The 140,897-nt window shown below is 40.1% G+C and overlaps 13 protein-coding genes across 20 annotated transcripts in view; 6 read left to right on the top strand and 7 right to left on the bottom strand.

Moving 5' to 3' along the window:
* si:ch211-113g11.6 (uncharacterized protein LOC559008 homolog) overlaps positions 1–2,204 on the bottom strand; it is a 10,453-nt gene extending 8,249 nt beyond the window's left edge. The window contains exons 1-2 of the mRNA XM_047031721.1: positions 1,998–2,204; positions 147–286 (exon numbers count right to left, since the gene is read on the bottom strand). Coding sequence (XP_046887677.1) covers positions 147–286; positions 1,998–2,076 — 219 coding nt within the window. The 5' untranslated portion in view covers positions 2,077–2,204. The remainder of the gene's footprint in view (positions 1–146; positions 287–1,997) is intronic.
* A 3,026-nt stretch (positions 2,205–5,230) lies between these two features.
* Positions 5,231–14,798, bottom strand: lingo4b (leucine rich repeat and Ig domain containing 4b). 4 transcript variants are annotated; one of them, XM_047031763.1, is made up of 3 exons: positions 14,762–14,798; positions 7,733–7,838; positions 5,231–7,433 (listed from the first exon to the last, which is right to left on the bottom strand). In XM_047031763.1, the coding sequence occupies exon 3, from the start codon at positions 7,419–7,421 to the stop codon at positions 5,610–5,612; it is 1,812 nt and encodes a 603-aa protein (XP_046887719.1). In that variant the 5' UTR covers positions 7,422–7,433; positions 7,733–7,838; positions 14,762–14,798; the 3' UTR covers positions 5,231–5,609. The 4 variants fall into 4 exon arrangements, with proteins under 4 accessions (XP_046887719.1, XP_046887710.1, XP_046887701.1 ...); XM_047031754.1 differs by lacking the exon at positions 14,762–14,798 and adding an exon at positions 14,314–14,643; XM_047031745.1 differs by lacking the exon at positions 14,762–14,798 and adding an exon at positions 9,101–9,209.
* A 5,858-nt stretch (positions 14,799–20,656) lies between these two features.
* On the top strand, positions 20,657–25,531 carry ctsk (cathepsin K). Its single transcript, XM_047030183.1, has 8 exons — positions 20,657–20,843; positions 21,362–21,502; positions 22,095–22,217; positions 22,313–22,465; positions 23,587–23,805; positions 24,067–24,232; positions 24,488–24,596; positions 24,837–25,531. The coding sequence occupies exons 2-8, from the start codon at positions 21,377–21,379 to the stop codon at positions 24,934–24,936; spliced, it is 996 nt and encodes a 331-aa protein (XP_046886139.1). The 5' UTR covers positions 20,657–20,843; positions 21,362–21,376; the 3' UTR covers positions 24,937–25,531.
* Positions 25,532–25,896: 365 nt separating this feature from the next.
* On the top strand, positions 25,897–31,344 carry ctss2.1 (cathepsin S, ortholog2, tandem duplicate 1). 2 transcript variants are annotated; one of them, XM_047030162.1, is made up of 8 exons: positions 25,897–25,996; positions 27,238–27,369; positions 27,859–27,981; positions 28,694–28,846; positions 29,329–29,553; positions 29,731–29,896; positions 30,018–30,120; positions 30,397–31,344. In XM_047030162.1, exons 2-8 carry the CDS (start codon positions 27,238–27,240, stop codon positions 30,494–30,496), a joined length of 1,002 nt encoding a protein of 333 aa, XP_046886118.1. In that variant the 5' UTR covers positions 25,897–25,996; the 3' UTR covers positions 30,497–31,344. The 2 variants fall into 2 exon arrangements, with proteins under 2 accessions (XP_046886118.1, XP_046886126.1); XM_047030170.1 differs by lacking the exon at positions 25,897–25,996 and adding an exon at positions 26,195–26,357.
* Positions 31,345–35,121: 3,777 nt separating this feature from the next.
* onecutl (one cut domain, family member, like) lies at positions 35,122–41,971 on the bottom strand. Its single transcript, XM_047041642.1, has 2 exons — positions 40,921–41,971; positions 35,122–35,432 (listed from the first exon to the last, which is right to left on the bottom strand). Exons 1-2 carry the CDS (start codon positions 41,969–41,971, stop codon positions 35,122–35,124), a joined length of 1,362 nt encoding a protein of 453 aa, XP_046897598.1.
* A 17,265-nt stretch (positions 41,972–59,236) lies between these two features.
* Positions 59,237–64,365, bottom strand: hormad1 (HORMA domain containing 1). The gene is made up of 15 exons (XM_047036549.1): positions 64,147–64,365; positions 63,877–64,021; positions 63,626–63,689; positions 63,308–63,344; positions 63,189–63,209; positions 63,025–63,051; positions 62,849–62,916; positions 62,607–62,758; positions 62,359–62,516; positions 62,119–62,208; positions 61,842–61,884; positions 61,660–61,721; positions 61,469–61,552; positions 61,206–61,274; positions 59,237–60,955 (listed from the first exon to the last, which is right to left on the bottom strand). Exons 1-15 carry the CDS (start codon positions 64,177–64,179, stop codon positions 60,866–60,868), a joined length of 1,143 nt encoding a protein of 380 aa, XP_046892505.1. The 5' UTR covers positions 64,180–64,365; the 3' UTR covers positions 59,237–60,865.
* Positions 64,366–64,977: 612 nt separating this feature from the next.
* ensab (endosulfine alpha b) lies at positions 64,978–70,819 on the top strand. The gene is made up of 3 exons (XM_047039356.1): positions 64,978–65,180; positions 68,030–68,152; positions 68,405–70,819. Exons 1-3 carry the CDS (start codon positions 64,998–65,000, stop codon positions 68,570–68,572), a joined length of 474 nt encoding a protein of 157 aa, XP_046895312.1. The 5' UTR covers positions 64,978–64,997; the 3' UTR covers positions 68,573–70,819.
* A 1,001-nt stretch (positions 70,820–71,820) lies between these two features.
* mcl1b (MCL1 apoptosis regulator, BCL2 family member b) lies at positions 71,821–74,561 on the top strand. The gene is made up of 3 exons (XM_047037710.1): positions 71,821–72,469; positions 72,962–73,212; positions 73,324–74,561. The coding sequence occupies exons 1-3, from the start codon at positions 71,986–71,988 to the stop codon at positions 73,438–73,440; spliced, it is 852 nt and encodes a 283-aa protein (XP_046893666.1). The 5' UTR covers positions 71,821–71,985; the 3' UTR covers positions 73,441–74,561.
* Positions 74,562–89,882: 15,321 nt separating this feature from the next.
* On the top strand, positions 89,883–100,071 carry tmod4 (tropomodulin 4 (muscle)). 3 transcript variants are annotated; one of them, XM_047028032.1, is made up of 10 exons: positions 89,883–90,016; positions 94,436–94,630; positions 95,046–95,202; positions 95,465–95,587; positions 97,900–97,992; positions 98,263–98,393; positions 98,567–98,674; positions 98,859–99,002; positions 99,250–99,394; positions 99,779–100,071. In XM_047028032.1, the coding sequence occupies exons 2-10, from the start codon at positions 94,529–94,531 to the stop codon at positions 99,799–99,801; spliced, it is 1,026 nt and encodes a 341-aa protein (XP_046883988.1). In that variant the 5' UTR covers positions 89,883–90,016; positions 94,436–94,528; the 3' UTR covers positions 99,802–100,071. The 3 variants fall into 3 exon arrangements, with proteins under 3 accessions (XP_046883988.1, XP_046883980.1, XP_046883997.1); XM_047028024.1 differs by lacking the exon at positions 89,883–90,016 and adding an exon at positions 91,166–91,250; XM_047028041.1 differs by lacking the exon at positions 89,883–90,016 and adding an exon at positions 94,095–94,201.
* Positions 100,072–100,204: 133 nt separating this feature from the next.
* Positions 100,205–103,706, bottom strand: scnm1 (sodium channel modifier 1). The gene is made up of 8 exons (XM_047028053.1): positions 103,565–103,706; positions 103,319–103,389; positions 103,128–103,216; positions 102,940–103,034; positions 102,753–102,853; positions 102,524–102,654; positions 102,087–102,216; positions 100,205–101,923 (listed from the first exon to the last, which is right to left on the bottom strand). Exons 1-8 carry the CDS (start codon positions 103,613–103,615, stop codon positions 101,785–101,787), a joined length of 807 nt encoding a protein of 268 aa, XP_046884009.1. The 5' UTR covers positions 103,616–103,706; the 3' UTR covers positions 100,205–101,784.
* Positions 103,352–105,556, top strand: lysmd1 (LysM, putative peptidoglycan-binding, domain containing 1). Of its 2 annotated transcripts, XM_047028072.1 has the most exons (4): positions 103,352–103,441; positions 104,147–104,404; positions 104,560–104,867; positions 105,066–105,556. In XM_047028072.1, exons 2-4 carry the CDS (start codon positions 104,225–104,227, stop codon positions 105,244–105,246), a joined length of 669 nt encoding a protein of 222 aa, XP_046884028.1. In that variant the 5' UTR covers positions 103,352–103,441; positions 104,147–104,224; the 3' UTR covers positions 105,247–105,556. The 2 variants fall into 2 exon arrangements, with proteins under 2 accessions (XP_046884028.1, XP_046884020.1); XM_047028064.1 differs by lacking the exon at positions 103,352–103,441 and having other exon boundaries at positions 103,739–104,404.
* A 398-nt stretch (positions 105,557–105,954) lies between these two features.
* On the bottom strand, positions 105,955–111,408 carry tnfaip8l2b (tumor necrosis factor, alpha-induced protein 8-like 2b). Its single transcript, XM_047028087.1, has 3 exons — positions 110,981–111,408; positions 107,283–107,606; positions 105,955–107,086 (listed from the first exon to the last, which is right to left on the bottom strand). The coding sequence occupies exons 2-3, from the start codon at positions 107,598–107,600 to the stop codon at positions 106,844–106,846; spliced, it is 561 nt and encodes a 186-aa protein (XP_046884043.1). The 5' UTR covers positions 107,601–107,606; positions 110,981–111,408; the 3' UTR covers positions 105,955–106,843.
* A 1,932-nt stretch (positions 111,409–113,340) lies between these two features.
* On the bottom strand, positions 113,341–121,279 carry LOC124479066 (soluble guanylate cyclase 88E-like). The gene is made up of 17 exons (XM_047037563.1): positions 121,194–121,279; positions 120,452–120,628; positions 120,148–120,280; positions 119,777–119,951; positions 119,592–119,683; positions 119,092–119,349; positions 118,713–118,857; positions 118,190–118,315; positions 117,986–118,106; positions 117,635–117,764; positions 117,086–117,232; positions 116,611–116,757; positions 115,926–116,082; positions 115,556–115,665; positions 115,146–115,235; positions 114,852–114,970; positions 113,341–114,673 (listed from the first exon to the last, which is right to left on the bottom strand). Exons 2-17 carry the CDS (start codon positions 120,601–120,603, stop codon positions 114,310–114,312), a joined length of 2,466 nt encoding a protein of 821 aa, XP_046893519.1. The 5' UTR covers positions 120,604–120,628; positions 121,194–121,279; the 3' UTR covers positions 113,341–114,309.
* Positions 121,280–140,897: the final 19,618 nt, after the last annotated feature.

Below are 140,897 nucleotides of genomic sequence, written 5' to 3' on the forward strand. Positions count from 1 at the left end.
GGTCTGCATGACACACTGTATCTCCTGTTTTCCCTATCATCTCTTTTTTTCCTCATTCTAGGTCAACGCTGGGGCAATCGTCTAATTTAGTATCCACTATCGTAGCACTGCGCTGGGTTATCGTGTTACTGTCACCACCTCTGTACCTGCAGGTTGCGAACCCCATTGTCACTGAATGTCAACACGTAGATCACAGCCTGGGCCCCCACATACAGCACATTGGTGCCCGGCTGCTGGTACAGTGTTATGTAGTTCTCTGGTTTCGTGAAGTGAAACCTAGGGGACTCTGCGGGTCACACAAATTAAAGTTAGAATGGCAAAACTAGTAATGTCACAAAATGAATTCTGATTAAGGTAGTTCAGGATCCAGTGGTTTGGGATATACAGAGTTCGATTTTTTTTTCTTGAGTGTCAATTAATCTAGCAGAAAAGGCTCATACATTTATATTGATGTTAAATGCAATACTTCTTTAGGTTTTCCGTTCAAAGTCATCTAGGTGTCTCAAGAACAGAAAAGGGTGGACGATGGGGGCGCTGTCCATGGTGCTGAAACTGCTTTGGACACCAGCAGGTTAAGTTTACATTTACATTTACATTTAGTCATTAAGTGCAAGTAAAACTAAGAAATACTATCATCGATTTTGTTTAACTAATTATTTGAGTAGTAGGGTTGGTAATCTATTGCATGGTATGAATTGGTCAAGCACGTACAGATGTCCGTTTTTGCAGATTTTCCACAGTAAATAAGAGTGGCCGCGCCAATGTAATGACCGCTACCCATCTGGAGACAGCCCTGTCTATTGATTGCAAATCGGACAAGGCCCGGGTGTGAGGGCTTAAGTTGAATGATTAATTGCCAATTGGCTTTGACGCATTTCATTTCCATATTAATTGTGTATGTGTGTGTGTCCGTGCATTTTTGATGACAATGTTTACGGACTTGCTTGTATTGCTGCTCTGCCCTCAAGACGACGTCCGCTACTGCAATAGGCTACTACCACCAGCGTCAGCTCGTGCACCTGCATTGCAGTTTTCCAGTGCGAGCTAAAGCCTGGGCTATGTGTCAGCCCCCGATTAAAATGATTAATTAGGCTTATAGCAGTACTGTTGTAGTTTTTCTTAGGTTGATACCAACATCTGTTTTGTCAAGCATTGCTCACAATCCATCTTACCGCCTGTGAAAATTATCACAAGTGTTCTGATTGGTAACAGCAACGTTTCCATGACGACTAACTGGCGAATGTGTGCGCAATATGCCTTCATTTGGAACCCCACATGACTTGACTATCAATAAAAAGAACACCCCCCCAAAACTCGCCAAAAAACCCACGCAAACCCATTGCCATGCAAAGATGCGCATTGGTATATTTAGTGTCTATCCACTAAATATACTATATAGTATAACTAGTGGATAGTTGAAGCTAATGGTCAATAGCTTTGGATAGCCTTGGGTACTTATTTGAAAGATGCCCTGGGCCTTGCATATTGGTTAACTAAATTTGTATTAGGGTCACGTCTTGGTTTGGGAATGACATCATTCAACACTGTCAACGCAAAGTTAGTGTGTAGCCTATACTATATTGTTGCAATATGTTATAATATCCATAACAGCTCATCGGCCTATAAGTTAGTTTTCAGGTTCAGGACACATAGGCCAACTAGATCAAAGCTTGCGCCTGTGTGAACTATTTTTTATTAAAATGCATTTTCCTGTAAGCTATTAAGCCTATTGCTCGTTTACAGACTGTCACAACACATTATAGGCTGTCACCATAGACGAAAATACAGCTGGACTGCATCACTTTCTTTTAAATTGTGGACACATTAATTTAGTCATTTAGTCAAACCTAACTACATCCTCGATGGATGAAATGTCCTGATAGCCATTACAGTGGCATAGCATATTTATAAGCTATACAGTAAGCACCAACAAACACACGTCATTGCCCGAATGTCCACTCAAATCAGCCCAACTCTATAGTGTGTGAGTATCGTACCTTGCACAACGAATTTCAGCCGAGGAGACTTCCTGGCAAAAATCATCGAAAAAAGAGACGCCAACAAGAGGTACTTCATTATTCAGATTCACAGCACCGTGTCCTTGTCACAAAAGATTTGCAACAATGCGTTCAGACTTTATATTCCTGTTTCTTTTACAATGTAACTATCTATCGACTTGTGTTGGTATTGGTATAATAATTTGATATTTCCCGAACGCAAATGAACGGCTTCTCGTCTGCCTAGTAGACAGTCCAGTCTGCCGAACTAGGGGTAACAAGCTCCACCTTGAAAACATTACAAAATGGGTGAGGGAAAGGGGCGCGATAAAGTCGGCCACACTGTTCGTTCGTTGCTTGACGTTCATTTTGCACCCCTATTCCTGGCATGAAATGAAATAGCCTACCTGTTGCGTTATTTCACATTTGCCGGTCGTGATAGGATTGTTGTGCGTAGGTGGTACTTTGGCAAACTGACCATAATTATTAATACATTGAAACTGTAGCAAAAGCCACAATGTTAAACTATTTCAATTGAGTGAATGAAACTACCTAATAAAACAAAAATGCTGGAAATAAAACTGTGTGAGCAACTAGGTCTTATTTTTTGGTCCATTAAACCTACCATCCCTGTTAATTGTCAGTGCATTTGCTTTTGAACACGGTGCAGTGTCCCTCCATAGATTATCAAGCCAGGAAACCAAGAGGTCAGAGCCACGTGATGCTACCATTGAAATGCCCAATATAACTGTCAATACACATCTCTTATAGGCCCAAACAGCAATGAATCAGCATTCTGCTGTATGTGCATTTCTGGGATTTGATTGTGTTAAAAGGTCAGTGTACTGTGTACATCAATATTATCAAAGCTGACAAAATGCTGAATAGCAATGGGTAAATAAAAGTCTCACGTTAACAATTGTGCGTGTGAGTCTATGCCATGAATGAGAGTAGTGCTAATCATTGACCCAGAGGGCTTCTACAGATTATAGTGCACTTCTTATGCATTACATAGGCCAACCCAAAGGACTGACCTGCCACTGTACTGTGATATCTCTAAGGAGCTAATCAGACATTGCAAACATTGCCTTTATTGTTTGTAAGTGCTGCATTATACACATTGGCATAGTCCACTTCTGTACATGGTGATATTGTACGGTTTGTCTGCCCCCATCAACATCCAGTCACTAAGAACGCTAACCATTTCACTTGAAATGACGACCCAGCAAAAACTAATGTAAATACAAATATTTTTGCTAACTGTAGAATGGATAAGAATGTGTTGACGGTTATGATTCCATGGTTTCAAAGCGTAGACATTTGGCACCACTCAGTGGCAAAACATCAGAAGAGAAAATGTAGCACAAGGAGAACCTTTCTAAACAAAGACAAACGTTGTCCAACATTTTGAAATTATAGGCATTCTCACAATAATGTATTTTATACTAAGAGGCTGCCATGAGTTATGGCAGTAGTAGATTGAGAAAATAAGAATTGTAGTTCTCTTTGTATCTAGTTGCTTTGCACCAATGAGAAAAAAACCCTAAATGCTGTGAATTTGATGGCTTATAAACGCCAGTCTTAAGCTGACCATTGGCTTTCATTTCATGGGAGGAAATGACTGCATTAAAACAGATAACGTGAAGGGCAAAGCAGGGCCCTGGGTTAGCAGCCACCAGACAGACCTATATAACAGATTGAGACATGCAGAGGTAATCCAAAAGGGTTTAAATCTCTGCTCATACACGTGATTATAATTTTTCTGGGTTATTCTGGGAAACAGCAGGAGGGGGAAATGATTTGCTGTCCACAGAATCCACTTAGAGCTGGGAAGGCTTCGTAGCTGTCTGGATTGGAAGAATGTCAGTGGACCTAAATGTCAACCTTCTAGTCTGTTAAGTTCTATTGGTCTAATCAGTGTCACACCGCACAAACCCATTCATTTTATATTTATCATACAAATTAAGACAGGTTTAATATCTGTGTACAGTACATTGAGGCAACAACACTCATTTGTTTATATTAATGTTGATTTGTTCATTAGTGGAGAATTTTGGTAATTGGTTCACACAGAGTAAATCAATTGAATTCAAGTTATAAGTGTTATGCAAGTAGGAAATGTTCAATACCTCAAAAATGTACTCAGAGAAAGATCTACAGATAGATATAATTTTTGTCATTTCTTTTCAGACCATGGGTGTGAACAGAGTGGGTGTACATGTGTGTGTACAGTGAATGCATTCACACAAGCCACATTTAAATATAGGCATTTAATCATTTAAAATTCAAAAGGAAGATACATTACAAACAAGATAGAAAAACACATTTGATTACTTATGTTTAAATTAATTTACACAATTTTTCATTTCTGTTTGGTTCTACAAGTATACATAAAACGAGAGTGGCATAGTGAAGAGACACTAATCTGTAGGACTTAAGCCATAGAGTAACCCAGAGAACGAAAATGTCCTCAACCTATATTTCACATAAATTCACAAGAAAATAATGATTACAGTTTTCCATTGCTTCTCCATGGCGAGTATCTTACTCAGGCACATTTTAGAATTATTTACGTTTATGATCTTTTGGGAAAAAACTGAATATAAAGGTTACGTGAGGGTAACAATTCAATACATTTTGAAGCATTTATGAATGAGCATGTAATAGCAGAAAACTCTTGATAAAAAAAATAAAAAACAATTAAAGTTGCACCAGCAAAATTGTTTAAAGTATGAAATTGAATTGTATACATTCTTATGTACAAACTAAAATAAACACAGTGCCAAAAGTCACTTGAAACTCAATTACAACTCAATACGAGGACAACAATTTTAAGTATCCACACACAAATTATGTCTTCAAAAAAACACGATGCTTGTAATAGTCTTAATACTAGATAGACTAGTCAAAACATGAGCAGTGACTAAATGTTACCTTGAAGTTAGCATTAACTATTTGGCTACGGTACATCATCGTATACATCTAATGTAGCTACTTATAGGCTTTTAGCTACAGTCATGTGTTTGCATAATTGTCTCATAGAGCCTTACAAAATCCTAAGAATGCAGTCTCTGAAGGTCTCCCTTGTGGGTGTCATAAGGGCTATGTTTGGTTGACCTGTACTGGCAAGAGCAAACTGTACATAAAGCTCAAATCACTTGTACAGTATTAACCAGGCAAACCTGATATGTTTGGTCTAATCCTTCATCTAAAATTGCTGTCGTTTGTATATCTTAATGCTTTTATAAAAAAAAAAAAAAATTTGAACAAACTTTATGCTGCAACAAAAATTAAATGTAGAAAACACAATATATCTTTTCAACCCTGAAACAGACTTGCTCCATTCATAAGTGTGTTCTACTTTTGTATCACTAGATAGTGTCAAAATGTGAGGTGAAGAGGCATGTTCGTTGAAATAACTGTTTAAAATGTAACATGTCTGATGAAAATCTTTCATCTACTTCCCTTAAATACCCTGGCAGAATCATCACAAGTAGAACCACTTCCTATAGAGCATTGTGAATTTGTGTTCGCAATAAGTACTCAATCCAGAAGGGTATAAATAGTCAATAAAGCTCCCCAGTATTACTTTTTGTCCATTCCTAAGAGGACTTAGATAAGCTTCATGGTGAACCTACCAGTGTCCCCTCCTTCCCCTCCTCCCCCCATGGAGGCGCGAGGCACAAAGTCGATCGTGGCCGTGTGTTTGATCTGCCCTTTGCTCTGGCTCCAGAAGAACATAAAGACAAAGCAGATGGCCACAGAGCTGAGGAAGGAAAGGAAGCCCATAGTGGTGGCTATGATCAATGTCTTGGCATCAAATGGGTATGGGTTAGCCACCTGGGCAGAGGAATTAGCAGTGGGTGGGAAGGAAGACTCGATCCAGCCCTGTTCGGTAAAAAAGGGCATGGTGCGATTTCGCGGGAACCCCTTCACCTGCAGGCTGACAGACAGGGTGTCGTTGCCAGCTGCATTGCCTGCTGTGCACTGGTACATGCCACTGTCCTGAACCTGGGCATAGCGTACCTCCAGAGTCCCATCAGACAACACCCTGATCCGGCCCGTGGGAGAGAGAAGGGTCTTCTGGGATGAAATCCATGTGATTGTGGGTGCTGGATCACCATCAGCCTTACAGGAGAACAGTATGTTGGTGCCCTCCTCTATGTTGGCTTCTTGTCTTCTGCGGTCTATGATGCGGCTTGGCCGGCAGATGAACACTCTTGGGAGTTCCTTCTCCGAGAACCCCTGGAACTCCCTCTCTCGTACCATATCAGGAGACAAACAAGTGGGCTGCCGTCCATCAAAATTCAGGCGGAACCGCCTCCGGACGACCCAGAGCAGACGGCAATCGCATGCCAGTGGGTTTCCATCTAGTCGGAGAACCTGGAGGTTTCCTACGGAGTGAAAGGCGCCTTCCTCCAGGGTGGTGAGCTGATTGGAGGAAACATTGAGCACCCGGAAGTAAGTGAGTCCTCTGAAGGCCCCAGGCTCGATTCTCAGCAGGTTTCCCCCAACCAGGTGCAGTTCTTGCAGCCTTAACAAGTCCCCTAGCAGATTGCCCTGGATGCTGGTAATGGGGTTGTAGGACAGGTCTAGATAGCGCAGGTATACGAGGTGGCGCAGAGCAGAGTAAGGAACAGCGCTGAGGTTACTTCTGCTGATGACCAAAGAGGTCAGATTGAGGCCGATGAGACTGTTGCTGGCCAACGTGTCCAAGGAGGGCCAATGGGAGATCAGCAGGCTACGCAGGCGGTGCAATCTGCGGAAGACATTGTTGGGAAGCGATGAGATGGTGAGGCGTAGTAAGCGGAGGCGTGTCAAGCTCTGGAGCTGGGACAGCGCTTCTGTGGGGATGGAGGTTAGGTTGCTTCGGTCCAGGTTAAGCTCCTGCAAGTTCTGCAGGCCAGTGAACGCTCGCTGGGAGATGAAAACCAGGTCATTCTCCCCAGCCTCCAGCAACTGCAGGTTCCCCATATCTCGGAAGGTGTAGTCAAGGAAGACCAGGATCTCATTTTCACTGAGGTCCAGGAATTGCAAACTGAATAGGCCCGAAAAGACCCCAACTGGAATTATCTTTAAACGATTATTCTTAATACAAAGAATCCTGAGGTTTTGTAGGCCCTGGAAAGCCTCAACCTCAATCATTGAGATGACATTGTCACTCAGGTCCATCTCCTGAAGTTGGGTGAGCCCCAAGAACTGGCGACGACCCAGTGTCTTTAGCTTATTCTGGGATAGGTCCAATCGCTTCATATCACTGGGTAAGCTTTCAGGCACTGAGGTTAGGTGTTTGCCTGAGCAGTTCACTTCCATAGTGTCAGGCCGACACGCACACCGAGGTGGACAAAACCCCGCTGACACACCCAATCCAAACTGGAGCAGGATGCTCCATGCTCCCCATCGAACGACAGACTCCACAAACATCTTTCCACCTGCCTGAGAAAGGAAACACAAAGAACATGAAAGGTTAAAGTGGAATACTACGTTTTTTGTGCAGGTGTTTTGTTTCTAACTAGACCTCGATACTTTCCACCTAGTAGGTGGCTAATACTAACCAGAACCAACACCACGCTGTACAGGACATCGGATGAAAACAATCAACATCCTTCTGCTGCACAATTTAATTTTTAAAGAAAATTCTACTAATCTTTTGTTAAAGTTAAATCTCATATGTCTGTTATGTCTATAAATGTATACAAATATATTTTGTAATAAGGTACTAATGAATGGCTCACCAATTAAATCTAGAGGTGCAGGTTTTCATAACCAGTTGTAGTCAAGTTGGAATCTGGCTGGAGTAAGGAGTTTTGTTTCTGCTAAAAGCATGCCCTTAGAAATCACCTGGAGAAATTAAAATTAGAATTTTTAGTTTTAACAGCCAAATCTAACTATGAATGAACATATAGCAATTAATGCACAAATGTGAAAAGTATTTGAGACAAACAAATGTAAAAATGAATAAATAAATAAAATGGATTAAGAAAAAGTAGGTAAGTAAAGCGCAAAGCAGATGTCATGATTTGGTGATTAGTTTTGGCCCACATTTGTAATGCACAAAACATAGCCCACTTTATATTTGGCAGGTTTTTAGTTTACGTTTCAAGCACCCACCACTGAAAATGCTATCATGCATCCAGGCCCATGTTTGCTAATGGTGTCTAACAGCCCTGACAGGGACCAGTTGATATGGGAGTTTTGCCCCTTGGCCAAGCATCTGCATCATACAGGCCAACTGAGGTCAGGGCTAGAGACATGAAAAGGCAGGGGGCATTTGTTTACCCACATAAACAGCACCTTGATTTAAAATATAAAAAACTCCACATTCCATACAATTCAACATTTGCAATACACGTTTTTTTTCCACAAACATTGTGAAAGCACTGTGGTCTGGGAACCAGACCAGACTGCGAGCTTGTGATTTGTTTGCTCGAGCCGATCTGTCTGGCCACCCTTCCATTCAAACAGATTCTCCTACAGCATGAGAAGTACTGGACCACAACCATGTATTTGATATGGGGTGTGTTTACTATGACTGTACAAGAGGTACATATTTGAGGCCTTTTAAAAAAAAAAAAAAGATTGATTGAATCTATCAATTGCATCCAGAGGCATTTTGTTCGGAGTTGATAAATGAACCTTGGATGTTGAAAAGGAACTGAGAGGCTCCAGACTAACATACATTTGCTAATTGGTCTGGCGATACCAGGCTACTTGCACTGCATGTCAATATCCAAAACAAAAATTAGGTCTAGTTTCGTTATTTTCATTTTCGAAAATAGAAATTAAAAAACGACCGTACACTGTCTCAAGCAGTGTCTGTCCCTGTGGTTGTGAGACCGATGGTTGTTTATAAAGACGACAATGAGCTGACTCATTGTATTGCATTTCTAACATATAAATTCAAGACATGAAATCAAGTAAAATCTAAGGAAACAAGGCTGGTCCCTTGGTTAGTCACCAGAAAAAACATTGAAAAAACATTACCACTATAGTAGATCCCAGATCAAAAATCTACATTTGATGCACGTTAGTAATCAATCCAGTAAATCGATTCAAGTACAAAATGTGTATGTCTAGTGAGAAATATAAAATTTTTGTCAAACCTGTAGAGGTGGAGATCTCTCAGGGGCCACAATTTAACAGATAGCTCCTCTCTGTCTGCTCTCACTGATTGCATCTGCCAGAGTGTGCCAACAGTCCCAGAGCACCACTATCTTGTGTCACCCCTGCTATTCACGCAATTGGTTCTTATAGAGACTGGAAGCACTGACTCATAATCCACCACTTGGGTTCAAATGTTTGGAACACCTCCCCTCCCCCCAGCCTTTCTAACACCGTATTTACTTTGTATGTAATACTGGGAAGGGCTCACGCAAATTAAACGTGTTGATCCCCCGATGTCGACTTGCGAAAGACAGAGACTAGCAGGTGTGCAAGGTCCCAGGCTGGTGAGTGTCTGAATGTGCCAGGGTTGTCAGTCTCTGAGCCCTCTGACCACAGCGGTATGGGATTCCTCCTCCTCCTAGGCTCCACAAACAACACCAAACTAGATTGCAGTCAATGACCTAAAGGGTCACAGCGGGAGCTGACCCTGCCTTCCAAATTAGAAAGTGAGGGAATAAATTAATTTCTAATTTTAGATCAATGTTTGAAACCAGTGGTGGTATTGCATTACAGTATATTTACATAAACATAAAATATTGTGGAAAACTTGTCTTGTTGCTATACTTGATAGAGTCTCTCCAGTTCAGCAACTTTTTTGTTGTTTTAGTTTGTCAGGTTCATGGCACAGTGCTTTTTTGACCGGTAACAATGTTCAGTAAAACTTTTGCATAACGCCAAATCGGTCCAAACCTAAGCAGTGACCAGCTCTTATACAACATATCGCCACAACGCCAAAGGCAAACAATTTCTTAGCAGATGTAATAGCACATTAACTACAATCCATCAGGGGATCTAGTCATAATGTTTGGGCTTTGGACATCTTCCCAATGTTATTACATTTTAAAAGACTTCCATGCTCTGCTTTCCACTTTTCCATTATCACGTAAAACTCATCAAGTCTGACTAGCTCTCATCATGTTAAATCAAACAGTGAACAGATGCCAAAGATCAGAGAGTGTTAAACCATAGCATTGCCTGGCCTGCACAGCCAAGGACAGGACCCACTATGGACTCGCAAAGGTCATATTTGACCATCTACTGAAGAAAAACCTAAACACCGTCTTCAATTTGAATTCTGAAATTATAGGTGTTCTGTGTTCCAATCTCTTAAGATGCCTAGACTGACTGATTTCAAGACAAACTGTATTTTGTCCTATTCTAAGGAGGGGAACATTTTGGGTTCACTTGGAGCACCGTGATGGGTATCCAAAGCAGACATTCATGGCAAGCATCAATCCCACATTAACACACACACCTCTTCCTTTGGATCCCCCAAAGGGGTTACACAAAAAACTTCAGTGAATGCCAGCTCCATTTTCTAACCCTTGCCTACATGCTATTCTTAGCCCTTTCAGATTGATAAAGACAAGGGCTTGGCTCAAATCCACAATTAGCATGGCTGAAATGGAACAACTATCAGGATCACACGCTCAGACTGATGATTGTCTATGTACAGTACTCTGTGCATGTTGTATATGGTTTCTTGTGTTGTGTGTGTCTTCAAAATACTTTATTTATTGCCCATGGCAACAGCTACAATGTAGCAGCCTCTGAGATCGCCAGTGTGTTACAAGTGTGTATTAAAAAGTTTGTAACCAGAACAGCTGCTAGGCTGAGGGAAATAGCAGTACAATTTGTAGTTGTTATACCATGGTCTGGGTGAATACTCGATTCTGATTGGCTGCAGGGGTGTCCATTATTAGGTGATAATGTACACCTCGTCGGTTATTATCCCTTAATTATAGTATGCCTTTCTTTCCTTTGGGTCAGCCAGGAGAAGGGAGAAAGTGTTAAAAAAATATATAATATTCACATAAAGATTTCATTTACATTACATTTACATTTAATCATTTAGCAGACGCTTTTATCCAAAGCGACTTCCAAGAGAGAACTTTACAAAGTGCATAGGTCACTGATAATAACAACAAGATAGCCCCACAGCATTGCGGGTAGTCAAAAACAAGAAGTACATATTGTGAACAACCAAAAAATAGTGCTAAAGGGAAGAAACCATAAGAGCATGTAGTTAAACAAGTTAAATATTACACAACATTAATCTATAAGTGCAGGTGTACCTGTAGGAAAGCAATAAAAATAGGATTAACTAAAATAGAATACAACAGTTTAAATCAGCTACCATTTCCTGTGAACTTCCTCCTACTGTCCTTCTTGCTTTTTCTTATTGCTTTTTTGGAAGATGAATGCAAACAATAAGTGCATCATTGTAAAGTTATTCAAGGCTATATTTTCTTTAGTGGCATAAGTACAGTGTTTGCGTATGTGTGCGCACATATAGGTCATGGTTTGTGAAAAAAACGCATCAATGTAGTTTGTATGACGTTGTGGGCTTTTTGAGAGTTTGGAGGTTAATACGTTCTGGTGTGTGTTCTTACACACCTATCATTAGACATATTCTAATAGGTTCAGAGCCTACATTTGTCATGATACAAGCCTACTCCAATCTTTCTTTTTAATGAGAGACATTGAGTAGGAAGGTACCCTGTATTACAATTCTGTATTGCAAGCAGGAAACAGTTAATTCACTGCTTGCACAAAGTGCACTGTCTGCAATATTAATTATAGCCCAAATAAATGAGAAAAGGGAATTAGTCTTAGTGCAGCTCTGATGTGACATGACAAATTAGTTCGCTTTAGCTAACAGCCTTGATGGGCTGGATCCATCAAGGTTCACTGGTGAAATGGGGGAAAGAAATATGTCTGACAGTGAAAGACGGGTGTTTAAACAGATTCAAGCAAACTGAATCACATACGAACATTTCATAATTCTAAAATTATTTTGCCAGAAAATATGCTGTAAACAACTGAAGCCATGCTATACAACATCTATATTCAACCCTTTAACCTGTGTGTTTGGGCCAAGGCTATATCTGATACTATACTATGAATATGTAGGCTGAGCCACTTTGGTGTCCTTAAAAGCTTGTACTACATTTTTCACAGAAGAGCCCTCAAATGCATAATCCCCATATTACTAGACAGGTGGAGCTTTTTGTCTTTGGCACACTTTCTGGCCTGCTTGCTAATCTGATAGGAGCGCCTCACAATCCAACCTTGATTCCGATTGAGGGAACCAGCTATTATGACGCTGAAGCTGAAGTGTCAGAGCCGTCTCTGTAAGGAGTAAGTGAAAGCCTTTAGAGTGCTACTAGAGTTCCATGCAATGCTATGCTCTGCTGTCACTGTTAATGTAGTGACCTTGAGTCAATAATTCAGTTGGGCTTGTGTTTTAGTCTGTATTGTTTTGTTTACATAATAAATTGGCCTTTGATAATAATATATGCAAACATAACTAGTTAAGTTGATGTAATCTAATTAAGGTTGATAAGAGAATGTGTTTGAATACAAGTCCCCGAGCTGTTTGAAAACTCCTGTAGTATGAGGCCAAAGGCATTTGTTGGCATAATCCCTAGGACTATGCCATTTAAGTCCTCATGTTTTGACTCTTATACCATTCTCATAATGCATATTAAGTCACGGTATTTAGCTATGAAGGGCTAAATCAGTGATGAACTTCAAATGAGCACTACTTCCTGAATAGTGCCTGAGTGAAGAGCAGAAAACATGCTGCAGGGAACAGATACTGTCCTGGTTAGACTTGTTTATGCTCTGCAACATGCTGCAGGGAACAGACACTGTCCTGGTTAGAATTGTTTCAGCTCAATCCGTCCAAATAGGTTATGTTCCACACTGCGTGAATGACATATAAAAAAGAGAGAGAGAAAAAAACAATTTCTATTAAAACTGCCAGCCCATGAGTTGGTGTGAAAAAAAAGTCCATTATCCTCAATCAAAAGTTTTCTTTTTTTTTCACAGCCAAATCATGGTCTTAATCCCTCGAACTATGAGCATAAAATGGGGGCTTGCAAGAGTCTCTAAATGGTTTTAGGTTCAATGCTTTGTAGATAAGCCTGTTATTAGGGGCCAGAGATGGGCTACTAAAAGCAGGAACTGGACAGACGGCCATGAGATATTTCATTCCTAATGGTCTGCGCCTGTGAGCAACGTTGCCTCCCAAAACAGTCGAATTATCAGTCAGTCCATTTTAAAGCTTGGCTGTACACAATGACCATGGAAAACAAAATCACTGGTAACAAGAAAATGCCATTTACCTGATTCCTTAAGGCCCAGGAGTAACATACAGTATATTCAAATGTCAGTATAAATCTTCTCCAACAAAGAGACTAAAATAGTGTCCTTAGACACCTAGATTAAATTGCCCATTTGGCTCATCTCCAAGTATATTCCACTTGGCCCTCTCACTGGGTCTTGAGTCTGCTCCAACCGCTAGTCTGCAATTCATGGTTGTCATTTGCTGCTTTCATCTGTCATCTAGGCAGAACGTACACACGATACCCTCATATTCAATAACCTCTTTTAACTGAAAGTATCATATTGTAGGTTACATCATATATCTGTCACCTATTTTCCTGTATCATTTGAAGGATTTGATTATTCTAGCTAATTCCCATGGCTGATTGGAATGTTGACATTATATACAATCAGTATTGCTAGAACATTCTGATAGAGGGACTATGTGACCTGTGACAGGCATTTGCCTATAGGTATAATTCAATTTCAAAATAAACAAGACTTGAAAATCCACCTATTTGACAATTAAAACGGATGTACCTTTAAGCACAATTAACCTGTGTTTTACAATATAGTAACCAAGCTCCATCAAGGCTAGAGACAGTACAGGAGATTAACACTGAAACATGCATCAGACTACAGCATGAACATGAGTCACCATTTTCAGCACGTACTCTGAAGATTACATGAGGTTACAGCTGTGGCATGAATTAGTTTAAGCAAGTCTCTGTACAAATCCTGGATCACTAGCCTATAACATGCTTCTCCATGAGCATTGTCCCAAACATTATTAGCTTTTTTAGGCCTATAGAAATATTCATAAACGTTGTCATAACTTTAATGGGTTATTTTACAGTCCACAGGTGCCCCGTATATATATTTTTTTTTACTGAACAGAAGCTAAGTTTAGGAAGGCGTAGCTATCAAGAATAAATAGGTTATAACCTACATTAGCTTACAACAAAGATCTAAAAAAGCAACAACAACAAAACTACATTTCAAAAGAGAATTATGGGCTAGAATACAGAATACCGAAACTCACCTGCCACAGACTTCAATACGTTACTCACAAGTTGTCATCGTTATTACTCAATCAAAATACTTTCTTCCGAATACCAATTTCGTCCAGGTGCTGATGACTTATAAGACTTTGAAACATCTGCTTTGAAACGCCGCGCAATTTAATTTGTCATTCTTCTTCATCACCTTCCTCATTTATTGCAGAATCCTCGGGGGAAGGGAGGGGGTTTAGATAATTAGCGTACGCTACTGAAAATTATTTAGGTCGACTTCTTTATTCACTTCTGACGTTTTCTGAGGCCCGCCTTCTTGCCCCGTCCTTGCTGTCTCTTTCGTTGCACTCGTACCAGTGATGCGTCCTTGCATCCTACTGAGCTTACAAGCAAGTCAACCTGTTTAACTATATGAATGGACAGCTTACTGCAATGCTAAAAACAAACATGGTAAAACATGGTCAAATGGCAACATACGCGTCCATGGTAAACTCCCCGTGCTGTCAGTCCTCTGACAGGATTTGTGATTTTATCCAGCAGACTGAGTAAGTGCTGGAACCAATCCAGGACAGGACATTACTACTGCACAGCGACATTTGAAGGGAATGATGGGCAAATGTGCATGGGTCAGCCAAATATCCGGATTTAGATCACCAGCTGAATCTAAAATGGAGAACTAAGGCTTGTTGTAGTAAGCCTGTGCAGGAAGCCAGTTCACTGAAAAGTGTTCTTATTGACAATGCAAACTGTAAACACAATCCTGAAACACAATTGAGAGGGGATCAAATGTGTTGTTGTGGATTTGCTTCTAATGTCCTATTTTCTTTTAATTTACATAAGAACATGCAAAAGTGAATAACAAACCTAGGCTACATCAGTTGACATGGTAATTGTGTGATGTTGACTCCCACCAGTAAACAGTAGATTGGGGCACAACCTCACATTCTGTTTTAATGAATCCTCATTTGCTTGCCCAGTCTTTGCTTGTTGTAGAAGGGTAGGCTTGTAGTTCTTCTCTTCCCTGAAGCAGAACATAGCATCTGCTAGCTGAAGAGAGGAAAAGTGAGTCTGAAACTGAGGCAGGTGCAGAAGGTTACGGAGTTCAGCAACACACAACACATGGCTGTGTTAATTTGAGGGAGCTTGCCTGGGGCTCTGTCAGAGTTTATTTTGGAACATATTATATCAAGCATCTAGATCAAATGGGATGATGATCAAAAATGCATTTGAGATATGTTAGTGTTGTTTGTAGTGGTGTCCACTGGTGACATAATAAAGCTGAGAGTACACACAGTGCTTTGGACAGTATAATGTACTGTCCTGTACAAAAGGATATGAGTAACCTTGTATCTGTGTCTGTACTTGGTGTTCTATCCATTTGAGTTTTGGGGTGACAGAGGCAACCCAAAGCAGTCTAATTAGATTTGGCCACTGGGGGGAAGATGTCTGAAATGAATAAAGGATGGAGCTAGTTCCCTTTTATTAGACAGATTCACCTTTGTCCCTGAGAAGTTTAGTTTCTCCAAACTCAATTATTGAAAAAACTGCCCTATATACCTACCACAAACTACATTTATTTGACTTATTCATTTTGAGCATGACCAAAGATAAACATATAATGAATCCTCTCACCTTAGTCTCCCTCTGAAAACAATGCGAAGAATATCTGGGGCGCTTATCAAATATACAATTTATTTCAAATGATCATTTTCCCATTTATTTTGCTTGTGTTGGAAGTAAAGAATTTGTGTTTTTTTGTGGGGCTTCCTTTTTGTAGTGGCTGCCACAGACATCTGGTCCGTCTTGGCTTGGGCAAGGGCCAGCACTTGTTTTTGTAACCATGTAGCTTACGTGGGGATTATTTGTTTTGGATGGCTTGAATCCATTGGTAAATGTTCTTTACGTAATGAAAAGAGGGCGAAAACAAAAACAACGCACACTCCTTTCTCCAAAGTGAGGTAAGGTAAAGAAACACAAGTCCTCCGGTCACATAGGGATATCACTAAAACACTTTGTGATGTGTCTGATGGTGACATTGGGAGAAAATTCTTTGGGTTTGACAACTGTAGGATTCCAGGAAGTTACTGCTCTTTCATGGATTGGACATGTATCATTTTTAACATTGTTAAATACACCTCATGTTTTTTGTTTCTCACTTTATTATTATTTATATATATTTTTTGTGTGCATTGTGTTTTTTCACACACATTGGTTTTCAACAAACCATGCTAAATATTGCAGATACTAACATAAAGCAATACAAACCAGGCATCTTATGTGGAAAAGTTTACTTGGCCATTAAACTCAGATTTAATTCTTTAGAGTTCCAAAGGTTAAACTAATACTGGCCCATGTATCAAAGCATACTACTCCAAATAGGCTCTTAACCCTGTGTTGAGTCCTCAGCTGTTTCCTCATGTGGCTTCCCTAATAAGGACCCTAATAAGTATTCAAGTATTCTTTAGATTATTGGCACAGCAATAAAGTGAATATCACTTAGACACAGTCTCCCTGCCCATTTAATTTTCTTATCGCAGCAGAGAGAGTTTGACCCTAGTCTAAAAATATGGTTGGAGACAGAACCATGTGGCAAACATCACTTCCTCTAACACTTCTCGTGTTAGGCCACTAATCCTTAAAGAGCAAAGTTGAAGATAGTTTAGCACCTGGCAGATTTACCATGGAAAAAACTGAATATGCAGGGGGAGGAATGGCAAAACTGTTTTTCACCATGTTTGCACAATAGGGAGTGCCTTTTCTTCTGAGCACTAGTCCTTAAAGAAAAAAATCGATAATGCCAAATAAAAAGAGTTTTCAAGACAACAGGTTTAACTGATCTCGACCCAATACAAGCAGCTGTTGAAGTTGTTTGTCAATCAAGCAATCAATAAGTCATTTATGGGGGCAGTGGATGAACTACTGCATGAATGTACAAAACATTGTCAATTTGTTCATAATAATAAGTAATTGCTTTTATGATATGCATAAATGACTGGATGATGGACAGGTTGAACAAGTAGTTTTGAGAATTTCAATGATGATCTGAGAAATAGCTACAAAAGAAACTAAGAAAAACTGCAGCTGCATCATATAACCTCCTTTCTTAAGAAATCTGCATTTGTTATGCTTTATGACACAGACTTGGAGTGAAGTTTGACGGGAAAGGTGGGGAGCGATAGAGAGGTGGAGATATGCAGCAAAGGGCCAAAGCCAGATGTGAGGCAAGGCCGCTGCGATGAGGCCTCAGTCTACACGATACAGACACATATCCTGTGAGTTACTAGGGCACCCCTACTTCTTTCTTTTTTTAAAGCAGGACCATCTTGATGCCACAAGGAGGCAGACATGTAAAGTCTAAGCAATGTCTCAAAATATGCTAGTGTTCACAGGGATACTCTGAATGAATTGCAGTCCTATTCTGCCTCACTTCCTTTTCCTTGAGCTTGTCTCTTGGTAGGAGATCACCTGGAGATGAAAATATTCCCAGGTTCTGACCGGAAAATCTCTCTTGAACCGCTTTGTTGTAATATATCCATTCCTACCCTACTTTAAGGTACTTTCTGGCTTGCATCTACCTGAGTAAATCTTGCCATCTGGCTCCCTGCTCCAACACAGACGGCCTATGGTATTGACGATAACCAAACTTAATTGGTGAATAAATCTGATTCTGATTCTGATGGGCTGGGACCTGAGGTTCCTTCTTTGACCTCCTGGCTCTAGATGTTCTGTATTCAGGGACCATAGTTGAGTTCACTTCTTCTTCGGGCCTTAGGTCTCCATCTCTCAGAAGCGATCTACAGCCTTTGTCTGGTTCAGTGAAGGTGAAACAAGGTGAAGGTCTATAGCTTTTTTTAATCGTATGCGTAATCCAATTTGTATTCTAGGTGAATACATTCCCCTTGACTGAAAAATAGGACCTTGAGAGATGTTTACGAATACAAATGCAAAAAATATGAATGTATTCACATTGTTTATTTTCCTTAACTTCTATACTATCCCAATACGAGGGGATGGGTTCCACAATCTTCCATTCCGAATCTCCATTTTCTCTTCAACACAATTAATAGGGAGAGCAAACAGTACAAAGCATTCGTGAATCAAAAGACAAAAGCAAATAGCTTTTCCTTTAATAAAAAACAAGATTGGGCTTGGATTGAAATAGGGTACACATTATAATCTGTTGGAATGAAAACATGGATTTTAAACCCTCTGGTGTTAAATGTATTAATCTCTGAACTGGTCAGTAAAAAATGCACACAGTTCAGAGCACGATAAAGCATTCCATATTTTTCAGTATATTTGGGAGGATCTGAATGAACATAGCTGAGCAGATATCAATTTTCCATACACATTAAATTGAATTAAAATTGTGTAATTCACAAACCTAGTGGCCATGTACACCATAGATGCAGATATATATGTAAATAGAGATAGACAGATATTTCTCCTAACCTAAAAAAACAATACAATGATACAACATTATTGTTTTGGTTAGACTATTACACTATTACAGTCCCAATTTAGCTGTGGACTAAAGTGGTCGTTACTTGACTCAGTCACGAGGATAGTCATATGATGGTACAAAAGGATCCTAGGAAGGTCCCTAAGATCCTAAGTTCTGCTTCCAGTTTTATGGTATAGTAATGGTTACACCAGGAAACAGGAAACAGATGTGTGCTACAGTGAAAGACACTGTGTTTTTTTCTCCTGCTTAACTGGACCTCACCTAGTTTCCAGGGAGATGATAAATGATAATGTATTATAATTTACTGTTATAAATCAATAACTGTTAGGGGTTAGGGTTATCACACACACACACACACATGCACCAGTTACAACAATGTCCAGTACATTTAACATATTACAGTTCAAATAAGAGCCCACAACTGTATTGAAACGCCTACATGCATGTGTGCAAGAATAGTTTGTAGTAGTTTTTCTACTGAGTAGGCCTAGTCTGTGCACACACACATGCACACAAACCTACTGCAACCATCTTTAGCTAACGTATGGGGGATGGGCACTGGTGGATCGATGGAGAAATGACCACAGTCTCATTAAATAGAGTGGCCGGCTGTATTAAACAGCCTAGAGTAAGACTCTTAAAGGAGCTTAAACTGGTATGCTCCAGTGGTCAGATGCTCCAAGTGTCCTGCTGGCAGACAGATCATAAGTGGCTACTGATTGTACCCAGCCAAACATCTACATGAACGAGTTTCAAACCCATGAAGAATACACATGGCAATAACGTTCCAGCAATCCTGTTCCTGCCAATCGCTTTCAGCAAGGTGAGCCTTCCTTCTTGGCTCGTTTTACATCACTCAAACAAGCTGTAGGAAAGCAGATCATTTTAGACAAGAATTATATGCACTGTTTCTCATATTCGAATTTCCTTAAAATTATACATATTGCAGTTTAAAAGACTAAATAGGCTGTACATATGCAAACAAATTGGTTATATTACTGTGCTAATGTCAACATATCAATGTAAATAACTACAGGGTAAGACAAAATATCCCCCAAACCAGCCCAACTGCAACTTGTGACAGCATAGGCCCTCATTCATGGTGATACACATATGATTAATATGCACACAGCATACTGCTGCGGTATACAGTATGTCACAAGACATGCTCATTTAGAGAGATGGATTTAGCATGCAATTGTGTCATGTCTGAACAGACTTAAACATCATGACAAAGTGTTCACATACACACACGACCCTGACACATTACCACTGGACCTCAGGGGGTTGACTAACACAGGGAAGTTGACCAGAGTCGTCATACAAACATAGGAGAACCTCAACCATACCGGAATTGCCTCCTTTCTCTCCCTCATGGATAGACACCATAAGCCGTTTAAAATACTACCAAGAAAACTGAATTATACAGTAATTTCTTACAATATTGGTGGACCATCAGATATTACAAGACGCATTAAAATCAAACTAAACTGGCTATATGACAGTGATTCCTCGAGACAGTCTGTAATTATCATCTTTCCATACTGTATCCGTGATTAGGGCTCTCAAGTATCATGTATTCGCCGTGAGACTCATGACTCATGACTCATGAGACTCACGCATTTCAGCCCGGTCTCACGCAGTCACGTAACACCTTGTATTTCTCACGCTGAGAATTAACTTAAACTTGTCCCGCTATACACACTGAATGGACGAGGTGCAGGCATACGGCTTTTTGTATCCTAAAGTTGACAGGTATGGTAATAAAAGTTTTAACTTAAAACACAAGAGCCCTGGTGATTATACTTAGCGTAGACATAGTCTATGAAAAGGCCTGTGAAAGAGTGAGGAAGTACATATGTAGTTCCTGAAAAAAATGTAGGCTTTGAAGGCTTCCCGTGAAATGTGACACCTGACATCATCTGATCCTTCTTGGGTCGAGCGAATCCAGATGTAGCCGAATCCCCCTGTAACTTTGAGCTACCGTCGTACTTCCTCAAATTCCAAGCTATATAAAAAACTCACATAGTGACCTACTTCAGAGCTTAAAGAAGTCCTCCGAAGACTTTGCCCAACTCCTCTCCAAATACAAAGGTAATGCTACATCTCCTTTTTCAGTGAACATATTTGAAGGTCCATGGCAATAACATCATCTCTTGAGAACAGCTTTCTCTTTCGCTCGGTTTTTTGTTTGGGTAGAATTTGACGATTTATTGTTGTAAAGCTGATATGCGATATAATCTTCTTAGTAACTAAGATTTTTCTAGAAAAAAGCGATTTTTGTCAACTTTAAATGATGGTTAATAGACAAGGTATTCTTTACGAGTCATATGTATTATGAGTCGGAGTAAACTCTAGGCCTATGTAGTTTGTATTTGCCTAGCCAAATATTGTTTCGATTTCAAAAATAGCCTACAAGGAACCTGAAAATGTTATGAAAACATTACCGACTTTTTTTCAGTTGGAAATTCGATCTCGATCTGTTGAATCGAACCTGTTTGATTCGAAACAGCACAGGCATTGACATTATAAAACAGCTCACTACAATTGAGTCCAGGTTTTCATTTTGCCTAATTCATGATTATGAAACCTTGTCTAAAACAAAACTGCAGGCCTATTTTCCAAGAATGCTGCTGTGTGGTTGCGTGCTGCTGCTTTTGGGTTCAACCCTGGCCCATCCACTGGATGAGGTATCCCTGGATACTGAATGGGAGAACTGGAAGACCACCCACAACAAAGAGTACAATGGCCTGGTCAGTATCTGCCTCTCCACCCATCTCACTATCTAGTTCTGTCTGTTTGTCTGCCTGCCTCTATCCTAACTATAGACCTGCCTCTCCAACACAAACTTAGTACAAACAGTTTTGAATGTGGAAAGTCTGCTTCAGCTCAGAATTTAGACATTGAAGTGCTATCGCCCAGATTCTGAGATAAGTATTAAATTCCACCTAAAATGAACTGTACTTGACTTTGGGAAGGACTTAATGAAGCATTTGTGGTATTATCTATCGCCTTCTCACTTTGAGGGCATTAGGTCACAGGATGAAGCCAGGTGCAGCTGGGTGAAGGCAGGAAGGATGTGTGTGTGTGTGTGTGTTTTCTGTGTTGTTTAATCTAAGCTCAGCACATTCTTCAGTGCTCTTCAGAACACAGGAAAGCACTCTCTCATGGCTAAGCCCAGGATTTAATCATTATTCCTAACTCCTCAATCAAATCTTCAATCCTAACCTCTCCGCCATTTCGTTAAGCTTGAGCCATGTTTGCTCATTCACTCTATCACTATGCCAGGCATATACTACTCACGTAAGACCAACCAATAAGTTCTGTTTTTGTGTCCCATGGTAGGATGAGGAAGGGATCCGGAGAGCCATCTGGGAGAAGAATATGCGCATGATTGAGGCCCACAACCAGGAAGCAGCCCTTGGCATGCATTCCTATGAACTGGGAATGAATAACTTGGGAGACATGGTGAGTTGACACTTCCTGTTACAGTGTAAATGTGTCATTTACATTACCGATAAAAAGCTTGTTCGATAATATCCTTATCCCTTCTTTCGCTCCAGACATCTGAAGAGGTGACTGAGAAGATGATGGGTCTCCAGGTACCTTTGAATCGGGACCGAGGCAACACTTTTGTTCCTGACAACACCGTGGAAAGGCTCCCCAAGTCCATTGACTACCGCAAGAAAGGCATGGTGACCCCTGTCAAAAACCAGGTCAGACTTCTCAGAGTTCCTCTCCAGGATTCCTGCTGCCCAGTTATGGGTTCATTCTGACATAATGAAAAGAATACTATGTGATAAATATAGTAACCAGGTTAGTGATTCTCCATGAAATCTCACCATTTTGTTTCAAAATTTGTCTCGACATTTCATTGTTGTTTCATTATTTTACCTGTAGATTCATAAAGCAATAATGGGTTAATTCTCCCTCTCGCGGAACAAAATTGGCCAAGCTACTTTATATGAAATCAGAGGCGCCATCATAGTTTAGGCGGGCACTGATAAATGAAAACCAAAAGTTGAGTAACAATGAGGAAGCATAGGAGCACTAAACATTCCTTTGGTATTGTGTTTAGAAAACCATTCCTGTTCCAGTAAAGGTACTGAATTATTGCATTTATAATAAACTCACAATCAGCCAATAAGATTTACTGCAAATTGTTATGGTAATTAGAGGATGTAGCTAGTTATGAAAAGTAATGACTCATTCGGAACTAACAGGACAGTGAGGCATTGTTTACATAAACAGGAGTAATTAGTCCTGTGGTACATTAAGAACACATGTTAAATACAAATTAATTTGTTCTTACTGGCAAGAAATGCCAATTGGTCACACATTTATAGCAACTAATGAACATTAGGTCACATTAGATTAGTCGGTTGACAAAGAGTCTGGAAGGGACTGTGTTGAATAGAACATGAATCCACTCTAGTGGAGAGCATTTGCAGGAGCATGGGCTTAGGACGGATGAAAGAAAACATGGGTAAAGAATAGGTAAAGCCAGCAGATTCCATAGCAATGTCAAAGGGTGCTCTCTAGTGGCCAGATGTAAGAACACACCTCTTGACTGATAAGAATCAGAATCAGAATGGGTTTTAATCGCCATGAAAGTTTGCACAGACAAGGAATTTACTTTGGCAGGAAGGTGTATACATTCATCATATAGGAATCTTAACTTAAATAAGTGGTCTACCTATACTAAAGGTACAAAGTCTCACTAATCCTAAGGTGCTTAAGTATGTACATTTTAGAATAAAAATAAACAATATGAAATATAAAATGGCCATAATATACAATTTAAAAATACAATCACTGGAATTTTTCTGTCCTCCAGGGTTCGTGTGGATCCTGCTGGGCCTTCAGCTCTGCGGGGGCCCTGGAGGGTCAGCTGATGAAGACCACAGGGAAACTGGTGGACCTCAGCCCACAGAACCTGGTGGACTGTGTCACTGAAAACAACGGCTGCGGGGGAGGCTACATGACCAATGCGTTCAACTACGTCAAGGATAACCAAGGCATCGACTCAGAGGCTGCCTACCCATACGTTGGCCAGGTACAGAAGGGGCGGGGAAACCTGTGACTGTGCGTGTATCTCAACTTGTCAAGTCAAGTAAATGCAGAGGAAATATGGGAAAATGCGGTCCAGCTGTCTGCTGTCATGTCAGTATCTGTTTCAGCAGATCTTACCCACTTGATTTACCCATAGAGTACATTACTGTTGTCTGATATGGGAAGTGAAAACTGGCGTGCTCTGCGTCTCGTGATTCAAGTGTGTCTCAGACACATGTTGATTTTCGTATATTTTATTTCTCAGGATGAGTCATGTGCTTACAACGTGTCTGGCATGACTGCCTCATGCCGCGGGTACAAGGAGATCCCAGAGGAAGATGAGAGAGCACTGACTGTAGCTGTGGCTAAAGTAGGCCCTGTGTCTGTGGGCATTGATGCCACCCTCTCCACTTTCCAGTTCTACCAGAAAGGTTATTAGGTTATTATTTACGCTCACACAATTTGGGTTGTTTGTTCAGCCTTGAAGTCCTCAAAGAAGAAGATGCCTCTATGGGCGTTACATTGTATTAATAAAGAAGTGAAACATTATGTGGAGTCAAGAAAAAAGGATTTGAACATTGCCTTGTCATTGTCCTATTCATTTCGTTGATGCTAGATGAATTTGTATCACATTTATCACGTATCAGTGGTTTTACATCCCTTTTCTTCTTTTTCTCTGTATTTAGGTGTGTACTATGACCGCAACTGTAACAAGGATGACATCAATCATGCCGTGCTTGCGGTCGGCTATGGGGTCACCCCCAAGGGCAAGAAATACTGGATTGTCAAGAACAGGTGAGGAGTAGGATTGCATCAGATGGCCAAAACTGTTTTTTACAGAACTTTTACAAGCTCAAAGACCATACCAACTGAGGTTGACCTGAATATGTTTAGTCATGTTATGTGAAAGAATGTTGAACAAAATGAGAATTAACGAAGAATTAACTTTTATTCATAACTTATTTTTTAAACAGCATTAACAGTTTATTCTTTTTTTTTCTTGTTTTTTTTGTCTTGATCTGTCTCTTTTAACAGCTGGAGTGAGAGCTGGGGTAACAAAGGCTACATCCTCATGGCACGAAACCGTGGCAATCTCTGTGGCATCGCCAACCTTGCCAGTTACCCTATCATGTGATCCACTGTGTTGCTCAGAGCAAGAAGTGATAGAGTTAAACAAAAGTCCTGGAACAACACATTCATCACACTCTAAATTTGGTGTAGCTTTATGAACCATCGTAAACCGTTATAAAGCCTATTAAGGTTCTTGACAAATCATTGAGGGTGAAATCATGTGAAACTTGATAAAAGTTGATATATTGTATCTTATAAAAGGTTAAGGGTTTCAATACGTCTTGGTCAGAAGTGCCTAACTTGGTTAGTAGTATGATTGTCTAAGGTTACGTGACAGTTCATATGCAAGCACTTTAAAAACACTATCTCATTAATGATTTTGAATTCAGACAGACTTGTTCAATGGTGGTACAACTATGATTGTGATAAGGTATGTGTAGCCTAGCAAACACAGCTCTTTACATAGGTTGTGTTCAGTATATCAGATACCATTGCTGTGCAATGGGAATTTTGTCTCACATTCATGTTAGTGTAGCGGGATTGTGTGGGTAATTGTTAGCATCTTGATGGTGTTGATATTTTTATTTTTTTCTGCATTTTTTCACCAAATTCTGATTATTGAATATAAATGTTATTAAAAAATTACAGTAAAATTTTCATTTTAATGGGTGCATTTTATTGTGTGCAATGTAAAACGCAAACACATTCATCCATTCATTCACAAGAAGCATGAGGGGAAGCAGAAGAGTCTTGATTCTGTTGAGTGGTCTAGAATAGTATTCCCCTCTTATAAGTCTGCCCTTTAATTTCTTCTGTTGAAGACATGTAGATAATACATGTATTTAATATTTTATGTACTCAACTTACCCTAACCCTTTCATATACTCAACAAAGTCAAGCAAAACAGTTACCAGAAATTCTCTGCACCCTTACTCTACTCATTAGGTAATATGACAAATATCCCCTTTTTTAAGTCAGCGTTCAGTAAGCTCATTTAAATAAACTGATGTCATTATGAGGAAGAAATACACCATGTGACATTCACGGTTAGGTATCCAACAGGAAAAGGAGTTCAAAAGCAGAACTACAATCTCTCAAGACAAGTACTTCAACTGGTAGAAAAGGTGAGCCAAAACAGTTTTCTGGGATATAAATGTACGTTTGTATTATAACTGGCAACTTTTAATGTACTAACACATTAAAAGCAACTGTAACCATAGGGAAGTAGTTTTACTTTCACTTTTTAAAGCTACAATGCAATGTTTCCTTCATTTGAGTTGGGCTGAATAAAGACTCATCTCAACTCAAATGAGTTGGCTGTGTGTTGTCGGAGCAACATTCTTATCTAAAACATTTATTTGAGTCATTTGCCTACCTTCTATTTAAAATTATAATAAGACGCAAAATCGCTCCGATATTGGATGGATAGGCTTTGTGTATTTTAGGTCTAGGACTTTTGTGTTTTTCAGGTCTACCTTAAAACAGGTAAGCAGTTGATGGGTAAACTACGCCTATACTTACAGTTGGCTATATATTGCTAAATTCATAAACTAAATTCGACCAACCCCGTTATAGGTCAAAAAAGCACTTGTTTTTAATCAGCCCTTGCTTGTAAATGAAACTGCAGTTTCCTGGAAACAACATATTCTTTTGCAATATAATCGTTTGGTTATCTCTTTGACATTCCTTTGATTACCATTAAATACATTGAAAAAGATACTGTTGGACTGAGAATAATAATAAGGTAAACATTTACCATGCATTTCAGTTGCGTTTCATATGCATTCAATTAGATACGATACACCATGTCTTCTGAGTGATGAGCTGTCTCATTAGCTTATTGTAAAGTAGGGTATCTCTCTCTCTCTTTCTCTCTTTCTCTCTTTCTCTCTTTCTCTCTTTCTCTCTTTGTCTTTCTCTTTTTCTCTTTTTCTCTTTTTCTCTCTCTCATTCTCTTTTTCTCTTTCTCTCATTCTCTTTCGCTCTCTCTCTCACACACAAACTCACAATTTCTACTTATTTAAATTTACCAACTACACTAACTTCAAACACACTTACACACAACCACATTGCTTTTCTTAATTATAGCCACTCAAAGCCATTACCTTGCATAACAGTGAAGCATATAGCTAAATAGAATTTCGGAAGTTAGAGCTAAGGTTTAATCATTGCTAGCGCTGCAGTTTGCTCTAGCAAGGTTGCTACAATACCTAAAGCACTAAACCACTTCCTCTCTGTGGACATTGTTTAAATGTCAAGTCACAATTTCCATTCCAAAGGTAGGCTTGGTAACCACAATGCATTGCGGCTTGTAAGTTTTATAATCATGATATCAATGATACTCAAATGAACTTTTTTGCCTCAGATGTATACAGACACAATGTTGGGGAGCCTTCTGCTAGTTGTGATGTGTGGGGTGGCAGCAGCCTTGGATGCCAAACTGGATTTACACTGGCAGATGTGGAAGAAGCAACATGGAAAGAACTACAAGACTGAGGTTGGTAGCAAGGGCGCCGCCAGGAATTTTGGGCCCCATGAAAAAAAAATCATTTATATTAGTTTTTCCATTTTTTGGGCCCCCTGTCAGTCGGCACCCCTCGTTGGTAGGACTTTTGAGGATTTATATGGTGCCGGTTTGTTTGGTCTCAAAATGTGTTTACGTAGTAGGCTTATGTAATTCATGTTCTTGCTCAAAACCACAATGGCCGGGTTTCCCAGATTCATTAAGAAGCTGTTAACGCTAAGAGCTTCTTAAGAACGTTGCAAGAGCGTTCTTTAGCGCTCTTAGAACGTTCTTAGGACCCTCTTAGCGTTAAGAGCTTCTTAACAAATCTGGGAAACCTGGCCAATGACATCCACACAGCCAACAGCTTTTGGCCACAGACAGATTCATCCATGTGTCCTTGAGGTATTGTCAAATAACATGTTACTGTAATATCATGTGTGATATATGTTTTGAACACTTGTGTGTGACCTATGTGGACAGGTTGAAGAGTTAGGCAGAAGGGAGGTCTGGGAGAGAAGTCTTCAGCTGATCAGCCTACACAACCTGGAGGCATCTATGGGAATGCACACCTATGACCTCGGCATGAACCATATGGGAGACATGGTGAGCAAATGCTGACCATGCCAAAGGCTGGGTTAAGACCCTGTTATCTGATTGGCTGTTAGCATTATAGTTGTGTCTTAGTGTACCCCTTGCTTATTCATAAAGTGTTGGTTGTGGGTGTAATACATTGGAATACACAGTCATTATTCATATTGAACTTGACTTGGTTAAGTTTATGGAAAATAATCATTTTTAATGACTTCACAAACTGTATATTGACTCGAAAACTTGAAAACCTGTTGTGTTACAATGCAATCAGGTGTTGAAAGTCAGGTGAGTGTCTTGCGAAATGTATTCTTGCCCCATTGTCACATTGCTTGTTCTCATTTTGCAAAACTGGTTTTACGTAAGCTAAAGGAGGAAGATATAATGGATCAAACTTGTTTTAACCATACAGAGTGCTGACAGACTGCAACACTCTTTTACCATTTTATAGGGAAGAGAAATGTCGGAACCAGGGGAGGTTTTAGGCCATTTCAACTGGGAGGGGGGCTAAGCTGGGGCAACTGTTAGAGGGGCAAGTTACATTAAACATTATTGTTTTCTTCACTGCATTGCTGACATTACAGGAACCAGCAAAATACCATGTTTATAACTATTCAGACTGTGCACTGCACGGCACTGCCATCCCCCCTGCATTCTCCACACACCCTGTTGTAAATATACACTCTTTTTACACTGATTATTTCTTTGTCCTGTCACGTGTCCTTAGACTGAAGAGGAAATTCTTCAGTCTTTCGCTTCTTTGCAAGTCCCTGCCAACCTTAAGAGGGAGCCATCTGCATTTGTCGCCTCATCAGGCACCCCTGTGCCTGACACAGTAGACTGGAGACAGAAAGGCTATGTCACACCAGTCAAAAACCAGGTACGAATGCACTGTCATCCATTCAGGCTTATTTTCGCACATGGTTTAATGGTGGGACCTAAATTGCTTTGTTCTTTCTGAAATATCTGAAAAAGTTGGCTCTTGTCAGATATCAGTTCCTTTTTTTAAAGGGACCTTTTCCATGTCATGTGTTTTTGACTTGGTTCCTTTTGATTGAGGAAGTAATTACTTGAAATGTTGTTGAGCAAGTTTGGTACTGCATATTTACCGTTTGCTCTGGTCAACAGGGCAAGTACTGACACGCATTCCTTCATGTCGGGGTTTAATCATATGTTGTTTTTACAGACTTATACTAACTTGTACTTACTTGTGAAATGTAATTACAAAAGCATTACATTTTTAACACACTGCAAAGAAGTCTTATGTTTAAGTGTACATTAAGACCCGCGGTATGAACAATGTTTTCATTTGAGATTTATTTTTATTTATAAATAAATAAAAACATTTGCTCTGCACTGAAGGGTTCGTGTGGATCCTGCTGGGCCTTCAGCTCTGCGGGGGCCCTGGAGGGTCAGCTGATGAAGACCACAGGCAAACTGGTGGACCTCAGCCCACAGAACCTGGTGGACTGCTCCTCCAAATATGGCAACAAGGGCTGCAATGGAGGCTTCATGAACCAGGCTTTCCAGTACGTCATCGACAACAAAGGCATTGACTCAGACACGTCTTACCCATACCAAGCAGTTGTGAGTGTTGATGATTCTATTCACACTAGAGATTGACTTACCAAACATGAAGTGACTTACCAAACATTACACAAGTGCAACAAGAAAAAGCTCATTACTCTGTCTGATTCTTGTTGGCGGTTTCATGTCATTGTGGTTTGGTAACTAACAATGTTGAGTTTTTGCCAAACCTTTTAGCAAGGAACTTGCCACTACAACCCCTCCTACCGCTCTGCCAACTGCACTGGATACAGTTTCTTGCCAGAAGGAGATGAAACAACCTTAAAGCAGGCTGTGGCTACGATTGGACCCATCTCTGTCGCCATTGATGCTACTCGTCCCAGTTTTATCCTCTGGCGCAGTGGTATGGTTCACTTCCTGTACTGTCATAGAATTAGAGCTCTTACAGTATTCCCACTGTATGTCATTTGAATGTGATTCAACATGAGACCTTGCTCATACTGTCAACTCTTGTATCTGTTCAGGAGTTTACAATGACCTAACCTGCACAAAGACTATTAATCATGCTGTCCTTGCTGTGGGATATGGCACACTAGATGGACAGGACTACTGGCTTGTGAAGAACAGGTATGGAGATTTTACCTAGTTAATTTCATTAATTAATGTATCTGATTAATCAAGGATAAACAGTGGGTATTTTTCTATAAAGTAAAATGTTATAGTGTAGCTACTGTATTTCCTTTTTCAATCATCCATCTGATTTCTAGCTGTTTACAAAGCATAAAAGGGAAGTGAAAGAAAAAGATTTTCAAAGTCTGAATTAACTTTTAAAGTTGTATGTTGAGGTTTATGGTCAAACGCTGTTGTTAGGAACTTACAAATGTCTCCATCTGCCTATTGTAGCTGGGGAACAGGATTTGGAGAAAACGGGTACATCCGGATGTCTCGTAACAGAAACAACCAGTGTGGCATTGCTCTGTACGGCTGCTACCCCATCATGTAACTCCTGACATCAGCAATGCATCAAGTAGCATCACTGGGAAACCTGAACTGGATGTGTCAATTTAAGTTATCTTTTGGTAATTTTTCATGTATCCCGTAGCCTTTCTTATCTTGTTTTCACTATCTGCACTTCTTTGGACAGGTCAAGTCATTCATGTACTGGTTGGGTGACCAGTAATACTAAGGATGAACACAACTACTTAAGCTGTGCAAACAATCAAACTTTTGTACTTGATTTTTATATTTTAGTTACTTGCATTTGAAAATCATAAGATTATTTTTTTTGTGCTGGCCTGATCAAAATCATGCAATTTTCATTTGTATGAGTGTAAAGATAGCTGTACTCTACTTAAAAATACTCCAGATATAATACAGTAAACAAGAACGTTTTAAATCAACCCCCATTATATTACTGCAAGGTTGCAATTATTTTCCTTTATTTACATGTTGCCTACCACCTGTCCAAGAAGATTGAGAAAGTGAAATAAAAACTTGGGGCGGAAACAAGTTATTTTAGACAAATCAGGATTTGTTGATGGTGCTGTTTCACCCCATCAACACATATTTTATATATATAAATATATATATATCATGTATATTATATATCAGGAAGCAGCCTGATCAGTTCTGTTGAAACCAAATCTCTGTAGTTGTCAAAAAAAAACTAATAGAGAAGCCTTAAGCCAACAAGACTGTTTGATTTTTGTTCAATGTTTTTCTGGTCAAGGAGGATAGGGTTGAAAAGGGTTAGTTCTGCTCCCTGAACCACAGTTATCTTACACCACATCCATACTCCATACTCTGTGTTTCCATTTATCTTAAATAAAGCCAGCAGACTCCTTTACACCATTGGGTTACAAATGAGTCATTTTTATTTTTTAGTGCAACATCACAACAAACAATTTCACATGAGGTATTCAAAGGGATTCTCTTTAGTTATTGATACAAAATGTCCCACCATGATTGACGTTTAAAGTGTTGTGTTTTTTTTAAAGCCTTTGGTTGGTTAGCCACATTCATTAGTAAGTCTAACACATGAACAAAAATGGCACTATAGTTTGGTGGGTGAGTCAAAGTTGAGGAAACTCAGACTAAGTCAACTATAATATTCCCCTCAACTTGTCATCATTAAAGCTTTTGTATTGATTCATTTATTCCTACTTACAACAGTGGGATCAAACAGTATTTCAACTACACTAAACATCTTGGAGAAGGGGAGAATGGTTTACAAATGTGGAAAAATAGCTTTTATCTCCTCTGACCTTTTTTGTATCCGAATGAGCAATTCAGTTTAGTACTTTGGGATTTTGTGAACTGTTACAGTAAACCACATGATTTTAGATGGAAAACATGGAATAGGCAACATTGATTACAGCAAGATCCTCCTTGCTTGGATTGTCACCTCCTTTTTTTGGTATTGAAAATGATTTTATTATATACAGAACATGTATAAATATGACATTCTAGCATACTGGACTAAGCTTTGGCTGGACAGGGTTTGGTTTGTACCCTATAACAGATTGATTCCAGCACACTTGGTTTGGAAAAGGCATGACGAGACAGATGGGCAGATAGATAAATAGAGCGACAGACAGACACCCTGACAGGATGGAATCTTTGGTTAAGGAACAGCTTGGCCACACAACATCTCACACAGTTGAGGTAGATGGGTAAGTCTTCATGTACACGGGGGGTATGAGTTGGGGGAGGGGGGGACGTGAAGGGAGCATTAGGGTTACTATGTCAAAAGACTTTCCTCTGAACAAATCACCTTGTGTCAGTTTTAAGTTCCACTTAACGAACCTGGAGTTACATAAATACAGGGCTGCACTAGTGCCAGTAATAATTAATACCAATAGTAATTAAATGGATATCGATACAAGATGGATTTCTTATTGTTTTTTGTTTTGTTTTAAACATCTTTGTTTCGTGTTTTAATCCAAAGAATTTAACAAGTATTAACTCCCATAAAATAAGCCACAAAAAATTACACGGCGATCTAGTTCTAGGGTGATGTTTCCTTACAAACCACTAAGGGGTGCCACAGTCTAATTTGTGGCTGAAATCTGCAACAGTAAAGTCTACTCTCTCTTTGTAGAAAAGGCAGATCTACTTCAGTTGACACACAACAAGGTTACAGACAAAGCCTTTGGCCTGTCCCAATTTTGTGCCAGACTCATTTAGACATACAAAAAAAATGAATGAAAGGTGTCTCCTTCTCTTAAAACAACAGTGACAAGGTGGAAAACCTGGTTAGGTATTTTCTTTCTTTCTGCACCAAACATCCCGCCTCCACTCCTTGGCTCAAAGCATGCTTACAGTTGTTGCTCATTAAACTTTAATTCACCCCCCCCCCCCCCGCCCGCCCTATTCCCTGAACATCGCCTCACGTTCTAGAAGATTCAGCCACCCCTCTGATCTCCCCGCCCCCTTTGAATGCCCCCTAAAGCCCCACAGGTCTGGCCGAGAGCAGACCTCTAGACCCAATACCTAGAGAGGAGACGGATGGTGTAAAAAAAAAGCCCCCTTTGATGTCTGTGAAAAAGTCGATGGCCTCTTTCATGACCGCCTGTCTTTCAAGTGCTCGCTGTGAAGGGAGACCCAGCAACATGCCCCTCCAAAGGTTACAAGACAGGCTGGGTGAAAATTGCCGAGTTAGCCCCGCCGCATCAGTGAGAACCTTGGAGAACTCTGGCAGGTTGTGGAACTGAGAACTGGCAGAAGGGATGAGTCTGGAGGATAACGACAGCACACAGAGGGGGACATAGATGCTTGTGTCTGCACTGCAGCCAGGGGAATCACTACTTCCATGCAATCCCCCAGCAGCTGCACAATACACGTTTGCATGTGGTCTCAGAAGATTCGCACTTGAGAGCTTTCAGACTAAGTGCAACACTGCACACTTTGCCGAACAGTGTTTAAACACAACTTTACAAGCAACCTGTGAGGCCTATGGGATGTCACATTATTATTATTATTATTTTTACCACAACATTCAAACAAGCTTGGCCTTAGCAAAAGAGTTTATCGCAGAGACATTTGACAAGATTAAAGGAATCCCCATAATTCTACAAAAACAAAGGCCAGGCCTTTAAGATAGAGAGAGATACATAACATCACTGAGACTACAGGGGAGAGAAGTAGTTAGGCCGTACATTCAGGGAGGACAATCTTAATCTTTGGTATTACGATGGGATCCTATTTCTAAAAGTGCCCATCAGAAAAAAATCTTCAGTTTCACACAGACATACAAAGCATTGTTAAATAAATACTTACAGTATATAGATAGCATAAATTAATAACTAAATAAATAGAGAGGAAAAAAACAATAAATACTTAAATGCAGTAATAAATACATTGATCAGTTCGGCAATTGCATTTTAAACATATCGCTCCAACTAAACTGACTATATGGAGACATGTTAAAACCATCTCTTTGTGGAAAATAATTACCTTGTACATAGCAGGACTGGAACAACAACCCGCACTTCCAAAATGTTTCTATAAATAGAGTGATGTGCTTGAAATCTGTACAAAAGGGCTGAAAGAATCACATTCCTCCATTTTCTAGACTTCTGTAAAAAAAGATTTGCAATGGAGCAAAGTTGTGTTTAGTTGAGTGTTTTGAAACATGGGTGGAAAAAATACTACAACATTATTCTACATCGTATCATGAGTACCTCTCCTTTATGTTCATTGTATTCAAAAGATTGACATGTTGAGTCAAAATGGCTACGACGCTTTTGATTGGAAGGTCAGTCAATGTCTTAAAGCTAGAAGGTTGCACCAATAAGTCTCTGATATGGCATCCTTTGCATTCTGCCTTTGTTGACAGACGTGAAAATTCCAGTAAAATACACTTTGGTTTCCTGCCTTGAAAACTCTGATTAATTCAAGTTGGAACCATCAATGAGACGCATGAGATATTCTAGGTGATCCTGTTGTCTTGGAAATGATTGAGAACTGAAAATCGTGTAGAGTAAATTACATTCCTGATACTCCACACCTAGAACTTGGATCATCTCCTTGGGACTAGGAATCCTGTGAACCTTGTTAGGTGGAGTTCTCAGCACTCTGTTCTTCAGAAATTATTAGCCTGATGGAGCTATGCAATTGATACACCTGTATTTTTCCCTGTCACCTACGTCATTTGATTCTTCAGAGAAAAGCAGGGCATGAACATGGAGGAAAGGAAACAATGCCTAAGTATGAGGGACAAACAAGGCTTCCAGATTCACGGGTGCATCCTGATGATTTACACCCCAGGGGCACATCAGGGTAAGAATCTGCCTCTTTTTCAATATCTTCATCAAAATAATGTGATGAAATGGTGTCTATTTTGAAGTCAGGGGTGTTTACCATGGCCATCTTCAAACTAAAAGGAACTTTGCACCCTCGACTATACAAATTAGCATCTCCTCTTACACAATCATTTCTATCACCTCTTTCATTCCCAGTGGTGATCACTTTGGTTTGAAATGCCTTGTCGTCTTCGAAACATACACTAGCTAACTCCATCACTCCCTCTGAAAATGAGGAGTACATTATTACGCCTGATCTCTGCCTAGACCAGTCTATGCGCCCCCTATTCTCCCGACGGCTCCATGCCACACCGCCCATATCCCATCAGGCTGTGCTGCAGGACACGGCGGAGGAGGACATGCTGGAGCCTGAGGAGCCGGTGGAGGAGGGACGGCCCTCGTCCGCCCACTTGTTGATGTTGCGGCGCCGGGCATTCATGAAGAAGTTACTGACGGTGGAGAGCTCCAGGCCAAGCTGTTGGGAGATGGTAACCTGCAGGTCTTTGGCGGGCCGGTGGTTCTCCCTGAAGATGGCCATGAGCGTACGCCTCTGGAGGTCAGTGAACACCAGTCTGGTGCGCTTTGGTCCCTGGTTGCGCTTCAGTTTACTCTGCTCCTGTTCCTTCCGTTTGCAAGCTATAGGCAAACAAATAGTGGATGGGTTAGGGGAGTGAATGTGTGTGGGGACTGTTAACTAAAACAGGCCAGCAGGCTAACTAGGATAAATGGATTAATGGAGAAAAAAAGGATCTGTTGAAAGAAAACAATCTAACTAGGCAACTCTGATGAGTTTAAAGTGATGAATCAGCAACATGTTCCCCTGCACAGGAATCAAGACATTCAGCTTGTCACACCTGATTAAATGCAAGTAGGTTAAGCTGTACTTGGATTAATTAGACGACTAGACAAAGCTCATGTATCAAACCTTACCGCCCAAAAGAAAAAGACATAAAAGAAATACGAAAGAACCAACCAGATAAAACAATAAAACAGATTTTTTCTTGTTAGAGTTTTTTAAGTGGATGTTTGTCATTGTCCTCAATTCCTTTGAATTATTTATGGTCATACACATTTCAACTATTGACAAGTTTTGGGAGCAGTTATGTGGCTGAATCCACTCGAACATCACAGCATGTCCAGCTACACTGCAACTTAGGCCTTGTCAAACTCAATTCTAACAACAAACGTGTGTATCTTCCTTTTTTATGGAGTCCATTTGGTGTCGAGTTATTGAGCTATCCACTGAGCTGATAGCACCTCTATTTACCCAGGTCTATTTTGCAGTATGTGTGAGCCAATTTCCAGCTAGCATATAGACTGATGTGTTCTGCTTTACTCAGCTAAAGGTCTGGAGAGGGAAAAATCATAGTAGTGTAAAAGAAGAAAGAACAAAGGTGGAGCCAAGCAACCAAGGATTTGTAGAGTGTTATCCTGTTAGCCGTATACATTTTTTTTATCAGATAGTTAGCATAATACAGTATATAATCAAATGTATTCACTTGTGTAAGAGGTCCTTACGGAATATTTCCGTATGAGACTAACTTCTAGTTCAATGCATCGTCTGAAGGAGTTAGACAAATATATCACATTAACCTACACCCTGTCTATCTCAGTTAGCAGTCAATGGTCAAACAGCCTTAATTTTTTCCTTTCTCACTGCAGCCAAAATAACATTCCCTTCCAATACAAAAGATCCCAGGGAGAATTCATGCAATTGAAGATAAATAATAAAAGATCTAAGTTACATTAAGTCAGTGTAAAAATGTAAGAAAGGCAGAGCGAGAGAGAGGATAGATGTAAAAAAATGTGTAGGTTGTGCTAAATTCCATTTGAGAATAGACAGGCAGTTCCACATGTATATTTTTATAGACGTCTCTTTCTGTGCATATCCACAGCTATATCTTTAACCTCCACTGAATTGTGATACAACTGTATGGACTGAAAATGGTACACCCACTGTTGTATTTGTTTACAAATCTATCTGCCTCACACTCCCACCCCCATCATCTCTCTATCTGTCAGCCTTGCCTCCATCTACCTCCTCTTTGCCTTGCCAGACACTTCAACATCATTAGTTTCTCATAAAAGTAATTTACATGTGGCGGAGAGAGTGAGTGATAATCACTTTAGGGGAACTAATTTATTTTCTATTAAAGGGGTTACGTCAGAGGTGAGTGAAACAAGCAGAGTCTGCAGTGCCCACTGAGTGTTTGAGGTCCATAAGGGTTCTAAGACATATTTGGGCGACTCCTGTAATTACCTAAATGTACACTTTTAAGACATCTCAATCAGCAGTGTGTGGTTGTTGCTTTTTTTGCTGATGATGAGAAAGGTTTTTCTAAGAGTAAGCAGACATTTCATTGATTGGCTCATGTCTGCTTATAGCAAAACATAGAATACGAAACAATTCTTATGCTTACTGTGTAAGCCAAAGTCGATCCTAAACCCATAATGTAAAAGCATAACTGTCATGTCTAAAACCATACTGCTGCATACTGTACCAGTGCCATCATAAAATAACATTAGATTTTGTTACGAAACGACATAGTCCCTATAATATGAATAGGATATCAAATGAATCCGTATGCACAAAAAATATTATACGCTTGCTGCAATTCACAGTGTGCATTCGCTCCAAATCATTATCCAAAAGGAAACACTTGACTTTCTGAAGATCTCTTCTCTCATCAACTTAAGATTAGAAGGCCTATTCATTTTTAGGCATCTACAGGTAATTAGCATTTCTGAGAGTTATCGAACCACGTCTCATTAAAATACTTTAGGACTGAGATGTCAGAAACATGTCAATATTACTAAAACTAAAATGTAAAAGAAAATCCAACGGCTACATTTTTCACGGACGTTACATATTCCAGAAGATGGCAGCTATGGAGCACACACTCGCAGCTTCAAAAAGTAACGACAGAAAGGAAATGATAGTGGTGAATAGCTTGCTTGTACCCTGGATTTATGGGTTGTGCGAGGAGTCATGGTGTCCTACTCCTCTCTTTTCCTCTCCCCCTCCATCCCGTCCTCTCCTTTCTCCCTTAACGGCGATCATAACGCCAACCATTAAGTAAATGCTTCCTTATGCTGTAATCATGTGTAAAAGGCTTGCAATTACCATGCTATAAATCCCTGGCAGTGGGGCTACTCCTCGAGACATAAATATTCCCCCATAGGCTTCGTATGATCGTGGGAACAGCCCCTAATCATGATGTATGCCCCTGTCTCGTGTTGCTGAAACGTGATCGAAAGCCCTTTCCCTACCCCCCGGCGCCTGAACCTCCACCCCCTTCCTAGTCGACCCCCTCTTGTCTCCCCCCCTCCAGCTCCAGCCCCAGCCCACCCCCTGCTGATTTCTTGGGCCAGGGGCTGATAGAAATTATTGATTAAATCTGTGCAGCTCAGACTCCTCGACCCACAGAGGCTGGTTAACCCCTTTATCACCAGAACGGGTAGCTGGAACAGCCAGATAAAAACAACATTGTTTGTTTTGAACCAAGGTTGCGAAAGAGCAATTGTCCTGTTTACAATATTTAAAATGCAGATGTGTTCTGGAACGTAACATTTGAGCTACAAAAATGTAATGCAACTGTACATGGTGGTGGCTAAGGCTTTGTGGCATTCATCACTGGGGGATGGTGCAGTCACTGAAGCCAAGGCATAAACCACATTGACCTTTCCTATTCATTTAGACCTTTAGTCAAGGGCTTCAGGTATCCTCTTTAAAGTTATATTCCCTAACCCCTCTCAACTTAAAGTGGTAAGGCCCCACTGTGTGGTCTTTGTCTTGCACAGTCTCGGACTACTGTCAGATCACCTGATTAACAAGCAGAGGTTGGCTTGGAGATGCATCTTATATAAAGTGCAGTACCATATACACGAACCAGAATGGAAAAAAAGATGCTGCAGATAAGCATTAGACATAACCTGCTCCATATAAGCGCCTCATCGTGCCTCTGGTAATAGAAACGACGATGGATTTCTATAATCGGGCCCACCATTGATCTTAAAAGTTTTGCGTAACAATCGCAGAGCCAAAACATCAAAAATACCAATCCTGACTTGCACTGAAGGACCTTGCTGAAGGACCTTGTATGTATTTAAGGGAGTGCTGCATTAGGTGGATCATCTTAAAACTTGAGGCGTGAAGCGAAGAACACTTGAGTTATCTTCAGACTGTGGAGCACACAGCACTGTGCATTCTAATTCCAGTCTCGATTTGCCGATGCGGTCGAGGTGTGTGTGGGCAAGGCGTGCTGTGCTTTCCCATGGAAATCAATAGAGGCTTGTAATTAAACAAAAGGGGGTTGGCCAGGGGAAAAAACAACCCCCTCGGAAAGTAGGTTATGTAGAAAAGTGCAGAGCTGTCCAAATTGTGGCTTTGCCAGGAACTAAATATGCAAGTTAGACTGTGTGTGTGTGTGTGTGTGTGTGTGGGGGGGGGGTTAGCGCACTTTCAATACATTCTCCATGTTGGGCCTTCAATTTTTTATGACTAAGATTGATCCGCTCCTTAAATTTTCAACAGTGTGACAAAAATATATTTGTGTGTACTCATACATAAACCAACAGCATTCCAAAAATGTCAAACTGTTAGTTAGATAATCCGACCATAAACCTTTAGCCTATAAAAATAAAGACAAAGGACATCCAAAAATGTTGCTATAATAAAAACTGTAGAATGCTACTGAAACTAGCACCCCATATACTGTAAATTGAATGCATTAACACCTCACCCTCATTCAAGATTTGATTCATTAAATAAACAGCATAAACAACATAAGCTGTTGAATAAAACAATCTCTCCGAACTCTAACAACACTAATCACTAGCAAACTAGACACAGTATAACATTTTGTCAAATGGAGGATGTACACATGTGCTCAGAGAGCCAAACAATCAAAGATCAATAATTGTGAGGGGATTGCAAGAGTGCACAATCATTACTTATAAACCCTATTGTGCTTTTGGGCTTAATCAGTTGGGTTGCTGACAGATAGTGAAAAACTGTGATTAGCTGTGCTTGCCTACACACACGCACAGCTCACAGACCCCTGCAGTGAACAGAACACTAGCCGACACAGGCACACACTCCCCTCTGCTCATCTCATATTACTGTGTTCATTTGGATCTCTTTCTAGGACAGACCTCTTCAGCTGCATGTATCAGATGGATTCTCAGTCCCTATGGAATGACAACACTGTAACATGGCACTGTACACTGTGCTATCTTGTCTTCAATGCGTATCCCCCATGAATATCAAATATCAACCAACAGATTAGCCATTGCCTTTTAAGAAGTTCTCTTTTTCCCGTCATAAAGCTGCCTCGAAGCTGCATTGACTATTATCCACAGATAAACAATATAAGTGGGTCTCAAGCTTAATGTGTAATAAACGATAACACGAGGGATCTTTCAACATAAAAATAATTGTAATTTTACAGTGACTGCTACAGTGAAGATCTTAAGTTAGGAATGATTTACCTATTTCCTGCCAAAGGCTCAGACCTAATTTGTGTCAACTATCTTGCCAACTTTAAACTTCAGTCAAGCATCAAGTAGACATTGCAGAAATCCTTGCAGAAATGTAACATCTACTGACATGTCCTCTCTGCCCATCGTATGTGATTGTTTTGAATTATTAAATCCCTTACTGCTATCTGTGTAATTCCATAATAGTTGCTCTATGGTTCACTTAATGGAAGGCCAAGTGTCCATGATTTTTTTGGAGGCATAGTAATGGATCTGGCACTGCTAGGCCAACGCATAAATGGAAATAGTGTATAAAATTGAAAATCACACAAAGCAACCCCTGTGTGCAAAAACTATGTGTATAGAATGTGTGGAACAAATCCTTATTTTACTGTAAGCTTTGGACATTATATACACACTCAATAAACAATGCTTATAATTTGAATCTTAAAATGGTGCCCCAGTATGAGTATAGCTTTTACCTCAGCATAGGATATACTTAATGTCTCTGAGGCTCTGCCCTGAGAAAGATATTGTTTAAGAAATAGTGGATTTTATGGACAAAAAATGTGGTGTGAGAAATGCAGTGTGTTTTGATTTGGTTGTTTGTTTGTGTTTGCCTGCTGAAGAAAGAGATATATCTTACCCTCCAGTCTCAGAGAGGCCATCCTTTGAAACTCTGGTTCCTGGAGCCATCGGGACATCCTCTTGAAGGTCTCACGGCCAGACTTGAGCTTGCCCCAGGGCTTCGGGTTCCTCAAGAGGTCAGACAGAGTACCCTGTGACCTACAGAGCACCCTTTCTGCAAAGATGGCCTGAGGGATGCTGTACCTCTTCAGCTCAGTGATGATCCTCTGGGCCACATCCCTGGTGTTGATCTCCTCTCCAGCTGCAACTCCACTTCCACCTCCCTGGGAGCTGGGCAGCATGCCCTCACAGGGCGAAGACAAGGAGGAGGACGAGGCGGAGGAGTAAGGGTGCTCCCCTGCCTTGGAAGACTGCTGACTGGGGTGGGGGTGCTGATAGTGCTGGCTGTAGATGTGAGGGTGGTGGTTGGGTGCATGCTGCTGGGACTCCATCTTGTTTAGCTGATGGCCAAGTGAAGAGTCGTTCCCAAGCCCTGGCGGGGACATGTCCCGACCAAAGTCCGCCGTCCGGCAGAAGATGTTTCCACCATGGACCTCATAGCTGCTTGGAAGCATCTGGCCAGGGTTGCCATTTGGGCTGTTTCCCAAGCTGCCATAGCCGTGCATTGGAGTACCCAAGCCAGAGCCTGTGGAAGGTGGGGAGAGGCTTTGTGCCATTGCCAGATCCTTGCCATAGGGGTTGTAGAAGTTGCCGCCAAGGCCTCTGTCCTCGCGCATAAGAGTAAAGCTCCCAATGACGTTGCTGACCGGAAGGCAGGGATGATGGTGGTGGTGATGGTGAAATTTGTCATCGAAGGGCTGCAAGGGAGTAAGGGTGGTGTACGTGCTGCCACAGCTAGACGGAGCGTCGCCTCCATAGCCCAGCGCAGACATGGAGTGGTCGAAGCCTGGAGGTCGGTGCTCAGGCTCCAGGGACATGGAAGGGCCCCCGAGGGAGGGCCTGGGGAACGCTGCTGAAAGGTCCCTTGAATGCAGTATAGCCCTGCCATCTTGGCTATGTGCAAGCTCAGAGTGGCTGTGGATGGACATCTCCCCTAGACTTCCATCCATTTTCTAATTCGATAAGATTATCTTTTTTGTTCTTATTTGTTCTTTTCACTATTATTTTCTGGATGGTCCTTCCCCTTTCATGCACGACTATGGATTTATTGATTTCAGAAAAAAATGATTTCCGTGCTTATGGTGCGCCTTAATTATTTATCTGATAAACTTTAGTGTCAAAGCTCCCTCAAACTCCGGGACATTGAGTGAGTAGAAGATTAAGTAAAATCAACAATCACATTATCTTTGTGCAACAACACACTTGCTTCCCCCGAGGTCCTCGATATAATCGTTGTTTTTGTGCCTACAGGAGACAACACAATAGGTTTATGAATTTGTATTGGTATATACTCACCATTGAAATAATAACCATATTGCAAAGTTGTCATATTTCATTGCAAATCATAATTATCATACTGATCACTGTATTCGAAAAGAGAGGAGCAATTGCTCCGAGAGCACACAAACAAAACATCCATCGTGATGAATGCTATAGCCAGAAATTGCGAGAGTGTATCTACAGTTACATGTTTGTCTCATGCAAAGTTCTGAATAAAGGACTTTCGCGCATGCTATGTTTAAGACAAATACGTCAGGCTTGCATGCCTCTCAACGTAAAACAGGCAACGAAAGATGCTCTTCGATATATATGCGAACGTTTCAACGTTACAATCATAACATTTAACGGTAAAGTGGTGTTTTAATTGTAGCATTCTCACCTTTTTAAACCCTTATCTGAGCGCATTCGAGGTTGTGGTCGGTCCACATCTCTCCGATTGTGTCGCTTGTCTCCGGTCAACCAACCTCTCCGCGCAGTATCATACGATTGGTAATGTATAAAGAGACGCTTATTCAAGGAAAAGCCAAATAATTGGCGATGAGCTAAACGTATTTTCTTGTCCTTTTGTCTTATTTCTACGGTGAAACGTATAGCTTTAGCCGTACTGTTTTTTACCTAGCAGCTATCCTTTTCTTTCATTATCTCGTGAGATTTTCCTCCACCTCTTCCCTCAGCCTGCCACTTCATCGATTTCACCACGAACTCTTTCTCTTCTCTTCCTCCCCCCTCTCCCACTCGCTCCTTTCAGTACGTCACAAGCTTAAAATCTGACAGATGTGCAATGAAATTCCAACTCCAATTAACCCTTTCGCTTCGGCCAACGTCTCTAGGGAGGGTGTTGGGTTTGACCAACGAGGTGAAGACAACCCCTTTCTCACAACCCCAAAGTTAAGCCTTTTTATCTAATAGCATGCAGAGCTTATGAATTATGTGAGCGTGCGATTCCTGGCCACAGCTGAATTTTAACATTTGCCTCACTTGATTACCCACTACAAATGTGTGTGTGTGTGTGTAATGCTGCAAAACTGATGTCGTTTTGTTCACCCAAAAGTGCCCTCAAATAACAATTCCCCGTAGCCTACATTTTATCATCTGTAGCCTACTGCAATTAAATTTATTATGCCTCTTGCAACGTCTATTATTAAATTTGATATGTATATTTTATTTTAGCATTACTATAGTGATTATGATTGTCTGACATTTATTAAGGAATGCTATAGGTTATGTTATAACTGTTGTTATTTTATGAGCCATTACAAAAAGTGTAGGCTATTATTCAATTATGAGATTCACAGCACTGGTTTATTTAGCTACTGTAAGAAATATATAGGCCACATTTAACATAGGCCTATAATGTTGCAAGGAGATTAAATTCCCTACATAAAATATCTAAGAAAAACAGTAAATGTTTCCCCTCAAAATGTAGGCTACAGATGTCACCGAAATATAGCCTAGGTTAAGTTCCACCCTTAGGTATTGTCAAGTAGGTAACATGCTCGTAATTCATTTAGGTAACCTCTTCATCAGCACTCCACCCACGGTTGAATAGGCCTATTGACAGGAGATTGTGCACTTCAGTCTTAAGTCCCTCAACAATATCAATGAGGTCATTCGTTTAAAAGCGACCTTTTTAAATAAGATACTCAACCTATAGAAAATTCAGCTTTAGCTTTTCATTTAACACAGCACTTAACCTACTGTAGGCCGCTCGGTGTGTGTGACCGTGTAGATCAGGGATAGGGAGATTTGGGAGTTGAGAGAAGATCTAGTTGATACTTGGCATACTAATCATATATAACTGTCAGTTTAATTTTCAGAGATGAGCAATTCTAGCGTTTGAAAAAATTCCGTGTGCGGTGTGGGACCGCTGCCTTCCCGGAGCAGATGCTGCCCTATCGATCCGCGCCGCCAAAGCCAGGATGGAAAGATACATGTATGGATAGCAAGTAGCTTGAGGTAAAATGGTCAGCAGCTACAGAGCGAAAATAAGAGGTCTTTTTAGGAGGTTGAGGTGAAAGTTCACCTTCTGTGGTTGAAAATCAGAGTTATCCTTAAACTGCCGACGTGGAGTGTGACACACAACTTTAGGATAGGCTACTTCGCTTCACAGTTATTAAATAATAACTTAATAAACAGAAACTCACAGCCTTAACCTAGTAGGCTATTGTAAAATAAATAAATAAATATTCACCAGCTCCTATACATCAGTGGTCTGAACCCACAATCCCAATAAATAGGTTGATGCATTAAATAGGCCTAAATAAATAATTAAATAATAAAAAAATCACTGTCATGCAAACACCAGGCAAGTAAAATGTTGAGTTCGTGAAAACCATTGAATAAAACATAATTTGTAATTATGTTGTTAGGATAAGAATTTCACTGGGATAACTGTGAAAATCGAAGTTTATTCCTGCAATGACCTCTACCAGATTTCTGAGAGAAGTGCGTTTGAGCGCCACTCTAAAGAAGCGTAACTGCTTCGTCTGGTTTAATAATATGCTTTCATTTAGGGTAGGCCGAGTGATTTAATATGCAGTCGATTTAATTATTCATAGTCTTTGAATTCCCCCAAAACATTACCTATGTAGGCTACCTTGGTGGAAAAACATAGGCCCCTAAACAAAAACACTGGTATCCGCTACTCTATCTCTAGTCTATACGTTTACTGCAGTAGGCCTATCCTCATAGGATATAGTAGGGCCTACAGAATTCAGAAACTTTCTATAAGTCTTGTTTGGCAAACGGAATAGACTATAGGGCCTACCACACACGCTGAACCTCATACACACACACATACACATTCCTTATAAGTCAATTACCGTTGACTTTCCTGCTGTCAAAACCAGGCCACTTTTTCTATGACTTGAATGATTTTATAATGGCCTTTTACCGTAATGCACAACGATCAGTCTGAATTACGATGAAAGAGTTGTAGAGGACCTAATTTCCTCATCCGTTGTCTGAACAATTTCGGATCATAAAAACTCTGCAAATGGAAAGCCTATATTGAAAATACTTCCCACGATGTACAGTTATTAAGGAAACAGTTGAAAACAGACAAAGGAAAAACGTTTATTTTTATTTCAGCATTTGACATTTATAAAACGTCCTCTAACACGTTGTAAACAAACAATCCATGGCAGCATTCAGACAATACAACAACAAACATACAACAAACACTATTCAATTTAAACAAAACAACTGGCAGATGTGCAGTAAAGGGCCTATAGTCTGAACCTAATTTCGGATAACAAAAGTGAGTTCATACACTAGAATAAAAAAATACTTCATGAACTAAGTACTGAAGTGTTTTAGATATAGGCTGCATAGCCATTGAGTAGGCTAGTTTGACTGGCTTTGTTTAGGGGAATTTGCAGGTAGGCAAATTTGAAAATGTATATGCGAAATGTAGGTTATTGTCTGAAGTGAGAATCTAGACGTAAAAAAGGTGTGCTCACAGACGGCATTATCGAAATGTTGTAATAAACAGTTTTTGACTTTTTTCAAACTTCAAACAATAGGCTGCTATTTTAATTTTTGAATCATAATTTTATTGATTGACTGTCATATTCGACTGTCAATGGAGGGATAAAACGTTTTTAAAAGATGAAATGTAACTAATCTTTGGAAGCCTTGACCACAGCCATGAATTGCCTATTTGTTTTATTTTTCCTCAATCAGTTTGTACAAGACACTGTCATTTTACAAATTAATTGTATTTTAGCCAAAATCTTGTTGTTTTTTGTTTTGTTTTTAAACTCACAAACTGTGTATTTCTTTTTTTTTAAGTTTTCCCAAATAACATGCTTGTTAAAATCCGTTTAGGCGTATCACTCTCACAATTAGAAAATACATTACACATTTGAATCAGAGTAGGCCTACAACTTTAAACAACAAAATTAGGTAATGTTGGTTCGTTTAAAGTCGTCATATGTATTTTGAGAATCGTCTATTAAGCAGTTCCTTACAATCTAAACTTTCTGAAAAAGTTGAGGCTATACAGAGGGGTCTACATTAGTTTGTTGGGACGCATCCACTCCAGTTCAATTGGGTTGTTCAATAACAAATTAGGTAATTGAATAACAGGAATAGCCTACATTTCTCTTTAGACTGCAGTATACCTTTTGGATTTTTCGAATTGATCCTGTGCCAGAATAACCGCAAATGAGACACGCTAAAGAGTTCTGGCAAGAATAACTTGTATCGGTTTAAATGGCCCACCTTTTTGTAGGCCAACACAGGCTACATGAATCAATCAGTTGGTCTATGAATCAGTTATTTACCTTACAGGTCAAAATATCCAACAGGGTATACTGTGCATGTCTGAGCATCTATATGTATGCTGGCGGTTAAAGTGTGGCAAACGCTGTAAAATCATATCTTGAGAGATAGGAAATTCACTCGAAATCTTTCATTTTCCATGCTACTGAAATTTTCGATGAAATATCCTCTTGACTCCAGAGGTAATATTTAATTAAAACCTATTACCTGTAACTGCAGGAACAGGCTATTATGTAAAGATTTTAATTCAAAATTCTATTTAATTATTTGATTTTACAAGACCAAGAGAGAGCCCATTTTATAAAAACTTGCTGATGTAAACGAAAACGGATATTAGACAGATTTTTGTATTTCTTTAAAAACAATGTAATGGTCATTGGACGGTGTATTTTGTCTTTTTTCTTTTGGGAATGTGGGTTTGTGTTTGCAAGTTATCCAGCAATCCAACTATTGTATTGTGTTTGTGTGTGTGTTTGTGTGTGCGTGTGTTTATGTGTGTGTGCGCGCGTGTGCATGCGTGCAGGAGTGAGATTGAATGACTAAATGCGCGTGCATGTCAATCGATACGATCACATTAAATATGCGTTTGTTTGTGCCAAACTATTTCCCATGTAATAATTTAAATAACGCCTCACTATTATTAGCTGGAATAATTACAGTCTACATTCTCTATGTTAATGACATTAGTTTATTACTTGAGCTCCTTGCTAATACGAGAGAACATTTGTTAATTTATGCAATGCTGTGCTTTAGGTGTCTTTAAAAGTCAAGAGGTTATGCAAACTTCGGAAAACATTTTTGTTGTTGTTGATGGACTGAAGCTGTTCTGGATTTATAGTTTTACAACGCAACATAACATCTGGACTTAAGGCTGAGAACATAGCCTGCTGTAATTTTGTTTCTAGCTGAATATTTTGAGTCAAATTTGATCGAATATTGATGTACAGTACAGATATCCAGTATCAGAACGCAGGCCTTGTTGTTTTGTTGATAATTAATTGCATCATATTAATAATGGCTCATTATTGGCTGTTTGTTCTGGTGCTCTTGTGCCCAGTTTGATCTGCTTTGTGACTGGATAGCTGATAAGATACATAGCTACTGTACAGACTGTCAATTGGGGCATACAAACACCTAAATTAATTATCTAATGTCAGTGTTAGCAGTCAAAGCCAGGACGAATTGTAAAACAACCATTGTTTCTTAGATTTGAATAAGTTGAGCATTTTTTTAAATTATTGGCTATAGCAGAATATTTTGTATCTATACCTCTATTGAAAGCAACAGCATGTGGAGCTATGTATTCGAAAGATATCCACATCCTGCCAGTGCTTATGAAATGTCCTCCCTCTCCCTCCTGCTGTTTTTCTTTGAAACACATTTGTACACACACAGACAAACAGACACACTCACACATACACACACACAAAAATACACATATAAATACACACACACGCACAGCATCTTAGCGTACGCCTCTACCCACCCCTTTCTCAACCCCCTTGCTTGCCCTCCACACCTTTCAGTCCCACTTGGAATCAAAACCCTTTCCTTAAAAATATCTAAAACCATCTTTGGAATTCCCTACGCACGCACACGTTCCTTAACAATGTATGACCATTTGCCATTTTGCATTACAAATACCATTTACACAACATCTCCATATTGATTAGTGACATACGTACTGTTCTATTTTCTGTTATGGTAATGAAAGCCTTGCCTCGGCCTGTGCCACTCGCCAGTGCGAGTGTATGCATCTCTCCCGGAAGGAGACAGTCAGCCACTCTCAAAGACAGTCTTTCCCCAGCTCAGTGCTGTCCAGCCAGTGCTAGTGGGGATTTCGAGCCGGTAGGGTTGCTCTCGTCTATTTGCCTGTCAGGTCAGCCCCTGCCGTATCCATATACCCCTCCTCTAGGCTGCAGCCTCGCCTTGTAGCCTCCAAGCTTCTCTCTCCACTTCTCCAATTACTCCTTGATTTTCTCTTCTTCGTTCTCCGTTTAAATCCTTCCTGCATCCTTTGCTGCAGCTCTTTCTCCCGGCTTGTGGAGAGGCTCCTCTCTATTGGAGCTGCAAATGTGTGTCTTGCTTCTGCCGACCGATTCGCTCTCTCTCCCTTCTCTCTTTAATCAGCATGTTAATAAGAAAGGTAACTAATCAATACATTCAATGGCCTGGTCTGGCGATTGATACCATCTCATCCACCCCCTTCACTCTCCCTAGGCTTAACACACAGACACAGACACACACAAGCACACCACACACACACATAAAAACAAATAAACACACAAAGTTCAAGCACTATACATGGGCCCTCTTTAGTAATTGCAATGGATGATCATTTTCAAACTGTTTAGGGCAAATTTGTCACATCAATCTAATTACCGAGAGTGAAAAGCTCAACTCAATTTGCTTCCACAGTCGCTTCTGTCCTACTCCTTTCTGTCCAAGAACTTGAGCTCTTCATGTCCATAGCCCTTAACTCTATACCCCTTGATTTTTTAGTAGTGGTGGTGGTGTTACAGTTATTTGATTATTCGGGCAGTGAGGTTCACAGAATCCTGAAGGCAGAAAAAGGTTAGTCCCAATAGGAATAGAAATGTTTAAGAGAAACATACTTTCACAGCTCAGGGCTTGGAAACTAAGAGTAAAGAAAGAGCACTTTGCCTCACACCAAAGCAAATACATACACACATTCCTCCAACCCCTGATATTATTAATAGAATGGGAAGGGGAGATGTTTCTACCCTCCTCAGGACATGGATTCTAACCCAGGAATAAAAACAGTCTGTGTTTCTACAGGCAGACATGAGAGACATGGCAGTGGATGAAGGGAAATTCTTCATACAGAGAGAACACAGACACAGTTACAATGCAAGGTGGCCTTTTAAGGCCGCCTGCATGGGATCCCCTATCTGACCTTAACCCAGTGTGGTTTTGCCTTCTGGTAAGTTCTCTGCTCAGCCAAAAGTGATGTAGATCCTTTTACATTTGCCAGTGGTTTTATTTTTCCCCTTGTTGGTCCTCCATATCATTTTACCATCTCACAATGAACGATCAATATGTACAAAAAATTCAAAGGCATCTAATATTTTATATATTGTATAATGTAGATCATCGTTTGTTTGTTACTCTACATCGCATTTATGGATCACAATATTGTTTTGTGATTTCAATCAACATTTTACGCCACACTGATTACAACACTGGTGAGCCATCACCAGTTATCAATGGTGATCTTGAAAGAAACTATGGAATTTTAGTTAAAAAAAATCTAAAAAAGTGCTATAATTTTGTGTGCATTGCATTAGAATGAGAATTGTTTTTCTTTTGAAGGATCTTTAAAGTTTGCTCTTCAGAGGTCTGGTAAATCATAGTATTTGAGACTATGGAAATCTGAAAAAAGGTTCCAATTGAAAGTATATGTTTGCCAACTACATATTTTCTAACCTTGGTGAGTGGTATTTTCAATTGCATTGCACTATGCTGGACAAACTGTCCCTTCTAAGGACTGTTACCAATTGCTTCAGACTTCAATACTATCTTTACTCTTTAGTCAATATAGACTATATAGGTTGGTAGAGTCCTTTTTCTCAATGGTGTGTGATGAGAGAACGCACATAAATATTGTATTGGTAATATGTTTGTATATTGTATGTTTGTGTGTAGGCAATATGTGCCTCAGCCATGTTGACATTTCTTATTTGGTGGTTTGAATATGTTTCACAAAATTTACAGTACAGTGCATTACATTTCATATTCAGTTGATTTCAGCATTATTTAAAGCAATTGCCGCATATCACTACGTGATTCCACTAAAGTATTCGATTACTTCTCTTTTTCTATGACAAATGCATGTGTATCTCCCTACAGCCCAAGGTCCAGTTTCTCTGCATTATCTGCATGTCCAAGGCGTCCCGGGGGAGTTTAGAATGACCACTGGCCCTGTTGACCCTCAGCTCCGCTGTCACCCTTCATCACCCCCTTCTCCATCCTGGATGGTGTGGTCACCTAGCAACAGGGCCAAGGTTCGCGGCTCATGGACCAGAGGCTATTGGGAAATCAATCGATACACCTCGGACGAACCTCGCTCAGGCTCCCCTCCCTTCCCCCCCCTCCCTTTCTCCCAACCTTTTCCCCTCCCCCTTGTTGTGGCCAAATGTAGACGATGCAGTTCTCAATGTTCCACACCTCGCTCTTTAAGCATATGCTGTTACAGGATAAGAAATGCCTGTGCTTGCCAAGGGCCTCTGACTTAAGTGCTGATGTATCTATGCTGTCAACAAGCCTCCATTTTAACCAATGTTTGGAGTGAGAGGTGGAGGAAAGGAAATTAATCAAATATCAAAGTAGGATCCTTTTGCTTTTCTTTCTGTGTCTGTCTGCTTGCCAGAGGTGTGTACAGGAATTGAAGAAAGCAGTGGTGCAAGATCGTGTACACATGTATCGTGTGCAATTGAGCAATTGTGAAAGTAACATCTAACCACCTGAAGACATCTGTTGTATTTCACATGTGAATCAAATTAGTTACACAAAGATCCATTTCTTAAACAACACAAACAATTATTGAATTTTCTGAATCCAGATTTAATAGGTGCTATAGTATGTACTGCACAGCAAAACAGACACCTTTACCAGAACCTCTATTTATTATGGAGGTCCCCTAACCTTTACAATCAGGAATGGGTCAGCAATGAGCTTTGATGCTCTTTAGCCGTGTTGTAAGGATGAGAATGAAAATCTTTAACAATTGAAGATAAAATGGTGTATTACAGGGGAAGGATGCAGTGGTTTGAGGATTATGGGTAAGGTTGTGGTGACTCATCTCAGTTCATCTCCTTCCCTCGATCAAATCCATCAAACTGAATGGTAGGCTATGCAAAATCTGTCCATATGGGCTGAGTTACTTCCATGCACTTTTTTTTCTCAATTTGTCATCTCACCAGCAAACAAACTGAACTTTTTGAAACAGATTTCTTTTTTTTGCGCCATTTCTTGTTTTTAACCTGAAGCACTGAGATTTTTTGCTAAATATGAAGTGCATTATAAATATTATTATCATTATTATTATTATTATTATGAACTGATAGTTAAGAGTGAACAAGATTTCTTCAGTGTTTTTTCTCTCCTGTTAGACATGTTACTTTGTCTTCTCAGAGGATTTAGGTGGGATACTGAGTTGATTTTTGGGAAGCTCAGAAATTCTGGGATCCTTATTACAAAAGTGGACACACAAACAAAATAGTTTCTCTCTCTTTGATTTGATTGATGCAGAAACAGAAATCATTAAGGAGAACCTAGTATTTAGAGATGAGTATCAAAACATTAAACTTAACGTGTTAGTGGACAGCTGCAATGTTGACCTTTTAGAGTTTCTCTGAAGATTAGAGCCAACAGCTTTCCTGACCTTTGTCGGTGGTCAATCCTGTGATAGGAGGATGCTGCGGCAGGACACCCAGATGGCTGGCCAGCACGTGGCTGGAGGTGGGCCGTGAAATGACCCCCCAGCTGGACACTGTGGCCAGGTCACTGATCTCCAATCCCCCTTTTTTAGAGCCAGCTGCCAGCAGGGACAACACTAATGGTTGAGCCTCCCTCCCCTGACCACCTCTCTCTCTTTCTCTCTCTCTCTCTCTCTCTCCCCCTTTTCCACTGGTATTTCACTGGACACCAGAGAGCCTGAAGGGGTAGTGGTGAGTGTAGAATGGGAGTGAGGGAGGCCCCTGAAATTAGAATAGGGCAGATGAGTGTGATAGCCACAAGAATGAGGCAAAGACCAAAGCATGACAAAACAAAATGAAAATAACCTTTTACAATATCAGGATCCTGTAAACTTGGGAGTGATAGTAGCCTTTAGCCCTATAGGTGAGCGAGTTCATGTGTCTCTCTCCGTCCCTGGCCAACGTCTGGGCAAGAAAGGCACGTCTTATGAAACTGAGCAGGGGCTCTCAAGAATGTCTTTTGCTCAGCAAAAAAACTTTCCATTTGGATTTCTGCTGCTAATGTGATGCTCTCAAGGATCCCTAGTGCTCTCTGCAGTTCGATGACTTGGCATGGGCCCATCCTGCACAGGGGGAGGTATGCCTCTTCTGGGCTGGAGGCTGGCTGCCTACTGAGAGAGGGGGCTTTTGGGTTTGGTTGCCTGGAGTAATATCGATAAATCAATAGGACACACGTCACTGCGGGCCTGAGAAGCTACATGAAGCTGTCATTGATCGGCATAAGGTGAACCGAGGGGTGGGGGGGGGTGGGGTGAGTGGGGGTTGAATGTGTTTGGGTGGTAGGGTGTGTGTTTGAGGATGAGGAGGGGGTTGACACTTGGGCTCCTCACACTGGACCCCCACACCAAACACACACAAACACACACACACACACACACAATGAGAGGGGTCAAATGTCAATGTAGTGGCCAGGAGCCCCTAAGCAACACTACTGAGCCACGTGCCCCTCAATAGCTCTCTGTCACAGTTCACAAATCAGAGGCAGCCATCGCCTCTGATGTGCTCTCTCTGTTTCTGCACACTGCAGTGATGCTCCCTGACACACTCCTGGACCAGTGCATAGAATCCTGTTGGATAAACAGCTCTAAACATGAGGTCTAAACAGTAAGAAAACAACAACAAAAATGTTAGCGTAACTCAGTTTAAAATGATCCATTGTCCTAATTTTTATAATTCATTGTAAATATACGGTTTGTATTTGGATGTCTTGACTGCGATTCAGCAGCATTTGAAATTATTACAAGATGGGTCGAAATGTGTGGACCAAAATTAATATCATGCAGCAAAATACAGGTTGAATGATTAACAGGGCTCTTCAGGTCTCTGTGTTGTGTACATGCTTTTCTGAAACCGCTATTTCCCTCTCTTCAATGTCAGTGGCCACAGAATTGTGCAACAGAGCCACTGTAGCAAGCACATACAAGCAATTCTCCAGCGCCCTGCATTTTCAGCAGTAGTTTCGATTGCCGATCAATAAAACAACACATGATCAACACTACCCAGATCATGATATCTATCCCCCTCACTTAGGGCAGTCAGATCCACATAGTGCTATGAGCCTGTAATTCCCTCGTTTCAAAGTGTGAGAAGTTCAATGATGCCCACAAAAGACAGACCAGGGTATTCTGACTGGGTGTCAAGTTCTCTTGACATTATGTCTGGCTTGGTTGCACCCATTTTGAACTTTCATGCTGACCGAGTGGAGAGCCTAGGCAATCCTTCCACCACTCCCTCTCTCTCTCTCTCTCTCTCTCTCTCTCTCTCTCTCTCTCTCTCTCTCTCTCTCTCTCTCTCTCTCTCTCTCTCTCTCTCTCTCTCTCTCTCTCTCTCTCTCTCTCTCTCTCTCTCTCTCTCTATCTATCTCTCTCCCACTCTCTCTCGCTCTTTCTCTCTTTTTTTCTCCACCCCACATATTTCTTTGCTTGCTCCCTGGCCTAGCCTGTACAGTTTCTCATGGTGAGCTAATGGCCAGCACATTGATCATGCTTGCTCGACCTCTAAATTGGGGTCAACCACAAAAGAGGCCCTCTCCAATGTCAGGAAACAACTGCTGTCATCTGTGCATGTTTTTCAGAAATAATTTCTTCAGTTTTTCTTGGTTTAACATGTCCTAAAATTATGAATGGTGGCATATTTGTTTACCTCTCTCTTTAACATGGATTATTACTCCTACCCCATCTCTCTTTTTTCTCTATCAAAAAATAATATTTTTATTTTCCCAATGATTCTTATAACATAACTCTATGAACCAAGGGCTTTATTTACTAATACTTTAATTATCACCGTAGGCATGCTATATGGAAGAGACAGGTATAAAATACATGACAGCCTCTGTCCTCACTGCCTGCGAGTTTCCATGGAAACGGCTGATAGAGTATGTTATCGATCGCTGTGTCCAGTCGGAATTGTGTAGCCCCCTGAACCGACTTTTTTTCTGCAGTGATGGGCGTGGATCAATATCCCGATATTGTATGCTTTTCTCGCCTTCCGTCCTCCATAATAGCAAAACGAGAGAAAAAAATAATTGGAAAATGTAAGATATAGTATTTGAGTCGAATTTTTATGGTAAAAAAAAAGACTTTAAATTAGATGGCATAAAAAGCAGAATGTATTTGCAGTGCTCCAGGATCTTAGCGACAGCGTTGGGAAACGTTGTTAAAGAAAAGGAATGCGCGATTCCGAGGCCTTTAGCATTCTGTGTCATTCTGTCACTGTCATTCCCAAATCAAATGCTAGCAATTGAGGCACAGTGTATTGTAACGGCACAAGTGGTCTATAATTTGTATCCATTTACTCAAATCTCTCTATTCCCTATTATTCGAATAAAAATTGTCAAGCAACCGTTATAGGACAGCCAATTCATTTCTTTTTAAAGTAATGGTGTGAAAGGAACCGCAGCAGACCGGGGGGAGCTCGTTTAAATCTCGCCTGAGGGATCCCCCAAGCTAGGGGTCATGGTTGAAGTCATGGAGCGCCGGATTTAAAGGTGGGCGCTCCTCAAGGTGTCTCTGTCGCCCCGAGGCACGGTCATCACAATTCCTAGAGAGGCTGGAAATGAAAGTATACTGAGGACAAAGGCTTTTGGACACTTCTGGAGAAATTAGCCGAGGAGCAAGTGATGGTAAGCCACCATCTTCTTCAACAAGAAGTCACTGCTCTTTCCAAGGTTCTTTGCCAGGTTTGTATAACAATTCATCTCACTTCCATACATGACCTTCTGATATTCCAATACAAACGATTGATAAGGTGATAAGGTGCTGTGATTTTCATAGCCGAAATGATACACCCGGACCTATAACAAGAAAGTAAAGGAACAGTACATTCATTTTAAAGCTGTCAAGTGGAATTTTAGAGTGTGCTCCTATATTTCACTGTTGGGCCCTATTTTTTTACAAAAGGTATGAGGTAGGCCTAGAACGCATTTTATTTACACTGGCAGTGTTAGAGATGTGTGGTTTTACCCTGTCCATTTTCTCATTCAACACCACCTGATATAATATACAGTCTCCCCCTCTACACACAGTATGTCAATATGTTTGGTCTTCACTGGGAGGAATGTGCCCTTAGGCTCCCATATGAAATTAGCAGACCAGTCCCTTGTTGACTCCTTTCATGCCCCCCACTCTTAATGCTTTGTATGCTATTGCATCAATATTTCAGCCACAATTTAGTTGTAGTTGTGCCACATGTTACAGGTCAATTGTGATGGTGATACTGTGATACTGCAACAGTGTGCCTGATCTACTCAATATACGTAACCAAAGACGTTTATGGCTTTGCGACACCTGCACCTTTCCGTTCAGGATCCAATGCGATTTTTCAGGAGCAGTATGTGTTTTAACATAGCACCAAGGTGATAAGTTTAGCTTCTCTAGGGCCTAAATTAATCTGTTCTTTTACCGGTTGGCTCTAGTAGGATTGGACTTAATTTAAGGGTTTAAAATGTTATGTTTTATACATCTGTGGCTCCAAACAGGTCCTAGTGGCAGTGTCTGAGGCGAGCCCATCTCCATGGCTGTCTTTGGCTAGCCTTGAGGTGGGTATAGCGCTGTGGGGTGGACTGTTGGAGAAATGGAAATCACCCTGTGTTTGTGCACAGCGGTGGGGAGGAGGGAGCAAGTGGGAAGCAAAGTGTCTGCCCTTGCATCCTGCTGAGATGAAAATCCTATTCAGCCCGAAGTGAAGGAAACAAGAGCAGGGCAGAAGTCAGCATCCACAGGCTTCTTGCATGAAGGAGAGAGAGAGAGAGAGAGAGAGAGAGAGAGAGAGAGAGAGAGAGAGAGAGAGAGAGAGAGAGAGAGAGAGAGAGAGAAGAGTCAGGGAAGGTAACTTGTTTTTCCCCTCCAGCCTAGTTGTGTGAAAACGGTCAAAGTATGGGACGGTGAGACACTGCCCCTGTCTGAACTAAGCATAGTGCAGTATACAAAGCGGTAGCACAGGGGAGACGTTTTCTAGTACTGAAGAAACAGAAAATGTCGAGAAATGATTAAATACGGCCTACATTTGAAAATCACATATTTACATATAAGATTGGAAGAGCTTTTTACTTCATGGTCTTTGTAGACCTGGCCAACATTAAGACTTTATATTTACAATATGAATGTGCTACTAAATACAATTACATTTTAAAATATCCTTAATCTAAATGTACTATTCATCTTTTGAAAATGTCTTTGAATAACAGTTATCATTTTGTGGGGCATTATTCACTTATGTACCTGTGTGAGATTCCTTCGGTTAAACTCACCACTATGGAATGTAAAAGGAAATCCAAAGTATTTTACACAAACTGCCTATGCTTATTTACTATACCATTCACAATACCATTGTAAGGATTAGGTCAACATTCGCTTCAGCGCTGTAGTGAAAATCTGTTGTAACAGATGTGTCAGCCCAAGTCATCTAACCATCAGCTTGCATTTTCTCCTGTCCAGCCTAGGTTCGCTAGCGTATAGGTACAGCAGTCAGTAGTTATTCATCATCCATAATGTTAACGATCACAGCATGTCGATAGCAAACCCAGGAGTTAAATGAGTTTGTGCACTCAGCTACGCTTGTGCTCGCGGTTCAAGGTCACCCCCTGCACCCTGACAGCAGGGATGATTCTCAGGATAGGTTAGAAGACCACACATCTCTCCTCAAGGTCAAGTTTGCCACTATTTAGAACAAATAAATACATAAAGCACTCAATCTTGTGAGTGAGTAAAGTACGGGCCAGGACCTTGGCGGGGATAACGTTGGTAACAGCTCGTATATTTTGTCCTTTACTTGTATTTCAGGTTGACGTTAGTTTCATTGACGAGGCCCCTTAGATTTTAAAGCCCTCTAATGGTATTGAATGTTACATTTTGCATAGATTTTTTGGCCATGCAAGAGCACACCGTTGTACAAAGGAGTCTTCTGATGAAAATGTTTATTTCTCATTTCTACCTAGACCAGCTGTCTACATTTAAGCTATATGTCCTTAAATACGCTTGCAAATTCACCATAGCCAAAACTGCTTTTCACATATGGATGAAAAAAAAAGAGCTTTGTGTTTGACCAAAGCGGGACAAGACAGCACGCGTGGCGAGAGGATACACTTGATTCGGAGTCAGTTAGCAACTCATGCCTAGCGTCATGGACAATAGGTGAGGGCAAGTGTCTCCCTCCCCTCCCCTTTTTTCTCTCTCTTTGCATGTTTTCCCCCAGAGACACAAGCCGGGGGCTGGGTGCTCTGATGGCCAAGCGTGACATTTAAACCCCTGCCCTCGGATGGCTTTAGGGGAAGAGGGGGTTGGGGGAATGGAAGGGGTGGATGTGTAGTGAAGGTGGGGGTTAGAGGTCCATCTGAGCACATAGAGAGACAGAGAAAAAGGGGGTATGTCCAGAAGCTCACCCTGGGACCCCCTTCCACCACCCCAACCCCCCCCCCCCCCCCCCCCCCCCCCTGTAGAAATCCTTGGTGTCAGAACTTGGGCGCCATTGTGAGCAGGCCAGCAGCTGAAGAAAAGATCCCTTTTGAGTAAACAATTCAGCTGTCTACTCAGATCACAATAGAAGCACATCCCATTGCTTTGAGCATCTGTTTCAAGTAGGTAGACATCTCCGCTGACCATATACAACCATCGGCTAAATCCCTGAATCTGTTAGCTTCCCAAACACCTGCTCGCAGAGACCCTTTTCACATTTCTAATTCAAATCAATAATATGACTCGGTAGTGTCACATACAGGCAATGGTGATTCTGGTGGTCAACTGCATTGTATTCAATTGAAACAAGCTACTGGAAGGTGTCCATTGATGTGTGCTGTTGATGTATGCTATAAAACATGCCTTACCATGGTTCATACGCCATTGTATGCAGGTTTTAGTCTATCATCCTGACATTGTACAGCCAAACATCGCCACCTTGTGGTGAATTTGAGGAACGTAATTCAACAGCAAATTACTACATTGTTTTATCCTTGGTGCTATCTTCACATACATTTTGTTGGGAAAGTCATATTTTTTTCTTATTTTGAATTGATGTCAGATTTACTGTAAACATATTTATTCAGATATCATCCATTCAAAAGGGGTCAGCCTGATTTGTTTATGTTCTATATATTTTTATCTATGGTATATGATAAGAAGCCTCTCTTGCTTCTCATGTACATGGTACCACAGGGTTATCCACTATTCCATACAGGCGTTCATCAGCTCAGAAACATTTGCTGCCCTTCTGGCAAGGTCAAACAGGTCACGGTCTCTGGGATGAATGTCCAGTCCCCCCACTCTTTCTCCTAAATCGCAAAACCCCTCTGGGGGCTATAGGCCCTGCAGGCATAATCACAGCACTGTATATGCTGTCAGAGCCACCCTTTAATCAGACCCAGGGATTGACAAGGCTGTCTGTCTGTCTGTCCGCACGTCTGTCTGACAAGGGCTTCCCTGCTGATCATATGGATAGCCCTGGCCTTCTCGTATTGACTCAGGCTCCCTAGTCCTAGCCTTAGATGGGGAGGGGGCCTGAAAAACAGTCTTGTGTTTGACCAGCTGATTGATCTGTTAACATGAGTGGTTCAATGTGTGTCCGTGAATTTAATTTCTGAATTCATTTTATTTCCAGACGTGTGTACAGAAATAATGCAGAGGGATATACAGTAGGGAGGATCGGATGGTTGAGGTGAAATTTATTGAGACAGGGCTTTTTAATGCTTTTGCTGGATGTGGTTTTGATGTAATCAAGCACTATACAGTAACTTGAAAACATTTTTTAATTTACATTTGTCTTATGAGTGAATATGGCGATAATTATAGTTATAATAGCTTCATAAATCTATTTTCATCCCATTAAGCAGTCAACTGCCAATGATTAAAATACCATGAAAGCAATCGTATTTTGAAAAGACCTTACATAATGCACACTCAACGCAATATAAAGCAAGATTGTAAGATTAATTTGCCAGTTAAAATGTTTACTATTGGTGGATGCCAATGTTGTATGCGGGGTAGATGCTATTCATCATAGATACATAGGTAAATAACTACACTATATTGTTTAACACTACAGGGGAGTTTATTTTTAACTGTCGTTGCATTTCATACCTTATCAATACAAGCAGAAGCCCTGCTGTTTAAATGGAAAATTATTGAAAAATGCCACCATTGAGTCAATATAAGGTTGGCTAACCCAGATTCATTTCACAGCTCATAAAGATCGCCAATTCACTGCTGTGTGTGCGTATTGTCAATGGTGCAGAGGGCATGGCACTGGATTTTGCAGTCCATTCCTCTTTATACTGGAATGTTATCTCCTGTGCCCATAAAAAAAACAGAGTCAATGACATAAACACATTCTTCAGTCCTGGAGACAAAGCCCTTACGTTTGGTTGTAAGAGTTGATTTGATGGATGCTTGCTTTCCCCTCCATCTCTCCCTAGACTGATGGAGAGAGAGAGGGGCCTGTTTGGATATGCATCACAAAGGCTTCCTCCAGTATTGATCTGCAGTGGGTTAAGGCAGTCTATCAGCAAATGTCCCTCTCTGGGAAAAACAACATGAGATTAAAAACACACAGCCGACCGTCCAGGCGGCAGGTTGCTGATGGCCCCTTATCTCTGCCCAAAGGTCAGTGTGTACAGATATAATCCACTTTCACTTAACAGCCTAATTTAAGACACATCGCATGCAAATGTAGTTAAGTCTCTCCCTCTGGAGCGCTATCATTTTCTAACTATTCAGTATGTTTGTCAATTTCATGATTTATGTTTGCAAACGTGTCAGAAACAGAACCAGTTTTGCAGACAGGAAACCAGGGCTCTTTAATCTTACCAACAGTAGCGAGAGCAAGCTTTTTTCCAACCACAAGATGAATGCAGGTGCGACCAGGTTTGTTGCTGAAATGTGTAAAAGCTGCTGCGCCTAAACTAAGACTTTTGTTAAAAACGAAATAACTTTTATTTTGAATCAACATAAATACAATTATTGTAATACCAACATAAGGCTTACCAACGTAAGCACATTAAGACTATATGTAATTATAAAGATACCGTTTGGTACATAAATGTTAAGTAACAAAATATGTAAACCTATTACATTCAAAAATCAACAGAAAACAACATGAATAGCAGTGTTATCCACACTCCATCTTATTTTAGAAAGCAACCATTGAACTAACAGTATTAACAAAAATAGGTGGACAGTATTTTGGAATCTCACAGAGAAGAGCAACTGAATAAGGGACTTAAGTTACATTATACTTTGCTTAAAAACTAGTATTTTCCTAAAAATATTTCCAACTGAGGAATCTAGCATGATGTTAGTAACGCTCTTTAGGTTCACTGAACTTGCGTCTCTTTGGTGCCACAGATGGGACCTCTTGGCTGCAGGGGAACTCAAACTGGGACATCTACCAATCACAGAGGAGGTGATCAAGTCCACAGTTAACACAAGAGTTTGCTGCAATTTTAGTTGAGCTATTGGGGGGAATACTATGTTCAAACAATGGGTTAAAAATTCCTATTGAACAATATGGAAACTAATTATTTAAATTGGTGCTATCGAACCTTTCAAGCTAACAAATACCACACTACATGCACCATGCTATACAGAAGGACTGAAGCAATGGAATTTTACGTGACAACAACCAATATGCTTACCATTTTTTCTTGGACATGGGAGGACTTCATCTTGCTGACGCTGTGCACCTCTGTTTTCCCCTTCCTCTCCTGCACAGGAAAAAGACACGAGCAGTAAATCACACAAGTGAAACCCAGCCAACTCAAAAGAACTCAGTAACTACCTCCGTTGTTACTACAACCCACCATTAATGTTTTCAGGTCATAGAAAACACATTTAATTAGCTGTAACTGAGGGGATTAAAAAACAGAAGTCATGTGAGAAGAATAAAATGTAAACTGACGGTAGTCGACTGGATGACACGTCCACTCCTCGTCCTGCTCAGGGTCATCTCCTGGTCAGAGGTGTTCTTTACCACCATGTCCATCTGAGACACGGTGATGAGGGGAAGTGTCAGGATTACTGATATTGAATAACATGGAGCCTTTCAAGCTCTAATTCCTGTTTTCACTGTGACACAACTGACACACTCACCTGAGAGCGTTCCGTGGTTGTCTCGCATACTTCAATATTCTTTTGGCAGCTCACCAGGATATCTGTCAAGGGAGTTGTGTGAAAAAGACAGTACAAAGTGAGATGGGCGTCAGACTGCAATTGATAGGAAATGCACTGTCTGCAACTGAGTTTGGCAAGGAACAGCTATGTGGAGCTCTTACCCGAGTTGTCAAAGTTAAGGTTGTTGTTTGGATCATCCACGTCCTTTATGATTGGATCATACATTAGAAATAATGGTAAATTAAACACCTGGTGATGTCTGGCTATTGTTAGTGATGTAATTCTTCTACACCCATTATACTGCATTATGTTAAACCTTGTAATATACTCAGAGCTTGATAGACAGAAATGTTGACATAACTTACTATTGTTTATCACATAGAACTGTGTCAGCTCTATGTAAAATCTATTTTCCTTTCCAGGGAACCCAAGGTCTACCTCATACTTGCTGATCTGTCTCACAGTCCCCTCCTCCGCCATCTTCAGCGTCCACTTGTCTCTGACACAGACAGGTTTATCCTCATCCACCTGTGAAAAGTGGGTACCATAACTGTCAATCGATTCGCATTCAGACAGCAGTAGCATTGCAGTCATTTGATGCATATTCAACTCCTTATTCAAAGTAGCATTCAGTATATTCGAAAACCCGGTTCAAATCGCCCCCACGTCCAGCCTTACCTGTTCGAGCCTTCCTCTCTCTGTGGTCACGTCCATCTTCAGTGTGTGGAAGGGAGTGGCCACTTCACCCATGGTCAACCTGACAGGTTCCTTTTCAAACTCTATACTGTCGCTGTCTCCTTCCTTGAAGCCAGGAGGCTGGTAGTCTTCGGGGGTAACTGAGATGGCACACACACACACAAATGCTAGACCACAAAATAATAAATAGACTCTATACAAGAGGTACACTGAAGAGGGGTGTTGCTTACCGTTGTCATAGTAGGATAGTTTCATATTGAGACAGACACTGTCAGGCAGGGGACCCAGGTTTTGCATAAGCGTATAGAGCTTACGCACCAGCAGGATGCTGGCCTTCTTAGTGTTGCCGCAAGCCATCATGGACACTGTATTACTGTTTTTGCTTAATGGAAAGGAAATATTTTCGAAGATAAAAATAATTGTCATGAAATATTAACCGATTGCGGATTTACAAGTCAATAAAGCATCAAACCTTTCAAAGTCCATCTGAGGTCCCTTGTCAGTGTACTGTATCCTGAACTGGTAGCATTCTGTTACCTTCTACAAATGGTTAAGACCAAAAACAAGTCAAAGTAAAGGTCTTACCGTCTAGAATTGTGGTGATTATTATCAACATAATGTTTGATGTTACCAAGGTTTGCATCTTACCTTTGGATTATCTTGATCTGTATATATCTAGAAGGTGGCAGGTGAACACAGATTTAATGAAAACAACAAATGATTAAATCAAGGTTCACTTGCCAAAACATGAAATTATAATAACTTGTATTTAGTTTATATTAAACATAGTTTCATGTTTTGCATGTACTTACAGACAGGACCACCATTCGCAGCTATCAGATGGACAAGAACATGCATCAAAATATGTGACAAAAAAACAAAACATACCTAACTCAGTTATTCTGTCCAACAACTCCATGTAATGACTTACATATTTCCGCTGAAGGGCATCAAAACATCCTTGCATCCTGTCCGGTAATGTTAAAAACCAAAAGAAGAAGAAAAAAAGAAAGAAAAGTGAATTTATACTGAATGATCTAACATTTCAAGGGAACACTTCCATTCAGACAGACAGAGTGAGTGACTCATCAAAGTGTCCTGACACTGTTGCTTTAAGACCAGTGTGATCTCGCCAAGATAGAATTTCACTCAGTCTCCTTCTGGCCTTTGAAACATGATAGAGCTTTGGCTCAATATCATAATCATAGGCTATTGATTTTATAATGTCCTACTGAGACTAGATACTGACCACTGTACAATCTGACTGGCACCAGGGCAGCTGCGCTCCTCCCTAAGGATCATCACTTTTTGCTCTGTGGGAGAGGTGGAGGGATGGCAGGAGAAAATGCAAGCAAAAGATATCTCTAAATCAGATTTCCCAAATGCTCCATTCAAGATTATACAGTGGCTTTAATAGTAATAAACATTTGGATACTGAAAAAGTATCCAGTAACAGACAACAAATACTAAGCGAATAGAATAATTACAAGTGTTTCTTGCCTTCAACATATTTGCTTCCATAAGCCTTCTCTGGGAAAAGACCTCTGAGGTAGGTGATGCTAGACACTGCAATGGCAAGCAGTTTCTTCACAACAATCAAAGATTGCTGCTCTGTGGCAACCACATTAGGCAGTAATTGAGTACCCTAAAAGTGAAATAATTTACGTTAAAAAATGGGATGACATTAGATTAAAAATAAGTCAGATAAGACTGTATTTAATTGCCAGGTTGCCCAAAACCAGCTCCTAACTAGCTAGCTAGGGAACTTACTTGGCCGGTCCTCAGACGTTGCTCACATGCCATGTCAGGACAAGTTGTCAGAGAAAGTTGTCTTTAATTATGATCTACAAATAATCAGTTATCAATTCACAGGATTCAGCAAGAAATTAGAATGAGAGCTACACTGAAAACAAGGTGAAACTTAAGCTAGGCTATCTTAAGTTATCTAGCTAGCTAACTAAGTAGGCAAAGTTAGTCTAGCTAGCTATATGCCTACAGTTCTATCCACAGACAACACATCTACACACATTACATTGCCTGGATAGCTCACAAAGGACAACATTGAACCGAGTGTCTCAATTGTCTATCTGAAAACTCAAACACAACTGACATAATTGTGTTATTTTGAATGTCTACCTGCAATGTAGCTAAACTGCACGCTTTCTGAGGCCAAAATCTTTCCCGCGGTAGGGCTGCAGACAATATACCTGTCCTTGTTCACCCGCCTAAATTTTTACAGCTGAATGAGCCAATCAGAAATCAAAATATGTACCGTTATTTACATCGTTTAAACTTTCCCTGAACGAAGTTTTGATCTCTGATCTTTGTTGAACTACATGTACGTTTGTATTATTTGAATTAATAAATTAATAGTTTTTGTGGCTTAATGCAGTGCAGCCCCAACACCTGGCGGTGACCCTTATCTCACCACTGCGACGTTTTTGGATGAAGTACAGTCAATCACAATTTCTTTACGATTTTTGACCTTTGGTTGGCTGTTGTTGTAAATAGAAAGATAGGTTTCCATTCGCCCATTGGCTACTGTATATGTATATCACTTATGGGAACTCCCATATCATGATGTCACTATCTCGTCGCCATTTTTGTTGAGGAGCAGTCGTATGTCTATGGTCGTGTCCATAAGAGGCGGATTAGGTTTAGCCAGAAAGCACAGGTATAAGAACAATACGTTGCATACATTATCCACTTTGCCAAATCGGACAGCCCTTGTCCACTTCAGCTGCAAAATGTCGTCAGAAAACCTGAACTCAGACACACATATGGATTACGACGACGAAAAACAGGTTGGTTTTTAATGAGACTGTTGAGTTGGCCAGCCAAAGCTAGCCTACCTAGCTAGCTTTGCCATGTATATTCTGCTCAACTGATGCTACAGTATTGTAGTGACATTGTAGCATCACGACCTAAGAATGTGCTAATAAAAGTTTGCAATAACTTTGACTGACCAACAGACGTACTGGAATGGTCGTGTGAACGACGGGCGATTGTGTACGTTTACTGTAAACATAAAATTGCATTAACTAGCTAAACCTTGCTGTCTTGTAGTAATCCTTCAGCTGTCCCTTGCTTGCGAGTCTACAGGTTGGGATATGCCAGGGCCTGTGATTGGTATAACACCGCAGTGAGTTGAGGCTTTCGCCTTTGCTCACGTCAGACCAGCTATAATTATGTTAACATCATTAATACAAATGGGCTTCCCCATATCATTTGCAATCCCTGTCAAACTACAACAGTCATCTATGCACCTATATTATGGTAATCTGCAGAATATGTTAATATCTTGTCGTTTTCATGTAACTTAATGCCTGCTGTGTGCATCTGTGTAGCGATACATTTAATAATATGGCGGCAAATGGCGGCCTGTTGTCAAAATGCTTGTACTATAGCACAGGTGTGCTGCAGATTTTTTTATTATTATTGTGGGGTCAGTAATGTTAGCATACCATATGGAAGACATTGTAATATGATGTTGTAACTAGGGGTGTCACGATACCAAAAATTCAGTAGTTGGTGCCAATACCATTCAAATAACACGATTCTCGATTCTCGCCAATTTCGATACCATGGTAAAAAAAAGAGGATTGTCTAAGATTCCATGTAGGCTACTTGAACCATGAACTTCTTTAAAATATATAAAAAATAGCAAAATGTCCTACAAAGACATACCATCATGTGCAATAGAGCATAGCACAACATAATAAAGTGCAATTAAGCCATTCAGCGAACAAGATGAACATGACATGAGTTTACCTTCTAAGCTATGGGCTAACGTTAAAACTACAGCTAACCTAAACTATGTACATAAGCCATTGTAACACACGTGCCCACCATCTCAAACATCATGTAACGTGTATTTTAGTATGACAGATTAAACAAACAGAAAAAGAGCATTCTTTGGATGTATTCAGAATTTCGCCGCGACTTCAACGAACATTGATTTATTTTGTATGATGCCAGATGTTAGCATCGGTGCTGCGCCTCTTCTGGAACTGAATCAGAACTTGCCTTGAATTCTTTAAACAAATCCAGATGACGATCTTTCAGGTGCTTAGCTAAATTGGAAGTATTCCCCCTTGGTCTGAAGACTGCGGTAGCAATTTTTTGCATAATAGCTTCTGCGGATTAATTATAACGCCACGGTCATCTGCCTCAAACGCAAACTACTTTTTTTGCCTTTCTTGTCAACAAGTCGAAGCGGGGCGATCGATAAAGCAGCAGTTTTTAACTTGTTTTTCTTAATGTAAACGTCGACTGGAACACTCCTGAAGGCGCAGCACCGATGCTAACATCTGGCATCGGCGCTCACGGTACTTACGGTGCTTCAAAAAAATGGGCATCGTCGGTGTTTTGTTATTTTAGCATCGGAAAGTACCGTAAGTATCGGTTCTCGTGACATCCCTAGTTGTAATACTAAAGAGTGCACTAAATTCATTATAGCCTAATGGTACATTTGATTGGTTATTATAGTTGGTCAGATAAAACATACCAGCACACTTAAAAGTAGCTTAACTGGGCCTCACATCTCTATTGCCATGTGTGGGGCTGAATATAGCAGCTCATACATTTTTAGGTATGGATCCAAGTGAATCAGCATAGTCAGTGCCACATGTCCCCTACTCCTATGGAAATCTGTCCATCCATGCCTTGAGTCATGTTCATCCTTTTTGTTGTTGTTTGTCAGTATTCATTCAAAGATAGGCTTCTCTAGCCTAATGCTACCCTACAACTGAAAGGTGTTTCAAGTTTGGCCATGCCGACTGCACATTTCCATTTTGATAGAATTGTTTTGACCCAATCATTTGCTCTCCAGAAAATGGAAACAGACAGGTGTGTCTCTTCAACCTACATTTCCTTTGTCACCATTCCTTGCCTGTAACACAGGAAGTGACTAGAGAGATGGGTTAACCAGTTATACTGGTAGAGAAGGCTTCTCCAGGCAATGGCATTGTTTATAACAAAACATGCATGCATCATAGCCAGGGTATTTTTTTGCTAGGCGTTGGTCACAATAACAATTGTCAAGTACTATACATTGGTTTGCCATCCCACTTAGTGTTACAGACCCTCTTAAAACTTATCACAACTCCAGTGTCAAATGTAACCAAACCCTACATACATAGATAATTCATGGTTGAAAGAATCAGGGCTTTGTACAAAAAATACAATGGCATTGCTGGGAAACTGAAAGACAAGGTTGTTTGTCTACATTAATTGTGCAAGAGTGTGATATAATTGCTGTGAAGCTCTTGTTCATTCATTCTTTTTCAACAAGAGCAAGTTTGTCTTCTGAGGAAGCTGTTTATTTGCAACCGTGAGGGCGTTAGGGATTGGTTTGTTGGAGATCATGCAGTGTGACTAATGATCAGAGACTCATAAGTCATTTCTTTGATTGTACCCAACTTCACAGCCAAAACGAATTGTGTACCCTGCTATTGTGATTGAGTCATCTTATTGTTTAGTAACCTGTAATGAAATGGCAAAGCTAGACTGCAAAGAAACAGTACAAGTATTGCCCCAAATAAACGTAGTGAGAATGTTTGGATTTATATGTCTTTCTTTAAACACTGGCCAAGTCATAAATATTTCATACAAGACCTTTTCAAAATAAATGTTTTCTTATTGGGTGCTGCAGGATTCCCAAGAAAAGAATGCCAACCCTGTGATGGCTGAGGAAGCCAAGTTGAAAGCCAAGTACCCCAGTCTCGGCCAAAAGCCCGGAGGTTCAGACTTCCTGATGAAGCGGCTACAGAAAGGGGTAAGTACTGCAAGTTGAAGAGGACAGACTAGGACTAAGCCACCAATCATGGTCTGCATGGTGTGCAGGCTTTTGTCTTGAGTTTTATAGTGATAATGATCTACTTCTAGCCTCAATGTAAAAGGAGTAAAAGGCTTGCACACCTTGTATCAGGCTCGGAAGACGGTACTGAGTTAAGTACCACTTTGTAAAGGGGGCACCTTACCAAGCCTTTCTAAATGCAATGAGCGTTTTTCTTGTCTCCATCTCCAGCAAAAGTACTTTGACTCGGGCGACTACAACATGGCCAAGGATAAGATGAACAAACAGCTGCCCGTGGCACGTCCTGACAAAAACCTTGTCACCGGGGACCACATTCCCACACCTCAAGACCTTCCACAAAGGAAGTCCTCCTTGGTTACCAGCAAACTTGCTGGCTAGCCTCCCTTCTTCTCTCAACCCAGGGCTCCCGGCAAATGTCTCTCCTCACCCTTCTCCCAAGATGTGCACATTCACCCCCCCCCCATTCATTTCCAGGCTCCACCTGGCTTAACAATATCGGGGAGAGCTGTTGAAGTCAGTCCATTTGCTTGTTTATGTACAATATGTGGGTGAGTGGGAAGGAAGAGAGGGAAGGGATGCAATGGGATGGTTGCCTGGGACCCTTGCCATCATCTCTTCACTCACACATCAAACCGCCTTGCACTCTGCTCTACCGCTTCCACAATGTCTTTGTTTGGTGTTCCAAGGTACATAACAGTAGATGTGTCATGGGGAGTGAGCTGAGTTAACGCACTTTGTATCATGTAAAGTACGTTTTTACATCCTGAATGACACCAAAATAATGTTGTGTGAAGCAGTTAGGAACCACAATTGCGTCTTTTGCCGCATTGCAATGTTGTGTTTCCATTGATGCTGGTGAAGTCAATCTACGATTATTATTGCTTGCATACCAAATTGGGGAAGGGAAGAGGTATCCTGTAAGGAAATGGATTGCTAAAATCATTGGGATAGTTGGTGGTGGAATGTAGGTTGTTTGTCTTTTAGGTGTCTAACAAGGTCTCCCTCCTACCTGACCAAACAGATATGAAACTGCAAATTCTTCTGCTCATGTTGCTTTATTTCTTGACTCCCTTAGCTCTTCTCTCTTTAAATATGCTGCATGATTGTAACATGTAACATCAATGTTTGTTGAAGGTAAGATCAGTTTTAGGAAGTATGAAATGAACCATATTGGAGCGCTGGGATGTCTGTGGTACACTACACTCCTTATTCCTTCCCTCTTTTCCTTGTCCTGATGATTAATACACACTCATCTTCTGTACACTGACAATGGAAAATGTTGAAAGAATGCACCCTGTATTCATTTTCAAGGCTGGGAAGGGCACTGACTACTTAATTTTGATGTTACATTTAGGCTTTAATGCAAGCCTTAATGATTTATAGGGAATGATGCAGTATAATGCAATTAATATATTTTATGTGTGCAGCCAGTGTTCAGAAATTACTTTTTGATCCTGTGTCTTTATAACATGGTCTTGGTGGTTAATTATTGTGTGGACTTCATCACAACGTTGTGTTTGATATCCTGTCTTACCAAGAAAGAAGATGAAACAGCAAGTTCTACATTTAATAAGTTGCTAAATCATTGTCTACATTATCTCCATCGGCTTGCAAAGTGGGGCCCTCGCAGTGCTAATTCTAGATTAGGATTTCCCTGTATTGACAGGCTACAGATATTCAAATCTAAGATCTCGGTTGTGTTTATGAGGTAAACTCTGAAAAATCTGATTACCAGGTGTCAAATGGTCCCAAGATCAACCTCTGCACACTCTAAGTGGGACACTGCATGCTTTTGGAATGTGCTCACTTTGACACATATGGCAAAGTGTCGGAGTTGAATGACGTAAGGGGAGGGAGCAATGTGCTGGCATACACAGTCTTGACACCTGTTGGAGACATTTAACTCAGACAACAACATTACAAGGTTCTGCAAGTGAGTCAAATAAATGTTGCATGCAGTCCAAAACAGATGAAGCAGGATCTTTCATTATCAAATGAATTAGCCCTATTCTTTTAGTATTTCTTGGGAAAATCACACTGAATGAGGTTGACTAAGGGTCACACGAACATTGAAAGAGACCCACACTTTCCTGTTGTTAAATATTAAGTTTGTGTGAAACTGGCATTGAATGTGCTTGTTTGGTGTAGTATGTATGTGCTACTTCCCAGCCATTGTACAGTAATATACTTTATTGGGGAGATGTTTTTTGTTCTTTCCCAACCATTACTACTTCTGCTTTGTCTATTTGTACTGCAGAAGCTATGTGAATCTGTATAATATGAATATATGTGTAAATGCTGCTGAAACGGTCGACAAATCTCGAACAGATGATTAAATTGACTCCAACAACATACATGTTCAATTAATATCTTGCTGAAATCTCACTCTAAGAATTGTAACCTGACAAGATAGGCTTTAGGAAAAGTGTCAAAAATGTATTGATGAGAGTTCTTGAATGCTACTTTTTGTGCTCTGTCTTGGTTTTGTATGTTTTAAACTCAGAGGTATATTGCAGGGTATGTTTAAATACCATGGCAGAGTGTATATATCCTGTTTGAGCTTAATAAATATGTGCCAGAATGTACAAAATAAATAGTAAATGGCAGACTGTGTGCTCTATAGTATCTTGTGCTGCTTACAGTTTATTGTTGTTTTGCAAAGTTTTATTTTTCATGTGTTCGCACTGCAAAACTACATAATTTTATCGTGGCCCATGATAACTGCAAAAATATCAGAAGCACTCTTGTTTCCAAGAAAACTAATTACGATGAGAATTTGATGACTGTAGACAAATCTAAATGTTTAAATTAAGAATTTAGGAAGTACAAGAGTACTGAGAATGTTTCATCTGTGTAAGGGTATAGGAGTGGATTTTTGTCAGTATTTGAAATAAACTTTTACATTAATACAAATGATTATGGGCACTGTATACGTTTATTGTAATGTTTTTGTTATCGTTATATTTGTCTTTGAACAGATTTACAAAGGGTTGGACTGCATGTATGGGAATGTATTACAAACGTTTGACCTCTAGAGGGAAGTAACACCCTTTAGGATCTGTCCCAAGTTCTTCACTCAATTTACGTCAGATGCGTAACTGAACAACCGAAATAAGCAGATTTTTTTTGCTGCATTTCTTGGAATCCTGTGTTAACATTAACCCAAACAATGTCAGGAATGCTGAGAGTTACTTCTAATTCAATAAAAGCAAGATCTGTGCAGTTTCCTTTTAAGACCTAGCAGATTAGGTTGTGGCTACCAAATTCATTTTTGAAAACCCCCCAAAACGTGTATACATTATAAATTCAAGATTTAGAACTGGGGGAAAAACAAAGAACGAAAGAAAAAAAAGACCATATTTGGGCTTCCTCTTGCAGTCCCTCTAGCTGGCTAGTTACTGGTTTGTTAGCGTGACGTGTTGCACGACAATGTGTCTTTAAATTACCATGCATGTGTGCAATAGAAATGACAGCAAGCATGTTAAGCATAAAAATCATTACATTTCAGAAAGTGTATACAAAAATAATAATACAACAGTCAAAACAAAACATGTAAAAGGTAGCCTACGTCGTCGAAGTCAGCCCAACTTCTTCCTGGGCGTGGCCTCTTGCGTTATTAAGGCTTACCAACTCGGAATCACTTCCGTTCCTGCCTTACTAGTCAGCGATGGAGGACGATTCGGCATCTTGGTAAAAGCTAGCGTTATACGGAACACACGTTTATTAAATACTTTTCTAAATTTTCTTGATTCAAAAGCAGCGCTTTCATTTATTCCAAACTAAACGCCAAGATGAGTTTTTTCCTAACTAAACGAGCAACAGCCAGCGTTTATAATCTGCTCGTTCCGCCTCAAAATGGAGTCGTCGAGATGCACTATGGCACGGCTACTGGAGCCCCGTCCAAAATGGATAATCAAATGGAAACTTTGACCAGCGACAATCCAGTACGACCCAAGATTTTAGGAGTACACAGCGCCTGTAAAAGCGGTATATTGGAGAATCATGGGTCACTCCAGAAAATCAATGACGACGAGGGTTCTTTGCCTTGTACTCCAGAATTGTCATCTTCTATGGAATATGGGTTAGATTTGACCAGCAGCTGCCCTTCAGGTGATAAAGTATTGGAGCATGATACCAGAGAACTAATAGGGAGTGTACTCCTGGACTACACGGGACAATCTGGGTCGCAACGTAGTCGTAACCAAAGCAAATCTTTTTCGACTATGAAACGAGTGGTGGAAGACGTAATTGAAAAACATCAACTCGCGTACAAAGGTAAGCTCATTTTGAAAGTGAAAAAAGTCCAACCATGCTAGACTAGACATACAGTCGCCCAACTTATCCGTGACTCATTGCACGAGGCCCGTTTTCCACTTCTCCTTTTAGTGACCCAGGACTTATGCTTTAGGGGGGAACCCTAGTAGACATGAGAGAATTTGTTATGACGAGGCAGGTATTGAGCTTGTGGCATTCTCAACATATTTCTTACATTTTTATCCAATGAAAAAGCAATGTCAGAATCTGAAACGGATTTATTCGCCATGAAAGTTTGCACAGACAAGAAATTTGCTTTGGCAGGAAGGTGCATACAATAAATATATAGGAATCTTACATTTAAATATGTAGTCTAACCTAACTATACTAAGGGTACATAAACTAGCAAATTTGTTTAAGTAGTAGGATTTGTTTCCCAAATAGTTTATAACAATGCTTGTAGGTCAATGTAGCTTGCTTAGTGAAGTTTCTGACCCAGACTTTGACACACAGGTATGATCTCCAAACTGAGTTTGGATGACCGAGGGGATGACATGAGTGTTATCACGTCAGTGGCCAAGAACATCTTCAGTGATGGGACAACCAACTGGGGTCGTATTGTCAGTCTGGTGGCTTTTGGGTCGGTGGTGTGCCAGTACCAGAAGAAAAATGGCAGAGAGAACTGTGTTGAGTTGGTGGGCCAAGAGATCTCCAATTACCTCCTTGGTGATCAACGAGACTGGCTGATCAGCAACAATTCATGGGTGAGTCATATTTTTTTTTTATGTCTAGCATGACCGGGTGTGACTTGCATAACTATTGTGTTCAACCTATTGCTCCACATTTCATCGAACTTTGTCAATGATCATTTTCAGGAGGGATTTGTGGAATTCTTTCGCATTGCCGATCCAGAATCCACAGTGAGGAACACCCTAATGGCATTTGCTGGAGTTGCTGGGATTGGGGCAACATTGGCCCTATTGATCAGGTGAACTTGTTGGACTTGGGACTTTTTTCTCTCTTTCCATGCCCAAGCAATGAAGCAAAGACTATTCCATTACACTCTTCAACACCGAAGCGAATGATGTAGTTCACTGAATAATTTTCCTTTTTTCTTATGACTATATGAGAATTATTTTGAGGTGTGTGTAAATGTGTGCTTTTCCCCTACCCCCCCCAATCATGTTCCTTTTGTTTTGGGGGATGCATACTGTGTAAGGACACTTGAAACAGTTGGCACAAATAGCTTCTTATTTATTAAAATCTATTTTTGTAATAAATGTATAAAATAAAATCACTTTGCCAACTCTTTTGTACATTTGTACTTTTGAAATGGCAACTAAACACCCATAAATAGTCAATGCCATTTGTAACCAAGATGGAGGCCTCATCACTGCCTTAGAACCTTTTATTTTTTAAATGAGTTTCAGTTTGTTGCAAAATTGTTAGTCTAATATCTGTTGTAAATCAGTAATGTCAATGGATGCAGAGTTAAAAATGAAAAGTGGAACTTTGCTGACTTTGACTAAGGATATGGTTGACTGTATGGTCAGACATGCTACAGAAAAACCCTTTATTAGAAAGTGTAGGAAAGACTGGGTTGTAAAGGCTGTACTTTTAGCCCATCTTTCAACACAGCCCATCCACCATACCCGGGTCTATGGTTTTCCTGGCAGTTTACATGGTACAAAGGTAAAATATATGGGTAATAATATCCTGGTAAAAGACTGGTAATATTTGACAGTTTACGTTGTAAGACTTCAACATTAGAGCGCAATACATTTCTAAATTCACCTTAGGTTGAATTTGTTTTTTTGTAAAATTATTTGTCTACCAGAAGGGCAATTTGGTAATCATTGTCTGAAGCAAAATTCACATGGTGCTGATGGATGTATGATTGGAGACAGCCCTGTATTGAAATATTTCATGCTGAGAGCATTCTTAGTCATTTAGCTTGCATCACAAATCTACTCTAAAGCTACTGCTATAGTTTTTCGCAGCAATGTTTTTGGGACAATTTTTCAGCCCTTCATTGAGATTCAGTTAAATGGTGTCACAATATTTCCTTTTTTGGTAGTGGCTTCGATTTAATAAATCAGACATGCTAAACTTGCTCTGAGTTTGACACCCTACATTATTCACTAAAGGGGTTGGAGGTGGGGGTGTCAACATTTCTTTCTACTGTAACACTCGTTTCTTATGCAGAGTAAGAACACTCCAGCTCTAACTTGAATTCCTCATTCACTAAACACATGAAGTATTTTGTTTATTCACACCACCCTAAAGAAGCAGACGGCTGTTATTTCCTCGAAACTGCTGCTGCTGCGGCAACGTTGCTTAGCTGAATGGTGCGTCAGTTTTGCACACCTAACCACAGGCTTGCAGTTGAGCCTCATTTGGCAGTAAGAAAATGAACATACACTCAAACATGTTTATGAATATGCTTAGCCAATGCCATAAACAGAATAACAGTTTACAACATGATTGCTTGACACACCAAAGTAAACTTCCTTTAATAACATTTAAATGTGTGCAAACACTAAATTGCATCAAACTTGCATTGCAAGTTCATTATAGCAAATGAGTTCAGTTGATTATGTAAAATATTTCCAGTAAATTGTTTAGTCATCTGTGCCATGACTTGGTGGCAGCCCAAAACTTCCTCATTTTATGTTTTTAATGAATTGTCATGCATATTTGAGTTTCAGTAACTGCAGTTTACTGAATCTTCCAGTTGTACTGGTCATGCTAGGCAAGGCCTTAAACTTCACGGCTTAAAATTATTAAAGGCTACTGATTCAAGACTGATGTCAATGTGGAAAGGAAGTTTGCATGTGTCTTTTTGAAGATTAGTAAAAAGGGCATCATTAGCTGCCATTTTACATAGGCTTCCCGATAACTTTAAATTAAATGCTCCAAATAAAATGGCCTAATAGGTGGATGGACACGATGACCTGTGATGTAAACTGCATCCTTTCAAACAGCTATGGAACATATCAATAGACAAGGTATTGTTGGCTTGGACTGGTGTCTGGTGAGTACAGTTTGCAATTTGGGAAATGTCCAAAATGTATAATTTAAGGCATTATTCTATTTATGTATTACAATAACAGCTTCTCTTTTAAAAGGTTAAATGACTTATTTGTGAGGGGTATGAAAAAATATGCCTTACATTTTGAGGATATTATTGTGGAAGCCTGCAGAAGGAAGCCGGTAATAAGGTTTGATCATGGGAATCCTTTGAAACAGTTACTGCAGCTTTGTCAGGCTGTGTGTGTCCCTGCGCCCTTGTTTGTTCAGATCATCCTTGTTGTCTCTGGTTACAGGACAAACACACTCATAGAGGTCTTATGAGGAAACACAGTATGTCGTGTCCATGGTGACTGCTCACACCAGACTTCACCTAATCCTCTCCAGAAGCTAATGACGTTGGCCACCTCTGTGGTTACCAGAGTACAAGGACACGTGGGCCTTCTCAAACACCTTGGATTTAACACTGGGGAAATGAGCTGTGAGGTGAACATATATAGGGGTTTACACCATACACACTTTACATGGAGAGGTTAACCACAAACTACAGAAGTTTAAGAATACAGCAGTTAAAAAGGTTAAAAGTAATGACTTGCTAAACTCGTAAAATTATTGTAATTGGTTTTTCTTGATAACCATTTTGCCATACCTATGCTCGGCCAACAACTAACAGTCAACAAGTACTCTGTTTGTTCTACTGTTGTTAACTTAACAACAGTAGAGAGAAAGAGAATTGCTGTCAAACTTGAAAAACAAGGTTTTTGGGAAAAGCATAAACCAGATAATTTTTAAGAATGTTAAGTATATTCTTTGTAATCAAATACTTTTGACAAACCTCAAGGAGCTTGCTTTGTATATTTGCACCATGACCTCCTAGAAACCTTTTACCAGGAAATGTTTTGTCTGCATCTCAAATTCTTTACATAAGTAACTTCAAAGCTGCTGTAGTGCTTGACTGATTAAAGTAAAGTAACTTAAGACCAGTACAGACTTATTCCCTTCAGAAACACTGCATAGCTGAAGAGATTAAAGTTTATTTACAAGTTAGGTAACTTGAGCAAAAGGGCAGGGATTTTTGTTTGTAAAAAAAAAAAAAAAAAAAACTAACTGTATGATTGGCTGACAGGTTCTCCACTTCCCCTTAGCAACAACCCGCCCCTGCAATTTAAAAAAAGCTACAGTTTCCCAGAAGTCAGCTGACTCAAGTTTATTGTTGACAGAGACTAGTGCAAAAAGACTTCTCTTCTTCACTGAGAATACTTTTTACTTGAATACTTTGGAATAATGTAATATAAGATGTCAGAAAAATCGTATTCAAGTTGAAGTTTGAGTGGTATTTTGCATTGTATACTGCTGTCTTGTATGCCTCCTCAAACAGAACTCTGAACCTTGTACTTCAATGACTTGGTCTGAGTGAGAGATCCTATTCAATCCACAAGATCATGTGTCATGTGTTTATTCCAAAGTACACTGGTGAAACGTGTTCCTGTGTGTTATTCCCTGTTCACTCATAAATTATCAATATACCTACTGATATTCTGCTTTGAACTTGCCCACAACTTACTTTTCTCAGTCTACATTTTTATGTAAGATAAAAGCCATCAACCTTCAGGGAATACAGTTAAACATTTGTCTTTCCTATTTATTGTATTCTAAAATATTCAAGCAACAACACCATTTTGTCCGTCTATTCTAATTCATGACTAGAAGCCAGGATAATGATCCCTAGGGAGGTTATAATGGACTAATAGCCTTTTTTCCATTTTCTGCAAAGCCAAAAATTTAGTGTAGTGAAAATTACTATAAACAGTTCGAATATAATATATGTATATTGCCAGTGATTTAATTCTAAATTTTCTCACTTCAAGTAGTGCAAATTGTGGCTGTAGTGACTTGTATCTTACGGTATTTTGATCAGGAGACTGGATCATAGCAAAAAATAATGTTGACTAAAGTGGGTCACTCATTTTCTGTAATTTGATGTTATATAAAGCTAGTTACATGAGGATCCACATTTATAACTGCCTGAAAGGTTGTGTTTGCCGAGAGATGCAGCAGTAAACATTGTAAAGGCATGGTCGTCCCTTACCATGGTTTTCTGTATCTACAGGTCAATTTTTTTCAGGCCTAGGCTTGTTTGGTCCCGATGCTCTTGTGTGTGATATATCTGGCAAATCCATACAGCGCATTTGGGTCAAATGGTCATTGTCAGGTGACCCTTCACCTTTTGTTTGGAAAATTGTGATAAGGATGTACCATAATATCATGTTTTCTAATGCACCAGTTGGCTGTGTTGTCGTCTACCTGCGTTTTTATTTTGTGGATCCTTTTAGAATGTTGAGTCATTGGATTCATTGTAACGCTAAACACAGTGCTGCGGATGGACAAAGCACATCAGATCAGGGGGTCATTTGCCAAAGCACAGTTTTTGTGTTTGCAACAGTAGAGTCATTAGGAAGTAATACTTTTCATGTGACCCAGCATGACTGTGAATGACTAAGGTATTTGAGAGATTTCATATCTTGTCTAGGGATCAAGGATAATAGCAATGGAATTGTCCTTCTCTGTGTTATCTCAAAATAATCCGGAAAGCTTTGCAATTCAAGGGAAGTTTTGATCATTTTGTGAATGTCAAGTTCGGAGAGAAAGGTTGTCTGCAATGTTAGTGGTCTTTTTATTAATCAATCCATTACTTCATGATTAAAATTGATTCCCACCCTTGACCAGAGGGCATGCAATCTAAAACAACTGAAGGTTAACTTTGTTGTACCTTACTGGTGCTCATCAACTTGAGAAAAGCACTTAACCTTCTCAAGGGGCACCTCTGTCTGACTATATTCTCTGAAAATTATAATAATACGCCTACTATGTGGATAAACTAAAATGTGATTCACATTGTAAAACATGGCTACATTCTTTTCCTGACAGCCTAATCTAATCGTTCACACTTGTATTGTCAAATGACACATTTTCAATGCATTTCAATGCACCACTTGACACATCAGAAATGTGTTGCTTGGATTCCCACTGTCAGGTTTGTCTATGCATGGTGGAAGATCCTTCTTGTCTTTTGTCTGCTTTTTTTTTTGTCTTTCTAGTGCAGTTCATGAATGTGGGTCAGGGCTGATGTCTTTCATATTGGCAATGGGGATTACAACAGACAATATAAGCACACCTATTCAGCCCATGCCTTGTTTTGAATAGGTACTATTTGGTGTAAGAGACAGCACTAGCCTACCATGCAGAAATTCATTACAGCTTACATACTTGTGTTATTGTGGTAGCCTTTATGCAACGATATTCAGCTTATTTTTGCACTTAATACAACACGAAAATGAAGGGCTAATAGGATGTGGAGGAATTTAAGAGTAGCCAGACAGATTTACCATATGTGATGTTGCTTTTTAATGATTTGTGGCAATTCATCTACCTTGCATGTTAACCTTTGAAAGATCAAACATTTACCAATAAGCACCGATTGGAATGATCATAAACAATTGCAGGATATTTCTGTCAAAATGAAACCTTATTGCATGATACCCATGATCAAATGCCAGCAGTGAATTTTGTGGTAATGGGGAGGCAGTGGGGCTTTTTAAAGTTTCGATTTCATAGAGTTCAGTCACGTGATACGAACGTTTCCATGACAATATCCCTTGACAAAGTTGCGCTCAACGATTTGTTTAATTTATCGAGAGGTAGGCTACTTTGACGGAACGCTCAGCTTATCTTCCTTATGATTGTCTTATCAGAAAAAGGGCGGTGACGCAGTTCCGCTTGGTCAAAAGTTTAACTCAAGCCCCCACCCCTCGCCCCTCGGCTTGAAGCAACGGCCCCGGTGGATGTAGGTGGTATTGCATGTACGGTTAGGTTTCCGACTCTTCCGGTCGTTTTTATTCTATTAACTCCATTCAACATTTACAAAACTATCTTCCCCAATAATTTTTGTTTGATTCTCGAACCTGGCTCATACTACTAGCTTTTTCATAGAAAATTTTTTCCCGATTTTTGCTAAGTTTGAAATCAATCCGAAATGGGTAAACTAGAAACCCATTTATTTGCTTAGTCAATGAAAGTTGCCTGCAAATGTGCTGGCGGATACTAACAGGGCACGAGCACAAAAGTTCAAATTGGCCGAGAGCCGATAGCCGATGAGCTCTCGGAGCTAAGGAAAAAAAGAGCCACTGTTTAAAGTTAGACAGGAAGACACGGAAGTGGAAAGATGGCCGCGTCCAGTCTCGCGATCTCGCTTGCCTCACTGCGCCACTGAGCACTTTTTATAGAAATGAATGGGGACGCCATCTTGGAAGATGCTAGAAAGATGCTTGGAACTAGCTTACTCTAGTTATATTAACTCTATGGTTTAACTATTTTCAACAACTGAGCTCTGTTTATTTTCCAAAAAGCGATGCATCCGGTGCTTTTCGACGAAGCGTCCACCTATCAGCTCCAGGCAGCCACTCCCATAGACATAATAAAGAATAGGATGTCATAGGATGAAAAACTGCTAATCAGATGTCCAAACATCAAATGCTTGAGAAACGTTTAAACAAAAGCAACATAAATTGTCAAATCTAAAATATAACTTGTGTTATCCAGGCCATAAAACTGGTTGTTGGGATCAAAATCCATATAACTCTGGGGGTGGGCCTATCTATGACAGTAAAATGTCTAAAAACTGTGATATGGAAACTAACTTGATGTGGTCAAACATTGTTCATGCTGAATATAGTAACTACAGTTATTTTTAGTGCTTGGTCACATGCATGTTACTTCAAGTCATGTACATTTTGCACATCCACTTCATGAATTTACAAATACCTTTGGATTTCACAATTTCGGACACGTCAATTGGAGAAATGTGTTGTAAACCCCTATCTTTTAGAATAAAAGATAAAAAAATAAGTCACATCAACTATTAACATTTCGGTTGCATAGTGCACAGGTTCCCCCAGCATGTAGAAATGGTGTAAAGTTTGTGCAAAGCTCAAGTTTTTCCTTGAGGTGGCTTGAGTATGTGTATGGTATCTGGACTGCTTGTACCTGCATGAGCCAATATTTGTGTTTAGCCTATTTTAATTTGCATGGCAGCCATTTTAACACCGATACACCTGCCTACCATAGAGAACGCACTAGTGAAAATAAACCGAGAAGGAAAACAAAGACTACACGTGAGAACCAACGAGGAAGCAACACAGTTACTGACACTGACTTACCTGAAGGACACAGAAAGAGAATGCCACTGCCTATTATTGTTTGACAATTAGTTACATAACATTACTCCTTTCAACCCCATCATACCTTTTATTAGCCCAATTGAGATATGGGACCAACAACACAGTCTGGAAGTACCCAATTATCTGATGTTCAGAGCAGTGGCTTGTCTTGATGTATTGGTCAAGTATTCCACACCTACCATGTGGAGTTTATATGATTTAAGGTGTAGATCTATGTGCATATGGCAGTTTTACACTTTGCTGTTTTGTCCTTGGTGCTAGAGGATTATATTGGGGGATTAAGCTTTAACCAGCCTGTCCTATAGTTTGCAAATATGTGCATGTTTATGACTTTTATCACTCCTTGTCTCCTTTATTTGAGTATTTCCTTTTCTGGCCAATGTTTATGTTAATGATCTGCATGTGCCATCTGCACATGATTATTGTGAGCATGTTTACGCCAGCCTTCCCAGTGTCTGTTAATAAGTTAAACCATGTTGGTTCTCTCTGCTACTGTACATGAGGCACTGACAACAGGGCACAACATATTGAAGCATATTTCACATGTTAAGAGGTGGAGCTGGAGTACTCTTCTACTATAAAAATATCAAAGGCATGGGTTCAAAATATTTTTTTTATCACATGTTTAATTAACTCTTTTCACTCCTTTCTCAGCCAGTAGAAGAGATACTATCATGATGAATATTTCTAGATCTGAAATAGAGATATGATTCATTGATTTTCACCAAGACAGCCAGGAATTCTTAAAGGTCAAAGGAACAAACAACAAACACAGTGGTGGGGAAGGTGTTTTGATAACCACACTTTATGATGGGAAACCATTATGTTTTGATTAAGCTGTAAATAATTACAGTTTTTTTATGATAAGATTTTATATTCTAGATTCCTTTTTAGAAAAAACGTAAACCCCAAGATCTGTTTTTTCATTATTTCCTGTATGACTGTTTCACCAAAGAGCTTTCCTAGGTAGGTGTTAACATAGGGTTAACCACAGTGTTTTGGATACATTTGTATTCAACTCCCACTCAGTAAGTGGCTTTATTAAAGGCTGCTCTGTGGTGTTTTGCATCTTTAGACTGGGAAATTTATGTCTACGTTTACAGAAAATCTCTTGGCTCTCTGGGTTCGGCAAATTCTTTAACCCGCCCACACAGTTTCTCTAGTTTCGAACACTTCAGCATTCAGACTTAACAGAGACCGACACTAAATAGTTTCCGTGGAAATTAAGGCCTTTATGGTTTACCTTCAAACGTACTTCTTTTAAGGTATCCTGGTTGGGATGGGAATCTGTTGATTTTCATGAAGCTTTCCACCTTTGTGAATATAGTATTGTCATTTGTAACACTAACATCAATCATATTAAAATTCCACATATTTTATGTAAAAGCAGTTTAGAATGATCTTGGTCAGGTCATATTTAGAAAGCAATCTTTGAAAACAGTATATTTAACAACCAAAATGTCTCATTTGACACTGTTGTTTATTTTTTTAATCTTTAGCATTTCTTTGTTGTTGTTTTATAACACTGGAATTCTTTTCCTGCTCAGCTGACTTACCAGTCCTGACAAGTTAAAATGATTTTGACAGTAGACATCGACTCTCTTTCTTCCTCTTTCTAACTATCCAGTTTATTCAGTACCTTTCCCACCTGATGTTGTTGGTTTCCTTCCAGAGAAACCCTGGGACAGGCTCAAAAGCTGTCTTTTCCTTGAAACTCATATACCTGTTAGTATTTACACTAGTACCAATAGCCTATCCAGTGTCCCTTTTCATAGTTTACCAACATGATAAGGAAGTTTACATTGCATACCAGTAGGCCAATATATTAAATGGATTGGCCCATCTCCCATGCATCAAAACCACTTCTAAGGAAATTTCTAATCACATGAATACCAGTCTGAGGCAGTACACTTTGCCCTCTGTCAAGATCCAACCTGTTCAACTGTAATCACACGCCTTTGGTTATTCCAGTTTGTTTTGTTTCCAGTTTAGGGGAGAGGCAGTCACATTTTCTGTTTCCTGGCACATAACAGGAGGATTTCACAGTGAGGCTTAGGTCATATTCAGTTACAGGTGAACTGAACCAATAACATTCCCACGCAAGAAGATGAAAGACTTATGCTTTGTAAGCACTGTTAAGAACAGCACCATCAGCTGTCTGTGAGAGAGTAGAGCGTAAACAGGTTAGAATACCGGGAGAAAAGAACAGGCCTTTAATTGCTTGAGGTGTAGCAAATCTAATCAAAAGGCTTTGGGATGGTTTGATTGTCTTCATGCTAACAAAATGGTGTAAGGTGACTATTCATGTTTTCTCAAACAAACACCCATGGGAGTTCATCTGAAAACATTAGAATTTGGTTGTAATGTACTTTTTTCCCACCTCTATTTTATTATCTTCACTGCATGTCCGATGACTACTTTCTCACCAATGACTACTCAGTTTCAGGAAAGGATTCAAAATCTTGCTGTACACTGGCCAAAAGAAACTGAAATATTTTCAAAAAGTAGTGGGGGGTAGCATAAGCAAAACATTAATATGAGAGAGCAAGACAACGTTTTGTTTGCTGATGAGGTAAGTACCTAAAAGCCTACTGCCAGAGTGAGATTGGTGAAATGTGGTGAATACATATTTTATGTGGTATCAAAAAGCATCAAAGTTAAATAAAATGAAGACAAAACAAATAAACACTTTTTTATTCCAGAATGTTGGTTTCAAGAAGGACTTGACTACAATACACTATCATGTGTGAAAATCATGAATCTGTCATTCAAGATCTTCATGGTAGGTGCCTGTATACTTCCTCATAGAACTAAATAAACCTGGAATTCAGTTTAGGCTGTGAACTACAGTATAAGGACTCAGCTTGCCAGTATTTGGCTCTGGGAACAGTCGTTTACCCTGTTCTCATCCTGTCATTGGCGTTGACACACAGCCAGATTTAAAGTGTTTACAGTAGCTGGGCCATGGATTATGGCTGTAAATCGCTCTGCAGTAAGGCGATGGATAGAGAAATATCTGAAAGGTTATTTGTGAATAAAGACAATGATTCAAAAGAGGGCTGCATCATTTCAATGTACCATCACAAGTTTTCACAAGACAGTTATGTGCAGACTGACCTCTGACCGATGTCTAGACTTGGGCAAAGGTCTCAGTTTATAAAGAACACTGAACATGCATGAATTTGCCAGGATAGCATATTTTATACAGTCAGTTATGTGTGTGAGTTTGTGTTCATTCTTGTCTGTTCAAAACACCTTATATTAAGTTCTGCCTCACACCTCACAATGGGCAAAGTCTAAGATGTTGGTGTGGCATGTGAGAGATGACCATTAAAACAACTTGGGCTTGATAAAGACATGCTCACATGTTCTGTGAGCAATTAAACAATGCAGCACACACCTTAGTTAAGTCACAAGTTTACCCAACCCTGCACAAACATGACCACTTCCAGTAATGTGAAGGAAAGCACTATCAGGAAAGGAATGGCATTGCGGCATTGTCTAATAATCAGATTGTGTTCCTTCCTTGTCTCAAGTATTTCAAACATGTTATTTCTTCACTACAAGTTGAAATGTACTTGTTGATGCTTGATGCACCTCCCCCTAAGATATGTATTAGACCCACAAGTTGCTTGTTTGACAATTAACAATTGTTCAGTAAAAGTCTTGAAGAAGCTTTTTCTACTTTAACACGGGTGACCGTGGGTGTGATATGTTATCCAAAATGTCTGAGGCTGTCAAGAAGATTAAAGGGGATTTTCTTTGGTATTTTGGTAAATTCCCTAGACTATTTTGCAAGAGAAGAAAACTAAACCTCCTTTCCAAAAAAACATCTGATGTAAAAGTACTGTACATAATGTAGTTATGGCATGTATAAAAGTGTACATAACATCACTGCAGACAAGTTTGGTGAGCATGCATACCAATCTATGTGGTTATACAATCAAGCTGTTTTGTATGACCCATGAGAACATTTTGATCCAAGGAGTGGATCTTGAGATCAGCTGGGATGAGGCATGACAGTGAGAACATGCAGTATGACGACTGGAATAAGCATGCAGGATTCAGCTTGTTGTGCGTGTATTGAATGGAACAGTTACGTCAGTCAATGGACAAGGAACGTCGTGTTCAGAACTAAAGCTTGGTTTGGGCTGGGACTGGAGCATGTCCTGACTTGCAACATAGACTCACTTTAGGCAAAGAGCTCAACAGACGTTACGAAATGTTAAAATAACAAGGACTAGTAACAACGGTCGTTCATCCTGGCCAGACTAGATCTTTAAGGATGATGGCGACATACCAGTGACACACCAAAACAACATTACAACACATCATTTTTTATGTTAGCAGTCTTTATGTAACCCCCTAAAAACCCTCACTGTCACCTGAACCTTTTTTCACCTAATCCCCATGTGATTCTGTTCTGCTGCCACAGAACACTGTATGAAGCCTTCTGAAATTAAATTTCTGACAGTTTGTCTCAGGCTGAAGATTAGAAGACACAGGAACACACTTTGTAAGTAAATGTTGTCAGGGTAGTTTTGGACATGATGGATGTTCATTACATAATTATGTTTTGTTGTGTTGTCAACACATGAGAATAAGCCATTTCATTTTAATTTTCCTGTTGTTCATTAGGGTTAGTAATGTCTTTCCTGAACACCCTTTGTTATTTAGTTTTGACCAGAAACCTCTGGCGGACTTTTGGGGCTTTTCTGAATCAGTTTAATTGTACAAACATTGATCTATCTTGCTCATTGTGATTTGGGAAATGCCATCATCTTGTTTTCCCTCCCCTTTTTGTTTTCACTGGTTCTTTCTCTTTCACTTTTAATATCTAATTACAGAGATAGAATGTGATATCTGTTCTCAACTCTGCTTCATCAATTTAGTTTGACATGATTCTCCTTCTCCCAAACTACCAATTTTTCTGTATACTTCTAGCATACTCCCTTTTCTTGGACTTTTCTCATTCCCCCCCATATTCCCCTGCTTTCGCCTCTCTGTGTGGCATGTGGTTTGGATTCCAGCCCAAGGACTATTCAGTCGATGAGAACAAGGCCCCCCCAGTACATTCTGTTTTCCACATTCCAAACCCTTGACATCAGCTTGGCTGGAGGAAGGACACGGGGGGGGGGGGGGGGCTTCTTGTTTTGCTTTCAATGATGACTGTGTGCGGGAAAAGGCCCCTGACCCCAGTCTGCCAGGCAGACCCTCAACTACGGCCCCTGCCGGCCTACAAGAAGACGTCCACACAACAATACCATCAAAGGCATCTTTTAAGGGGGGATGCTTCACATACCACATGTTGTTTTTCAGTATAAATTACGAGATGCCCAGATCCTGGGATTATCCTGGGAGTATGGAGATTCAGGTCACAGATTTAATGTAAACAATAAAACATACCCAAACCACTCTTGCTGTAACTTTGTATTGGGATACATATGTTTGTTTTATTACTTACATTCACATATATGCATTCAGCAGATGCTTTTATCCAAAGCGACTTCCAAGAGAGAGTTTTAAAAAGTGCAAAGGTCACTGATCATAACAACGAGATAGCGCCAAACATTGCGGGTAGCCATCATGAAGCATACATTGTGAAAACCAAAAGAGTCCCAAAGGGAAGAACAATAAGAGCATGTAGTTAGACAAGTTCCTCATCAGGGTATAGGTTCATGGTATATTTACACGTATCATCGAGATTGAGAGCCCTGGCAGATGCTGTATTGTGTCTGCACTGCTTCAATGGAGAGCAAGGCAATGAGAGGGGAAAACTGAAAGAAGGGGAGTGAGGGAGTGAGAGAAAAAGAGAGGGGGAGCAATGTGGTAGGAGGAGACATGAAACGCAAAGGGAAATTGGATCCCCTCTCACAGACAAAGCAGCCTGTGAGGTTCAGGGACAAAGGAAATGCGATCTGCCATGTGACCATGAACGCTGGGACTTTGCTCACACGTAGCACATACCTCGGCCTCCATTCAACTTTCCCCCCATTCAGGTTTATACATATTTACAAGCACAGAGAAAAACAGTGGTAATAAGGTCATTTCAAATATACAAAAAATGCATTAGACCTTTCCAATTCTCATTAACGTGACTACATTTGTATTTACCAGAGTAGACTTTTAATAAACTATTGTGTCAAATATAACTTAGCACGGGTTGCATATTTAGCCTGTTTGTCAAATGAGCTGCATACCTTAATGCTACCTGTTTCATGCCTCACCCAACTGAACCATGTATTAGATATGACTGCAGTACTTTGGGTGGAGAGAGAAAATACATCACTCATCTGAGTTTTAAGACATTTGAACAATGACAGGCATGGTGGGTGTGTGTATTCATTCCATTCCAACCTACCATCCAGTATCACTGATCACCCTAACTCACCTCCCCACTGGGGCGTTATACTGACAAAGAACCTCTCACTCCCATAGATTCAAGATACGATGTAGATACAATAATATGTCATCTCACAACATGAAGAGTTGAATAGTCCATACTTGGTGACAACTAGCTAGTTAAGATAAGAAACAACCTTGTGGATGGCAGAATGAGTCAATGGGACGGCCGAGTCATGCATGCTGTTCAAAATTAAAATGTATTCATCTGTTAAAATGTATCTGATAATTGTTCAATTTTCATCAATATAATAATTGTGATTAACATGAATCCAGAAAAATCTACTTAAATTGCCCAAATGATAACTCGACAGACATAACACAACACCAGAGACTACAGATCTTGCCTTCCTGACACAATAACTTGATACAGTAAGGTAATCGTGAGACAGCAACAGCAAACATGCCATGACCTTTTATAGTACCAAAGAGAACACACATACAAGTTTTAATCGAGCTAACTTTGTAGTACTTCCGAGCTATCAATAAGAAAGACTATTACATTCTATTGAATGTGCTTGTAGTTTCTGACACATGATTGGATCTTACAGTTTCAGGTGTTCCTGAACCCAAACTGAATAGGAGTCACCTAAACAGATTTTTGTTTGCTGTAAACTCTCGTGCTCCGAGCACTTTCTGTATGTGTAAACTCTGAGAATAGACATATTTGCAACAAAGACCTTTTGTCTTTCAGCTTAACTTGTTCCTCGTTTTGAAGAGCGAGCCCATCTGGTGGCCAAATTGAGAATTACGTTTATTTGGTTAATTTCCTGTTTGGAAGCTTTTTAGTGACGCAAGAGACCTTAAATAAGGAAGTCTATTGTGTTTTAATGTCTATTACACATTTTTTCCAGGTGGCAAAAAAACTATTCTGTGCACGTCAATTCAACATTTTCTGCATACGTAACTATTCACAAAACAGGGACCAGAAACTTCTGTCACAAGCGATGCCAGCTCATGTTGTGGTCCCCAATACAGTATTTGATACAGTAAAGAAGGTTTATGATGAAGTAGGAGTACGAAAGAGTTTCATTTTATGGGGTTTTCCTGTTGACCATGTTAATCTCTCTCTCTCTTCCTCCCTCTCTCTCTCTCTCTTTCTCTCTTCGCACATTACTTTTATTGTCTCTTTATCTCTCTATTTGTCACCACGTCACTTTATGGGCAATGACTGGCAGAAAAAGTGATTTAGGTATTTGTTGTTTAAGTTTTTTTGAATGAGTTTTAACATGCGCCCACTGAAATCAGTTGTGACAAGAAACACTGTGTAGGCTACTGGGCTTTTTGTCTGTTACAGTAAGCACATTGGTTGGTGCTATGTCAAAATATACCCAGTGCCACTTAACTGATTGAGTCAAACTTTGATTGAGTCAAAATGTATCTCAAACTGATACAGATACAAAATACTGATACAAACTGATACTGATACAAAATACAGAATCAAAACTAAAGTTTTACAAAAGATTTAATCTGAATTGATCATAGATTTCTTTCATTTTTCAAGCATACGTAGCATATTGTGTAACACAGCAATGTTTCATCATGTGACAATAACGTTAGGTTGGTTAGTTAACTAGCCTAATGCATGCTTGAATAATTAATGTGTTGTAATATACAGAGCACAAGAGGTGTGCATGTTTCATTATTGCCACAATGGTGTTGATCTAACAGAGAGAACCCAGATCCTGAATGGAGATTTGCCGCCTCCTGGAGGGACTAAATTGTAATACAGAAGCATGCGGATGTATTGGATGTCACCACAAAAAACATGTGATTTAAAATGAAAACCACACCATTTATGAAAGGAGCCTTTTTGCTATTGAGGTTTAAGGAACTTCCTATCAACTGTTAAAATTATATCAAATTGCCTATCCCTTAGCTTCATTATAGCATTGCAAACTATAAAACAAGCCTTGCTCAAGCCTTATCTTCAGCTATTGCTCCTGACCTGTTGCATATGATAAGAAATGCTTTCAAAATGGTATTGTTTTATATTTTTTGCATCCACAGAAAATCTGCTGGGAACTATCCAACTAAACTAAGTGTCACATAATCCTGAAGAAAGAAGGACACATTGACTGTGTTGTAGAACACCGGAGAAGTTTCAGATACAAAGAGGGGGTTGGACTAAGCAAAGGAAGTGATAACTATAGAAACCCAAAGGCAGTGCTGTCTACAAATCATCCAAGAACTCAGATCAGGCATGAATTTATCAGAGAAAGAAAACAGGAGTAAAGTTAGGGAGATAGGAAAAGCATGGTTCCAATGACCAATATCATGACATAGACATTCAGTAGCGTATCTGTAACCATGGGTCAGACAGTCAAATGGTCAGATTCATTCAAATGACGACCACTAGGTGTCATCGTTTCCTTACAGCAGTTCCATTCCCTGATGGCAGTTTGAATCCTGATGAGCACATGGATGGTCCCATCACTCCCTACACCCACCCCCACTCTCCAGTGATTCACAGTCACTCTTGCAAAGCCCAAATAATAAAATGCTGACCTCTCAAAACGCTGCCAGTATCCGTGTCTCGGCATCGCAGCCTAGAAGCCTGGCACACCAGAGACAGGGAGAGGGACAGAGAAAGGAAGAGAGAGAGAGACATAAGGAGAGGGACAGAGAGAGGACGAGAGAGAGAGACATAAGGAGAGGGACAGAGAGAGGACGAGAGAGAGAGGCATAAGGAGAGGGACAGAGAGAGGAAGAGAGAGAGAGAAAGAGAGACACAAGGAAAGGGACAGAGAGAGGAAGAGAGAGAGAGACATAAGGGGAGGGGGAGATAGAAAAAAAAGAAAAACAGCCGGAGGGGGAGAGAGAAAAAAGAGAAACAACATTATCTGGTTTCTACTGTGGGCTTTGCCTTGCCGAGGGGCTCCACTGCTACTTTGTGAAGGTAGGTGAGAGGCTGTTTCTCTCTCTGAACTAGTGTAATACTGCTGGCAAGGGGATCTCCGTGTTTAATCTCTCTCTCTCTTTCTTTCTCTCTCTCTCTCTGGCTGTCTGCTTGGGGCAACAGGTTACCAAATGTGCCACCGTGCATGAGTGACATGTGGCAAAAGCATGTGTATTTGAACACGTGATGAGCAGATTCATTTATGTACCATGAACAATTGTATTGCATTGTAGTGGAAATCAACTATATTTTAAATTGAATGCAATGTTGCTCTGTGTTCACGTGTGTTTGATAAATTGCATTGACAGATGGGTATGCATCTACCCAGACCAAATCCTTTTTGTTCTATTATTGCCCAGGCTAACGTTGCCCAAGAGTTGACATTTCACTGGGGCATTTCCAATGAGGGGCGCCACAGGGGTACCTAAACTAAAATATTGTCACTCAAATGAAACTATTTTTTAGGCATGTTGGGGTTAAGTCATCTAATAGCTGTCCAATGCTTTGCACTTAATTCATCATGGGGCTTTTTGTGATGTTGACTCAGGGGGACTATAGAATTAGAAGTGGGGGAGGGAGTAAAGTCCCGTTGTTTAGTTACAGTAACTTAGCGGCGCATGGAAGGAACTTGCTATGCCGGTGTATTGATGTGTAGAGGGTAGATGTTTTGCATGTAGATACTGTTAGCATATCATTTGCTTCTCATTCACAATGTTTTGCTCTGTAGGAATATGAAATTGAAACAACTTAATTATCTTTTTATGTCATGAAGTACCATTCCACAAATGTACTCCCCTTAAAATATTGTCGGTACATTTTGTAATTTCACGATAAACACTAAATGCTATGGGAAGATTTCTTCATTTCACTTTAGTCCATGTAGGCTACTCTATACACTACTTTTGTGACCTAGGCCTACATATTTACACCAACCATTTATATGAATTACAATGTTCATCGGCAAGCTCTTCCCATTCATTCCTTTGAAACCCCTTCACAATGAACAACACCATACAGTAATTTTGGAATAAACATTCTTAGTCCTCCAAATGGCACTCTTGGGCTGGGTTGAGAGTGCAACCCAAGCCAAAGAAGATTTACGCCATTGCAAGAAGCTGACTTGTGAAGCTAAAATTAAGCTAGGGTTGATTTGGAATTTTACACTTCAGTGGTAAGGACTGAAGGAGCCGACCTGCAAATGGTGTGAGATCTCCTGATCTGCCAGCCGGACAAAGTGAGTCACAGCTTTGGGCACTTTGGACACCGTTTCTAATGTTCTTTCTACACGCCATGTTGCCTGTCATACAGGTAGTGTGTTAGACTCTCACCTTGACCTGAATTGCGTAATGCAGTTAGATCATATTGAGTCTTGCCAGATGTGAACAAGACTATGGATTGTACAAAGTCCCTTGTACTCGAGAGACTTGGAAAAATCACTTTACATCTGAATATGTTGAGAGTACCTAAGAGTTTCAGTCTGGACAGTAATTGTTGACAAAAACATGTTGTACAGTATGTGACAAAACATGTTCCATTAATATCAGAACTGTGCAAAAGAGGGACTACAAGACTTGAGATAAATCCATTTTATTTTATACAGATTCCCTTCTGTGTCAACAGGTATTTCCATTTTTATCTCATGGATTAAAATGTCTTACCACCATTTTCCTTTAGGAAATGGAGAATGCGAGGGAGAGGAGCCAGCTAATAAATGCCTCTCCTGTAATGGTTTGGTTGTTAACTCACATTTGTGGATAATGCTTGTGGAAAGACACAATCTGACCCAGCTAGTTTGTAAGGTCTTCCATTCTCACATTACATTTACATTTAGTCATTTAGCAGACGCTCTTATCCAGAGCGACTTACAGTAAGTACAGGAACATTCCCCCCAAGGCAAGTAGGGTGAAGTGCCTTGCCCAAGGACACAACGTCATTTGGTACGGCGGGGAATCGATCCGGCAACCTTCTGATTACTAGCCCCGACTCCCTCACTGGTCAGCCATCTGTCCCCACATTGTTTTGTTTCCCATAAAAACCCATGGGAATTCTATAGACAGGTGTGCATTCATTAGCATCCAATCTGTTGTTTCATGGAATATGAGACATCCTATTTACAATGTTACTGCAAGTCAAACCATGACAGTTGAACTCTAGGGCCCAGTTTCACAGACATGGATTAAGCCTAGTCCTGAAGTAAGTGAAAAGTTCAATGAAGATCTCCATTGAAAACGTTTTTAGTCTAGGATTAGGTTTATATTCATCTTTGGGAAACTGGCCCTAGGTCATTTATCTTGTATACGTGGTATATTCCAAATCACAACTCTTACATTAACTTATAATTAGACTTATTTCAATTCATGTATGGAATGGGCATGCACAAATATGATTACAATTATCATGGCCATTTTGTTATGATTCATTATCATGTAGTTGGTTGCTGTTAATTGAAAGGCCATTTGGGCCTTGTCATCTGATCTCCAGGGCATGGATATTATGAAACTCACAAAGTCACCATATTCATGTAAACAAAACCCCAGACTTAGGGGCTGCATCAATATGATTCTTTTTTTTGTCCAGTGAGATCTCCACAAGTTAATTGAAATGGGTTGGAAAGCTTGTCCTAAAGCACCTCTGGCAAGGTAGAGGGGAAAGGGAAAAGGCTGAGAATGGTTACTATGGTTACTCCTTTACTTATAAGCAAGTTTAAAGTATTCAGACACTTCAGAATGGCATCTGACATGAACCTAAAGTGTGACTCGGGTATTCTGCACCTTCTGTTCTTATCTCCTCTATCTTTCCCAAACAATCAGCTGTTTGATCCAGTGTATAAGTTGTTGGCTTTACACATTAGAGCACCACTGTGCAAATGTCATGGTGTCCATGGAACACTAAGATTGTAAAAAACACAGACATGCACACACACCACGCAGGCACTTCCTGTCAAGATGAACATTTCAATTTCAGACATTGTATAAAATGGCATTGTGATCCGTAGCACATTGTTTACATTTACATTTAGTCATTTAGCAGACGTTCTTATCCAGAGTGACGTACAGTAAGTACAGGGACATTCCCCCGAGGCAAGTAGGGTGAAGTGCCTTGCCCAAGGACCCAACGTCATTTGGCACAGCCGGGAACTGAACCAGCAACCTTTTGATTACTAGCCTGATTCCCTAACCGCTCAGCCACCTGACTTTACGGGTACATTACTCTACTATACAGTCATTGTATTTAGTTTATGTTATAAATCCATAGTCAAAGACTGTGTACATGTGCCTTTCATCTAGTCACAAGCTATGTGTGTGTCTACTAATAAACATTGCCATTGTAACCTGATCGGTGGATACATTCACCTTGTTGACATGAAGGCTAAGGGCGTATCACTTTCAGTGGACCTTGGTGAAGGAAATGTGACATTGACATTGCTATTAAAATGTGTGGGTACATTATTATTGTCCCTGGTGGTATTAAAGATTCGACACACCTGATGAGTTACTTACTTCCACGCAGTTTCTCATCATCTATTTACTTTTTACCAGGTTATTCATCATTTACTGTATGCTGATTCTGAATCACAGAAACAGAAAGTTAGGGGTTTCTCTTGTTTTCATTACTTGATATGATTGATTTTGGAGAAGAAAAAAAATTGTTTTGACCAAGTTGGAATGGAATTTTGGCTGAACATTCAAATGGATTTGACCTCTTATACGATGCTACATTACTCACACAGTGAGTCATCTACTTTGCCTAAGGTATTCAATTGTTATGGCATTTCCTCTTGTGGGCGCCCAGGCTTAATATAGTCATTGTTTCTCGTTTTTCCACCACTACTGCTGAAAATGTACTACAGACCAGTTTGTTGTACCAGTGTGTTGGTACTCTATCTGTGGTCATTCAGCGTTAGGTTTTGTGGCTTTTCAGGGGTGGGATCTAATATACTGTATGAGTGTCAGTCAGTGATAAAAAAGGAAACACCCTTTCCACCCCACTCCTTCCCTTCTCACGTCTCTGCTCTGTAACTCTAAACCTGTTGCTCACTGCACTGGAACTAAGAATAGCAAAGAACTAGCTCTCTCTTTCTCTCTCTTGCTGCTTCTCTTTCGTTTTCCTACCTTCACCCAATTGCCTGAATTAATTCTCTTTCTCTCTGTCACTTTGTTTGTCATGGCGCGTTGAAGTTAGCATGTAAGATGTGTGAATCTGTGATCTGATTCCAGTTCAGCTTTGGCACATGTACATTAGTGTTGAATACAGTCCATTGTGCATTTCGTGTTGATAAGTGAAACTACGATATCTTGTGTAGAGCCATTAAGCAGTGAGCTGTCTCAATAAACAAGTCAAAGTCAGTTAAGTCAAATTGGATATTATCTTCATAATATCTAAACTCATACCCTCTTTTTTCTCTGTCCCCTTTCGCAGACAGTGCCCTCTTCAACAGTGGTGTGTGGAGCAGTGTGTGAGTGTGTGTGTGTATGAGAGAGAGCCGTAGGAGGCCCCCACCAGTCTGCAGACATGTCGGACCCCCGGGACATAGACGAGGATGCGCTCCTCAAGGGCCTCAGCCCACAGGAGCTGGAGCAACTGGAGTTTGAACTACAGGATTTGGATCCAGAGGTACAAGCCTGGATAAGGAGGAACACCCAGGGATACTGGGGCTGTAGTCTCCAGTAGTAGGGGATGGAGAAAGAATACACATCACATTTGGGTTGGGGTTCATTGACACACAAATGCCAAAGTTTAAAACAGGTAGAGTACCATAACTGTGTACTGTACTTTACCTCAACTGGGACGATAACATATAAAGACAAAATGTCTATCCAGAGGGATTTAACCACCACCACATTAACCACTGTTTTAAATCGCTTTGGAAAAAAGTGGCAGCTTAATTTTTTATTGTATTTCTCAAGACTACAGCCATCTAGGTTGCCATGGTTGCTTTCAGTACAGCCAGATAAAACACGTAGGAAGACCAGCGAGAACAATCTGTACTTGTCTCTGCCACATAAACATCACCTCTGCCCTCCCTCAGAACGCCATGCTGCCAGCCGGCTACCGCCAGCGTGACCAGACTAAGAAAAACCCGACAGGACAGTTTGACCGTGACGCCCTGATGGACCACCTGGAGAAGCAGGCTCTGGAGCATGCAGACAGGGACGACCTAGTGCCCTTCACTGGAGAGAAGAAAGGTAGTTAACTGAGCTTCAGCAACCTTTTGAAAACTCTTGAAGGGACATCTGCACTCTAAATACTCAATATGCATAGATTTATGGCAGCATGCAGAAAACAAACTCATATTGAGCATACAATCTTTGTGTGTCCATGTGTTGCCATGCAAATGTTACTGGAAGGAAACTGGTGAGAACTCACCATTATTAAGGTTTTTGGTCTGAAGACTACATCTTTAGTTCTCCCCTCTCTGCCCCTTTCTGTCTCCCTATATTTATCCAGGGAAGACCTTTGTGCCTAAGCCAGGTTCAGGAAAAATCCCTGATAGTGAACAGATCACCCTAGAACCAGAGCTGGAGGAGGCTCTGAAGAATGCCACTGATGCCGAGATGTGTGACATCGCAGGTGAGACAAACACACACACATTTCTTTCATCGAAACTGGAGACTCAATATTTATCGATTCAAGTAAATGCATTTTTTCTTTGACAAGTGAGTACATGCTTGTGGTCCAAATTAATATGACGCGGCCATTAAGCTGTAATCTTGGATTTCCTTTCCTGGAGGTCTATTCTTTCATGCAGGCTTGGAGTTACTATGACGATAGCTTTTGTGTTGTGGCCCAATGACATGATTGTGCTACTGGTCCATTTTATTCCATTGTTTTTGTTGGCACATTATGTGGCAATATTTAGTTAGATCAGTGTTGGGTTCACATAACACATTGTAGTTGGATGAAACACCCCCCACTTAAAGACAAACATGGAACCATGGGATGTGGGGCATGGCATCATGGGGGTTCCAATTCCCCACACTCAACAATACCAAAATAGGCCTGCATAGGTCCACCAAAGGCAGGGTGGAGTGGGAAGGGAGGAAGAAGGAGAAGGGGGGGAAGGGGGTTAATGAGTTGAATGTTGGGGACAGATACTGTATCAATTTTAACCAGACACTGTGGCAATGAACAACTGCACACTCATTTGGACCAACCATTTTTGTGTTTATTTGCTGAGGCAATTGATCTGCAAAATGTTATTGCGGGATTATGTATTAAGTTAGCATGTTGGAGTTTTTTTTATATGTTTCTCCCCCAAGGTATTTTTTTTGTCTTGGTGGACTTCACCGATGTACTGTTAGTTTTTTGGCCCACACTGTTATTTACAAAAAGTCCTAATAAAGTCAATGCATTAACAGGAAGTCGGTGTATTAGCAGTAAGCTGATGCTTCCATGGAAATATTTATAGTATTGTACTGTACTGTATAAATCCATGGATTTCACACAAACTGTATAAGAAATGCAGACTTATTTTTAGCTATGGCACAAACAAAAACAATATCTAAAAAGTAAATTGTTCCAAAATTCTTATTCTGTTATGTTTTCTTGTGTTCCTGTGTAAAGTTGTAGTTTCCTGTAGGGTGTTCTTAAGCATGCATTGGACAGTCACCCAGAAAGTGACAGTGGGGGTTTGGGGGAGTCTAGGCCAGATAGATTAGTCTGTCAGCCCTCTCACTGAGTCCACAGTTTTAACCATGGAGGGAGCCTAGATGGGGATTAGAACTTCGTTAGCCTCTGTCAATCTTTTGTTTTGGTGTCAGTGGGAGACATGTGTGTGTGTGTTTGTGTGTGTGTGGTGTATATATGTATGTCAAAGAAAGAGAGAGACACAGAGATATAGAAAGAGAGAGAGACAGAACGAAAGATGTAGACACAGTGTGAGAATATAAAACGAAGAGTGTGTGTAATCCATGATGGACAGGCTGGCCAGCTCAACAGGAAGGGAAGCTTTTTCCTTAACTCTATTTATCCCGGGAGAGGGGCGAGAGGGCAGCATGTTGCACTATGAAGCTAACATTGACCAAGGCTGCTCAGAACTGATATGGTGCCGTTGGCTCCTTGCTGCAAGCAGCTGTCTCTGCATCTCTCTATCGTCACAAGGCCATTCCCAGAGTTTCATGCTCCAGGTCAGGGGGCTGTTGGGGGTATGCTGTCGCAGCAGTTGGTGTGTGACACAGTTTGGTGGAGATGGGCCGGCTGCAACCAAAAGAAGAGAAGGCATTTGAAGCACTGCCTCCTGCTGGTGAATCGTAACACTCGCAGAAGCAACAAATCTACTTAAAACTACACTGCAAATTTTTTAGAAGGCCATTGTGATTTGCCCCATCTTGCAAAAGGAAACATAGCTGAGCTGTCCCAGCTCAAACACATTGTCGATTTTGTTATTCAAAGTTCTGATGCCCTAGCTAGTAGAATGCCACTGTACCATACAGTGTTTCTCTGTGCCTATATATGAACTCAAACAAGAAGCAAGACAATCCATCATTTAGTGTTGAACCATTATCAACAAGAAAAACACTGGGCTTTTCTACATCCCTCACATAATTGCTGGGTGTCTTAACATTTTAACAGCCTGAAATTTTATTGATTTGATTGATTCCCAGGAGGGCAAATTTGGCTGTTACAGCAGCAGAAAAACTTGGACAAATAATACATCTATAATCTCAACACAATGGACATTTAAAAACATAAACGACACAAACATATGAGCAAGAAGAAGCAGGAGTACATAAGCAGTAAGAAGTACATGGAATTCTTTGTACTACTCCTTTACTGTTTCCTAGCTACAGTATGTCCTTTATGAATTCTACATGTACATTTCTAAATAAATACTTATACTATAGTTTTGCTAACTAACAGTCTCCTCAACAATGTCTTTTCAGCCATCCTGGGAATGTACACATTGATGAGTAACAAGCAGTACTACGATGCCCTGGGCACGACAGGCACCATCGCCAACACAGAGGGAATCAACAGTATGTGGGAAATATTCAACCAGTCTTTCTTTAAAATATCTAGACAATGTTAGCAGTAGGCTTGAGTTTTTTAATTGTGATATAATAACAATCTACTAGAATTTTAGTGCATTAATTAATCCAAGGACGATGATAGCATTAATGCCCACATTCTAATGTAGACATAATGGTATGGATTCTTCGCATTTCTTCATGGACCTTGATTATGAATACCCCACCATAGTAGCTTACTGCACAGCTCCCTCACCTGTGGTACTCTGGTACCTCCAGGCGTAGTTAAACCAGACCCGTTCAAGATCTTCCCGGAAGAGCCCCCCAACACCACCGATGTAGAGGGCACCTTGCGGAGTATCCAGAAAAATGACAGAAGCCTGACAGAAGTCAACCTCAACAACATCAAGGTAAGGGCAGTGGTTTCACACAGTATTGGGATCACACAACTTTGGTTTATAAATCTTCTTGAAGGAGTAGACTGGTGTCGATACTACAGTTCCAGTGAGGGGGTAGATTCGGTTTGAGCTTTGAATGAACTGAGAGCCTTTGAAAGTACTGACTATCCACTTTTCTTGTTTAGGACATACCCATTCCCACATTGAAAGAGATCTTTGAGGCGATGAAACAAAACTCTTCTGTGGAGACACTGAGCATTGCTGCTACTCGTAGCAATGACCCTGTGGCCTATGTAAGTTTTCTGTTCATCAGGTGTGATATCATAATAAATTAACTTTACTGAATAAAAGGCTATAAATAATGGACATAACAGACATACCTCTGTAGCTACTACCGGTGCTCCCCTTTTCATGAAAGTTTAGAAAGAGCTTCCTGAAATCAGTTTCTTCTTGTATGTTTGTGTGTGTGCGGTTCAGGCTGTTGCTGAGATGCTTCATGACAACACTACCCTTCAGAGTCTTAACATTGAGTCCAACTTTATCACTGGAGAGGGTATGATGGCTATTGTCAAGGCCCTGGCCAACAATACAACACTACTGGAGCTCAAGATAGATAACCAGGTCAGATATCCCATTTTACTTTATGGACTTACATCTTACATCTACTTGTAACTTGTAAGTAGACTTACATCTACTTACTTATATCATAACATGAGTTACACATCATTTAGTAATTTGTAACAACTGATTGCTAATGAATTTCATTACCTACTTTAGATATCCATGTCGTGACAGTTTTCGATTAGATATGTTCTGCTCAGCTGTTTTAACCAATTCACTCAATTTTGCTTTCCTTATCCATCAACAGAGACAGAAACTGGGAGACTCAGTGGAGATGGAGATAGCCACCATGTTGGAGAACAACTCCAGCATCATTAAGTTTGGATATCATTTCACCCAGCAGGGGCCCCGCGCCAGAGCAGGCATGGCTGTCACCAGGAACAACGACATCCGTGAGTGTAGAGGAATTCACACATAAACCTTTAAACGATTGTCAGGACTACACTTCGAAGCATTCCAATTGTGTCCACAGAAGTACAATATTATTGATAGCACTGTATCTGGGAAGTGATTTACAGCTGAGAAAGTCAATCATTCTGATTCAACATAAAATGTTGCCAATCCAAGTATAAGCATGTTGATTTCAAAGTTGAATTTGTTTTGTAAATATGGTGTACAAGGACATGAAGTAGGAATAGAATGTTATGATAACCGTATACTCTTACTTAGAAGTCAATGTTAGTGACCATCAGTAAAGTTTGTGATAATGTGTTAGTGTGGTGTCACAGCTCTTGGGTGACAGTCAGCCACCTGGTATTTCTCTCTCTTCCATCCAGTTCGCCAACAGAGAGTAGGATGAAGGAAGAGGAACAACATCCCCCTCTTTCTCTTGGCTATAAATTCAGCCCTTGGAGATTCTGACTGTGAAAGACTGCCCTTGACATCCTTGTGCTAGCTTTGACAGTGGGGTGCAACGAAGCTCACAAAAGTCCTCATCACATGCTTGGATTATAGCTACACAACTTATAAACAACATCGAGAAGAGCCAAATATTATTTTTTTCCTTCTACATTAACTGCATTCTGTAGAACATTAAACTCAATCATAAAGCATGTACAGTTCATCTAAATGTGATGTGTCTTTTCTGCTTCCAGAGCATGCAATAACGACATCCAACAAAAACCAACAGATTTCCTTAATTCTTGCACATAATGTGGTGCTATAAATAGATGACAAAATATGTAAATACTTTAAATAAAAAGTTTGAATAATGTGGTCTGACTGCATGGCTTCATAAACATATAACAAACCACTGCCAAACCATCTATACATTTCTTGTTTATCTGTTCCAAAACAAAATGATACCTTCTTTGTTTAACATTTTTGGTTCAGAAGGAAAACGATGTAAGATCTCAAGTATGGTACTTATGGGCCTGAAAAAATCAAAGTTAATTTGTTGTAATCCCTTTACCTCTAAATCAGTTCACTCTTAATTTCCTCAGTCCTCCTGGTGTGCACCCCCAGCACCTGACCTATTTTTACAACCCTCTCACCATATACCCCCAAGCCACTGTCCTGTCTATGTAACTCAGTCCTCTGGGCTTGAGTTTCCCAGTTCCAAATATATGTAACAACTTTTCACAGCTCTGGAGCAGTGAGGGACATGCGCAAGTTGCCAACATAAAAATGATGAACTCATGAAGAAACAGCTGCTAACCTTTGAGGATTTTCACAGTCCTAAAGGAATCCACAGGCTTTGAACATTTGACTTTCAAGAACATCCTTCTTTATGCAAGCGGCAGATGATTTTCACATGCAGTCTTGCATGGATCATGGTTGCATTGTCTTGTTTACATGGTGACACTTGGCATAGAAACCAGTGTTCAATGATTTAAGTTCAGTATTGCCATACCATAATTTATTTTAGGAGGTATTTTTCCTTTGATAATTGTAGCACAGGAAAAAACAGGTATATTTATGGAGACTAAATGCAGGATAACATGCAGACTATGTTGTGCTTGACCTACTTTATCAACTACCCAGCTGAGAGGTGCCCGGGAACGATCCGTTTCAGGTAAGTTCAAAGTTTCTGGTTAGCAATCATATATGGAGAGTATTAGAAAATCAAAGGTAATTGTATTGATTTATACCACACACAAACCAGTCAGTTTGTGCATGTCCAAAGATACATCAGTCATTAACAATCATTCACAGTATTTGCTTAAAAAGTTTACACCATCCTGTTTTTTGTTTTTTAAACCAACCCATTCATAAAAGTTAGCTTAGACAGATAACAGATCAATAAGACATTATTCTACATCCTGAGACAATCACATGCTGAGTTCCAAAAGGACAGAGCGACTTTGACACATTATCAATTTCTAACTTATGTGAAGTCCACACAACCCTAACTGAACCCAGGGATATCGAATTCAAACCAACTGGTGATATGAGTAATAACCTTCCGAAAAATGTTAACCGGTGGCTCCACAACCTAAATTAGCAACTATATTGGCCATCTGATGACTAGCTGATTTATAGCTAACTGACAGGGGGCGTAGTTTGAAGGTGTTGGGACAAAATACAATAGGAGAAAGAGTAGGACACAAAAGGGACTGAAAATAGTTGCTGGCAGGTGGCAACAGTGTTTGCCAGGTGGAAAGTCACTGTGATCATCTTGCAACAATCTTTGTTAACACTTTACAACAGTTTATTTTCTAGGGTCAATACAAAAATGGTTGTTGTTGTTTTTTATCATCTTCTGGTCATATATTATTTAAAAAACACAGTAGTTTTAGCTGATTTTCCCTCCAATGGGCTTTTGGAATCACTAACGGTAATGTCAAGGCTGGTCGTCTGGTCTGTTATTGGTTGAGTCACCGGGGGAAGACGGTACAGGAGCAGGTTCCTCTTCATCTGAATCAAACTCCACATTCTCATCCTTCACCCACTGACCACTTCGATCCTGCAGCCACCCTGCACTGTTGATGATACAGAATAAAGAATGGTAGAAAAGGAATAGGGATGAATACTAAGAAAGGCTATACTGACACCTAGTGGTGTGATTTACAAGTAAAGGAAGAAAATCATAAACACGGTAAAAAGCTTGACTTGAATTCATGACCAGAACACTGTAAGCAGTACCTTTTCAACTTTAGATAATGCTCCAACTCTCGTCTTCTCTGGGCTGTTAATTGTTCAGACTCATGGGACACTGTTGGATCTGATGTCTTCGACTCATTTTTCCTCTCAGATGGACACAATCCCTGATTAACTGTTGAAATACATAACAATGGTCCAACTAAAGAATTTGTGAACATTCATGAATACACTCATGCATTGATATAACCAGGTTCCCAAAACAATCATGCTGTAGACCAGGGGCTGTCCAATCCTGCTTCTGGAGATCTATAATATCCTCCTGTACATTTTCACTCCAACCCCTGTTGAAGCAAACATGTTTCAGTTTGTACTTCATCTAATTATTAGAATCCTGTGTGTCCTATTAGGGTTTGCATGAAAAGCTACAGGTCAAGCAGCTCTACAGGAACAGGGTTAGGCAGCCCTACTGTAGACAGTACCTGTTGGTGTGCTGTAGGCTGCATTAATTGAGGGTTGCTCTATTGTTTGGTGCTGAGGTGATGATGTTGTGCTGGAAGGGCTGATATTAATCTCAGAGCCTGAATTTGCTGGCCCTTTTTCAGACTTTGTGCTGGAAATAAATATTTTAACAATTGTTTTCTGCACAGTTTGACTTTTGAAAGTGAACCAGAGTAGTACACCGGTGTGTAAAATTTGTAATCACCATACCTGGTCTTTTTATGGCAACTGTTGTAGGGTGCAGTTTTCAGTAAGGCATGATGGGCAATCTTGCGTGTCTGTGTCAGAAGGGGGGCTAAACAGGAAGGTTCCTGGGAACAACAAAATCACAAACTAATGCCTTACAATGATAGTGGGCTGTTGACTCCTATACAAGAAAAAACTATCCAAGTTTTACCTGTCTACTGTCCTCAGCTAGAATATAGTCCTGATGCTGCCTTTTTGCTATTTCATTTTGCAGTAGTTTTTTCTGTCCATAATACCACTTAATTCCTGAAAAATATGTACTGTGTAAGCAAGTTAAATCTCCACAGATAGTAGTATCCTGTTACTTAACAATGAAAAATGTTTTGCCGTCTCTCTCACCTTCAAGATGCCGTTTACCCTTCCGGTGTACTGTTAGCATGTCAACTGTATCAAAAACAGGACGGTAGGAGCACACAAGGCAAGTGTATCTGAAAAGGAAATTGAGAATCATTGATAAATTATCACACTACACATGCATGCAGGCTTCATGGTCTAAGCATCGAGCTAACACGCCGCAATATACTCCCCACCTTCCATTTTTCAACAAGGCTGCTTCGTCTTCTGGAATAAAGTTAGATAGGAGATCTGCAACACGTCGTTTCTGGAAAGTAATCGTTTGGATACAGACCAGGCAAATTAGACTTCCCAGCTAGGTAAGTGGCTAATACTCTCTAGCTACAAAGCTGAACAAACAAGTAAAATATGCTGACAATTAGCTAGCCGTAGAGTAGAAAACGTTTTAAATGATTAGACTATGTGAAAACCACATACAGTACCTTCAGAATATTCAGTTGACTTGAGTCATTGCCTTCTCGTTTGAAAGACATGTTTATAGGCTACGCTTTATGTAGCGTTAGCTCTAACAGACTGACAGACTACAGTGAACGTGTTAATGTTTATTTCCGGGTTTTTGAAGAAAGAATTGTGGGATATGGGGTCTAATCACAGTGAGCATGCCATAGAGTTGGAGCATGCTAAGCATGAGACGAATTCGTCAATCGTTGAACTTCCTTGTTTGTTTTTAGAATAACATGAAGATTGCCATTGAGATATATAATACACAACACCTTATTCCGTAGCCAACCTTAGAGAATTTCGTTCACATTTGATGGTAACATGCTTGCGAGCAAGCCTAGTTTATTGAGATAATCAGTGAAGTACTAGTAGTTCAGCGTGTTAAACTGTCCGAAGTCGAAATACCAAGAAGTTAGTTAGACGAATGCTAACGCGGTGCGGTATTATTGCTAGCTCTAGCTATGTGACAGAGACGAATAGTTTAGAACTATTGCTAGGCTATTACGTTTAGCTACGTCTCTAGTTAGATTAGCTTGCTAACCTCCGTTTGCATGACAAAGCAGCTGACGGATCTTGATGGACGCAAGGGATTTGCAGAAGGCTGAAACCACCACACCATATGTTTCATGTAAAGTCTAGCTATGTCTTCCCGTGTCAATGAATGTGCTCCCCTACCTACGAGTGGACTACGGTGTTCCCGCACTAGGTCGTATGGTAGTCTGGTTAAGTCTTCTCTTTCTCCACTTCGCCAAAGACGAATTGAACATCTAGTCCAACCAGGGGAGACATTGCAAGGACTTTCCTTGAAATATGGAGTATCTGTAAGTATAAAGCTTAGTTAGCAACGCTAATTAGTGCTAGATTATTTAATTAATGTAGTTACCTTTTGGTTGTCTTTAGTGTGCCTTGGAATTATATGGGACCTGGCTTTCCCACAACGTTGTAACCTTACCTGGAACTATGTTCTCTCTTACAGATGGAAGACATTAAAAGAGCAAATAGGCTTTACACCAATGACTCAATATTCTTAAAGACATCTCTGTCTATCCCAGTTTTTTTGGCACCTGGCTCTTACAATGGACCAGGTTTAGCTGAGGAGAATTTGAACCAGGCAAAGGACACCATTTGCAACTCTGACCAACATCTGAAGCCAGTGAGAAACTCTGTAAAGGAGGATTGCCTTGAAGAAGAACTTTCGCCAATGGATTTCTTGAAAAGGATGGACAGAAGGATTAACCAGTCTAAGCAGGCCGCTGTCAAAAAATGTCTAGAAGGAGAAAAAAGGTAGCAATAAGTGTTATTCCACATATTCTGTATTCTTAAGCATTATGGTTTGAACTGTTTTAAGAGAAGACATGTAAATTCAAAAAATAAATAAATAATCAGACGATCATGTGCTGTGAATAGTATTAAGCTTTTCCTTGCCAAATATCAGTGACTTTAATGGACTGTTTCTGTGACTGTCTCTTTTCTTCATCACAGATTTGCCTCTCTGGAAGCAGCTTGTTCCAGCAGAGCACCAGACCGCAGACTCACAAGGTCCCGAAGTGCAACTTCAGCTTCAAGAATACACCAGCAAGCAGTACTTGGGGCTGTGCCCCTAACTATCACCAGATGCTCTAAGAAACTAATAGATCGAGAGGAAGAGATCTTTGAGTTGTGATGCCATTTCTCCCCTCTAACTATGGGACTGATAAAGCTAATACATAGGCTAGTCAAAGGGATTGACCTTCAAGATAATCTGGCTTGACAGATTTAGAGGAGGTGTTATTCCCGCGGAAGTATCACATCTTGCTCAATGGGCTCCTTACTTGAATGTGTGTCCATCATGTTTTGTTGGGGTTAGGGTTAGCTGCGGTGCTAAACTGGCATGTACTCCTTACCAGTAAGGGCTGCACGAGTTGTAACTGGTGATAATTTGTGAGTCACGATTTTGGTATTTTTGGATTAAATGAAGTCTGGAAGCTCAAAAACGGTTTCATGTTGTATTAAAACATTGTCTGAGCAATTATTTTGATGGAATGCAAGGTGTTGCTTCCTAACTCAAATTAAGTAATCAGCTCATGACTTGAGTTTAAGTCCCTAAGTGTGTCTTGATTATTAGGTCAATTCAGTTTGCAGGCTAAACAGAGACTTTCTTGTGACAGGTTAGTGTTTTAAAAAGTGGCTGACATAGATACATGGTAGTGATACTTAAACTTACTAAACTAGTGGAAGGTTTAATGTGAGGTCGCAGTACATTGACTTTGTTACTCATGTGAGGAGCAAATTCAGTACATTTCTGCAGTTCAGATGTTCCAGCATTATTGCACACTCCCACCCATCTAGTCTGTCTGGATAAAAACATATTCATAAAATCTACAAAAACACATTAAATAACCAAGATTTATTGTTTAAATTGCATTGGTTTGAATATTACAAAATAAGCGATTTTGGGATTCATATAAAATAAATCGCTATTTTTAGTTCTTCCTGAGCTGTAACATTAATTACTGATTGCACCCCACAGTATTTTGAAATAGATGTGCAAAATAGTAACTGCATTTTTCTTAAGCATTACCTTTTTAACCACCAGATGGCAATGCAGGATCTTGGTATCAATTTGTGATTGGGACTTCAATGAAAAGCATTGGTTTAAATTCAGGTATCTTTTTGGTTTTCAATGCATCCAATGAATTGAAATGCACAGATGGTAATTCCATTTTTCAAATAGTGATTTTATCCCATTCAAGCATATTTTGGACTTTCCTGAAACTGGAAGTCCTTTGACCTTTGTGTTTACTATAAAAAAAACAGTAGACCAGTGGTCTTCAACCCCTTTTCTGACTATCTGCCTGTTGGTTTTGGATCCAACCACACTTATTTGACCTGATTCAACACTAGTTACCCAATTAACCAGCTAAATATTAGAATCAGGTGTGCTAGATTCGTGTTGGAGCAAAAACCTACATGCAGGCAGCTCACCAGAAACAGGTTTGGAGACTCCTGTGTTAGACGTACCATTTAAAAATTGAAATATTATCATTTACTAGCAACAAAAATGAAGGTCCAGATGCGCCCATGTCTTTTTCCCATTTGTTAAAAGTCATTTTTTTGGCATGGTAACACATCAGGGTCTGCTTCATGTAACACCAGTTCCAACTGTAACAGTCTTCAGTGATGTCACATCCTATCTGATCAGTCAGCCCAATGAGTTCTAAGCCAGACCTTTTTGAACACATCTCTCAGTGTCTCACACACGTTAGGCCATTGCAGGTGACTCATATTGTTCCCTCCTCTACCAGTTTGTTGAGTCCATTGCAGATCTTGATAAGGTTGGGCCGGAAGGGGCCATCTGGGTCATACAGCTTAGTCAGGAGCTCTGGGTCAGCGTAATGGTTGAACACATGGTTGATGCGGCCATGAGATTTGGCTGTGAGGTGAATGTTGACCAGCTTCAACAGCAGGTCCCTGCATCCTGTTAAGATCTCTGACATCACGGTCTTGTCAAAGGTGAACTCCACCTACACCACAGGAAGTGATAGTCATGTAATTACCGTGGGATTTCAGCTTTATAACAATATGCCCGTCGTCTCAAATTTTTGCATTACTATCATCACATTGATTGATCCTCTTAAATGGTACCCTTTGTCATTGGTTATCTAGACATTGAACTACACATGCTAAACATGAAACAAAAACTTTCGGGGGGCTTTTTACCTCATGGAAGCTAATGGCTGTCATGGCTCCTTGGTGCAACTTCTTCTTGAACTCTTGAGCCAAACCTAGTTCGCCTGCATTGAAGCGGTTGTGTCTGAACAGCACACCAATCTTCACTGCAATCTTGATCATATCTTTTATTACCTTCTGGGCCTCTGTACGATTGCCAGTATACTCTTTAGACACACGGTAGAGCTCATCCATGATCTCACTGCTGTTGTCGTCAATAAACATGTTGACCATGGACTTGTTAGCCATGTGGCTGAGGATCTTCTTCTGGGCCTGCATGGCCATGTCTTTGGAGCTAAAGGACTCCATCGTCACCTGAGGAGAAAGCAGGACAGAGTTGAACAAAAATGGTTATCATTTAAAATTCCGTGCCTCGTCCAAAAACACCTGGAACAGCCACCCTGCTTTATGCACTTACTTATCCACCATTTGATGTTTTAGATGTTTGGGTTTAGGGTTGTTTTAAGCCCTTTAAGTATCCTTCAGCTCAGACAAAACTATTTTGTTTTTCATATTAGTACAACAGACGTAAACAGCTAAAACCCACGGGAAGCACCTAGACCTGTCCCCTAAGGAGGCTGCACTCCCCATGCCTACCACTCTCCAGGGGAGAAATACTGAAAACCAACCCATGGGAAGTCATCAGTGATCATTGTGTCTGTTTCATGCAAACATATACTGCTGTTATACCACACAGTCTGACAGGAATAGGGTCATTCTAGGTGGAGGCTTGACTTGGATTTGCCTAAAATAGATTTATCCTAACCCATTTGAGAAAATAGTTATGTATGGTTAACAATGCAATCGGGCTGTACTCGCAAGGCTGCTTTACTTCAGTGGCTTTCATGTAATCAGTTGGAGATTTAAGTCATCAAGAATATTATCAATGGAGGTAAATACAGAATAACTCCCATAGTTTATTGAGGTAGGATGTGTCAAATTGAGAATTGATTCATTAAGGTTAGGGTTAGTCCACTCCATTCCACATCATATAAACATTTTCAAGAGCTAACTGCTAAACAACTAATTGACTCGTTGTCACCACCCTATGTAAAGTACTTCAATGTTGAAACCCCACTCAGGCCTGTGTGGACAAGTATGTGAGGTAGACAAGGCGGCATAGCTACAGCAGGTCCCTACCTGCCGTGCAGGTTGCATCAACACAGTGGTAACAGAGAATGTTAGAGGCCAGGACAAAGTTGCTTTTTGCTATTGAAGGTTTGGAATGCACTCTCATGCAAATGAAAACCTCCTCTTTCCTTTGCGACATCCTTTACAGAACATGGGCAGCAGGATTTAACTCCATTTAAGTGTCATTTGGGTGTACACAACATGTGTTTTATCTACTTTTTAAACAGCTGCAGGTGTGTTTCTGTATTTGGTTAAAAAGCGATAATCTAGACTTTTGACTGAAATTATGCACACACTCATAGCACTTAAAGCAAATTGCCAGGTGTTGAGAAGTGTGATCCATATATGTAATGTGCTTAATAGATAATAACTGTAGCACTGCATTGCTTGCATTCACCCAGTGTCAGTTACAACATCCATGTTAATCACTAACACTAATCTTGCATAAGACATCACATTACGCCTTCTAATACATGCATATCCATTAATTCTGAACCAGTGTCATATTTCTAATGGTGTGCTTCAATAGAAAGCTTCTTCTCTGTGGGGAATTAGTGAACATTCATTACATTCATTTCCCTCAACTGTGATAATGGAAGTGGAGCAGCGTGATAGTTATTTCAAAATAGCTCTAAATCTCATTTCTATGCTCCAAAAGCCTACTGTGAATTGATGAGAGATATGTGCCCCCATCAGGAAATACATTCACTCCAGAAATATGGAGGCAGAGCTGGAAACAGTCTACTGTGGTTGTGTTTAAACTCTCTGCATGAGAGTCAATTGTTCAAAATACTACTATCACATTAAGCCACTTTTAATTAATGGAAATGGCAACCACTTAATGGAATAGGAATATGGTTAATGTGTGTTTTTAAGAGATTATGTACAGGTGATGTAGCTATAATAACCTGGTGCAGAAAACTCTTTTGGAAGAGTTCAGACCTGTTATACTGCTATCTTCAAAATAATTGTTCACAATTGAAAGAGACAACTCTTTAGGTGGTGTGTTAATGTATGACTAGTCACAACTCAAACCAGACCCATACTAAATGGACTGAAACCAAATACTCCTTTGGAGATGAATTAACCAGAAATTAATCACATTAGTATTTTGTAACTTTCGCCTTCATCTACAGGTTGTTTGGATGCAAGAGAGTCCCATTGACGGATACTCCAATCGAGAGTGCTGATTGGTGGAGTAAGTACAAGCAGGCAGGCATTAAAGATAAACATTTAGTATTCCAGCATTCCACAGACAACTTCAGTGCGTAGCCAGGGGGGGGGGGGTGTATGTGTTTGTATCTATTTGTGTGTATGCACTGTCTGTATGTATTTATGTATTTATACATGGATGTATGTCTGTGTGTATAGGTAAAGCCGTGGTGACTTCCTTAGATTGCCCTGCTCACATGGGTAACACTGTTATTAAGAGGCACCAGGTCCTTGCTTGTACAGGATCCTTAAACATTAGCCCCAATAGGCTTACGTGTGTCGTCGCTTGTCTGGACTTGGGGGCACTGAGACCCGAGTGAGACACATTATTCTATTCTCACTCTTTTTCAAAATTGAGAATAATCAAAATGTAAAACATAGAATGTGTAACTTTTAACACTTTGTAGAGTAAATAATGGAAACTAATAATGGAAGTCTATGTTCTTTGTGACATCTTGCAGTTATCTCTTTCAGATAAGTAAACAAAAGCGTTCCCAAGGTATATCTTTTTTAAACATTTATTCCATGTGGGCCTCATCAATGGTTTCCCATAGTAGATCAAAAAGGGATGTGGAGCACTGTGGACACTCACAAAGGAGGTACACTGAGACTGTTGATGAATGTTTACTGGCTTCCTAAGATACCCTAGTTAGTGCATGTGCCAGTGCATATTCAGTGTACTGATGAACTCATCAATTGATTATGGTTTTAAGTGTTTTAAACCTATACCTGTGTAGTAGTACCATAGTAACAATTACATTTCTAATAGGGTGTTCAAGACTCACAGACTTTTGTTGGTTCAAAAGGGAAACGAAACTGACAGCAGTTGGGTTTGCACTGAGGAGTCATCACTGGCTCACAACTTGTTTTTTTCCATCCCTACCATCTGTTGAACACTGTTGTGTCATTATATTTATTTCACTTCACAGGCTTGGACACTCAGTCAAAGTAGGCCAGTTAAAGGAGGGAACATCTACTGCTCCACGTTGCGTAATATTTAACAGACACTGACAGTACTGTATGTTCAGCTTTACGGTCATGAGGACATACACTGTGGTGCTGCCTTTCTGTTACACCATCTGAATGAACAATATCTTCCCTACCCACGTTTTAGATGAGAAAGATGAGAGGAAAACTAACCATTATCAAACATTATCCATTTTGCCAAATTGATTTTGATTTGGCCACCTTCCTGCTTACTTTTTTGTCTGGGTGTAAATCAACCAATCACAAAACATGTTCAAACAACTTGTTCAATCAGAGAATTATGTACAAGATAAATTATCATTGCACAGTTTAGTTGTAGCTAGGTTGCTATTAGATAAAAACATTGAGAGCACCCTTACCTGTGTCTGTCAGTGAGTGTGGTACCCCCTCCCTCCTCTGTGTCAGTTTTTGCTCTCTACACGTGGATCAAGTTGTCAACATAAAGAATACATTTATCGGTACACCTTCATTTTACAAGGCGAAAACAAAAGAAAATCAGTTGTGCCGTCTTTCTATCTGCTTGTGCTCACCAGTCTCAAGATCATTTTCAGTTGTACTTCCTTGAGGAACTAAATTGCTATGACACACCCCTTAGTCTCTGTCTCTCTCTTTCTTTCTCTTCTCTCTCTCTTACACTCATTATCTATCTCCTATCTCTTTTGTATGTCGCTCAAATATGCAAATTCAAACTTGTCTTGTTATTCTTGAAATGACAATACTCTTCAGTAATATATATATTTTCTTCCCTTTCTTGCTTTCCAACTCTTTCTTTTGCTTAGTCTCTCTCTCTCTCTCTCTCTCTCTCTCTCTCTCTCTCTCTCTCTCTCTCTCTCTCTCTCTCTCTCTCTCTCTCTCTCTCTCTCTCTCTCTCTGTCTCTCTCTGTCTCTCTTTTTCTATCTGCTGACAGCGTACCTTTGCAGGTCCTAACAAGTGAAAACCCTAGAAAGAATTTTGCAACAATCCAGTGCTGCAGTCATTTGAAAAGGGAGCGGCTTAGTCCTTTTTGTGTTCACCTTGTGGAATGTGGCTCCTGTCAGCACTGAACACCAGCACGCTCCACTTTCCCGCAATGTGTAACCTTACAAAACATAACTAACAGAACTTCACACCTCTTTTTCTTGTGCTCTATCTCATGCTCACTCTCTATCTTTCTGACTTCCTCTCTCTTCCATTCTCATTTCTCTCTCTTTCTAACTCCCACTAGCCTCAAAGGAAATCATACACAGGATCCATTCATCCTAAACTTCATGGAATAAACTGCTTACAGTTATGGTATTGTTATGACCTATGTAACTAGAGTGCTGAAATCGATTGGAGTGGTGTAATAGTCTGTGGAGGCCAGTTCCAAGCTACTACCTCCTCACCTTTAGGTGATATCCTTGTTTGCTCTGGTTGCCATAGAATTTATCACTCCTCCAGTGTTTTCTTACCTCATTTGGATGTTACATTTGTTAAAACAAACTTATAGACTGTGATATTTTCCAGAGATGGCAATTTAGAATCACATATGGTCTCACTACAGAGTTAAGATGAAGTAAACATTATTAAAGCTGTATAAAGAGAATCAAAGAGCACACTGACAAGTCATGAATGAACTGATTCAAATGGCTTGGGCCAGTCCCTAATTCAAAAGCAATCTGTTTATCCATCGGTTTATCTCAACGACAACCAGCTGGACCAAAGGGCAGTCAACAGAGGATCAACCCCTTAAAGGGATCTGTCCGATCGTGCTGAAGTCCAAAGAGTGTGATTGTTTTCAAATGTTAGGGTGAGAGGTCAAATCAAGGCCCATCTGGACTGAAGGGAGTGCCAGAGCGGATACCAGCCCACAGTGTGTGGAATGGAGATTTTGAGACTTACATCATTGTGTTTCTTTTTGAAAGTGTTCTTTACTTACATCCCTTTGTGAGAAATAACCTGAGTTGAGATGTAGTAAACTGTTCAACTGAAAAATGGGGCCTGCCACCATGGCAACAGACAGGAAGCAGTGCTTAAGCGGTTTCCTGATGGCTTCCTCTTTATCTTGTAATGACATCTTACACAGAAATGTCTGTGACAGTTAAATGTGTGTGCATGAGTGCATGTGTTTTTTGAGCTTGAATGTGAGTTTTTACCTTTACCTTTTCCACCTGAATTATAACAAGCCCCATTTGAACAACTTCCTTGTTGAGATAAATACTTAGAGGAAAGCGAGAATCACAATTTTAATGTTAATTTACTGACTTCTACTGTGTGTCAGAGGTAATATAGCCGAGACTGATAATTATTTTGGAGTGAAAATAGTTTTTTTTCTGAGCACACATTATTGTTCTGCTACATGTGTTATTTGATAGGTGGGCGGGTGGCATATAGACAAGACAAGTCATATTAACTCAAAAGGGATCAAGGAATTAATCTTATCGCCCCACATTTGACTACTAATCATTTTCCTCATTGCTTTGGTGGAAGGTGTTTCACATGCAACTCTTCCTCCTTCCTTCATTTTTGTGGTTCTTCCATTGCTTCTATAATCATTTGATTGTGTTTACGTTTTTTTATGTCTTGAAAACATGGATAACTTGTTTTCTGTAAAGAAGAATAGGAAAAAAATATGCTGAGTCATGTTTTAGTGACTGTACATCAAATTTTTATAGGTAAAATATATACTAACATTAAGGTAAGTGGTAAACAAAATTGTTGAGAAAATCATGCTAAATATCCATCATTATAAATAATTTATCTATATGCATTTCTATTTAAATGTTCTAAAATCGATGTTCATGCTAATAAAATACAACTTCTCGTCATATCACCCTGTGTACCAATCTGAGTGTGCAGTCTATTTTAATTGAAGAAAGAGAGACTTATATCACTCTCCAGAACATTGTTATGATTCCTCTGTTGTAACATGGTCATAATAACGGAACAAATGTACATTACAAGTCTGTTTTCTCTTGACTATATGCGTGACAACATGCAAAACGTTACACTTAAAGAACTGAAGTTGGGATTACAAATGTATAACTTTTTTTGTCTGTTTCAAAAGCGTTGTACCTCTTTTCCGCATTCATTACCTATTCTCAATTACTGATACTCGAGGTTTGGTGCCCAACACCTGTCTGAGATGAAAGTGTTACAAATCCGGTTTAGGTGAATTTGGGGAGAAAATAATTTCTCAACACTTCAACGATATAGCGTCAATAATAGCTAAATTCCACTTCCACTCACTTTGGACCTAGTTTAGTATAAATGGCACAGGGGAGCATAAACATTGATGAAGAAGCAAGACACAGTGACAAACAAGGAAAAGGAAGTAACATGAGTAGAATGGGGATTTTTGGGGTGTTGTTGAATAAAGGCCATTGAGATAAAACACTGGCTCTGCTGTTCTAGGTTTCTCCCAGGTTTTGCAGGCCACTTTTGCCATCCTGTTCTCCCTGACTCTCATTTAGGAGAGACAGGGTCATTGATACCACCTATACACTACCTATGTATGTCTTTGATAGGATATGGTCTCACTGGCTAATTTTGTGTGGAACTAAATGGCATGGCCGTAGTATGTTGTTTTGGCATTTCATGTTGCTATACTCTTCCCTGTCCTTAAATGGAACATGTCTTGGGGCATCGCACAACATATACTTTCCTCACCTCACTCCTCACCCAGCCATCATTTTCCCTATAGGCATGCCTTGAACACTCTGGCGGCTCTTACAGTATGCAGCAGGAAGTGCTACGCAAGGGCAGGTTGGTGGGTAGCTTGGCATACTGCTGCCGGAAGCTGTTTCTCTTGTTCAACACAGGGGCTGCATTCTCTGGCTTTCCCACTAGGGGTGCACTTTCCTGCACAGCATTCACTTGGGGTGCCTCAGGCTTAGCCCCTTTGTTGTTCTTAGTCTTTTTGGCTTTCTCCTTCTCCTGGGGCTCAGCTGAAACAGAGGGGGCCTCAGTGTTGCCTTCTCTCTGGGGTAAGGTTTCTGCAGGCATATCGGTCGGTGTGGGCTTTCTCTCTGCCTGCTCCTCATTGGGGATGTTGAGGTTGGAGGTGGAGCGCTTGGTGTTAGTGCAGGTGGAGCTGTTGACACACATACACAGTAAGGCTTAAACAATAGGAGGGATGCTGCATCTGTCTACTATAGAAAGGTTGCTAATGTGGAGGTTTCCAACTCCAGTCTAACTGTAGTCTCCCCTTCCTTTCACTCCCCCTTTCCTTTTCTCTGCTCACCCTTCCTCCCCTCCTCTTCCACACTCACCCATGTGAGCTCCTGTCCTCTGAGTCTTTCTGTTCACTGCTGTAGCGCAGCTCTGCTGGGGTCTTGAACGAGAGGTCTTTTTTCCCTTTCAGCCAATAGGTTTTCATTTGGCCTTTACCCTGGGTTTAAGCAAAATCAATTATTGACTTACTGCTGTCATTTACTTTCTGTAATGCCAGTGAAATGTATGTTTATTGATACAAAAAGGAGTATTATGAAACAGAATGCTATTGTGGTATGTAGTTTTTTTCTTCAGTGTCAGTTGGCCCAGCATTCTTAAATATAAAAACTGACCTTGACAAATATCTTGCCCCTCTCCTCGATTATATAAGGCTCGTGCTCCAGATGATCTTTGGCGGTCTGGCTGATATGTATCTGCATACCCTTTATACACAAATAGTCAAAGGTTAAAGACTAACAGAAAGTAAAACATTCAGTCAGTCGTTACCACATAGCTAAGCCATAACAATAACAAAATAGGTGGTCAGATGAGTGAGCGGTTAGGGAATCGGGCTATTAATCAGAAGGTTGCCGGTTCAATTCCCGTCCGTGCAAAATAAGTTGTGTCCGTGGGCAAGTCACTTCACCCTACTTGCCTCAGGGTGAATGGGCCTGTACTTACTTTAAGTTACTCTGGATAAGAATGGATAAATGACTAAATGTAAATGTAAAAACATATTGGAGCTTGTGGCAACATTCCTTACCACCCCATTGCTCTCCATGCGAGAGGCAGTATTCACTGTGTCTCCAAACATACAGTAGCGAGGCATCTTTAGTCCTACCACCCCAGCAACCACCATGCCTGAGTGAATACCTACAACACATAATCAAACAAATAAGTTACCAATCTAATTTCTCAATATGGAAAAAAGCTATACCGTGAACATCATTTTATAGATTTTTACCAGGGTCAGAAAGACGATACTGTAAATTTGGAATGCCTAATGTGTGTATTAGTATATTAGTGTTGGTATCAATATAAATTGGCACTTTCGAACTAAGATGTCTTTTCAATGGAAAATCTGTTTATTTAGATGTCCAGCTTGTCTTGCTATTGTGTATCTTTGTGCTCACCGACTCGGATCTGAATGTTGTCCCCAGTGGAGGGGTCTTTGAGGTGGTCGATAGAGCTCAGCATGTCCAAGGCCATGTCACATATGTGGTGGGCATGGAATGTGGTCTTGTTGGGCACACCTGCTACCACCATGTACGCATCTCGGATCGTCTCTACCTGGTAAGATTAAGTTTGGTTCAGACTAGCTGCTGAAAAAAACGTAATTTTCTACATCAGTATAACCACAGAACAGTTTAGTGTGGGGACCTTGGATTTGACAGTCAGCATAGAAATGCAACACAATGTGAATCTAGTGGGTTTCCGGGACAAAATCAAGGCCCAAAAGAATAATGGAAAAAGTATTGTGGATGTTGCTATCATTACACATTTATTGATTCCAAGTCTTAAAAAAAATAAAAATATATTTTAAATCAAATCAAATGTATTTTTATAGCTATTTTTACATGCAAGCATGTCACAGAGGGCTTCACATACGCCCATAGAACTGCCCCTTTAAAGATCAGAATCCTTGAAAACAATAGAACACTTCTTGAATTTCGATTAGAGGTTAAACAGTACCACCACAAATCTATTTAGGGCACATAAGCGATTTTCCCCTTTTTGAGACTGAAATTGACAATTTCAGAACAGGACATAACATCTAAAGGACCATATAATGGGAATAACAGTCGTGATTGTTTTCACCTTGTACACGTTGTGCTTCTCACTAAGCGTGTCAAAGACGATGTAGATCTCATTGAGCATGTCCACCACCTGCATGGGCGTAATGTGGATGCAGATTTCATTGAACTTCACCACGTCGCTGAACAGGATGGTTACATCTGGGAAAACCTGGCAAGAAAAGGCAGGAACAGTCACCTTGCAGTGTTCAGCAGTTTACCGTAACAGTTTAATGGGTATTTTTAGATCTGATGAAGGGCAAGCCATAATACCTATAGAATATAGGAGAGGTTTACAAAAAGGACTGAAGTAATAGCATGCTCTTTGTGAAATATACAATATATTTTTAAGATAAAGCCTGAATCATTGCAGGGTTCATTGGCCCTAATAGCAACAACGAAAATACACCAAATTACAAAAGACTTCTCTGAAGTTTTTGAAAGAAAACCAGTTGGTTTGCATCCATGTAGCTCTACATGTTCCAATGTCTGTCTGTTACCTGACAGGTCTCCAGGGCAGTGATGCCCTTCCTGAGACGGTCGGCCACAGCCTTTGGGATCATAGCATAAAGCAGGGAATCCCCCCTTTTTTTCTCCTCGTCCAGCTTCTTGATGATCTCCATCAACTGGGCATACTTCTGCTGCTCCTGTAGTTGTACACAAGGTTGAGAGACACTCGAGCATATACAATATTCCTCAGCTTCTTTAGGCCTAAGCTTTTCATCTTATTCATGTGGCAAAACATTCTTTTCATGCACTGTATCTGTACGTGCAATGTAAGAGCCAATATTAGTGTCGGCATAATATTTATACAAACAGTATTGTGGAACCCCTAAAGGGACATGAGCGACTTGAATTATAATTTATTTATCATTTATAAATATTATTTATTTTCATTGTAGTTAGTCATCGTAGTATCGAGATCTCACAAGACAGTTTCACGTGTGTAAGACAAGGGCATATTCTAATGGAAAATAGGTGGAACGCGCACGGAATGGTACCAGTAAAATAAATAACTGCTTTTCCTGTTACAAGAAGAAATATGTTACCTGATCCAGAGCCAACTGCAGTTCAGCCGACTGCTGCGTACCAGCTAAGATGAGCTCTCTGCTAGAGTCATGGAGGTTTAAGTCGTTCACATATACCCCCATTTTAATCATGTCCTCCACGGTTTCTATGCTGCATGAACAAAAGGGAGTAAGAGGACAAGGCCCCAGAATAGGAGAATAGATCAATAGAAAACAGTAGTGTGGGGAAGTAAGACAGTGTTGAGGTGACACAGGTTTGTGTAAACAGTTTTTTTTAACAGCATTCTAAGATTGACTGAATTTCAGTTCTTGATTTATGTAACTGTAATTTACGTTTATACTTGTTTTCTTAAATATTGTGAAGGATCTTACATGGGGGTGGAAAGGAAAATGAGAGAGTCCCACTGAGGGACATACTTCATCTGACCCTTCAAGTGGAGGGGCTTCTTCGGGGGTTCCCTCATATCCTCAAAGATGGTTTCACTGCACTTCCCTGGACATGATAGAGATCAAAACCTGTGTGTGATTGACATCTGAATGATTGAAGTGGTTTTTGAATAGAGAATAGATTCTCACCAGTGACAGTCTGGAAGGCCAGGAGCTCAATGTCCTCGCCTCCAGAGTTGGCGGAGCTGTTGTATTGAGTTAGGGCACCACTGTACTCCTGGTCCGTTCCCTTCATATCCTCCACGGACTTCACATCTAACGGTGGTAGGGATGAATGACTGAATAAATGAGGAAAGAAAGGCTTCGAGAGGGGAAGTGAATCGATGTGTGAATGAGTGAGTGAGCAAGCGAGTGAGTTATGACTGAGTGAAGGAGTTAGTTGTGAGTGCCTGAGTGAACCACGGCAACATGAGTGAATGTGCAACTGATATGCAAGCAAATGTGTGAGAGACCGATACAACATAGATTTTTTAATTGCAATTGTTATTGATAACTTTATCCATCATCTTCTCATAGACATCTTAAATGACATGTTGTAAGTCAGTTGAGTGAATGGTTGGTATGGAAAAACAACGGTTGAGGTACTCCCCTTTCTTTTCGGCTGCCTGTGTGCAAAGTCGGAGTAGGGCATGGACCCTTGCCAACTCGGTACCTCTCTCTTCCTCTCGATTCACTTTCTCGCACTCCTCTTTCTCCTCAGGCTCCTCCTTACTCAGTTTTGGGATGTTGACCTTCTGTTTGCTCTCTACCACAGCTTTGGAGAGCAGCTCAAACACATTGTTCAAGTGGGTATAGATCTAAGGGAGCAGAAACATTGGCAGAAAACAGAAATACTAATATGAAGGTGTAATTCAAAACGACCATGTAACTACATAGCATTACCTACTGTAACAACATGCTAGACTGGTGTAGAGGTACAATATATTACAGTGAAACAGGAAGTATAGCTTTCCATGGCCAATTGGATGCTAACTTTGGTCTTGTTTAGGTAATTACATGGAACATGTAATTTCCTTTAAATCTAGACTTACATTTTCCCAGCTAAACTCCAGCATGGGTCGCACCAGGGTGAACTCCTCGTTGACCTTCTTGCCCTGCAGATCGGAGAAGACCTCCTTCAGGCCATCGCCGATGCGATACATGGTCATGTCCCGTCGGAAGATGACACTAAAGGGGAACATGTCGAAGAATATGCCCCTCTTCATTGGGAGCTTCTCATAACCAGGGGCTGTCTTCTGTTGAGGCATGCGGTGCTTGAAAGCAGCATTGTCAAAGTTCATCTTATAGATCTGTGGGTGGATAAAGTACAGGCGATGGTAACTGCAACAGTACAGCTGTGAGGCATTAGAGTTAATCCAGTGGTGGTTTGACAATGGAGCTGATATCACTACAGAAGTGATACATTTGTGTCAAACAACAGATTATTCCAGATTTCCTAGTCAATGCCAACCTAAAACCTGGATAAGTCCTGTCCAGTCACAATGACCACGCACCATTGGCCAGGAAAAAATACTCCTTTCCTAATCCTTACCACATATGTCATTTTCTCAGTCTCCTCTTTTGACAGGATTTCCACTTCAATGTCTGTGTTGTAGAACTGTCGTCCCACTTGGGAGAGCTGGCCTGTGTCAGTAGAGGAGGAACAATCATCATGAGGAACCTGGCGGCTCCGATCAAAATCTCAACTGTAGACCCAGGGTTTCCACTGTCACATACCTTTGACAAATTGGGTGAACCCTTTGCGGGTGCTGCGGTAGTGCAGTGTGAGGCTAGTCTCACACTCCTCCTCCACACAGAAGCTAGGCGGCTGCACCTTGGGGAAGGAGAAGCGGAAGTACTCGTGCAGGTTGTCCAGTTCATTGATGAAGTCACGCACATTACGCCCCAGCACCTGCCACAGATAGGAAATTATATATTCAGACATCTTTCGTATTGGCTGGGATGCAATGTACTTCAAATACAAATCAGGAAGTTTAATGTTTGTGCGTTTGTCTGACATGAGAGTCTTGTATTAAATATTGAATTCATCCTTCATAAAATTGTAATTTTTCATAGATTGCTATTAATTCCGAAGGTTGCAAGTCCACCTTCAGAATCCTCTCATAGCCATAGTTGCCGATCCTCTTCACCATGTAGACTCCAAAGGCATACATCAGCTCGTCGTGGGTTTTCCCCAGTACCTCGCCAGCTGCCTTGGCTAACCGTAGGATGAGGTTGTCACTGAAAAAAAAAATAAGAAATCTACATCACTATAGGCACAGCTTTCTATATTGCGTTAACATCCAAGTTTACGACTCAAAATATATTTATTTTCATGTTAAAGCGACAAAAAGTGAAAAAAGTAACCAACATCGTGGTGATTAATGTGAAAGAGCATGACGATGACCGTACTTGTACATCTGATGGCGGACAAACTTCAGATGGGGTATTTCTGCTCTGGCCTCAATCAGTCTCCATACATCCTCCCCATAGGACTCATTGATGTAATCATTTACTGCTTCCAAGTACAGGCCGTACATCTTAAGGGGGTTAGGGACCTCCATTTTTATGCCTTTGTTAACTGCTCAACTGAAATATTGAAGGACGATAAGATATTGACAAAGTTGGTGATTAATTATAACATTTAGGTGAACATAGTTTTTGTTATTTGAATTATAGTCTATTAAACCCATATCCGGGTCTGTGGGACACATTTTCCATGTTATTATAATACAGTATTTCCAAACATTATTGTGATACATTAGAAAATGTGTGATTTTCCAACACTTTATCCCATTCAAATGCAAATTGAGGGTTTGTTACAGAAATTATGGCTGTATTGTTTTAAAAATAAAGTAATGTTGTCCATGTGGCCAATGAGTCCATCAAACCCGCAAACATTGGGTGAAGACCAATAATATGAACACCACACAAGGATTGAAACATATTAACACACACTGGTTGATAAACTAGCCTGTTCAAGATAGTTGTCATTGAAAAAGAAGCACTTCTAAACTACATCACCAGAGATTTTATCTTTGAAAACCTACCAGATCTCGTCCAATACATGGGATTACGTAGACGAACACATAAATGCAGAATAAAAGCATGTTTCTTTAAGGATCACAGAGGATGAAAAGACAGGTGTCCTTACCTGCAGTGCGTCTATGCCGTGAAATCCGTGAGTCCGACTGTGCCAGCCTATGCTACAAACAATTCTGGTCCCTGCTGAAAGCCAACACCTGCTTGTGACACCCACCCTCTCTTGACACTTCTCTGTCAGGTCAATAGGTGGCCTGGGTTAAAATAGCAGCGCCAAGGCATGTTTCTGGCAGGTAATCAAAGAAAGAGGGGTGGTGATGAAAGTACAACACTACTCAAACAAACTGTATAGAAAGAGCAGGCTATTCTCATGTATGTGAGAAAGTTTCTTTCCTCCAGGTACACTAGCACTTTTGAGGATCTTGTTGTTTACTTGTAATTTGTTTAACTACATGCTCTTCTGGTTCTACCCATTGGTACTTATTTGCTTTATACAATGTATGCTTCATGTTTTGGCTTGTTTATGATAAGTGACCTATCCACTTTTTGTACAGCTCTTTTTTGTCAATCGCTTTGGATTAAAGTGTCCACTAAATGAATACATGTAAATGTAAGTTATGTATGCCAATAGAAAGGTGTGGTGGTCGATTCAATGTGATCTCTTGTTAGGGAATTTGCCAGTTATAATTTTGTTACTGTACTACATGTGTTAGAACTAAACATTTTAAAGTCTATATTTATTGCCACACATTGACTTCAATTAAGTAAATTATTATATCATTGGCATGCATAGCATTATAATATTTCTTAGTGAGGCCAATTGGAACTTAATATAATAGACCGAGTGAAGTGAACGATTGGATGTGTCCTCCCAGATTAGATTTGTTTTGTGTTTTGACAGCACAGAAAACATTTATAAACAAATTAAGTCTTCTATTATAGAGTTGACATGTATTTCTGCATCCACAAGCGGTCCATGTTAATTTATTCCTCCGATTTCCACTGGAGGACACTGTTACATCACTTGCACCACAAGAGCGACAGCTGGCTCAAGGTAAGGTGAGATAGATTGAAAGCCAAAGAAAATAGATTGCTTCAACCTGCAAGCTGTCCACACTCTGGATAAGAGCATCTGCTAAATGACAAAATCGCCACACTGTATGTGTATCACAACTTTGCAATTTGATCTTACTGTTCATTATCTGTGTGGAATTTACTCCTGCTAAACCTTTTTGTCCCATATTTGTTATCATAGAGACTGTGCTAAATTGAGGTTGCATACATTGTGTTTCGAGCAATAAAGTTTTACGTCCAACCACAAATGATCCTTTTTCCATGACCCTGTACACCGCAATTAATAAAAGCATGTGTGTTTTCATCAAAAGTAACTAGTTAGAGAAGTGGGGGGTCCTTCCACACATACTTTGCCTGTTCCCCAGCTTCTCTTTCCAGGTGTTCCAGCCTTATTTAATGACTTCTTGTACGGTGTGGCAGCAACCCAGGAGGTCCGTGGCTGGCTTTTAGCTTGGAAATGGAGGGAAGATAACCATGTGCTGATCTAGCCAACCGCTTCTCTTCAGATAGATGCCAAAGGCAATTTTATTGCAGGGGAAATTACTCATCTTATCCATCTTTAAGTCCAAATACATCTCATCCTTTACTAGGTCTACTTTAGATTGTTGTAAAGCCCCCCATTTGAAAGCTAGTGTACAGCAACATAATGGTCGCATATCCTTTGATGTACACTCTCTCGGTCTGACCCCCCACTAGGCAAGAAACATACACACACATACTCTTCTACCATTCCCTGTCTATTCCTCACTTGTTATCTTTCAAAGGGAGTTATCAGGCTTCGCGTGCTTAGCTTGGGAATGATTTGATCTGTAGAGAGTACTGGTGACAGTGCAGGAGATCATGCATACCACATTCAGCACCAGCACAAAACGTAGGCTGAAAGATGGCTTTGCATGTGTTCATCTACAGCATCTGAATAGGGGCCACAGACTGCATGTTGATATGTACAATGATATGTACGACTGTCATGTATTGTACTGAGGGTGGGACTGGGACACAACAAGTATTGTAAACATTCGACCTTGCCAAACTAGGAACATGTTAACTGCTGAATGCATATATTCCTGTTTACCCTTGAATAGCTGCTATATATGGATTATTCACTGGATACAGAAAATGGAAATCTCTGGCTCTGGATGTGCTTTTACTTTTGCACCCCTGTGCTTGAATACCTAATAGGAGTCTATCTGTCTCCAGCCTTCCTATATCTCTGTCTCCACCTTCAGCGCATTCCCTGCACAACAATGTGCCATATTTCTCTCCTGTAATCCCATGATACCACCCTCTTATTGGTTTTTACTGTACACACAGCAGTAGCTGGGGTTGTGCTACGTTAGGTGAATGCTAACAACGGAAGGGTGACTCATCGTGGATCCTGGCAGAGGGGTTAGCTCTCACCCCTTTAAATCTCTCTTTATCTCTTTTGGTCCCTTTGCATTCACTTCCACTTTTCATTCTTTGGCCTAATTTATTCCTTTGTTTGTCTCTCTCTTTCTATCTTTCCTTCTAAATCCAATCCCCAATCATTTATACATCCGTTTAAATTAGTTAGTCTCGTTTTCAGTCCCTTCGGTTACCAGATTACTCCCGCTCCCATACTCTGACATTCCAACTCATTCACCCTCACCCTTCCATTCACCACCACATCATTATTAGACTGATATTTGGCCAGGTTATTGTGGAGAGGTCATATTAAACCTCACATGCCTAGCCATATCTTCCAATGCTGAGTGCATTAGTCTAATTGAATATTCTGACACAGTTTAAAACCATACTGCTGGGCGGTCTGTTACTCATTTGCATTGATTTTTATGTGCCCCAGTGTGGTAGAGATAATAGTGTTGGACAAAATCACAGTTCTCATTCAGTCTCTCCCCAAAGGGTTTTTTAGTAGTCTGCAGTAGTACTACAGGCCTCTTGGAGGTGTACATTTCTTTGTTATATCCTAACAAAGGCAATTGTAAAATGAAGGGGAAAAACAGACAAAGAAAGTAAGAAAAAATTCCACCATCTGCATAAACATATTCCATTAACTTTGCAAGGCTCTATAATGGTACATTTATGCATTCAGTGCCTTGAATATGAAATGAAATTATTGCAAGGGGAGAGGAAAGTAGCCATTTCCTCTCTTCCAATTTTCCATCTTTCCTTTTCTGCCCCTCGCCTTATCATGGGTGACACTAATCCAATTTCTGCCAGGCTTGTGACAGCTCTAATGTGGTTTGTATACTGATTTGTCCCTCCCTGTGTATACATGTGCACACACACACACATGCACTGAATAGACACACACACACCATTTTGATTTTTCCATCATCCATGTGTTATATAGATGATATATGTATATCAGTTTATCAGTCATGGCTGCCACTTGGTAAGTAATTAGGTCCTTCAGGGCAATATTACCTATAGATATACTGCTAAGCTACATAAAATCATATTGACAGTGGAGGGAATTCAAAAGAGAAGACCCCTCTTTGATACTGTTGGCATTTTTCCTTGGTTAAACTATAATCATCTCCTCTTCACAACTTTTCAAGACATATACAAAAAGTACAAGTCTGCTTATGTTTTACCTTGGGCACAAAACCAATCCATGTCAAAGAAGTGCCGAGTAGCATATTACAGACATTTATCAGCAGATATTTTCTCAGAGGATTTTTAGTTTGTCAAGTTAATATAAGTTTTTACTAAAAGTTATAATATATTATCAGTCATTTTGTCATTAAAATAATGATGTAATCCCACTAACACGATAGGACATAATAGTGTCATATTGACTCTGAGTGAAAGATGTCTCATTGACATTCATACTATAATCAGGTCTGAAGCAAAACATGGAAATACATTTTTGTTTTAACTCTGTCAAAGGACCCATCATGGTGTATCTATTCAGAACACAGTTGTTTACATAAACTGTATTCAAACTAGAGACAACGTAAAATAAAAAACCTCATAGTGAATGGTGTGGTGTAAATTGTTTAATTTTATCATGCAGTACACCTGTATGGAACAATCTGCATTCATTATGTTTCTCCCCTCCTGTCTTATGTTTCCTTCCCTTTGTCACTTGTTTGTATGAGCATTAATGAGCTTTTGTTGTCTTATATTGCAGGTGACAGTCTTATCAAGTCCTGCTGTTACAATATATTCACTGGTTCTCACATGTTATAGCTACTTTTCTCCCTCTTGGTCAACTAGCACAGCAGCACAGAGCAGGACTGGTTAGTTTATAGCCTTTGAGCCCTGCAGCCCTTCCTGTCTTTGAATTTTAATTACGTCCCCCCCTGCTGGAGACTGTTGTACATCACACCCTTTCTGACAGGACTTGGATCAGCATGTAATGTCTCTAATCCCACTAGAAGGCCTGTCCTCTTGGTTGGAGTCTCAGTTTGGCATTGGACAGGCCTTGTTAATCCTTGGCAGCTGGTTTGGATGCTGGAGGATTCTGCTTCCGGATGTTTATTCTCTGCACAGTTGGTTTCTTTTCCCCTCTCTTGGCTTTCTGATGGCAGTTAGGTATTATTGGACAACCTGTGGTCAAAGCTATTTGGTAGATTAACAGGTGAGATTTGTACTGTATATAGTTCAAATAAATTGCCAATGATTACTATGAATACTAAGCTCAGAAGCCTACAGTAATTCGCTTTTAACAGTTTACGGTGTGGTTTTCTTGTGTTTGGCTTGTGAATCCCTGAACATGTCTCTCCATGTGGTTGATTTTGGCTGCGGTTACCAAGTGGCAAATCTATGCCCAATCACGTGTGTAGCCTGGTTCCTCCACGCAAGGGGAAATGGAAACCAGATTGTTGGACTCCTATGTAGAATTTGGCTAATGAGGAGCCTGGCAACACGCTTGCCCATATGACAGCTTCCAGCCTAATCCTTGTGCTCCTGTCTGGCCTTGTGGCATTTTTTAAAGCTCAAACCTTAAGCTCAGCCATCATAAAACACCCACTGTTTTACCAATTGTAAAGAAGAAGAAAAAAAATCTGCACAGCAGAAATAACAAAGTGATTTCATTTAGTGAAAAGTAAACTGAAATATTGGAGAATTATTTAATACATGCACAGTTTGGTAACTGTAGGGAAATATTTGGAGTTGGTACACAGTGCCTCAAAGTAAGCTCCAGTAATGAATTTTGTTGCGGTGGGAAGAAAACAGACCCAAGGGAGAATAAGGAGGCATGGCTTTGTGTACAGTGTGTAGTATTTGTGTTTTGTATGTGTGCATGTATGCATGTTTATGTAATTCTTTTGATTTAACAAGGATTTCAATTGAGAATGACTCATACTGTACCTGGATGTAGCTCCTTATTATAATTATAGTTGTATACATGCATACAGTATTATATTATTATAGCTCCTTATTATTGTCTTTCATTGAAAATAAACATAGGCTAGCCTGGTCCCCTAAATGGACAGACAAACAGATTGAAATGTAAAAAACATTGTTCCTTCCCTTGTGTTCTCTTGCCTCATGCAGCGCAACAATAATTAATTTACAAACTATCAAAACGCATCAACCTATTCATGAACCTGAATTATAACAATCTTTGGTCAGGTAAGGCCATGGATATATCTCCTCTGACATTCACTAATATCCGAGGTCTCAGCTGACTAATTACAATCATTATTCTAAAGGAGAACCCCTAAGCTCAAGAACAATTAAAATGTCTGACTCCGATTGCAGTCGGACGGTCAGCATTTAGGAAGTGATTGCACCCCAGAGGATGGACGTCTTAATCGATCAACTCAAGTGTGGCTTGGTGAAAGCTGTGCAAGAGGGACTGGCCTCTCATGTCCTCAAAAACCCGCTAATTTGTTATCACCTGCGATGTTCCTCTCCTCCCTGTGACCACCCAGCCTAGCATAATGCTGCCACAGGCGCAATGAGATTACCACCAAGCCTAGCCCTCCCCGTACACAAAACAAATGTAGACCTCCAGCAGCAGACAGCGAGGGGAGAGGATGTAACTAGATTTCCAGACCCCATTGTCTTGCAGTATGCTGGGTGGTGAGATAAACTGAATCTGGCGGGGGTGCGCTTTTCCCCACACCAGTGCCAGATGCTTGCAGCATGCCAAGGCAGCCACGTGCCACCCTCGCCTCTCCACCCCAGCCATGCGGTGCCAGATTGATGCTCAATCTGTGCATTAATGTGGCAAGTCTCTTCTTTCAGATGATTAGCATTCCCATCTACTCTTCTGTTTTACCCTCAGGGAAGGAAGTCAATGTGTTACGGTCCAAAGAATCCTGCCTCAAGGATGCCATGAAGAAGACGGTGGCTCAGCATTTTATAATTCCCACACTCCAGCCTATCTGCTTCAGGCTATAAACATGTCTTAAGCATTGCATGCGCCTGAGAGAAAGTATTGAGATAGAAAGTGAACCAATCCCTCCCTTCACATTGTCAAGACCATACAGAGAGGGCTTAGAATTGAGTTTACTGTAAACGCTGATCGGGATGCTCAGCCCTGCTCCAGGGCTTTATCTAGTATCAGGCTGGTATCAGAATCACCTGGGGCCAACATGAACTACATCTTTTTAAGGTCAAAGCTAGATTAAATTTCTGCAAGCTGAGTAAATGTACCTATTCCATTCTGGGCCGATAGAAAATGTATCTGTACAACAGCAGGCTTTCATTCCTTTTTTAAAAATCTTTTTAGAGAGTATGGTGCAGTTTTCTTCTGACTGCAAAACTAAAAAAGTTGTTTAGCAGATTCAGGCCTGTGTATTCTTCAGACTGGTCCTCACGAACCATATGTCTACTAACATCTTTGACGGTCAATATTAATGCACCAACATTAACATTAACCTATATTAAATAGATAGGTGCAAATATATTTTGTCAACTGTATTATGTAGGTAATATAACATTTTCAACCCTTTATAATAAATCCTATGCAGCTGATTGCAATAAACCATCAAGAGCATTTATGTATCATCAATGACATAATATATGACCTTTCCTTACTTTTATCTTCATCACTTTCCCTTGCTCTCTTTCCATCCCTCTTTCTTTTGCAATGCAATTAACTTCACTTAAAATTGTTCAAGTGGTTTTTATTGAGAATCAGATAGCTACTGTGCCCTAGGCTCTGTTTAATGTTTCATCTACAGCTGTGGAAATCATTAGATAAGATTCTCCATTTGCATGCAATTTCTTTAAGCGATTCTTCCAACTCACCAAAAATATAGAATAATCCAAATGCAATACTTTTGTCACCCTAAATGTTCATGACCTTTTTACCTTTTGCTGTAAATAAATGATAGGGTTGAATAGATAGTAGGTATATTTGAAAAACTTGACCTTCAGTAACTTCATGGTGTCAAGCACGGATGGAAACTTGAATTTTAACAATATTGTCAAGGATAGTTTGAGTATCATATCAACATATGACTGAAACAGTCTTAGATTTTGTTTTGTTCAAAATCCATTGCAACACTTAATTTGTTTCTTACATTAAGTGTAAAAACCAGGGATTACCTGTTGTAAAAGCAATCCGACAGTGTACACAAGTGCAAAGCCCAAAAGAAATGATAGGAGTTTATGCTACTTACGCCTTTTCCCTTTCTGTCTCACTATCTCAACCATGGTCTGATACTCACAAGCATCACCACCTCCACCCCAGTCCCATCTTTCAATGTGACCTGGACATTTCTCACCATTTAGCTTTGAAACAGTATTGATCCTCGTGTACACAGAACGAAGCCCCCTTTTCCCATGGTGCAATTTCAGTCTAACTCATACATCAATACATTGATGCACTCCTCGGAAGCTGCACGCGAACATACTCCCAAATTGATATCCAATGTAAGCTAAATGAACAGCCACAAAACTCCTCCTGCCCTTCTTCCTCCCTCACTTTCTCTCTTTCCGTCTCTGATTCATCTTCTCGAGCAAGATACCAGGCATGCCCACTGAACATCTCAAACAGTCTGTATTTCTTCTTTTTAAGTGGGACGTGTTGATTTTGTTGGTTCCTCACGTCAGTGCTCATTTGGGCTGTCTACTGTGCTTTCAGTTCTGCGGTATGTCTAAGCTCAGAGACACAGTATGTTAAGACCAGATACAAAAACGTGAACTGTAGAAAATGTTTGAGGCAAAGTGACTGCCTTATATAACCATTCAGACAGCATCAATGATATGCCTTGTTTTGTTTTTCTGCAGCCTGATGCCAACTTGAGATTTCAGACCCATTCTCAGGTATAAGTCCCAGTCCCATTGTGCAGAGAAAATATGGATTATGTGCACTTTTCATTGTCAACTGTCACCCCATATGGAGTTTTGGTGCTGGGAGAGTGCATACAGATAGCACTACTCTACTAAATGAAATTCAAGTTTAATACACAGACAGAAATGAAAAGAGCTTTCTCTCAGGCATTTGTCAGTAGGGGAGTAGGCCTCATTTTCTTCCAATTGGTGCATTCAAATGAACTTTTCATTCATGAATCACTTTGAACCGACATGGTGCCCACTACAGCAGCATAAGAACAAAAACATGAGAGATATTGAGGGAAGTTGCAAATGACAGTGAATAAAGTGTGTTTGTTGCAGTATAATGACATGTTAGGCACGTAACTGAGCTTTTTAGGGGACAAAGAGAAGGGGACCTGAGAAGGGACACTTAAGGTTCAATGAGGTGTGTTGGTAAAAACGGTCCACGGCCTGAATAGTATTAAGTGGTTGCATAAATTCAACAACAAAATTAATAGATTGCCCTCTAAGGGTAAGCATTGGCTTAAAATGGACTGTAGTGTTTAGAAAGCGGCAGACGCTTGCTTTATGTTTTCTCGATTTGCATTCCAGTCTGAATACGAGATTTGTGGTTTAATCCACATTCATGGCAAGGGGATGGCAGGACATTGCATGGACATTATTTCAGTGATGAAACAAGCAGTTAGAGGATGAAGTGGGAAGAATTTGTTTGCTAAAATATGAATGGTTATCAGGACAGACACACTGTTTATCAGTCAGACCAACATAGCTTTTTTCATTGCAAATGGCCTACGGCCAAACATCTGGCCTTCACCTGTCATTTGTATTGTTCATACAGATTTATACTGTAAGCAATGGTCTCTCTGATTTACCAGCAAAATAATGCATTCTCAGTTTGATATTTTTAAATATTTAGAAAATTCTTCACCTTTCATGTTTCTTTGCCAAAACTCTTTAATAAAGGACACAGTGATCATGTTTATGAGCCTTTTCACAGGTAAATGGGGTTTTTGGCTCCTTTAAAACTACCCATTATCATACCGTGGACTGAGTTTCACAGGTAATAAGACAGAACAGCCCAAAGATAACCAGCATTCCCATAACCTTTACGTTTCCCCAAGCGACGTTACTGGATCGATTAGGTAATGGCAACCACTCGAAACGTAAGGGCAAAAAGTCACCTTGCACCTGCCTGTGACCTTTTAAAGAAATCCTGTCAAATCTCTGGTTCTGAAAAGACCACAATGAAACACTGCTTAACAATAGTCCACGTTTACAGAAGCTTCGGCTACTAGTCTAGGTAGGTTTAAGAGAAGTTTTAAACTGCGATAACAACAGTCTTGCATTATGGCATTTTAGGACACCTGCTCCACTAAGTGGTCTTGTTTTTCTGCAGGGGGTCTCATTGGGAGGTCTGGTACGGTTAATATTTGATGGAGCACGATGGAGGTAACCTTTAAGACGTCCCGCCGCTAAAATACTCCCCAGTGACCTTTTCCACAGATGCAGTAGCCTACCGCCAGTTGTCTCTTTAGTGGCTTAGCTGTCTCAATGCTGCAGTTGGCCTACGAGTGGATCCTACGAATCTCAGACATTAGGCCCAGTAATTTATTTCCACTATCAGAGAACTTTGAATTTTGAGTATCATGTCTTAATAATTTCGGACACAAGTTAGTTTGTGGTACAATACAAATGTAGAAAAGTAGGCTACCTCAGCCTTTGAACATATCCTGCAATAATAAATTATAGATAATCAAATTATTTAAATTGGAACTGGAATATCCAGAAAAAAAACTGGTTGTACTGTTATCCTGCCAACACTGTTTGGAACAGGAAGATGGATTCCTGATTGCATCGGACAATGTTGGTTAATGATTTTCTATCGCTGGTAGTTCCCAATGTCCAGACCTACGTTCTGTTATGGAGTTCAGTGAGAGGAAAGCAGGTGTGTGTCTGTTGTCACTAGCTGCTCTTCCATCGATCTCAGTCATCTGATAAGGAAGGCATGCAACCTGCTGTTAACCTCAAACTGTTGGATGATGAAAACGTTTCAACCAATCCCTTCGCTTCGCATCTGTGCTCTGCTCTGCCTGCTATACGCTCCAGGCAGCCAGACCAAGATTAACTTGGTTATATAGATAGTTGTTCATCTTTCTCTACAGTGTACCCCAGTGTTTGTATGATTTGGCACAGCTAGAGGGGAAGGCTTACGGCTGTGAGGGGGCATTTAGGAAATAATTCCGACCTGTCCATAGACATTCACATATGAAACATTCACACACATTCATACTACTCTCACATCCACATGTGTGAAATGCTCGCATAGAGGGTTATTTCTGCAAGAAAACTGTTTTAATCTGGAAAGAGGACTAAAATTGTGAATTATATTATGAATGTTGTTGTATGCTATTGCTTTACATTTTTCCACTTCTCATGACATTTTGTGAAACAGTATGATGTGTTTCTCAGAGCGACAAGTTAAAAAAATTGAAATCAATCAAAACATTCAGAGGATTTTTTTTAACGCTTTACATCAAATCTGTTTGTACGTGTACATAAAAGCACTGTATCGCCCGAGTCTGAAAACAAAGAGACTGTTTGTAGCTCTTTTTGTATTTTTTTTGTTTGTCAGAGGCAAAGGCTTGACAGCCTGACATAAATTATCTACACTACAGCATACATTAAGATTCTCCATAATTATCTTGGTTAATGTTTTTCTTTGTCCCTCAGTACACCAGAATACTGCAGGTAAATTAAAGAGTCAGTCCTAATCTCTGCCCATTCTTTACTGTGAACCCAACACAGAAAATGGCTGTGTAGACACAGAAACATAGACTAAACTATGGATCTTGTGTAGTTAATGGTCTGTGTATTTTGTTTTTGTTTGGAAACCTGTCATGTGGAATAGTATTAAGTAGTCCATGTCCTCAGCCATGTGAATCTTTTCTTTCTTTAACTATCAAGTAGAGGAGAAGCAACAAAAACTAACCCTAACCTTCACTAAATTGCACAAATTAGGAAATGGGTGTATTTGGTGTGACTTTTGTTAGTATGACAGTAGATGTTGGGGAAAACATTGTAACAAATATGCACACATTACCTGATAGTAGGGTCTATTCAAAAGACCTGAAATACTTACATACCACCATGCTGCAGTCACTTCAATTTCCTCTACTAGTTGATCTAATTGTGCATGATGTTGTTGACTCCAGTACCCCAGCCTCAACATTTGGTTTTTGGATATTGAATTATGGATTTTATGGAGCTCTCTCCCATTGCTCTATAATGTAAAATAAATACATTCTTGGGCTGGGAGCTTTCCAACAAAAGATGAAAGCTTACATAGATCTATTAAACAATAAACAACGTAGACCAATACCTTAGTCTTTTGACGAAAATGGTTTGATTATGGAAGGGTCAAAACTAATAATGCATATTGTAATGTATAATATAGTGTAATGTAATGACACATGGGATGGACAAAATGTACAACTCCAGTAAATCAGCTGGCAGCATATTCTTATCTTAAAGACTGAGTATAGGACACTGTACATAACTGAATCAAGCATCGCATCCTTTTTAAATTGAGCACTACTGTTATATGGTCTAAAATTTGATTTGAGGCAAGGCTTTTAGACGGTTAAAATAGGCAAGAAATAGCGTGGGAGTTTGAGGGAAATCTAGCCTGTCTTGTTCTGACATCTCGCTGAGTGGTGTCCCTCCTTAGCCATGACGATATGTGTGTTGGAGCTTAATGCGGTTTGACCCATGGCTAATGTTGGCCTAACTCTTGTTTAGTGTAGCACAGGTTCAATGCGCCTGCATCTAATTGAGAACGACAAGACAGCACCTGTGGATGGCTTGGTACGGGGTTAAACAAGACGGTATGAGCGGAGGAGTTCTAGATTAAATAAAACCTCATCCTTTTGTCATTAACCCGACAGCGAGAGGTGAGAGACGAAAGTGAATTTCAGGTTTATTACCTTCAATGTTCCCTGTTACAATTTTGTTTACTCCATTTGTTGCCTGCTTTTGTTTTGATGGTGAAAAGTGGTCGGTTAAACCTGCTGCTGTTTTTTGTAACCCGGGAACCACAATTTCACACACTCTGTTATTCAAATGAAATTACTTTATGACTTTTAAGGTATGCTCTTTTTTTATACTTTATGAACGTAGAAATAACTAACCAACAGCTCAGTGGTACAGTATCAAATCAACAGATTTCTTTAAAGCTGATGAAGTATTCTGCCTGTTTCAAAAGATATAAGGAAGTTTAACTTTTTATTTGACAATTAAGTTTGGACAGGTGTGGGTAGTCTACCCCAGAATGGATACAGCCTCTATAACTCCTCCTCTGAAATCAGAAAAGCCTTGCTTTGATGAGTACACTCCAGGAACAGGTTGCCTTATCTACTGTATGTATTATTTAATTTTCCCAATTGATAGCGTTTTAGTCTGTAATATGAGTATGGAGAAACAGGCCAGCTGTGATATAAAATTGTGAGCAAAAGGGAATGAGTGAATGAGAGTGGGGAAAAAGAACCAGGTATTTCTAAAAGTGAAAATTAGGTAAATCAGATTGGAAGAATGAAAGGGCTGAGGCATATCCATTCATAAGGGCTTGATAGCACATCTAACCCCTTTGCTATTTCTAGAACTCCTATCTTTCTACTCAAGGCAGGAACACTTCCACAGTATTAAGACTGCAATTTTGTCTCTCTCTTTATCGTCTCTGCCCAGACTTCTCAAGAAGCTGAGGAGAAGAAGAAATGGCCCATATTTTTCTCTTATCCTCATTAGCCGACAAAAAGCTTTACTCCAGGTCTTCCCGTCTGCCTTTGTCTCTTAAATCTGTCTCCTCACCAAGGTCTGTGATGGAGCTGCTGCCATACGCTGTGTAATCTTCAGGGGCGATATTGATGCACCGTAAAGGTGCTTGAACAGCAGGCAGGCTGCTAGGTAAGAGAAACGTCCCCTGCTTCTTTGCTCTCTGGTAGCTTGGTATTTTAAAGACACAAGGCCAATGTTATTGTTGTAAGTATTTGGAGCTTTTAGATTTGTATGTTTTACTTGGTGTCAATACATGTTAATGTGACTACAATACATTGAATACAATACAAAGCAACAACAACATTTCTACAGCATGTCATTCCAGTGGTTCTGTCATTGTCTATATCCCTATAATGTTTGTGCTTGAAGCCAACATGCCCTTTCAATCTGTCTGACGAACGTTTTCCTGAAAAGTCATGTTTCTGGCATTTTGGACATCACTGGCTTCTCAGATATGCCTGTGATGTTTAATTGTATGCTATGACATATCATCAAAGTCAGCCAAGTTCAGTGTTTGTAAATGTTTGTTCTCACTGTATGTTTGTGCGTGTGAGTACAATGTAATTTTTTTTTAAATTAAGGGTCACCCATTTTGTATATAGTAGTGTCCACTCATCTATTCAAAAGTCTGAATAACTAAGAGTGACATTCAATTACTGTATGCTAATTTGGGTTTATTTATTTATTTCTGTTTTGATATTTATGAACTTAATTATTATTTTGGATGCCAGGTATCACAAGCAGATTGAAATTGTATTCTGTAATGTCCATAATGAAATATATAATTAGCAATAAAGCTAATGGAACACTTGAAGCGAGACAAAATGGGATGCATGGTAGATTAAAGAGTATAATAACAACAAAGGCACAAACCTAACAAAATGGCAGATTTTTGTTATTTGTTAAAGGTACTATTTGTTCATTTATCAGGAGAACATTATAATGGTCTTCTTCATAGTTTGTTGATTCATTATTTTGCTCAAATCATCCGCCTGTTGTTTTTGACCTTGCCGTTCTAGTAAATGGCACACTGTTCTCAGTTAAAATTCAATAGACTTCAATTAATATCTGTATTGGCTTGTGGATTATTGTCTACCTCAACCAGAAAAAGACACACTATCAAAAGAATGTAGTTGAAAAACTGTCAACTTAATGCAATTATAAATGACAAGTAGCAATTTTGCAATATTAGCTTGGAGGTTGGACTGGATGTATGGTTGTTTTAAAAGTGTTTGACACAGTGACCTGAGTTCAGGCCCAAGGTGACTGTTACAGTAAATTACAATTCACAGGTGATTTTTCACATTAAGTTTGTGTTTGAGCCAACCCAATGTTTTTAAGACCAAATATAAAGCAAACCCACTCATTCAGTTAACACGTCTTGTTGCAGAACATGACTAGTCATTGAAGGTCACATATGTTAGATTACATTTATTGACATCCGTAAGTGCAATAGTGAGATGGGGACATTGAACATAATTGCAAAATTATAAATGAGCTGAATAGCTGTAGAACATCAGTAAGTTAATGTTGCTGCTATAGTACTTGGTTAATCCTGATCACAGTAAAACTAAGTAAAACAAAATACAATACATTTCCTGCCAAGTACATATCATCTTTACAACCAAATATTTTATCTGATGAGAGCGAATTTCTTTTGTGTGTTCCAGAAGATGTTGTTCTGAGGCTGAGAATGCCTTTTTCACTCAGATACCCACTGGCTCTGATTTACACCATCTCAACGTGGCAAATCTGTTCTTCTGTTAATTGGAATGAAACCTACGGCAGAGAAGCAGTATGTGTGACCCTGGTAGCCAATTTGAACAGAAGATAAATTTGATGTTTGTCTGGTACTTGGTGCCCAGCGGGTTCAGATGAGATTGTACAGACAGTGTGAACCCTCACCTCTGCTCACAGACTAAGCCTGGGGCAAGGGTCAGTTGTGTAGAGCAGGGTGAAGTTGGTCCTTAACAACTTTCTGTCTCTAAACATTGAGGTCCGCAGACAATGAAAGGAATATAGTTTATGGGAAAGATAATAGACATTCTGTTTTAAAAAATGTCACAAAGTCACATCCACACATTCAAAAATTGGCAAAAAAATAGTCTCAGAGCTTTGGGGCATTTTTGCCTCCATGAGCCAGCTGTCTCAAAGTTTAAAAATAAGTTAGGTGAGACTACAGATCTCATGTCCTTCATGACTGTGAACTCACATCGATCCCAGCACATAGACAGCCTCCATGAAAGAATAAAAAGTGAGAGCTCTTTTGTAGGTCCCAGATCTCCTCAATGTTAAAGAATCCCATTAAGCAACAGGAGAAGGTGACTTTCCCTTTCAGCTCGATGACACATGCAGACACATAGTGGAGCCCCTATCAGGTCAGCAATCGAGGCAGAGATGGGGAGGAGTCTGAACTCCCCCTAGATCTAGAGAAAAGGAGCTATTGATTGACTGTGCATCCTTTCCTCTGTCCATCACCTGTAGTCCTCCTCTTCCTTTTTCCTTTCTTCCCCTCTTCTACCCACCGGTGATAACCCCTCTCCACGTCCCTCCACGGACCTGTCGCCCTCATTTAACATCATTACGGTGGGTTGACAGCCAGCAAGGGGACAAACAACATCCCTCGACCCCAAGCTCTGCTGCCTCCTTTAGCTGCCTCTCCTTCATCCTCCCCTCACTCATTTTGTCATTCACTCCCTCCATTCATCCTTCTGTTCTGGCGTGGTTATTCAGTCACTGTCTCTCGTCTCTCTGTGTGCCTTCCCCCTCCCTTCCCCTTCTTTTCCTTCTCCCCCACAGTCGGAGCTCAATCGCATTGATAACAGTCTGACAGTCCACAGCAGAGCGCTGGCATCAATCCCTCACCACCCTCTGAGAACACCCCCCCCCAAAAAATTTTTTTCCCACCTCACTCCCTTTCTTTCTAAAATAATTTCCTTTTCATCAAGGTCACCAGTACCCTTCTACCACAGGAGGCACAGGAGGCAGACAAAATGGTTACATGCAAGGGATCCTCATGGTTGCCTGTTTCTTTTATTCGCAGACATTTCTTTTGGCCCTTACTCAGAGGCCTGTTGTGGATGTGCCTTTGAGAGGATTATACACAGACAGGTGTTCAAGGAACATGAAAACTAGATGTGTTGGCATATAACAAATATGGAGTTTCATGCTTGTGATTTACCTTTTTTTTCTCATGTACAATAATGCTAAGCCTACATTTAAAGATAGTTTACTGAAACTAGATTGAAATCATTCCAGTTTAGGGGTATCTCAATGTACATCATGTGCCAAACAACATAATCTGATGGACTTGCTAAACCTTTTTTGTATTTTACTCCACAACGTCTGTTTGCAACTGTTAACTGCTAGCGACACTAGCTGTTGTCTATCACCAGTGAAATGTTGTCTATCACCAGTGTACATGGCAGTATGCTTTATCAAGTACTTTCTGGCACGAGAGGAATGTCGAGTCATAAGGAATCTTACTGAATGCACTACGAAATGTAGTGTAGCCTATCTAAACAATAGCGACTATGGCCTATGCAGGCAGTCCTAGACGCGAGGGACTGAACATGGGGAAGACACTGAATGGAATCAGAATCAGAATGGGATTTTAATCTATCTAATATGAGGTCTAACTATACTAAGGGTAAATAAACTAGCAAAACTACGTGGATTTAGAATTAAAATAAAATATACAATAAAATATCAAATCAAATCTAGGTTGCTGTAATTTACAATATAAAAATACAAAAAAATACAAATATTACAAAATATACAAATGGTACAAGAGATACAATTGTGTAATGCAATGTGTTTAAGACATTAAAGTCATTGAAGTCAGCGTGAACCCTTGGCCTTGTTGAAGAGGCCAACAGCGGATGGGAAGAAACTGTTTTTGTGGCATGTGGTATTGGTCCTGATGGACCGCAGCCTTCTGCCCGAGGGGAGTGACTGAAACAGGGAGTGTCCGGGGTGGGAGTCGGCCACAATGTTCCTCGCTCAGCTCAGGGTCATCGAGGTGTGCAGGTCCTCGAGGGCAGATTGCAGCCGATCACCTTCTCAGCAGTACGGATGATACGCTGCAGCCTGCTTTTGTCCTTGGACGTGGCAGTGGCAGCAGCGTACCAGATGGTGATGGAGGAGGTGAGGATGGACTCAATGACGGCTGTGATATGCATCACGAAAATAATTCAGTTCCACTTTAAGGAAATGAGTTATAACATGTATTCTTCCACTTAAGAAACAAGAAAATCAAACTGGTACCGGTTACCAAATCATAAATTTGCCAAAAATATTCACTACCACCCAAACTCAGGTGAACACACCGACCACCTGAAGAGACAGTGCTGTTAGAAATACAAGACTATTGAAAATACAGAAGATACGATTGTGGCTTTTACAGAAACCTTTTGGGATAAATTTGGGGACAAATGTTTTGCAGCAATAAACAATATTCACATGGCTATTTTGCCACTCTAATTGTAGGGTATTTTTTTCATCACTGCTAATGGACTGTCTGAGATGATGCTTAAATTGGTGACATGGACTGAAGGGAAAATTAAATATTTTTTGGCATGACCCCATTAAATAGCTAAAAGAATATGTCCTTCCTCTCTATCTCACTCTCTGTGTCTGTGTTGTTTTCTTTCTATCTCTATCCCTCCTCTCTCCCACAATTTTTCCCTCAAAAATGTACAGTGAATATCTTCTTTGGTCATTAGTGACTTAATTCTTCATGTAGCACAACATAAACACTGAACCAGAACTAGCTCAAATGATTACGTATTGAGTCCACCATATTAATGCTTGAGTTTTACTCTTTTCATCTTCATCACAGTTGAGTCCAAATGTTATCGCCCGGGCAACCACTTGATAACGTCAGTGTATCTTGTTTTTCCTGAGGTGGAAAAGGTATTGTAGGACAAACCAGGGAAATGTCAGCAGACAACGTGAACTCCTTGAGAACTGTGCACTGCTGCCAGAGGGAATGGTAAGATGACATTAGACATGAGCATTTCATAATGCATTATGGTCCAAAAGGTACCTTCATTTAAGTCATAGAGACATTACAAATACAAACCTATTTCGTTTTGGTCATTTTGGTTACATAGTATGTGGGGATTATTTGTTCACCTACAAATTATAGTATTTTACTATTATGGCTTGACACTGTTACTTCTAGGAAATTAAATTACTTCTGCCCTGTTTCAATGTGGGCTCATACTGAATGTCAGAATGTGTTTTTCTCTCATAGTTCCTCTCTTGCATAAAATGTTGGTCTTGTTAAAATGATGTAAGTAGATTATGGTTTGTAATGAGATAGGGTCAGCAATTAAAAATCATTAATGGTGAACTGGTATTGTAGTGTGGAGTAGTATGTACATTGGTATCTTCATTTTTGTCGCATGGTATAAGTGTTGAGGTCTATGCAGAGGGTCCTCATTCAATTGAGAGTTGCATGTTTGGGGAGAGATGAGTGCAACCCAACAACTCCAGAGGGTCTGAGTTGATATTTAAGTGGAATACTTCACTTGCGGGAACATTACGGCAATTAGACTAATCAAATAAAACGGATGACAGACTTTCATATGCCAGTTGCCTGAACATAGCCTCCTCAAGTTGGGTGACTGCCTGCCAAAAGAACAGCCTTTATTTTCTCACCACTCAAAGAGATTGTCAACAACATTGTCTGTATCTCTATGGTCAAAGAAGTATCCTGTATTCTAATTGAAATTACTTGCTTGAAAATTACTAAGTTGACTAAGTTTCCTCGTTATAAACATATACTGTCATAGAGTTGTCAGATTCCTAAATCTATGTAAGTGTAATAATGACAATTTCAACTGAACACTTACTTTACTTTTAGTCATTTAGCAGACGTTCTTATCCAGAGCTACTTACAGTAAGAACAGGGGCATTCTCCCAGAGGCAAGGAGGGTGAAGTGCCTTGCCCAAGGACACAACGTCATTTGGCAAGGCCGGGAATCGAACCAACAACCTTTTGATTAATGGCCCAACTCCCTAAACACAGCCATCTGAACACAGTTTGATTAAAATGTCTTTACACACATAATAAACTGTATGATTGTGTTTTTATAGCCAGACTCTAAGCATTTTTTTTCTTATTTATTGTTTTATCTGAATTAACTTTTATATTCTTTTGCTTATTTTCTGTGTGTGCTGTGTCATTTTCAACACTGTTCTTTTGACAATTCCCATTACAGTGAAACCTACCAAGGCCAACTGCCTTTTCAACACCCTAAGAAAGGCATAGTAGCTGGGGTTTAAGCTGGATTCATCTGGTCACCTACAGTGGCTTTCATCCCATTCTATTCTTCAGAGGAGCAGACAGTGCTGGCAAAGAGCTGCTGTTTTGATTAAGACAGACCCCCTATTCAGCCTGTCCTCAGGAGAAGCAACTCTCCTGGCAGTGGAGAGAAACAAACCATGGCCATCTGGGATAAAAATACAAAACCTCATGTTCCAGCAGCAGCAGTAAATATCATCAGAGAAAGGTAAAAAGCGTAGGACAAACACAGAAACATCTGACACAAAGCCTCATCTGAAAGGAACCTGAAGTCAAAGTGAATGGAATTAAACTAAAACATTACATTGAAACCCATGTCTATGTGGGTTAAAAGTTGTAGGCTTCATGCTTGGTCACAAAGAAGCTTTAGATTCTGCAAAA

This window comes from Hypomesus transpacificus, chromosome 2 (assembly GCF_021917145.1).
Source record: "Hypomesus transpacificus isolate Combined female chromosome 2, fHypTra1, whole genome shotgun sequence".
In the NCBI taxonomy this organism is placed as follows: domain Eukaryota; kingdom Metazoa; phylum Chordata; class Actinopteri; order Osmeriformes; family Osmeridae; genus Hypomesus; species Hypomesus transpacificus.

What these genes read in the sequence shown, in the direction of transcription:
- lingo4b (XM_047031763.1), bottom strand. Translation starts at nt 7,421, where the DNA reads ATGTTTGTGGAGTCTGTCGTTCGATGGGGAGCATGGAGCATCCTGCTC.
- ctsk (XM_047030183.1), top strand. Translation starts at nt 21,377, where the DNA reads ATGCTGCTGTGTGGTTGCGTGCTGCTGCTTTTGGGTTCAACCCTGGCC. An exon ending in CCTACCCATACGTTGGCCAG is followed by an intron (nt 23,806 to 24,066) that starts GTACAGAAGGGG and finishes TTTATTTCTCAG; the next exon opens with GATGAGTCATGTGCTTACAA. An exon ending in TTTCCAGTTCTACCAGAAAG is followed by an intron (nt 24,233 to 24,487) that starts GTTATTAGGTTA and finishes CTCTGTATTTAG; the next exon opens with GTGTGTACTATGACCGCAAC.
- ctss2.1 (XM_047030162.1), top strand. Translation starts at nt 27,238, where the DNA reads ATGTATACAGACACAATGTTGGGGAGCCTTCTGCTAGTTGTGATGTGT. An exon ending in TCACACCAGTCAAAAACCAG is followed by an intron (nt 28,847 to 29,328) that starts GTACGAATGCAC and finishes TCTGCACTGAAG; the next exon opens with GGTTCGTGTGGATCCTGCTG. An exon ending in TTTTATCCTCTGGCGCAGTG is followed by an intron (nt 29,897 to 30,017) that starts GTATGGTTCACT and finishes GTATCTGTTCAG; the next exon opens with GAGTTTACAATGACCTAACC.
- onecutl (XM_047041642.1), bottom strand. Translation starts at nt 41,971, where the DNA reads ATGGATGGAAGTCTAGGGGAGATGTCCATCCACAGCCACTCTGAGCTT. An exon ending in GGCCTCTCTGAGACTGGAGG is followed by an intron (nt 35,433 to 40,920) that starts GTAAGATATATC and finishes GTTTGCCTATAG; the next exon opens with CTTGCAAACGGAAGGAACAG.
- hormad1 (XM_047036549.1), bottom strand. Translation starts at nt 64,179, where the DNA reads ATGGCATGTGAGCAACGTCTGAGGACCGGCCAA. An exon ending in AACGTCTGAGGACCGGCCAA is followed by an intron (nt 64,022 to 64,146) that starts GTAAGTTCCCTA and finishes TTTCACTTTTAG; the next exon opens with GGTACTCAATTACTGCCTAA. An exon ending in CAACCACGGAACGCTCTCAG is followed by an intron (nt 61,553 to 61,659) that starts GTGAGTGTGTCA and finishes ACCGTGTCTCAG; the next exon opens with ATGGACATGGTGGTAAAGAA.
- ensab (XM_047039356.1), top strand. Translation starts at nt 64,998, where the DNA reads ATGTCTATGGTCGTGTCCATAAGAGGCGGATTAGGTTTAGCCAGAAAG. An exon ending in ATTACGACGACGAAAAACAG is followed by an intron (nt 65,181 to 68,029) that starts GTTGGTTTTTAA and finishes TGGGTGCTGCAG; the next exon opens with GATTCCCAAGAAAAGAATGC. An exon ending in TGAAGCGGCTACAGAAAGGG is followed by an intron (nt 68,153 to 68,404) that starts GTAAGTACTGCA and finishes CTCCATCTCCAG; the next exon opens with CAAAAGTACTTTGACTCGGG.
- mcl1b (XM_047037710.1), top strand. Translation starts at nt 71,986, where the DNA reads ATGAGTTTTTTCCTAACTAAACGAGCAACAGCCAGCGTTTATAATCTG. An exon ending in ACATCAACTCGCGTACAAAG is followed by an intron (nt 72,470 to 72,961) that starts GTAAGCTCATTT and finishes TTTGACACACAG; the next exon opens with GTATGATCTCCAAACTGAGT. An exon ending in TGATCAGCAACAATTCATGG is followed by an intron (nt 73,213 to 73,323) that starts GTGAGTCATATT and finishes GATCATTTTCAG; the next exon opens with GAGGGATTTGTGGAATTCTT.
- tmod4 (XM_047028032.1), top strand. Translation starts at nt 94,529, where the DNA reads ATGTCGGACCCCCGGGACATAGACGAGGATGCGCTCCTCAAGGGCCTC. An exon ending in CAACACAGAGGGAATCAACA is followed by an intron (nt 97,993 to 98,262) that starts GTATGTGGGAAA and finishes TGGTACCTCCAG; the next exon opens with GCGTAGTTAAACCAGACCCG. An exon ending in CACCAGGAACAACGACATCC is followed by an intron (nt 99,395 to 99,778) that starts GTGAGTGTAGAG and finishes TCTTCCATCCAG; the next exon opens with TTCGCCAACAGAGAGTAGGA.
- scnm1 (XM_047028053.1), bottom strand. Translation starts at nt 103,615, where the DNA reads ATGTCTTTCAAACGAGAAGGCAATGACTCAAGTCAACTGAATATTCTG. An exon ending in GTCAACTGAATATTCTGAAG is followed by an intron (nt 103,390 to 103,564) that starts GTACTGTATGTG and finishes ATTACTTTCCAG; the next exon opens with AAACGACGTGTTGCAGATCT. An exon ending in TAGCTGAGGACAGTAGACAG is followed by an intron (nt 102,854 to 102,939) that starts GTAAAACTTGGA and finishes TGTTGTTCCCAG; the next exon opens with GAACCTTCCTGTTTAGCCCC.
- lysmd1 (XM_047028072.1), top strand. Translation starts at nt 104,225, where the DNA reads ATGTCTTCCCGTGTCAATGAATGTGCTCCCCTACCTACGAGTGGACTA. An exon ending in CCTTGAAATATGGAGTATCT is followed by an intron (nt 104,405 to 104,559) that starts GTAAGTATAAAG and finishes TCTCTCTTACAG; the next exon opens with ATGGAAGACATTAAAAGAGC. An exon ending in TGTCTAGAAGGAGAAAAAAG is followed by an intron (nt 104,868 to 105,065) that starts GTAGCAATAAGT and finishes TCTTCATCACAG; the next exon opens with ATTTGCCTCTCTGGAAGCAG.
- tnfaip8l2b (XM_047028087.1), bottom strand. Translation starts at nt 107,600, where the DNA reads ATGGAGTCCTTTAGCTCCAAAGACATGGCCATGCAGGCCCAGAAGAAG. An exon ending in CAGCCATTAGCTTCCATGAG is followed by an intron (nt 107,087 to 107,282) that starts GTAAAAAGCCCC and finishes CCTGTGGTGTAG; the next exon opens with GTGGAGTTCACCTTTGACAA.
- LOC124479066 (XM_047037563.1), bottom strand. Translation starts at nt 120,603, where the DNA reads ATGGAGGTCCCTAACCCCCTTAAGATGTACGGCCTGTACTTGGAAGCA. An exon ending in TGCAGTTGGCTCTGGATCAG is followed by an intron (nt 117,233 to 117,634) that starts GTAACATATTTC and finishes GTACAACTACAG; the next exon opens with GAGCAGCAGAAGTATGCCCA. An exon ending in GGGGCAAGATATTTGTCAAG is followed by an intron (nt 114,971 to 115,145) that starts GTCAGTTTTTAT and finishes GCTTAAACCCAG; the next exon opens with GGTAAAGGCCAAATGAAAAC.